Raw genomic sequence first — 143303 nt, forward strand, 5'->3', positions numbered from 1 at the left:
TACTATAAAAACAGGAATAATGCATCCATCATCAACCAACTAACCATGTTTTTATGCATAGATATTAAAACACAACTCTCCACTGTTAAATAAATTAGACATAATATGGACATGTGTTGTGTTACAGTAGGAAAGCTCTTCTGAAATGAGAGAAATCTGCTCAGATATGTTTTCTGTGTAGGTATCTCTCTCTCTCTCTGAGGGACCACAGATGGGATTTCGCAGATGCTGAGACAAATCGGATTGTGACAGACAGGATGAATCGTCCTTTAAGCATACGTTTTAAGAAGAATCATAATTTTTATTCAGTTAAATTTAGAGGTCAGCGTAAAACCAGGGAGATGTTTAAAAAAAAAAAAAGCTAAGATACACTGGCAGGGTGTTTTCTGCATCTTCATCTTTTATGTACTGGTTTCATGTGATTTTATGCTATTTTTCATGAGAAAATACACAGTGTTAGGTACAAACCGAGCTACAACACATACACACAAAGCGTTTTAAAATACAAATAAAACAATTTAAAAATTTTAGATAAATATCTAAAGAGGAGCAGGAGTGAAAAGGAGAGTGGAAAAATTACAAAAAGCAGAGTAGTCTACTATAGATTTAGATGCAGAGTGACATTGTGTCAGATTTATAACTTTAATGACAGCTGTTTGGTGGAGCGTGTCATTAACATGTTAAATTACACAGCTCACCTCTGTAATCCAGAGGGCGGGTCCCTCTCTACTGGGACTCTCCCAAAGAATGCTGGGAGTTGAATAAACTGAAAACAGCCTGTCTCTCATCTGTCTGTCACTAATTTCAGATTATTTTCAGAGAAGTGAATATGTCTGGACAGGATGATGTCTCTGATATCACTCTCAGATTTATGGCCATTTTATTGAAAGGGCAAAACATATATATTCACCCAACTGTTGACCAGATTACCATGAAAATTTCCAAGCAGCACTCCTGCCCCCCAGAGGATGAATCTTAATGTTTTTTTGTGACCACTTGACCTTTCCTCTAACCCCACCACCAGGCCAAACCTTTCGCTTGTACACACAAAATATCATTGGCAGGCTGCCTTTAAGTCTACTAAGCACATTCATGACCTTTCCATTTTGAACACTCCATGGCCTTTCCTCTACTGTCACCCTCCAGACTGAAATATCTCAACAACTATTGCCATTGGATGATTGCCACATTTTGTACAGACATTCATGTTCCCCATAAAATGAAATCCTACCAACTTTGGTGATCCCCTGACTTTTCCTCAGGGGGATCAGCTGGGTTAAATCCTATCTATCAGATCGATCTCAGTTTGTACATGTTAATAATGAATCCTCCTTGCACGCCAAAGTTACGGAGTTCCACAAGGTTCTGTGCTTGGGCCGATTCTATTCACCTTATATAGGCTAGCATTAAGCAATATTATTAGGAAACACTCCATAAACTTTCATTGTCATGCGGATGATACCCAATTATACCTATCGATCAAGCCAGATGAAACTAGCTAAACTTCAAGCATGCCTTAAGGACATAAAAACCTGGATGACCTGCAATTTTCTTATGTTAAACTCTGACAAAACTAAAGTTATTGTACTTGGCCCCAAAAACCTTGTTATCTGAAGATATAGTTACTCTAGATGGCATTGCCCTGGTCTCCAGCAGCACCTTAAGGAACCTCTGAGTTATCAAAATGATGCAGAAAAACTAGTCCATGCATTTGTTACTTCTAGTCTGGATTATTGCAATTCCTTATTATCCGGCTGCCTGAATAAGTCCTTTAAGACTCTCCAGTTGATCCAGAATGCTGCGGCACGTGTACTGACAAGAACTAGGAAAAGAGATCATATTACTCCAATATTAGCTACCCTGCACTGTCTCCCTGTAAAATCCAGAACATAATTTGAAATCCTTCTCCTCACCTACAAAGCTCTTAATGGTCAGGCAGCATCGTCTCTTAAAGAGCTCATAGTACCTTATTGAGCTACTCTCTCCTCCTCTTCCCATCTGTATGCATTCTTATCCCATTAATGCATGTTACTAAATCGACATCTTCTTTCTCCCGTAGTTTTGTGCTTTCTCGTTTCTCTCCTCTCTCCTTCTGTCGCTTTCTGCAGGTAATTTCTGCCTCCGGAGCTGCAGAGACTGGATCTGTGATTGCGGGCCAGCTGCTGCCCCTGTGTTCCTGCTCGACAACTGCTACTTCAATTGTTATTATCAGTCTTATTACTGTTATTATCATTATTATTCCTATCACTATCATTCCTATTGTTGTTATTTTATTACTATTACCACAACCATTACATTATTATTATTTTAAAATTATATGTGGAATTTGCATTGCACTTCCATCTACCCTAAAACCTTCCCTCAATGTTAGCATGCTAATATGCTACACAAAGATAGCCCCTAGCACATGGCTGTTAGTTTTTAGTCTCTCTACACTCGATTAGTGACACTATTGTTTTGCTTCAGTGTGTTTTCTTCACTTGGGCTAGGGGAAGCTAGCAGGGCTTTAGACTTGCAAGTATGTTTTCTTTATTTAGTGTCACAACAATGATCATATCTGTCTTGGCATTAATGTTTTCCCCTCTCTGTACTCCTGCTTTTATTCACCACGTTCACATTTAAAAAGCAACCCAGTGAATTGAAATCTGTCCATTTAGTCCATTTCCTGACAGATTTTAATCTCATGAAGCTCATCTAGCTGTTTCTGGTGGTTTTACAGTGACACAAACCCAGGTTTTATGTTCCAAAAGGGGTTTATATAAACTGTCTAATTTATATATTTAACCTTTGTTTCAGTTGACAGTGAAAATGTCCTTAGCATGACAGATACTCCCTCCTCCAAAATCAGAGGTTGGAAATGGGTCATGCATTTGAGTGCTTTTGGTCGTAAATAATGACAAAATGGACGTCCTAACAAAAACTTTTTTGTGGTGGCTGATGTTTTAGGGTAGAAATAAAGTGATCTGAGTTTACATAACTGGAGTCTCCTTTTCTGTTTCATCAGGCTCTCCATTAGCTCACATTCTGCCAACAGTTGATGAAAAAGACTTTGCAAGACTGATAAAAAAGGCGCTGTAATACTTTTTAACATTACATAGACATAAATATTTTAAAGGACTGTATTTAAATACTTTCCTTTTTTTATAGGTATATCACCAAAGGCATGCCTTTTTCAACAGTGTTTGCCTCAGATCAAATCCACAACTTTCCAATTACTCAACATTTTTCCTCACATCACCTCATGTTCTGAGTTTTTAATTGCAAAGTAAGCAAATAAAAGTGGTCGTTTCCTCACTTGGCCCATGTAAGCTGTACTTATGGAGGGAAATTATCTCTCACCGCCCATCAAATGTGGCCGAAAACTGGCAGTGCTGTTCAGGCCTTTTACTGTACGCACCACTTTGCGGGGTTACAGTTTGATAGTGTTTCCAGTGAAAAATCAAAGCGCCTCTTGTGACACCATGAGGCCAAAATACATCAAGTATTTTAAGTATTTAATTAATTAGACACATAGTTGACTTTCTTTTTTCTTTTTTCTTTCACAGTTTTGTTTGTTGAAATTTTCAGTGCATACATGGATCAATGGTTCAATTTCTAAGTTTCAGTGCCCATTTCTGGATAGGTACATTTGTAAATGCCTCTATACATGGAGAGATAAAGAGATAGTAATAGTGATAATTCAACTTAAGTAAAAAATACTTAATTAATAATAATATTGACTTGACTTGAGATATTTGTCTTGTCAAATAAATCAAAAGAGGGCTTTGCTTTCAACCCTGCAGGCCTGAACCCCAGATTATAATTAATGAAGGACTTTTCAAATCAAAGTCTCCCATGTGTTACATAAACAAGAAAAATAAATGAAGAAAGATACATAAAACAGTGGAAAATAAGTTCTAAGACATTTTAAGAAGTGATTATGTTGTTACTACTTAGAAAAGAGTTTTAGTAATTTCCTCTCTGCAGTCCTTTCCTTTAGCTCCCTCTTGTGGCAGGACTCATCTCCTGCGCTCTGTCTGACTGCTAACAGCACTGTTGCTGTTTAATTAAACTCTTTTCTCCCTCATCCAGCCTTGCTAAGATATGATCTTATAACATATCTTATAGAAGAACATAAATAATTGTTTTTTCTGAAGGTAAAGTTGAATTGATCTGTGGTTATTTGCTTCACTGAATGGAGGTCAAAGGTCACCCACTTTTTAATGTACCACTTCCTATCATTGTAGCTGCATGCATATGGCTTTAAAAGACTGATCTCTATGTTTGATCTCATGTCATGTTCTTACTTATTTGTATGAAAACATGCACTGCTTTTTGTGTTTGTCTTTGTAGTTGTCTGTCCTATATGCCGAGATTAACAACTAAAACTAGCCTCAGATGATAAGAACTGCATATTTCATTTTGTGAAAATAACTGTAAAGTCTAAACTTGACATGTGATGTAAACTAGATTATTATTGCCTGATTAGGTAGTATAAGGATGACTGGACCATAGAGCTTCTAGCTGGTGGGCACATTTAAACACATGGATTTGACATTTTACAGCTGTCCATTTATGACGAATTTAGAGGTTGGAGAGATAGTCCCTAATAAATCAGAACCAAAACAGGTCAGCCAATATCTGGCTGTGTCTCCATTGTCTCCTACCAAGGATCTCAGTACCTGCATATACTGCCTGAGGGAGGGAGGCATCTCTCCTTCCCATGAGGAGGAGATTTGGGGTTATAGGATCAGGAGACTTCTGCAGCAGCTCAGGAACTGGATTCAACTGCCACAATTTATCCACATCACGCTTCAGGTCAGTATAGCTGTTGAGGTAAATAGACACTGTGGTGTGTCCTGTGGTCCAGATAGGAATGAAGGCCCTTGGAGTGCCCAGCCAAGTCTACTGTTTACTGCTGCAGGTGCCCTCTTTGGACCCAACGGGAGATGAGCTTGTTTGACAGGAGGTGGGGGTTTCAGTCCCAATGAGGATCTGAGGCTGTACGTTGGAAAAGGCATCCAAAGGCGCACTGTGTAGATGGCGACAGCATTGCTTAAATGCCCCTTCCATAGTATATGGATTTAATGCTGCAGGAGGTTTTAAGGTGATTGACCTACCCTGCAAACCATGCTACTCAGCGGCTGAAGGCAGTAGGATGGTGCGCTCTGAGCCACCGTCCAGGATTGCAAAGGTCTCAAGGGTACGGTTTTTATTACTCAGTTTAACTATAACTACTTTAGTAGGACTTTGGGGGACTTACTTTGAGGATTCATGTATAACACTTTAGATGCAGTAGCTTGTTTATTCACATCATTGCAAAATTCCCAAATGCTTTCTGTTGCATGCAGGGCAGGGTTTCTTTAGGTCACGATTTGCTTCCACACGTGACCTTCCGCATCTCCAGCATCTTCCTTCCTTGAATCCATTTTACCACTTTCTCCGCGCTTGTTTCTTTCAGTCTTTCACAATTAGTCAGGGAAAGATCAGGAGACTGACAGCTGGAACATGAAAATTTGAATTTTGGCTCTGGCCTTGTCTCGAGCAAATGTGTCACGGACTGCTTTGGAATTGGCACCTTGGAGTATGGCAGCTGATGATGGGGAAAACGTTGATCTTTGCATTCTCTTCCTGGGAACTGAGGGGTGCCCATTTGGAGGTTTGCGACCTGAGATGCCACTACTTGGGACACAAAAGGCTGAACTCAATAAACCTGACAGACTGGTCTGCACCTGCAGGGCAGAGTTCAGGTTAATTATTATAAAAATACAACTTGTTGTATAACAGGCTGCAGAGGAAAGCAGAGCAGCTGCAGACATGTATACATTTTTGTAGAATTATTTCTTGTCGTTCATCTTTGGACGTTAGATTTAACTGTCGCAGGCATTTTAAAAAGACAAAATCAATAAACTCAAATAAAACCAAAATGTTTACAGAGTAAAAGTCATTGATTTATATGACAAGCATGAGACTATCTGAGATACTTCAGTTATGATTTTGCCCACTTAGTAACTGAAACCGTTATGTCCCTTATGTTTGTTTACAGTTACAAGTTACATAGGTCACAAAAGGTTAGATTTCTAGTTCTGCTATTTAGATTGATCAAGTCAGAGAGAGGCAGCAGTGAGGGAGGGAAATCAACTGATTTTGAATCAAAAATAAAAGCATGATATTTTCACTTTTGACAAAAAAAAATAGTCTGTATAAAAAGTCACCGGAAAGCTTAAATTGTGGTATACACAATATTAAATGCATTTAACAAATGTTATTTTTCAGTGGAAAATATCTTAAAATCTTTATATCCTAAAATACTACAACGTGTATATACTCAAAGTAATTGCCACCAAGTATTAAACATAATTGTGCCATTTTTTGAGGGTGCAAATTTACTTTTTATCTCATTTTATTCTATTTTAATGTATGTTATTTTTCTATTTTGTTGAGCTGTTCTGATGCATTTCTATTAAGCATTTGCATCTGCATTTGAAAGGTTCTATACAAATAAACATGCCTTGCCTTAATAGCCTAATAAGTATGGAAAAGGTGATTTTCATAAATATATATATATATGGATAATGTAAGTGTTATATCCTTGTTTCGCAGTATAAGTAAAGTTTCTGCCACGTAAAAATGATGCATCTTTTCAGACCTGACTTTTTTCTTTTTTCTTGTGAAATCCTGGGTAGCTTAATTTCTTTGGACCTCTAAAAATATTCAGATTAACTGAGTGAATGAATGTATTTCTGCATGCTTCTGGAGACTTGTTGGAAATATGTTTTTCGAGCCTCGATTGGGTCTTTTATTTTGAAAGTCTTGACAGGCGGAAGTTCTTTAGATCCAGACTGACTTGACCGTTGTGGTGAAAAAGTCGTCTCTTGCACTTGAAATATGTCTACAGGGAAGAAAGGAGATATTTTGTGTTTCTTTATCAACGGGAAAAAGGTACGTTTAGCATTTAGCTAAGACTTAGCTAAACAGTTTGTCGTATTGTAGCTAGTTTTAGCTGTTAGCTGGTAACGTTAGTTTTTTTTTTTTTACTAACGTCTGTTTTCAAGCTGCAAATGAGTTTTCAATAACGTTACTATGACAGAAGTTCTCTTTTTACTCATAAAATGGTGTCAGGGGATTGGAAAATTTAAAACAGTCCATTAAATTAAACGAAAACAACTAAAAGTAGTGGCAAGTCAATAACTGGTGTTATGGTGAAATCTGTTACCCGTTAGATTCTGTGACGGAAATGGTTTACCAAGCACGAGCTCTACTGTGGACCTTTGAGACCCATTCACTGGCCAGTTTCTGCTATCACACCTACCAAAATGTATGACTCCCCATTTGTGGTGACAACTATAAAAATTCAGTTTGTGACCAACTTTTAAAACTTTATATGTACGACATATTATTATATGTCAGTATTAGATTAGTTTAAAAAAGATTAAGTCAGGTTAATGTTATGTGGTAGTTCAGATATCACTTAAAAATCATACAAATTCCTCTAAACATATCTAAGTGACTTCATTTGAACTTTTTTAAAAAAACTAAATTAGGCTGTAAACTCAGTATAATATTAGTAGTTTTTGTTTGTTTGGAGATTGTGACAAGAAAAGACAAACTTTCCTGTCTCGCTCCATGGCTCTAGCTCAGAAAAATGTGAGAAAAATTCAACATGACTTGGGAAATGAAATGAAATAGCTTTGAAATTAAATTCTATAGATGGAGGGAGTTTGAACTAGAATTTGTGTGGACTCTTGTTTTAGAGCTGCAACGATTAGTTGATTCATTGATTAGTCGATCAAAAGAAAATTAAGTGGCAACTATTTTTGATAATCGATTTTTTTAAAAGCAAAAATGCCAAATATTCGCTGGTCCCAGCTTCTCAAATGTGAGGATTTTCTGCTTTTTCTGGCCATATGTGATAGTAAATGAAATAACTTAGGGTTCAGGGCTGTTCGTCGGTCAGAACAAGACATTTGAAGACATAATTTTAGGCCCTGGGAAACTACGATGAGCATTTTGCACATTTTTGTGACATTTTATACCGACTAAATAATTAGTCGGTTAATCAAGAAAGTAATCTGCAGATTAATCTAATGAAAATAATTAGCAGTAGCAGCCCTATTGTGTTTTCTGTAAATCTTAAGTACACCTTCTGTCAAAACAGGTAACAGAGGACCATGCAGACCCTGAGACCGTGCTGCTGTCCTTCCTCAGAGAGAAGCGTATCCCTCAGATCAGCTTCAAATCCACCTTCACAAATATGGTTTTATGATTGAATGTTATTGTTGACGTGAGCGCCACCTACAGGTTTCAGCAGGTTATTTCCTTGACTGTGACTTCAGTGAGGTTAACTGGAACCAAGTATGGCTGTGGCGGTGGAGGCTGTGGGGCGTGCACAGTCATGGTGTCACGCTACCAACCTGCCACCAAAACCATCATGTATCCTTTACGATAGACTACGTGACCCTACTGCTCGACTCTGATTGGCTCATAAGTCATTTTAATATTACGGCACTGACTGAAAATCACAACCATGTAGCCTATCTGGTATTTAAGAACTGTACACAGCTTTATTATGTGCCAAACTAGTATTAATAGTAAGTATTTTGGAGTAGAGACTAGCACTGATTCCCAATTCAACACTGTTTACTGTTGTTCAGTTCAGGAGGTGGACCCAAAGCCGACAATACACACGGAGATGGGGGAATGAACGAAAAATGACTTTATTACTTAATACGGAGAATCACAGAGACGCTGGAAGAACGCAGGACACATGGTACAACAACGAAAGAAAAGACACAGACTTAATGCACTCAGGTAGGGGAGACAACGAGACACAGGTGAACCCAACTGACACAGGTGAAAACAATGAAAGCAATCAAAGACAGGAAGCAAAACTACCAGACACAAGAGGGAGGGAGAGTATTACAAAATAAAACAGTAAATAACAGGACAAAAACCCAAAACAATGACATTTACTTATATAGTATCCACCACTGGCTCCCAACCTGGGGTCAGGACCCCTCAAAGGTCTGAAGGATACATTTTAGGGGCTGCAAGATGATTAACGCAAACATATTTCTGCCACATAAAATGATGTATTTTTAGACTCTCTTTGTTGAAAGTGTATTTGTCATTTCAACAATACAAATACAGTTGGCATGAAATATTGTTTCTTCTGGTTCATAAAAACCGACACAACATCAGATAAAACATGAAAGCCTCAAGACAAATATGTAAAACATCTGTATGGTAGTATATGTGTGCATAAAAAGTATGATGAATAAATAAATAAATAAATGTCACATATAGCAGAGTGAAAAGATAAAACAACACAAGATACTGTACTGTTTTGTATTTACAGAAAAGGATAAAAGATGTACATGGATGGCTGTCAATCAGGGGTATGCAATATGACAACATATACCATGAGACGAAACTAAATGGAGCTCTCTGCCCAGGAAGCTATACTTAACCCTGTGAATCTATTCACCTGAGATTGTCATCATTTCCCGGAAACTAGCTAAATAGCAGACTAATCATCTCTGTGTGGACGAACAGCTACTTTTAAATATAAATGTCAGTAAATTTCTGGAGCTGGACGAGAGAGTCTGAAGAGGTTATTGACTGAAAACATGAAGTGATTCATGAGGTGATTCTTATTTTTGCTAGCCATTATTTAACATCACTCCTTCTTCAATGTACACTGTTTCCATGTTTTAGAGGATGGCTACTCTTCTGTTTAGGTCTGAATTCGGCATTGGTTATTTTATAAAAAAATGTTAATTGTAGTTTTTTGATTTGGGGAATTTAAGGGAACCTTCCTCTGCAGTGTATATTAAATGTAACCTACTGGCATAAAAATCATGATTTTAAATGGGAAGCTAAAAAACCTGAGACCTTATGACAAAATACATTTCTGTTACTAGTGTTTCTGATTAAAGCTGCAGGCAAACTGTCATATCTATGTCCATAGAGTGCTTGGGAGATATTTATACATTATTAACAAACAGAAAATTCCTCCTTGATAGAGACACAGCTGTCAGGGAGCGGACTGGCGATAAAAACGTCCAAGTTTGCTTAGCTGCCGCCAAGGTCAGTATTTGCTACAACTGGGTGCAACACAGACCGGAAAATCAATTTGTTCAGCCATGAACATGGTTGGTTAAATTCCAAAATACCAAACGCTCTTTTAACTAAATTAACTAAATTAGATTTTTAGAAAACAAGAGGGAGTCTGAATGTGAGCTGGTTATCTGCCAAAGTGGATTGGACATCCACAGCTAAGAGTTAACAGAATCGCTGTGGTGGCTGAAGGTAATTTCCCGTCCTGGCATCAAACCAATACAACATCTGTTTCACTCCTTCACTCTCCTGTAGCAGAGGAGGCGATAATCAATCACAAACACACACATCCAGATGTAAAACATCTGCTGGACAGAGACTACATACTGACTTCTGCCTTTAAAGTGTATGATTACTGTAGCTCTTACACACTGTGTGCTCAAAACATCACACATTATTTGTTGTTATTTAGACATTTGTTGTTATTGGGAGACTGATATATAATAAGGAATTATAATAGTGAGAATAACTTTCAGTTAGGGCATTGTAAGCATTTTTAAAGTCTGCTTTCTGCTATCTCATGTCATCAACTGTTGTTTAATTTATGTAAAACAAGCTATTATAATATTATAATATGAGAATAATATTATTTTCATTGGATGTATCAGCAGTAGGATTAGCGTTAGCAGTGTAGTAGTGACAGTACTAGTAGTAGAAGTAGGATGGCCGGGTCTACACTTAGAGCCAGGTAGTAGTCGCAGCAGTGGTAGTACTACTAGCAGTTGTATTTGCAGTAGTATGTAGTATCAGTTGTGATAATGTTTGTAGTAATAGTAAGCTGTAGTAGTAGCATCACTAGTGACAGTGAAAGAAGCAGTAAATGTGATGTCGAATTGTGACACCTCATCACAGGTTATAGCCTTACTTGTGAGCTATTCAAGAGTGCCTTCACAAATTGTTACATTTTAAGTCGGTGAAAGTATCCAGTATTTCGCATGAAAAAAGCAAAAATGAGTAAAGTGTCAGAAACCACTGCAGTAGCAGTAGCTGTGGTGGAAGTAGCATCAGTAGCAGTAGTATTAAGTTGTAGCAGTGCCACCATTAGCATTGCAAGTGAAAGTAGCAGTAGTAGTGTTGCTAGTATTAATGATAGCATTAGTAGTAGTTTTAGCAGTTGTAGTACCATGCACAGAAGTAGTTTACCTTCAGCTTACCATCAGACATTACTCAGCCAACGCCTGCCTCCTGCCACTCTGCCAGCTTCACGGAGCCGCCGTCACCACGGTGGAGGGCATCGGCAGCACCAAGACCAGGATCCACCCTGTACAGGTCAGTACTGGGAGTAGAGAGAAGCTTTTACCAGCCAATCCCCACAGGCCTTTTCATTAAATGCAGAAATAACTCAGATGATTAAAAAAAAGTCGTTTTCACTTCACAAGTTTAGATGAGAAAACTGATCAAGTTGATTACTGACACTAAATTCACTCCAAACCCACTGCAGTTTCATACATATTGATATTTATTGGTGCAAAAAATCTCATCCATACAATGATGGTTTACTTTGAGTGGATCTACAGCCACAACAGAATAATCCATTTTCAGCTAGCTCACTTTTTCTTTCTTTTTAGCTTGCTTTGTAGATATTTTCAAATGTTATTATTTTACCTCCTTATATTTTTATGTCTCTGTGTGTTAAGTTTGAAAGTATGTTAAACAGTGGCATTAAGCCAATGAGCACAAGCAGCATAAAGTTGCCTTGAAGGTGTCAGGGTGGGGTCCGTTTGCACAGGTGAAGCCTGTATTTCCCAAACTGTTGGTTCAAGAATATACACGTATGTGACAACAACTTTAAATCCCTTCAGATGTAAAAGCACTCAACCAAACTTCCTGATTTAATGCAAAAATGCACAGAGCCAAAGAAGAAGTGTGTGATTTCAAAGCCCTCTCATGGGAGCCTAAACTGTGGATGCTGCGTTTGTAGGAGCGAATAGCGAAGGCTCATGGCTCCCAGTGTGGCTTCTGCACTCCAGGGATGGTGATGTCCATGTACACTCTGCTGAGGAACAAACCTCAGCCCACCATGGAGGACATCACACAGGCTCTGGCTGGTTTGTTTGCTTGTTTTTTCTGAAATCTATTATAATTTACTCTACTTTAATGTTTAATGCAACAACGAGATGTACGGTATATGGCGTCATAGGCATAACACAAGTGTGCACTTTTTGTGTTTTTTGTATATGTATATGCCAACCTTCTGTCACATCTGTACGGTTTTTATTGTGTTTCAATGTGTGTATAACAATATATTTGCAATGCAGCATTGCCTTATTCTGGTTATTATCAAGTTATTCATTTGCATGGGAACACACCAAGTGATTTTTATTAAACATAGTGCAGAAATCAGAAATCTGAGCCCTGGCCTCATTGTGTGTTGTTGCTTTTCAGGTAATCTGTGTCGTTGTACTGGATATCGACCCATTGTTGACGGCTGCAGGACGTTCTGTCAGGTACAACGCTCAGCTCACCAAAACAAGTTGCATAATTCAGGAATAATCAATGATCAGTTCAACGACTATAACTTAATCTGTTTCCTAGGACTGGTTATTGCCGCAGTACAAGAGTTTGAGATCTGATAGCAAAGACAAGTACAGCAGGCAGGGCTGAATCCTTAATATGATGATAAAAACATAGTCACAAAGTCACACATAGTCACAAAGTCACGCGATGGGAAAATGTGATAAGTGTAATTGCTGCATGCCGTGTGACATCCATATAAATTAATCCCGACAGGAAGCCAACTGCTGCCAAACCAACGGAGCGGGAAACTGTTGCCTCAATGGAGAAGAAAATACTGATGAACCAGAGCATGTGAGTTCAAGTGATTTTTCTTTTTTTCTGCTTTTCTTTGCTAATCTCTTTTCTCCCTTTTTTATTTCTTTCTTTTTGTTTAAATTTTCTAATATGTTCCTTACTTTAATCTTTATTGATTTTGTATCGCTGGCAATTGTTATTTTTTTATTCTAATGTCATTGTTTTACTTTCTTCTTCCCTTTTTGATTTCCCTGTTGTGTAGTTTTGTCCTTTTGACACATCTTGTTAGTTTAGTCCTCCTCTTTTCTATCTTCTTTTCTCCTTAATTTCTTCTTCTTTTCCTCTACTCTTATTAACCTTCACTGTCCTCTCTGTGTTTTTCTCTCTGTGCCTTTCTTCCCTTACCTTTTATTGTCATCTAACTTGTAATACATGTCACAGCCTCCTCAGACATTTTGAGGTCAAGCTGGGTGAGATTTCATCTTTTATTTCACATGACACATTTCATTCACTTCAGCACCACATTCCTATAATCATGCCATGGTTAAATCCAATTTCAGCACTTGTTATCCACCTCTTCATCCTCTCATAATGTGCTCCAGGAAAAGCCACAGTTGTTTGACAAGGAAGAGTTTCTGCCACTGGACCCGACACAGGAGCTGATCTTCCCTCCTGAACTGATTGTAAGTCATCTAGTTCACTTTTTACATACTTGGCACACAGTGTTAACTCACATCAGGTCATTTGAGTTCTTGTCCATCAGCTGGCTCACTACCAAAGCTTTCTTTTATCTGCTAGTATTGACATTTTTCATTACTTATTGTTCAAAGTGAATTATTTGAAAGAACTGTGCTGAATTTTTAACCACATTATACTAATGTTGCATGAATATCTCAAGTCTAAAGTTGATGACTTATTGATATTACAAAGTACTTTTAATAGTAATTGTAATATAAAAACAGCACTTTCGTCACAGCTGATGGCAGAAACGGCTAACCCACAAACACTCACCTTTCACGGGGAGAGGATGAGCTGGGTGTCCCCTGCCTCCCTGGAGGAGCTAGTCCAGCTCAAGACCAGTAACCCTAAAGCCCCGCTGGTCATGGGAAACACCAACATAGGTCAGCAGTTAAACCATTCATTCACTGAGCTTCTGCTGTTTATTTGATGTTTATTATAGAGAAACAGGCCAGGTCACTTCATCAACAACTATAATAAATATAGAAATTCTTTTGGTGATTTGCAGTTGTGAAAAGAGGTGTTCTTACTAAGGCCGCGATGACATGGGAAAGTTTTTAGGAGATGCCGGTGTTTTTTTAGTTGTTTTCATTGTATTGGCTATGGCGAAAATCAGGTATAAACCTGAAATATTTAATTCCAAACTAGAAAACGACGACATCTATTTTCACAGAATGGTGACAAAAAAACACAACAACAGAAAGTCTTTTTAAAGATTCACATAGACTGTTTTAGTAAGCAATAAGGTCGTCAGTTGACAAAATGCTTTTATAGACTTGATCTTGTGTGGTATTGAGATATTGATTGATGAACGTTATATAACGTTAAAATAATGTGTTCTGATTGTACACTTTTGATATATTATTGTCATTCAGATTCAGACCACTTGAACTAAACTCTGGTCTCTCTGCTTTGTGTTGAAGGTCCAGATATAAAGTTCAAAGGCGTTCTGCATCCGCTGATAATATCTCCAACCAGAGTTATGGAGCTGTTTGAGGTCACTCAGACACCACAGGGTGGGTAATCTCCCTTTGTAGTCGCCATGATGTCGTTGTGCAGACAATAATTCTACCTGCAAGTATGAAAGAATTCCTTTTTCCTGATTTTAAAACTCCTCTGCAACATTTTAATGTCCCGGAGGTTCATGAAACTCACAAGACAAGTTTCAAAAGAAGGTATGGCACCAAACTTGCAGCTTTGGCTTCTCTGCAGGTGTTTGGGTGGGAGCGGGCTGCAGTCTTACCGAGGTTCGATCTCTTTTGGAGAAGCTGGTTCCTCAGTTTCTGGAGGAGAAGACCGAACTATTCAGAGCCCTGATCCAACAGCTGGGGAACCTGGGAAACCAGCAGATCCGAAACGTTGCTGTAAGTAGACTTCACTCCAACTTTACTAATATATATTCAGTCATGTTTTTTATTCTCTATATATTTATATATGACTCCATCTTTCCTTTCTTTACTCTCTTCCTTTTCCCCTCTTGTAGTTGGAAAAGTGCTCTGGAAAATAAATGACATTTACACATTATTTTGATTTTGACAGATTCACATTTTATTGCAAAGTAGTCCATCGATTTACAAGAATTTAGATGAAATCCTAGAAGTAAAATCATGTGAATTTACATATTTGATACTTGTGTTTATTCTTGCTTTTGCATATTTAGTCTCTTGGGGGCAACGTCATGAGTGCGTACCCAAACTCAGACCTGAACCCAGTTTTGGCTGCCGGGACCTGCAAAGTGAGCGTTGTTTCGAACAGTAAGTTGAGGGTTTATGAACTCTGACGGCTTCTGGAAGAATCTATGCTGTTGAGACTGTAGAAAAATGTAGATTCATGTCACACGTTTACTTTTCTTAACAAGCACTTCTGTCTGAGTCCACCAGGAGGAAGACGAGAGGTTAATCTGAATCAAGATTTCTTTGTGAGCTTTGGAAAAACCATCCTGAAGCCGGAGGAGATTGTTGTTTCTGTCTTCATTCCCTTCTCCAGAAAGGTACAAACATTCTTCCTTAAAGTGCTCCCCCTTACAGTTTATTATTGTCTTTGTCTATGTGCACGCAGGTGGAAAGTTTCAATACATTTCCTTCTTACTACACTTTCACATAACAATCATTCACAAGTATTCTTTGAAAAGGTCAGATAATCATCAATAATACTTAAACTTGTTCTTTTGACAATGTGTTTTATTTCTTATTTACTTTTTTTGAGAGAGTCTCATATTAAACACATTAAAATTTAAGGCTTTAAAATGGCATCTGTACAGTTTTACATTGCCTTTTTTTATCATGTTCTGTTTATCAAATTTATTTTGATGCTGTTAAAATAGGAGAAAATATGTCAGATTTGATATTTGAATGAAAAAAGCAAGAAATTAAGGCGACTAAAATAAGTAACAAGTTTCATCAAAAGACATGAAACTTGCTTTTATACCTTTTGTTACATTACTGACAGTATGAGTTGCGTTTAATTATTAGATAAATACAAAGCAGAGTCCGTCATTTATAATTAAATTTTCTGGTGTTCACTGCTTTCACTGCTCAGGCTAATTCCCCAACTCTTTATTTTTTATTCCAAACAAAGCAAAAAAGTCACATACATAACTTCCTGTTTGGCTTGCCTTTGTTTAGAGCGGCTAATAAGATGGTAAAACATTTATGTAGGTGAAAATACATCATTGTCTGTCCTGCAGTGGGAGTTTGTTCGAGCTTTCCGTCAGGCTCCGAGGAAGGAGAGCTCCTTTGCCACAGTGACGACCGGGATGAGAGTGTTTTTCTCAGAGGGGTGCAGAGTGGTTCAGGATGTCAGTATTTACTACGGAGGAATGGGGCCGACCACCGTTAGCGCCGCCAAAACCTGCGCAGCTATCGTCACAAAGTCAGTCATGTTTATTAAACACTTTGGGGTTATTTAGTCTAATCGATATTTTAGGTGTCCTTTTTTTGGATCAGAAGTGGTTTAGCACTATTTTCTTCTTTTTCCTTCTTTCTTCTGTTTCCTTTTTTTCTCATTTTCTTCCCACTTTCTGTCCTTACTTTATTACATCTTGCTTTAATCCTTCCTTTCTTCCTATTCAGTTCCTCTCTTCTCCCTTTCTTTTCTGGTTTCCTAGTTTCTGCACTTTTTCACTTCCTTCCTTTCTTTCTTATTTGTGTCCTGTGTTTCTTTCCTCTCATCTCTGACCTTTCTGTCTTTATTTATTCCTATTTGCTTTCCTTTTCTCTCCACCTTCCTTCTCTCATTCCATCCTCTTTTTTCTGACCAACCGCTTCTGGTTGTACTCTAACTCTTTTTAAATTGAAACCAGAAAGCATCTTGATTTTCAGTATAGGCGAAAATAAAAGAAAGCGGTCATGACCCGAGAGCCACTGAAAAATCCTTTGTTTCCTTCAGGCCCTGGAACGATGAGACCCTCAGCCGGGCCTATGACATCCTCCTGGATGAGTTGGTTCTCCCTCCTTCGGCTCCTGGGGGAAAGGTGGAGTTTCGTTGCTCTTTGACACTCAGCTTCCTCTTCAAATTTAACGTGGAGGTCCTGCAGAAGCTCAGAAAAATGGTAGGACAGGGCACTGATAAAAAAAAAAACTGCAGTTTCTTTGCTTCAAATGTAATTTTCTACCTGACAAAATGCAATCTAACATGGTAGATCCTGTGAGATATTTATCCCAGAGACTTACAAAGAGTTACTGTTTACAGAATGTGATTACAGATGAGCTTCCTAAGAAGATGCAGATCCAGCCTTTACCCAGAGAGATCCAGTCCAGCCTGCAGGAGTTCCAGGTCAGAAAATATCCCTCATTCAAAGCAATTATTACAGTTTGATAACACTTTAAATACCTACTGTAAAAAACTTAAAAACACTTGATTACTAAGCAGTAAACAAGGTTGTGTTTCCTTTCGTCGACCCACACTAAATAAATGTGACTGCTTTCTCTTCTTCTTCAGCATGTGTCAAAGGGCCAGAGCGACAACGACCCAGTGGGGCGTCCCATCATGCATCGCTCTGCCGTCAGCCAGGCCACAGGCGAGGCCGTGTACTGTGACGACATCCCCAGAACAGACGGGGAGCTCTTCCTGGCTCTGGTCACCAGTTCTCAAGCGCATGCTAAAATCACGTAAGGATAAAGTGAACAATTTCTGGAGTTTTGCAGCCAACGAACTCTGACACACTTTCTAATGTAAATCTATACTTCTTGTTTTGAACGTGTCTTACGTCCAACAGAGGGATGGATGTGAGCGAGGCTCTGCGGCTTCCCGGCGTCGTCGATGTCATCACAGCCAAAGATATTCCTGGGAAGAAAGTCCGTACAATGTTTGGTTATCACGAGGAGCTGCTTGCTGAGAGCGAGGTAGAGTGTGAGTGTGTGCACAACCCTTAATGTTTTTGTTTTTATGGTGGGTGTCATTGTGTACGTGTATGTACATTCTTGATGGATTGTATATAATCACTATCCTTTAAAAGCTTTTTAAAAAGACAACTAGAATTCCAAAAATGCCACAAGAAGTGTGTAATAAAATGTAAATTTTGGGGCTAAAATACTTCAACAGGATTCCCACTGCTGATAATTTGGAAGGTGTGTTGCAAACAGTGAAAGTCAGAAAATTGATTCACTGATTGCAGTTCTCTGCATAAGTCAAAAAATACCTGGGAATTTGACAAATGTATAACTTTCTAGGATTGGAACAGAATTATATAGTGATTTACTGTATATGTTACTATTATGTACAAACATTATATTAAATGTGACTATAAATAAATAATATGTATAAATAATATAATAATGAATTATATAGTAGTAACTCTTACAGTGGAAATCGTATTTCTTACACCACCAACAAAAATGTTTTGCATTACAGAACAACATTTTGAAATATGTTGCAAATATATTCAGGGCTTGACAGCAACGGTTGGCAGGTTGCCATTGGGAACCATTTTGAGAAATTGGTGGCAATCACTTTTTAACATATAAAAAATAAGGACAGCAAACAGCTATTTTGTTGCATAAGTGATATTTAAATATTGGTGTTACAGTCGGAACCGGAACCAGACAACGTGCGTTGGTGCGTTTACTCGCGTGCGCACAGGCATCTGCCTTAGAGACAATGGCTAAGCAAGTTAAGTTGTTTGACTGTGGGGTGAAAAGTTCGCATACCCCACCTTTTAAGCTGACATATAACTGCATAGTATCTTAATTACTTAAAATATAAGGTGACTAAAAATGGTAACCATATTTTCAGTTTCGGCAACCAAAAGCTGTGTGTCGAATCTACAGTATAATTGTCTCCCTCACTGTTTGTCTGCAGGTGTCATGCGTTGGTCAGATGTTATGTGCGGTGGTCGCTGATACGAGGGCGCACGCCAAACGAGGAGCGGCAGCTGTGAAGATCAGCTATGAAGCCCTGCCTGACCCGGTTTTTACCATAGAGGTCTGTGGAGTCCACCTCAGATCTTACTGTCATCAAACAAATCCAACACAAGACGCAATTTTTCTATGGCTGTACCACCACATCAAATCTTGTTTTGTGCATCATTTTGTACACGTTACCTTCTATTTTAGCCTGACCTATTTAGTATCTTTGGATATTTTTTAATTTAAAATGAATTAATAGTTTTCTGCCCCATGTCTTTTCAGTGTGGATTTACCCTTTAAATACACTTTTACTTTACACTACACACTTCTTACATGTAAAAGGTGTGTGAGTTTACATCACAGCTCCTTATTGTTTGTTGTTTCTCACTGTGACAGGAAGCCATTGAGAAGTCGTCTTTCTTTGAGCCTCAGAGGAGGATTGAGAGAGGAAATGTGACGGAAGCCTTTAAAACTGTTGATCAAGTTTATGAAGGTAAAAGTCTGTTTCTGTTAGTAGAAGAACATGCATGAGCTGAAACATGTTGGTTTTATTAAAATCTGTAAATAATTACACAAGAAACTGAACTGTTACATTTAATGCATTTTATTCAGTTTTGCATATATTTGGCAAAGTGGTGACTTTTGCCTCAAGCCTGCCTTTCTAACATTTAGTGCACTGCTGCTCTTCTTGTACTGTAACTCATCCTATATAAAACAGAACCAGGCTTTGGATTTGTCCATTCGTCCAAAGTTTTTTACCTCTGCGTGTTTGTAATGGTTTCCTCAGGAGAGATTCGAATGGGTGGCCAGGAGCATTTCTACATGGAGACCCAGAGCATGCTGGTTGTTCCTGTTGGTGAGGAGATGGAGTTCAACGTTTATGTTTCCACTCAGTGGCCGACATTAACTCAGGTACACAGATATTTTGATTAACTCTATAATTTAAATGTCAGTTTACTCATGATGTAAATGCCCTATATCATTTTCTGTCAGTTAATTGATGAAAAATCAGTTGTGTCAAAAGTGAACAATTGTTTAGTAAAGAGAGACTTACTAGTTCACACTGTGTAATTGTGTAATTGCTTACTGATAGTGATGCTTATGCTTAAAGAGAAATCAGAGGCAACGTGGATTGTTTGTTTGCTTTGTGTCAATTGCAGGATGTAATTGCGGAGACACTGGACATCCCGTCCAACAGAGTCACCTGTCACGTCAAAAGGATTGGTGGAGCTTTCGGCGGGAAGGTCACTAAAACTGCGATACTGGCTAGTATTACATCTGTAGCTGCGTGGAAGTAAGTCACAAAAACAACACTCAAGAACAACTAATAGGATCAGAAATTCCTGTTCAGACTTTTCAGAAATAAATAAAACAGTTTTCAAATCAGTGAAAACAGAAAACATATAAACAGAAAACGATAAAAATTAGACAAAAAACCCCGCCATGTAATTAAATGTTGGTTTTCATTTATTTTAGAAGCCAGTGTGTATTGAAATGAAATGATAAGAATCAACAAAGAGCTGGAAGGGTCTTGATTTTTTTCTTTTCTTTATTATAGTTGTTTTATATAATTTTATAATTGTTCTGTTCAGGACCAATCATGCAGTGCGCTGCGTCCTGGAGCGAGGCGAGGACATGTTGATCACAGGAGCTCGTCACCCTGTCCTGGGAAAATACAAAGTAAAACAACACACTCTGGCTTTCATTTCAGCAAGGTTCTCAAGATAAATCTAACTCCAACCTCCCTAAGGGTAAAGATAAATTCTACAGGTTATAAGATTATTCAGGGGATAAAAAGAAGATTAAAGGAATAAAAGAGAAGAAGAAAAATTTGTTTTTCTGGCTTTTCTCTTTTTATTTTTTGTGAAATAATAATGGAAGCTTTCAGTTACCTCCAGGCATCTAAAAGTCCTTCAAATGTAACAATCTGAGAAGGAAATACTGTATCACTCTTTGGTTGAACTACTAGGGCCATACCTACTATATCATAAGGGGTCATAATGAGACAGTGCTTCATTTTAAGGGGTCACAAGCCAAAAGTAAGAGCCACTGTTAAATTATCCACTTACTTTATACTTTAAGTATATTCAGAAGACGGTGATTTGCAACACAAAAAGTTTAAAATAGGATTTTGATACGACCAAACTGTTGTCAGCAAAGATGTGAAGAAATCCTGATAGTTGATTACTGTTTGCTTCAGGTGGGTTTCATGAATGATGGAAGGATTGTGGCTGCAGATATCCAGTACCACACCAATGCTGGCAACACTGTCGATGAATCTGTTCTGGTTGGTAAAAGCGGCCTTATTTGTTATTCAACTGTGTGTGTTCTTCAGAAAAAAAACCATGTAATCGTCGATTTCCTCCTTCTTGCAGGTAGTAGAAAAAATTCTGCTTCACATGGACAACGCCTACAACATCCCCAACCTGCGGGGCCGTGCTGCCGCCTGCAGGACCAACCTGCCCTCCAACACCGCCTTCAGGGGCTTCGGCGTGCCGCAGAGCATCATGATCGTGGAGAACATGGTCAACGACGTGGCCATGGTGCTGGGTCGCCCAGCAGACCAGGTCATATTCCATGATGTATTGCCATACACTTGATGTCATTCAACTGGAGAACTATTGTGCTGATTGGTCAAAATTTTTAATAAAGAACTTCCCAAATACTAGACGAATTCCTGTTTTCAAATTCTTCATCAGATTCGGGAGAACAACATGTACAAGGGGCCGTCAGTCACCCACTACAAGTTTGAGTTCAGCCCAGAGAACATGCTGCGCTGCTGGGAGGAATGTAAGGTCAAATCTGACTACAGGGCCCGCCGCAGAGCTGTCGACCAGTTTAACCAGCAGAACCGCTGGAAGAAGAGGGGGATGTCCATCATCCCCATTAAATATGGGATTGCATTTGCAGAAAGCTTCTTAAATCAGGTCTGTGGGATTGACTTTGGACTTTCTCAACTTGATGGAATTTTTTAGTCGTGCACTGATAAGGTTTTTGGGTTGTTATACAATATTTCCCCACCTATACTGGCTTATATCAGTATCAATTATATCAAATTTTGCAAGGATTATAGTACAAATGCAGCTGGTAAATATGTTCAACTTTTCAGACATGGCTACCTTAAGATAATGTTAATGTTATTCTGCTTAATTAATTTGACAAGTCTATTGATTGCCACACTGCTAGAAAAAAGTGCACATTTCCACAGAAACCTTAATTTGCTTTATCTTTTATCTGTCAGTCATCTTTATTTTTTTATTGACTGTGATGGTGATTGTGCTTGTTTGTTTGTGGAAAAGGCTGCAGCTCTGGTTCACATCTATAAAGACGGCTCTGTTCTGGTCACTCATGGCGGGACGGAGATGGGTCAGGGAATCCACACTAAAATGCAACAGGTACTGTGACAAAGCAGCAAGTGTCCACTGGCCTCCAAAGGACATCACAGGCTCTTCAACCTAACTTTATCAGCAAATTAAATAATTTATTACCCACTGTTCCACCTGTTGATTAGGAACATTCAAACATTCACAGACTGCTAGTAAATGTCATGAATATGATCACGTAATATATGTATTGATAGATTTCACTCTCGTCACTGTGGTAATTTTCGAAACAAATGCCTGTAGTTAAAATAATCCAGGTCCAATGCATGGCAGAGTGTCCATATGAAACCTTAATTATGGTGTCTCCCTACCTTTGAAGCATTCAAACAATATCATGAATCATTGAAAACTTTATGTCCAAATTTATCGCAATTTAAAAAAAAAAAAAAATAATAATTTGATGTTTAGTGACATTCCTTTACAGGTTGTCAAATTCAAACAGGTCTGCCTCTTAGCCATCAGTTTTAATTCTTTAGTTTGTTCTGTTTATTATTATTAAAATTTCTGACATTTTAAAGGATAAATCGGGTGATATTCTATATTTTTCTTATTGTCAACAAACTCTGAAAAGATCAAAACCAACAATGAATTGATCATACTAACAAGTATTGTGCATGTATCACAGCCTGATGTAGCTTCTTCTTCTGAGCTGCATAGCTCCATTGTTGTCCAAAAACTATTAAAAACACATCATTGAACCATATTGTTGCACTGGGTGACATGTTCCTTCATCACATGAACAAACACACTGTAGTTTATCTGACTCAGTCCCACACAGCTGTTTGCCCCAAACACTCACTACAGCACCACATGTGGAAATTACTGAACCTTGTTTGTTCGCTAAAAACTACAGTGAAAGGAAATTACTGAACCTTTTTTAAAAATGAAACTATATATTTGTGAGGTGTTTTTCATGGGATTTGTTGCCAATAACAAAAATAGAGAATTTTGCTAGTATTACCTTTTCAGCTCAGGGTTTGTTTCCTGTTTGCTGTTAGGTGGTGAGTCGGGAGCTTCATATCCCGCTCTCTAAGATCTACATTAGTGAAACCAGCACCAACACTGTTCCCAACACCTGCCCCTCTGCTGCCTCCTTCGGTACTGACGCCAATGGCATGGCGGTCAAGGTTAAGTCCAGTTCCTGCTTGCTTTCCTTTCTAAGCAATAACCTATTCTGTATTCTTACTGTAGATAAACTGGGCTAAATATTCCATGTTCTTATTTCAGGCCTGATTGAAAGACTTTCAAATGTAGTAATAATAATAATAATAATACTTGCAAGTATCATTTTCATTTTTCTTTAATTCAGAATGCCTGCCAGACTCTGTACCAGCGACTGGAGCCAATCAGGCAGAAGGACCCCAAAGGATCATGGGAGAGTTGGGTATGATTTGATAAGAAAGGAAAACATGAATTCTCAGTGACTGATTGCTATGGGGATATTGGAAACTTTAATGACAGATAAAAATGTTTCTTTCTTTTGTACTCAGATCACGGCAGCATTTTTTGACAAAATCAGTTTATCAGCTACAGGATTCTACAGGTACGGCAGAAATCAATTTAGTCTGATTTTTATTTATTTATTTATCAAGTGACAGTAACAGCTTCCTGTGTGTCCTCAGAGGTCCAGACCTTCACATGGACTGGGACAAGATGGAGGGGCAGCCTTACGCTTACTTTACATTCGGAGCGTGTTGCTGTGAGGTGGAGCTGGACTGCCTCACAGGAGACTACAGGGTCAGAACTGAACCATTTCATCTCAGTCTCTTTCGTCTTAACTCTGGACATTAGTCAGACTCATTGTAACAGACTGACATTTTCAGAATTTGAAAGAACTTGTTTGTCTTTGTTTCTGGTAGACGGTGAGGACAGACATTGTGGTCGACATCGGTAGAAGTGTGAACCCCTCTGTAGACATCGGCCAGGTGAGTCTAGTCTGTTGTTAACTATTAAGGCAGAAAAATAATAAAATATGGTAACACTTTATTTTACATATACCTAATTATTTAAAGGAACAGCTATGCAACTGTAATATGTAAGGAAGGTTTCTAGGAAGGACTGTGTCACTTGATACTAATTATAGGGAAAATGGTGACATTGTTCTACTAGCAAAATTTCAATGAATTTAGATTTTCTTGTAGTCAGTGCACAGCAGGTCAGCCGAACACGTAAAAATGTAAAATTTGTCTTTCTGTTTGGTTGTAAAGGCAAGCATACAATTGATTTAATATGAGATACGTGTTTCTAACAAATAGATGAATATTTACTTGGATCTCTGTCAGTTGTTTTAATCATTAAGATTTTAGTTCTTTCAAGGAAATGATTCCAGAAATTAACAATCGCTGATGTACTTTATTATTTTATGGTCCCCTCTCATTGCTGATTTTAAGTGAGTGTGTACTTGGGTGTACTGTCTCAGAACACTGTTTTTAATTAAAACTGGAACTGGACTGGATTTTTGAGGCCAATATTTCAGAGTTTAAAAAATCTGATACGATATACCGGCAAAAAGCATTATTTAAATGGATTACATTTTTTTTTATTGTGATCAAGATACATACTAAGTGGGACATTTTGCCTGTTCTTCCCTTTTTCTAACTATACTTTCTTCCTCTCTTCCCTCCTTCTCTCAGATTGAAGGAGCGTTCATGCAGGGTTTGGGTCTCTACACTCTGGAGGAGTTGAAGTTTTCCCCCTCTGGGCTCCTGTACACTCGAGGTCCATCTCAGTATAAGATCCCTGCGGTCTGCGATGTGCCGCTTCACTTCAATGTTTATCTGCTGTCAGACTCCCACAACCCCCATGCCATCTACTCCTCTAAGGTCAGAGGTCATGATTTACAGATGTACACCTCTGGTTTACTGAATTTCTGTTTTTGTTTTTCTTTCTTTCTTGCTACAACACAAACAAGGAAGAGAAACTATCAGGTCTCTTAAGATCATGTTTTTTTTTTTTTATATTTAAAATATATATAAGGTTTATTGTACAATTCTGGATAGCCTGACTGTGCAGTTATAGTACGTTCCTGAATCGCTGTGCAGATCCTGAATGCAGATGACATTCAGATGCTGCACTGTATGGTGTTTGCATAAAGACAGTGGGAGCAAACGTGTCCACTCTGTAAGGCAGAAATACAGTCGTTCAAATGCTTTTGAAGGAACAGCTATTAGCCAGTAAGCCATTCATAGTCCAGTTATAGACTTTGGAACTTGGATTAAAACATTCATCATTGGTCGTATTTTAAAATAACTAGAAACATTGTGATGTGCTTTTTCAAAATTCAATATTTGGCATCCTCGTCTCAGACTTCCTTGTTTGCAGTGTTATTCTGTTTTATTATTATTATTTTTTTTTTTTTACCTTTTTTGGATTTCTGCTGTTTACATCATTCTGTGTAACAAGTAATGTTCCCGATGATTCTCCGGCTCTGCAGGGTATTGGAGAACCCATCCTCTTCCTGGGCAGTTCAGTGTTCTTCGCCATCAAAGACGCCGTGGCTGCAGCCCGCTCAGAGTCCGGGTTAGTCGGCCCGTTTTCCCTGGACAGCCCTGCGACACCAGAGAGGGCCTGTCTGGCTTGTGCCTCCCCGTTCACTCAGAAGGTAGAAATACTGAAATATTGGTGTTCTTACTCAGTAAATCCAGTGGTAAACATTTTAGTGTTTCTTTCAAAATGTTCTTTTGTCAAGGTGTAAAATCATCTGAAACAGCCTTTAGACCTTTTATAAAACACTTAGCTTTCTCCAGTAAAACTCAACTGACGAGTTTTTGCAACTGCACTTAATTCAATGTCAGGAGAAATCCTAGGATGCATTCAGCCTTTAAAAAATAATTGTGAATTGACTTTAAGTGAATGATTAAATAAATGAATGTTCAAGGACAATAAAAGAGCCTGTCTGGTTTTCCAGCAAGCTTTTCTTTAGCTGTGGTCAGACAAGAACATGTTACCTGATTTTTAAGTAAAGGTCAATATTAATGATCAGGTTAATTGGAAAACTTATACCTGTTACATACAGAGAAAGCTACTGTACAACACTTACATCTATTTTTCCTTAATTGATTACCTTCTCATATATTTGATCTTTCCTCATTGTTTTGTTTGTGGAAGCAAAATAGTCACTTGTAAAATAATCTTTATTGCGATGAGGTAAGCTATCATAAATTAAACTAAACAAAAGGAACAAGAAAAATGATTTCTTATATATTCCTTATTAATAGAAAAGTTTACGTATTGCAGCATAAACATCATTATTGCCTAAAGTATTACTCATCTGTGTCCATTGCAAAGCATATTAAAATGATCGCCTTAAATTTATTCATTTCTGTTTGTTTTTTTGTTTGTTTGTTGTTTTATTTTGTTTCTAGATTCCAGCCAGCAAACCAGGATCTTTCAAACTGTGGGCCTTAAACATCTAAAACTAAATCTGTTTTTTTTTTTCTCTATTTGATCAAACTAAAGCTAGACTGACAATAATACTAATTATAACTAATAGCTATTTTATATACTATATACACTACCGCTCAAAAGTTTGGCGATCTCGAGTCACGCTTTTCTGGATTGCAAAACAAATTAGAAATCGAAGAGTATTTGGGGGAAAAACATGTCACGCAACACTGTGGGGACATCGACTGAACGGAAATTTAATCATTTAATTATTCTAAAACTATTTCAAATGTAAATAATACATTTGGTGTATAATTATAGTGTTTTTATCTATGTTAAAATAACCATTATTGAAGGAAAGAAGAAAATCATCAATTTAACAGGTGACTCCAAACTTTTGAGCAGTAGTGTATATAAAATATATACTCTATAACTTTTTTTTTTTTACATGTATTTTCATTTGTAACAGTGTGTAATGTGAAATGAATGTGCTCTTATCCTACAGTATCACTATTTCAATAGCAGAAGAATAAACGATTAAACAGTTATTAAATACATTAAATAAACCTAGTGTTTCCTCTATATTCATCCAGTAGCAGCACACAACCACAGAAAGAAAGAACACTACTTATGTACGAGTACATGACAGACTCTCACTGATGATCATATCTTCTGTACAAAGAACTAAGATGTCACAGTACAGCCATACTAAGCAGTCTGTAAACTAACGCAGATTTGTCTCCTTGTGGACTGAGGCTGATCACACGTCGATGCACCACGGGGTCGCTGTCCCATCCGTTGGAGATGAGGCCTGCAAGAGCGAAGTGCTGTTAATCAGCCATTTGACAGGAGGAGGTTAGGAGATGCAAGTAAGGAGAGTGTGCTGGTTGAAAATATTTGGGGAAAGTGATATAACAGGCAAACATTTGGTCTCGCATACAGTTCTTGGAGATTGTGGCTGGTACAACAATTACATGGAGTACTAATGTTTAATGTTTTCTCAGAATTAAAATGGATGGACTATGTAACATACTGTATAGCATGGCTTCTGGCAGCCATATTACCGGTAGTTTAGATAATATTTGTATGTTAGCTCAGTATCTGCGCCGCATCTTCTCACCTAACACATCTAGAGTAATTACCAGTGTATCTGGTAGATGTTAACACCATGTTTGCTCAATGAGTGTTGTGGCCAGTAGCTAGCTAACATTTTTTTCAGTTGAACCGCTGGCTCCAACTCAGACTGTTTTGGAACAGACACTAGAGCTGAAGACAAAATAAGTTAAAACTATAAATCTGGAAACAAATGCACCTTATCAGAATATTTCTACCTAGTAAACCAAGAAAAAAGACATAGAAAACTGGGATTGTTACTGAATCCACAGATAATCCACAAGCTTTTTCAGCTGTGTTTTGTTAAGAATATAGTGAACTCCAGCACAGTGCAGGAATTTGCTACATTCTTGATACCGTGAACTGCTATCCGAGCTTTGCACGATTTAAAGAATGGCGTGTTTAAACGGGCAAAATGGCGAGTTTGCAAACTACACGAAGAATTGCATGATGCTTCTATTTGCGTGAATGACCAGAGCTCAAGTTTCAATTAGTTTTTAGACACAGCATCAGTTCAACAGCCTGTTAAAACTTGCCAAGTCTGACTTTGTCTGGAGTACACTGCCAGCCTTAAACATGGACCGCAGGTCTCGTACCGTTTTAGTGAAGTGGTCCTGACTGGCCATGCGGATCTTCTCAGCTGTTGCAGGCGAGCTCAGAGGGAAAGTGTCCCCCAGTCCTCTCTCTTTGCGTGCTGCTGCGATGGCCGCCTTGATGGCAAAGAAAATGGTGGAGCCGAAGAAGACCGGAGGCTCGCCGATACCCTGGAACAACAAGACAGTCAATACTATGTCTTCAGGTTTCAGACAAATCAAAGACTTTTTAAGACCATTTTAATGCTAGCTGGAATTGAATTTAGGAATTGTTTATCAAATAAAAACATTTTTAGAAAACAATGTGGGTCAAGTCATGAGTCCGTGGGTCTTTAGGTATAAAGCCCATGGTACCTTGGACAGGTAGATGGCGTGGGGGTTTTCTGCATTAGCGAGCAGATGAACGTTGAGCTCAGCTGGGATGTCGCTGGGACCTTGTACTGAGACGGTCCTCTTGTCATCAGGACTCCGTCTGGGGAGAACTGCAACTCCTCGATGGTGTACAGGCCGACGCCCTGGACGAAACCTCCCTCCACCTGTTAAACATAACTCACAGATATTATTCATCCATAAAACATTTATGGAGTTCTTTTCTGAGATAATCATAAATATATATTATAGATATATCGATGGTTTGTGTTACCTCATAAACTCAGCAAAATCTTGAAAATTCCCCCAAAATATTCCACGTGGTAGTCCAACATCAGAACCAGATGTTTTTTAGCAGAATTGAGGCCAGTAGGATTGAGGGTTCAACAAGTAATACGTTAATATACTTACTGTATATATGGTGTGATTGTGATTTTATATCTGACATTGATTTGTACAGAAACTGGACTGAGGAAAATTCAAATACTTCCATTGTTTTTGTAATCCTGTTATTGTTCATAGTTTTATTTTCTGAGTTTAGTTAATTTGGTTCCATAGTTCCTAGACCTATTTGGTCAAAAAGGGTTATAATAGTAATAGTTGACTTTGGGGGATTAACATTTATTAATATCTGTGGATGAGATGGTGTTGTACCTGTCCAATGTCCAAAGCAGGATTGATACTTTTCCCAACATCCATCACGATGTCCGGATGTTCTGCAACAAACAAGTTCACTTTGCTGGTAAAGTACAAGATGAATGGGTCATTTTCATCAAACATTATATCTAAATGTAATTAATGGAATATGCATGTAAATCATGTCTTATCCTAGTTATTATCCCATCCTTATCCTATAAAAGCCTAGTTTTTATTATCTTGAGGTTAAAGAGGCAGCTTTAAAGAATGTGGAGCCAAACTACAGCAGCAATAAACTGATTTTAAACATTCTTTTCTAGGTTTCTAGGACTTTAACGAGTGAATATACCTTGTGATCCCCAGTGAGACAGTCGATCTCTACTTCTGAGCAGCAGGCGCCGAAGGTGAAGTAAGAGTACGCTTGACCTTCACCTTTCTCCCAGTCAACATCGGTGGTTGGTCCCCTGCAACACACAGACACACAGTCAGTCACATTACATTTATTTATTAACAAAAGTGATAAATAATAAATTAGTAAAGAGCTTTAATGCTTCACTTTAAAACAACAAAATATAAAACCACTAGAGATACAGAACAGCCAAGTTGCAGGACAATACAGGCCTAACAATTACATTGATGTGATAAATGTGACAAATCTGATCTTAATAAATAATTTACATACATAAAGAATCCAGTTGCAGATAAACTTATCTTCTGGAAGAAAGCTTCATTAATCTGCAAGGGGGAAACGAGGAAAATCAATGTCGGCTTTCACTTGCAGATTTTATCCTTATGTTCAAATTAAGCAGCATAACAAAAGTCTCACTGCCTTTTTCAAGATATTAAAACTTGATACCAGGAAAGTTCTTACTGTTCCAAACGTGCACAAAATTTCAATAGCAACAGTTTTAAATGTATGAAAAATGAATTAGTGCAAGACAAGTTTCTAAAATGAATATAACATTTTCAACATCAGTTGTGATTTTGAATAATAATTATACCTTGTACTTTCCAAGGAAGGGGGGTCTGCCGCTGGTGATCAGCATGTCATCTCCTCGCTGCAGACAGCAGCTTATGGCCCTGCCAGTTCTTACAAATAAAACCATATTTTACAAATTACTGATATTTCCTGAAAATCACATTATCTTTGTTTACTCTGAGAGCATTTTTTGTTCCATGTAATGAGTTGCTGTCGCAGCAGTGATGGCAGAGAGGCAAGCGATCTTCATGACTTTGCCTCCGAAGCCTCCGCCCAGCCTCTTCACATGGCAGGTGATCTTGTTGCAGTCGATGCCCAGCGCTATGCCGACGAGTTCCTGGTATCGGGAGACAAAACCAGTCAGTGAGGAGATCAATGTTGAGGAGCACAGCTCGTGACCATAATGTTGCTAGTCTGACTCTAACACTTATCTAACAGAAGTTTAACGTAAACCAATTAAACCAAAGTCAAATCGATAAAATAATTTTTTTGAAATTGAAGATCATCCTTTGATACAAGCAACAAATCAGTACTTCAGTATTGAAATGCTGCACAGGTTTGCTTTGGTTTTACGGTCATAGTATCAGATCTTAAACATAAAAGTATAAATACACAATGTAAAATATACTCTTTTAACATGTATGTAGCATTTTAATGTGGTAGTTGGTCGAGGTGGAGCTAATTTTAACTACTTTATATACTGTTGGTGGTTTAATCTATAACAATGCATCATATTTAATGAGAGCATATTTGTTGTATGTAAAATAAAGTAACCAGTAATTATAGCTAACAATTAAATGGAGTGGAGTAAAAGTACAATATTTCCCTCTCAAATGTAGTGGAGTATAAAGATAAAGTGATGTAAATAAAGTACCTTATAATTGTACAGTACTTGAGTATATCTACATAGTTACTTTCCACCACTGAGTAATATATACATTACATACTTGACAAATGTACATAATACACAACAAAACACGGATATCCAAAATAAAGAACACAGATTAATAATAAATAAAATTTAAAAAAGATAGATTAGTCTTAACTGCATAGATTTAAAAGGACTTCACATCTGGTCTTGCATAGTTTAGTCTAGAGCTGAAACGATTAGTCAGTTTATCAGTTTATTGATTGGTTGACTGAAAATGCCAAACATTTGCTGGTTCTATTTGCTGTCTTTTAGTCATATATGACAGTAAACTGAATGTCCTTGGATTTTGGACTGTGTGTCAGACAAAACAAACAATTTGAAGATGTCACCTTAGGCCTAGGGAAGCCTCTGGGAACTTATGATGGGCATTTTTTCACTATTTTCTGACATTTTATAGACAAAACAATTCATTGTTAATGAAATAAATTGTTTGTTGCAGCCTCATTTTCATCCAGTAATTACTGCCTGCCATTTTAAAGCACACCACAATGTTTTGATTGATTTTCCAACCGCTGCAGCAGATTTCAGGTCATTTCAGTATGAATATCAGCTTGTACAGATTGACAATTTGGGTTGCCAAACAGCTTTGCATTTATGAGATAAAATAACAGAAAATAAAACCCAGAGGACAAACAATAAGCAAATATTAGGATCTCAAAAGGTATAATGTTTTATGCATTAAGAACAACAATTCCTACTGCTCCCTGTTTAATAAGTTTAAGGTCTAGAGAAGCCTGGGAAGTAGGAAATCAATCAAAAAACCTATGGTAGGCTTTGGAAAATGGTCAGCAATGTACAATGAAAATTATATGAGTTGTAGTTATAAAGTAAAACCACTAGTTTCTCTGACCTGAGTGAAGGCGGGGTGCTGAGTAGCCACAAACAAATCCATCTCTTCATTTTCTCCTTTGGGAACAGCGATCAGTCCCTGAGTCTCCATGTAGAAATGCTCTTGACCGCCCATATAGATCTCATCTGCAGCCAACATCACATATTAACTTATAAGATGCCAGGAGATATTTTATATATAGTATGTAGGATTTTATACATTATGGTAAAAGTGGTTTACCCTCCAGAATATGTTGAGCATTCTTTAAGGCTTCGTCCACGTCACCCCTCTCCACCTTCCGCTTGGGTTCAAAGTAAGACTTGCTTTATGGCATCCTGGAGGATAAAACAAGACAAACAGAGTTCAAAGGAAGCCTCTTTATTGTCTTCACAAACACTCAGTTTCATATTTCCTGAACTTCCATTTTTGCTATGAGCCCATTAATGTCTGAGCGGTTTAGAGCCAAGGGTTAATTTTTGATACCTCTATAGTGAAGAAGACAGGCTGGAGGTCCTGGTAGGTGACCCGGACTTTCTGAGCTGCTCTCCTGGCCTGTTGCCTGCTCTCTGCCACCACTGCACCGGTGATCTGACTGACGCAAAGCACCTGCAGACACACCAGACAGCATTAACTTAGAAACCGCAAAGAAAAAACAAATGACAATACAACATGCATACATGTATGACTTGGACTGAAATATTGTATACTGGCTAAAGTTGGTTTTATTTGATGGTTGTTGTCATCCACCTTCAATATAAAGGAAATGCCACCCGGGGGGAAGTGCTAAGTATTTTTTCTTATCTTTTCCATAATAATTCTAAATTTAAATGATTATCTTTTGCTATTAACTATCAATAGATTATACCCAAAGCTTTGGATTACATTCATTTTCATCTGTTGATTATTTGTCTGATTAATCAATGAATTAATTATTATAAAAGTGCTTGTTTTGTCAGACCAGCTGTCCAAGACTCAAATACATTTAGTGTACAATGATATAAAACAGGAAAAAACAGCAAATCCTCACATTTGAGAAACTGAAACCAGCAAATGTTTGTCATTTTTTGCTTGATAAATTAATGATTAAATGATTAATTGATTGTCAACATTGTTGATATTAGTTTTCAGTTGAACTAATCAATCAATTAAGTTAGGCCTAGAAAAGGTAACAATTTGAGAAAACAATTTGAACAAAATGTAGCTTAATCTCAACATAAACTAAAATATTGGCATCATCGTTAAAAAAAAAATCTGATAATTATGTTATTTTCTATCTGGACATTGATGTATTATTTGACCAGAAGTTTAAAGTACCTCTTCTTCAGCAAACAGTTGCTCGGGGTTATTGAGCCAGAGTCTGCGGTTGGCCCCAGGAACATCTCCAGCAGAGACAAAAGTGACCACACCGGGCATCTTAAGGGCCTCTGACGGGTCGATTTTACTGGTTTATGAAGAGAGACACAACACTGATGGTTAGACCAGGTGATAAAGGAAAAGAAGGGCTGTTTTGTATGTGTTGACATAACTTAATAAGACAGAGAAAATGACTAAACTGAATTAACAACTATAGCCTAGCGAGTGATGGTTTAAGGCCACTGTTTGGGTTGTAGTCCTTGGATATGGCCAGCAGGGGGGGCACTAAATCTTTGACTCGTAGATATAGAATGCTACTTGAATGATTTTGGCATGGACTCTGGTGCTCGTCACCATGAAGATGAAGAGCTCTCCCTGGACCAGCGGCAGGTCGTCGTAGTACTTTGCTTCACCTGTGGCTTGCTGGAAGGCAGACTGATGCATGCTGGGACGACCCACCGGGTCAGCACAGGGCTGGGCCTCTGATAAGAGCTGTGGACAAATGTGACAAACCAGTCTGACAGCTGATTTGTTTGATCAGATAAATAAATGCTTCAGTGACAGGAGTCTTTGTTAGATTCTGTTGAGCATCGGTTCAGTTGTTGTGAGGACAAACAGGCTCAGTGAAAGTGTAAAAATAGATTTGTACCACACACACTGTAGGTTACAATCCAAACCGTGTTTTCACGCTGCATGTGAGTCAAATCTAAACCCCAAGTTGAGATGATGATAGCCATGCAATTATATGCAGTTTCTGTTTCAAGATAAAATTCATGATTAATACATTATATATATATTACATTATATATATATATATATATATATATATATATATATATAATACAGTATAGCATCTGCATGGTTCAAAGGTCATGGATAGAACACTCCTATTTGATTTTTGCAACCTCAAAGTTTAAACCGAAAACTATCGAAGATATTTATATAAAAATCTGATAATTTTTACTGCTAGAAAACAAATAAAAAGCCTAGTTTACAGCTAGGTTTACTGAAATGTTTAAAATCAAAATAGAAAGCTGATAAAATCATAGTTATATATTAATAAACTGACGTATAACTAGGCTAGTGAAAAGCTTTATTTTTAGGACTCCCCTCACAAATCAAGGAACGTCACAGCATATAAACATGCAAACTGATCTCGTTTCGAAGGCACAAAGTGATAAAGAACTCTCTCCTGGTTGTGGTCGTATCTGGACACCATGACAGTTCAGGCTCCACATCCTTCCACCTCCACAGCCGTACTTAGTACCAGTCAGACCAACTGGTGGACAGGAGAGGACAGACTGGTCATTATATGTAGATAATAGTTCATTCATACAAGTCACCTTGTCGCGATTCACAAATGCAGACTCAGAGAGGTAAGGAGTTTATTGTACAGTTCTCCAGAGACTTGATGGGGTTGAGGGAAGGGAACCAGAGGACAGAGACCGAGGGGTATGAGGACTGACCGAGGTCCAAGTCCGGAGGTGCGTGTGGCTGAGACAAAGCAAGCATGACAGGCAGGAAGGCAGTGATCCTGAGCACAAGGAGAGCAAGGTTAGCACAAGCGAGAAAAGCTACTAGAACAAATGGTCTAGGAGCCGGGGACGTGAACTACCACACGGGTTGAAACAACGAGCTGGCAATGAGTGGAAGGAAAAGGCCGGGGTTGATACGCTGCAGCGCTTGATTAGTGGATGAGTCGCAGGTGTGCGGCTTGGCGCAGGTGTGTTGGGTGATGAGAGAGGGAGTGCCACGCCCACAGCACAGAGAGAACAGAGAAACTCTATTGCAGCTTTAATTAAACCCATATTTTCTTAGATGCTTTATATTATATTTTTAATTAAACTCAATAAACAGTAAGTTTAAATAATACATCTTTAGATTTGTTTTATAGGTTGGGTTTTACTATTACTATTTAAATAAATCAAAATGTATATAAATGATATTCCACCTTTTTATTTATTTGTTAAACATACATGAGAAAATCTAAGCTAATGCCCTACAACAATACCCTAATTTTATTCATAACCTGAAATGACGACAACTTATGAGATAACAGTAGTTTCAGATTTTATTTTGAAAGAATAGATCAGAATAAAACCAACCTCTTCTCAGAAAACTGAGCAGCATTTCCTCTGGATCTGCATTCTTCTCAATAACTTGGAAGGAAAGGCGGAAGGAAGGAAGGAGGGAGGGAGGAAGAAATGGACAAAAGCAGTAAAGGCAGGAAGACAAGGAAGGAAGGAAAAATAAATGGAGAAAGAAAGAAGGACGGAAAAAGAAACAGACAAAAGCAATAAAGGAAGGAAGACAGGACATTGGGAACAAAAAAATTAAAGAAAAAGCAAACAAAGGAAAGAAAAGGGGAAAGGATGAAAATAAAACTAGACAAACAATGCCAGAATTAAGAGGAAAGCAAAGACAAAATAACCAGAAGAGGACAAATTTAAAGTAAAGAAGAAAAACCAAAAAAAAAAAAAAGAATATATTAAACTACACATTAAAGTAATTGCACGGTCCTTCATGGGTTTCATTAAACAGCAGCAACCATTAACGAAGAGCTTTGTGAGCATCAGCCCTCCATCAGATGACTTCATACATATAGATACAACCAGTAAATAAGCTCTCTGTTATGATAATTGATCACTGTGTGTGTGTGTGTGTGTGTGTGTGTGTGTGTGTGTGTGTGTGACAGGTCACAGGGGGAGCTGCAGTCTGCTGACTCTCATGAGCCTCAGAGCCCTTTACTGGTGTCTTCTTAGCCTTTTACTGATATATGACCAGAAATTATGGAGGACATTAAGGAGCCTCAAAAGGATGATGATTGATAGATGATGAGCATTTATTTGGCCAACATTTATAAAACAAATCAAAATTCAGACCAAAAAAGTGAATTAAATAGGTTAATTAACAGCTAACCCAAATAAATAGTGGTATTAGTACATCGTTTTAAGATTTTATCTGTTAACTGAATATCTTCTTTAGAGGCATAGTTCAACATTTTAATCATATATCCCCAGGGGGCTTTGTAAATTGAACAACATATGACACCATCTATCTTTAAAGGGAAAACTCTCACAAAAACAGAAACTATTTCACAGGAAATAAAAGCAGAAACGCACAGTGGAGTTCGAAAGACATTTTTTGAGCATTATGGGAAATATAGAAAACTGCTAACTGCAATAAAAGTAGATGACACAGATTGATACAAGACCAAAGGAGAGACAGTAGAGGAGTTTTCTCTTATTGTCACGCTAGTAATTCTCATAAATGCAATATTTTACAGGCTTATGAGGGAGATTTCATTGGCATAATAGGCAAATACACAAGTTTACCATGTATCTGCTGTTTTGATATGCAAAGTTCATATTTTACATTATATTTAGATGCTTTTTTTTCCAAACGTCCCCCTAATATTTTCACTTAATATTCTTCAAGTTATTTAAGCTTGACGTGTTCACATTATTTTATCTTGATTGTATTTTGTGATATTACCAGAATATGTCTACAGAAACTTTCAGCACAGTGGTCAGTCAACAGTTTTCTAACATATGTTTCTGTTTAGGCTCCAGTAACTACATGGTATTTTAGATTTTGCTGTGATACTGTATTTGCACAGTATCTAAAATGTATTTTAGGATTACTATGTTTCTTACTGGACTGCTCTTTGTTGGTAACCTTTTTACAGCGGATACAGCTTGTTTTACCTTTAATTAAAAAGTAAATTAATTACTCACAATAATAGCTAATTAATGGCAATAAATAGGTTTATGAATGCTCTCACCTTTTTCCCATTGACAAAGAATATCAGCTCACTTGGTGAATGCATATTGAGGAGAGTAAATTGTCACGAGCTGACGAGCAGGTCCTTATGAAACTTCAGCTTTGTACTGGCAGTTCTTTAAGTACTGAGCCACAACACTTCATGTCACAAGTTTTCCTTTATCTGACAAATCAATCAGTTTTGGCTCCTATGGCCTGACAGCACAACCGCAGCTACACACAGCATGTTGTGATTTATTTTTCCTAAACCATTTTATACTGTTCTTCCGGGCTATTCAGTAATAATTTCAGTCCAGACTTCCATTGTTTTACACCTCGTCGTCTTTCCATTTCAGTTTGATTGAATTGTTTCAGCTCTAAACATTTGTGTTGCAAAATGAAATTATTCATATAAACGTGACGTTGACAGAAAGTGGCCAATCCGTTGTTTAAAAGCAGGCAGTTTTTTGGTTTTAGAGACATTTCTCATGTCTCAGGGATTCAATTCAGTTTAATTCAATTCAATACAACTTTATTTATTCCTGTAAGAGCAACTGTATGCAGCAGCTCGCCATCCAGATCAACAGATACATGCACAATAGTTAGGAGAAGAAAAAAACCTGTTAACTACAAAACTAAAGTCAAAATCAAAGGCTATGTAGTTAAAATTAGAATTGGTATTAAATACAGTAATAAATAAATACAAATATCTAAATAAGTCTAAAAGATACACAATCTAAAAGGATACACAAAGTAATGAGGCCGTACAAAAGCATAAAAGTATTTTTAAAAATTACACATAGATAGAAAAGGTCATTTAGGAAATGTCCTTTTTAATTGATTTAGGTGTGACCCAATATTTAAAATGAATAAATCAAATTGCATTTATTACATATGAAATTGTGTTTAAAGTGTCAAATTAACTGAATAAATATATAGTAATATAGTTGTAAAATACTGAACTAAAAATTCTGTATATTTATACTGTAAATACTTTGTAGTTTCCTCCTTTCCGCTGTAAAAAAATATATATAAAAAAAACTAAAAATATTATACATCTTTTTCTTTTTTGTCTTCTTTTGTGGAACGGAAATCCCCTTTAAATCACGCATGCGCAGCGGGCGGAGCCTGCGGAAGTTCTGACGGGTAGGTCTTTTTGTTTGGGCCACTGAGAGACTCGTCACTTGCTTTGATTCCCCTGGTTAACAACCGTTTTTTATCTGCATTAATTTCGGTGAGTATCTCGCTTTCAACCGTCTCAATATTTTCTCACACCTTAACCCTCTAGTAAAGACGCCAAATATGTCTGGTTAGATAGTGTATAATAACGTTTTTCACCCGGTAACGTCGCCATCATGGACGCCGATGTAAGGCGAATTTTGGTTTTGTCCAGTTCTGCTAGCTAACTTAGCTCCAACCTCCATTATAGCTAAAGTACTTCACGATTTATTGATTATAAATTGTTTGATATTGTAAGTTTGTAATGACAGTTCGACAGGACGTTGAGGTTAAGCACAGATCAGCATATCTTATTGATTATTAGTGTCTAAGCAGTGGTTTAGTAATTAAACAAACATGGCAGCTAGCGGGCCCGGCTAACCAGCACTGGCTCGGCGCATGGTGAGGCCCAGAGTTAGCCAATGCTAACTTACAATTAGCCAGCTGTAGCTTTGGAAAATCTCTCATATCCGAGCCGATACTTAACCTTTAGCTCTCAGATATTCATCAAAAATTTCTGCGTCGGGGTTACACTTCTGATGAAGGTAAAAATACTTGATTTTCCTGATTTAATTACAACACTCAACACCTATCAGCTCCATTGTATCACCTTGTATTGTCTTTTGTCTGCCTCTGTTATTGTATTGGTAACTTTAATTATAAAACCGCGTCCCTGTAATTTGGCACTGACGACCCAATCTGATTTTGAAGAAAATGTGAGTATTGTAACAGCAAATTGTAGTTTTAATTTAAATATACATGAAACTGTTGTATCCAAAATTTACCCTTTTTAGAAGATGTTAGTTGACGGTTCACTAAATTAAATGCGTTAGACACATGCCTTACTTAAAAACATATACTTAAGTTTTAAGAAAAGGCTAGAGATATTCTACATTTATCTTATTTCCAACAAATACTATGGAAAAAACTACTTCCCTGCCATGTCTGTGGCACTGAGCCACACACCCATTGGTTTCTGCTGAAGATGCAAATCTTTAAATAAAGGCTCAGTAATTTTAAACTACTGGGCACAGGGTGCATTTACAACTGCGTAGTAATAAACATCCACTGCCCTAGTGAGCATTTAGCAGCGGCATGGTAGGCCCTGTTTACACCTGGCATTAACATGCATCTTGGTTGAGCCAATCACAAGTGTACAGTTCACACCTGGCATTAGAATGCATCTTTACGTGCATCGCTAGTGACCACTTGTGATTGGATCTTACTTCCCTGCTCTATACGCAAATAAACAGGTACATCTTTACTGTTTACAAAGACTAATATATCATAGTTTATGGAGAAAATATTTTCTGGTTTTCCCTCTGTACATGTGTGTTTTGTTTGCACTTCATCCACGAGAATCCAATTTGCCTGATTTAATATGACGCAGTTGGTGCGCAAATGAGTACGTAATTCCACTAACACTGCGGACGTCAGTTGAGTAGGTGGTCCTTCAATGTGGCCCAGGACACATTTGCGCACACACTGCTAAAAGAATGTGGTCATATGCAGCCCAGACCACCTCTGAGTGTGGTCTGAGCTATCGGATCTCAGTGCATCTTGGGTGCATTCACACCTGTACTTACAGCTGTCCACTTGTGATCAGATCACCCAAGATGCATGTTAATGCCAGGTGTAAACAGGGACAATGTGAGTTCAGGTCAAAATAAACTGCAGCTGTCTAGTTCATGGTAGTGAAGGAACGTGTCACTCACTGCACAACAGTGGAGCTCTACACATCACAACACTAGCTAGTAGGATCAATTCGTTGTTTGTTTTGGTCTTTTCATGGGATTTTTTTTTTTTTGTCTATCACCATATTTATCCTTGACAATAACAAAGGTACGTAGTTAGCTACAGGCTTTAAACTTTGTCAAACTTGAGTTATGTAAGAATAATTTATAGTGGTGAACTCATTGACATGGAGCTCACCCAAGTTACACCCAGATGCTGGCAATACAAAACATAATTAAAGGCAACACTGTGTACTGTTCACTCCTGTGTCAGTGTGTAGTCTGCAGAACTTGATTAACTGTCTGTTTTATCCTTTTCAGGGTGTCTTTTATGAATAATCAAAAGCAGCAAAAGCCAACGCTAACAGGCCAGCGTTTCAAAACGAGGAAAAGAGGTTTGTGTTCATCATTGCTGCTTTACATGTGTTCTGCTTTGCATGTTTAACTATGTCCAAATCCATGTTCCGGGAGGCGTTTTTTCCCTGAATCAAACGTGCGCGTCCTTTTCCCACAGATGAAAAGGAGAGATTTGACCCTACTCAGTTTCAAGAAAGTATCGTACAAGGCTTGAATCAAACTGGCTCTGATTTGGAAGCAGTCGCGAAGTTCCTTGATGCCTCTGGCGCCAAGCTTGACTACCGCCGGTATGCAGAGACACTCTTTGACATCCTGGTGGCCGGCGGAATGCTGGGTGAGTCGTGTTGAGAGAAACATTATTCACGTGTACATGTTTTTCATTGAAGTCTGTCTTGAAAGGATTAGAAAATGACTTGAAAAACACATGCTTTTTGAATTACTGTGCATTTTGTACTTGTGCACCACAATATGGCTAAGAAGTTAATGTAAGGAAAACGGTTTCACCTGTAAACTAATAAATAGGAACACTTTTTCGCTTATGTTTTGGTATCAGGTGCAGAAATGTTTTGATCTGGCATGTATAGTAGGTGTTAAGAGGTTGATGGAAGCAAAATAAAATCACATAAATGTGATGTGGACCAGGAAGTAGACAATCCATATTGTTTAAGAAGGCAGCCCCTGTTTTGACTTGTATGGCTGTTTTTATTTTCTCTCCTGCAGCCCCAGGCGGGACTCTATCTGACGACTTGACCCGCACAGAGTTCTGCCTCTTCACGGCACAAGAAGACCTGGAGACGATGCAAGCATATGCTCAGGTAGGAAGCATGCCCAGCTACTGTTTGTACCAGTTTATAAGCACTAATTAAATATCAGCCATCATTGATCCACATCTGATTTGACATTCCTCTTTAAATTCACACATGAGAAACATTTGATTTCATGCATGTGTTTTAAGCACAGTTAACACGTGTCTTTTTTTTCCCACCAAAACATAGGTTTTTAACAAGCTGATCAGGCGTTACAAGTACCTGGAGAAAGGTTTCGAAGAGGAGATCAAGAAGGTGAGTGTTTTTAATTTTTTCTTTTTTTTTTACTTTTTTTGAAAAGCAGAATGTTGCAGAAGTTGAATGTTCTGGTTTTGGATTTAGTAGGAAAACTGAAACGCGTTTTATAAAGCAGATTCTCTGCCAGCTGCAAGACAATAAATTAGAAGCTAAAGCCACACCTGGCAGCGCTGTAAATCGCTTGAATGAAGCTTCCTGCAGTTAAATCAAAGATGTAGGATTAAATAACCTGTGTAACTTGTTCGCACAACAAATCTGTATTTGTATTTTCTCTGTCCTCTGTAGTTGCTGCTGTTTCTAAAGGGATTCACTGAGTCTGAGCGCAACAAACTGGCCATGCTGACCGGCATCCTGCTGGCCAACGGCAACATATCAGCCTCGATCCTTAACAGCCTCTTCAACGAGAACCTCGTCAAAGAGGGTGAGGAGAAACTCTTTAGAAAGATCGGAAATGAGCGAGAAAGCTGCCTTTCCATAGCAGTCTCTTTTGGTCCTCCCAAAATGTCAATTCTGGATTTATGAAGACAGAAATTTTGAGTTTTGTTCAAAAACATTTTATACTTTATTCAGTGAGAGTGCAACAGAAAATCAATTTGTCTTGTCTTTTTTTTCTTCAGGAGTATCTGCAGCCTTCGCTGTCAAGCTGTTCAAGTCATGGATCAATGAGAAGGACATCAACTCAGTTGCTGTCAGTCTCCGCAAAGTTGGCATGGACAACAGGCTGATGGTAAATGAACTTATAATCTGAGATGGCTGGAAAAATCATCTGTTTGTATTTAGTTTCAAATCCTGCTGGTCCTGTACAAGTTGTCGCATTTCCTTACAAATATTCAATACGATTTAACTCTAAATATCTCTTCCCCACAGGAACTCTTTCCTGCCAACAAACGGAGCTGCGAGCATTTTTCTAAGTACTTCACCGACGCCGGGCTGAAGGAGCTGTCTGACTTTGCCCGCAACCAGCAATCCATTGGCGCTCGCAAGGAGCTGCAGAAGGAGCTCCAGGAGCAGATGTCCCGCGGTGACCCTCAGAAAGAGGTGAGGCTGCTGTAGGATAAAGATTAACTACTTCCTCTTTCCTTTAATCATTCAGCAAGGCTACAGCTGCACCGCCATAACACAGCACTACTACAGACTATATGAAGTTAAATGTGAAAATTCCTGTTTGTATTTACATCCGGGTTTAACTGGCATTTTGTCCACATGAGTTGCTGGTGTTTAATGCAAATACACCTAAAGGAGGGTGACAAAAGTAAATAACAATTTGGGGAAGCAGCTAATAGTGTTAACATTTTGTTGAAACTGACAGTCTTTCTCTGGGCTGTAATTATCCCTTTAAATGTCTTTCAGTCAGTGCAGGTGAAGGTCGCCATTGTTCCTTTTTGCTAACAGATTTTTGTGTTTGGCAAACGTCCTCATTATTGACACTCCCCTCTTTGGCATGTTGCATAATTTTTGTGTTTGTGACTGTTGTACAATGAGTTCAGGCAGTAATTACTGAACCGGGCAATAACAAAGGCAGCTTACACAATAAGTCATGAAGTTGAATACAAATAAACTGTTTGTCTGTGTTAATGGAGGCCTAAAGCTAACCATTTTTATAAGTAAGTTTTAAAAGCAACCTACAGGCACACAGAGGCCGGATTGTCGCTGCCTGACTTGATGTTTCTTGAGTGTGAATGTGATGTTTAGTGGCTGATAAGAAACTCTAACCCAGCTGTGTTTTTCGTTTTGTTTTTCCCTCTCGGTTCAGATTATTGCCTTCACCAAAGAGGAGATGAAAAAGTCCAACCTCTCTGAGCAGGCCATGATCAGCATCATCTGGACCAGCGTGATGAGCTGCGTGGAGTGGAACAAGAAGGAAGAGCTGGTGACCGAACAAGCCATCAAACACTTGAAGGTATGCAACACTGTGAAGCTGCTTAAATGCATGTCCCGGGAGTAGTATAAATGTCTTGAACACAGTTAAATAAAGCACTAAGCACAGTTAATATACCAATAAAGAAAATTTGCTCCTGTGTTTATTCTCACAGATTGTGCAATGAATTATGAACCTTGCCTCAGTGACTGCAAGTTCTGGCAAGTCTGAAAACGGTTTGAGTTTAAGGCCTCAAATGTTATTCATTGCTGTCTTCAGCAGTAGAGGATTAAATGTTGTGTTGGGACCAAGTGTAGTCAAGCTTTTTGTTTTATTTTAGTAAACAGTCAGCATGTTTTTATTAAGGTGAAGGCAAAGCAGCTTTATTTATATAGCACATTTCAAACACAGGCAAAATACATTGTGCTATACATTGAAAAGCATTACTGCTGTTAGAGCCTGATCAATGCAGTACTTTGGGTTGTCAATAAACAGTCAGTGAATTTAGGAGGAACCATTGTATCATCAAACTTATTTTATTCAGGCCTGTTTCACCCTGAAGTAGTAGAGTTAAGTGCTAAGGGGTTGTGTGATGTTATCTTGCCGCACAAGTATAATTTGTACTGTTGATGTGACGATCACAGAAGGTGTGAAAGTAGCCAGGAACAAGAACAACACGACTCGAAAATAAAACTGAACATGAACCCATTCAGCTGCCTCTGCTAAAAATCTTGATCTGCTGTAAATCAATACGCTTTAATGTACCAACAAGCTTTTACTACATACATTATAACTCCTAAGAGAGGTAGCAGAGCGCATTTCCACCTCTGCCCCAGAAAGGAGAGCCGTTTTCTCCAACATAGCTTCATGTTGTCTCCCGTTTGTGCAGCAATACAGCCTTCTGCTGAAAGCCTTCACCTCCCAGGGTCTGTCTGAGCTCAGCCTGCTGCTGAAGATCCAGGAGTACTGCTACGACAACATCCACTTCATGAAGGCCTTTCAGAAGATCGTGGTGCTCCTCTACAAAGGTTGGTGTCGCGTCCACATATGAGCATTCAGCTACGTCGATGCCCCGTAATTGAAAATAATCTATCCACAGACAGTTCTTATTTTGTTAGGTTTATGAGAAGTATGAGGCCATTTTTCAACATTTCCTTGACCTTAAAATGTTGTACCTCCTAATGTAATTTTTAACAAAACACTTGCAAGTCTGCCTTGTCATTGACCTTTACACACATCTTCTTATTGGTGTATCGATTTCCCTGAAAATCTATTGATTGGTTAAGAAGCTACACCATTGATAAGAAAACTTATCTAGAGCAACCCCTTAAAGCTGTTTTTAAAGCCTGAGTAACGAGCCATACGCAGTACTTCCCACCAAGCATCAGTTAACCGTTTTTTCTTTAAGTGATCTTTTTTTATTACAGACCTCCTGCATAGCACTGACACTGTACTTTTCCTCGTAACAGCGGATGTTTTGAGCGAAGAGGCCATATTGAAGTGGTATGGTGATGCCCACCTTACCAAGGGGAAGAGCGTTTTCCTTGAGCAGATGAAAAAATTTGTTGAGTGGCTGAAGAACGCTGAAGAAGGTAAAAGGAAAAACACAACACACCCCCTTCACCCTGAGGCCATAAACCTTTCTCACGCAGATACTTTGACTTTTCATGGCAGGAAAAGATGTTACTAATATTGATTGCTCCCTCCCTTGTGTGAACCAGCATAAACGTGATGATACAATTCAACTTTTATTAGTTAGACCTGTGTTTTTAAAAGTCAAAATGGCTGCCTTTAGAAAGTCTGTGCAGTTTTTAAGATAATTACTCAAAATGAGATGTAGCCTGTTACCAAGTGTCAAAACACAGAAATGTTTGAAAACTGTGCCTTGAATTTGAAGGTTAAGCTGGATTTATGTCGGGAATTGATTATAGTTCAGTGTAATCAGCCTTAATCTATCCAAAACATATTCCCAGAGTAATTGTATTTACACTCAGTGGCCACTTGATTAGGTCCACCTGTACACTCTCTAATGCAATCAAACAGTGCCATTACATCTATCTTTACTGAGCTCATAATGTTCAGTTTTTGGTGACTTTGTGAGAAATACGTAAATTCAATTATATTGGGCTGCAGCTTTAAGACAACGGTGATGGCTTTTAATTTGCCTGTATTGTCTTACGAACAGTCCAAAACTTGAGGAAATTCATTTTACCATCATGTACAGCAAAGAAAAAGCAGCAAATCTTCACATTTAAGAAGCTGAAGCATGTTTCTACAGTAGCTCAGAACGGACAAACCAAACTCTGGCCTTTCGCAAGTTTCGTGGCCACCGTAGTAGTAGGAAGGGGAGGGTGAGGCGAGCGGTATTCAAATGGTTGCAAACTGCAATTTCACTGCTAGATGCCACTAAATCCTCCACACTGCTCCTTTAATCTATAAGAATGTTTAATAATTATTAGTTGATTTTTATATTTTGTATTAAGAATCTGAAGTAAAGCTGTCAAATTAATATAGTGGAGTCAAACGTTCAATATTTGCCTCCAAATTGTAGTGGAGTCGAAGTACTAAGTTAAGTACTTGAGTGGTTACTTAGTTACTTTCCACCACTGTAAGCAAAAATGCCAAACATACCCTAGTTCAAGCTTGTCAGTTGGGAAGATTTGCTGCTTTTCTTTATCTTATGTGATCATAAACTGAATTTTGGGGTTTTGGACTGTTGATCAGGCAATTTTTCCATAGTTTCTGACATTTAGACTAAATGATTAATGGGCAAAGTAAAGTCAGATGAATCAAATGAAAATAGTTTGTCCTACATTAAAGAGCTTCATATTGAACCCAGAATAAGATACTTGTGCAATATGTGATTCTTAATGTTAATCATTAAAACATCCAGTGAAGTATTGATAACTTTGACCAAGTCAACATTTTTAAAAACAATGTTTCTTCTCTCTGCAGAGTCAGAATCTGACGAAGAGGAGACGGACTGAAACCTCCACCGCCAGATGAGCTTTGCTTTTTTTTCTTTTCTATTATTATTATTATTATTATTATTATTATTATTTTTATTTTTTATATATATATACATATATATAAAAAGTAGCAGCAGGAGCAGTAAAATGTCTTTCCCCCCACCTCCCTTCTTTCTCTTCTACCTCCTGTTACTTCTTTATCCCCAAACACACTCTCTTCCACCACTCCAACACATTTAAACGTTATTTTAACAAAATTAAAAGGGCTCAGTCCTTTATCGTAACATGTTTAGATATCGCGGCCAACAGTGGAAGCGGTAAACGATGAATATTCCCCTATTTTCTTTCTGTCTTTCTTTTTGGCTGGTATTATTGTTGTAATACCTTCTGTAATTTGGATACAAAACATTCCATGTGATCTCGATGGCCGCGGCTTGTATGAATCTGACCCAGGATTTGTTTAATATTTCGAGTTCGCATTTTTGCCATGTGACTACAAGGCAGAAGAAAATATGAATGCAAAATTTTTATTTTTTAATCTCCCCTTTAACTTTGTATTTTTTTTTTGCCCAGCTCACGTTTTGGCTCCTGTTGGATCTTAAACGTCGCCTACTTTCTTGACTTTTGGGTAAACCTGTATGGCGTGTTGAGGTCGCTCTGGTCAGTCTGTCAGAAGACATGCCCCCCTGTAAGATGCCTCGCCAGCTAACTGATTATTATTGGTTTCTACTTTCTTTAATCTGATATAAACTGATTGACTTTTTTATGAAATAAAGATTATTGAAATGCTTCGTCTGTGTTCTTTGGCTTTTTATTATTATTTTTTCTAATTATAGATATAAAAACTAAAGGAAATTAGCTGCATCAAACTGCACTCTTGTGATAAAGCTATAATAAACAATGACCCTATGTCAGTGCATGAAAACAATTGGTAACAGAAGTCAAACCCTTAGCTTATATGCAACTTAAGTTTTAATTTTATAAGATTATTGCATGAACACTAGCAGTTAAGAATTTGTAACAGATTTTCTAAGTGCAGCACCAGATTTTCAAAACAAATCTTGAGGCACTTTTTAAAATGTGTTGCTTTAAACACCAACTGAAAATAAAATTCATTTTAAGCTTGATATTTTGGCATATAAAGCCCACTTTTGATATTTCCATGAAGCAGGAAACAATTTTCTCCCCCATGATGAAATGGTAGTCAAAAATAGTGTCTCTTTATGTAATTAAGTTGTTAAAAATTTTTTAATGAAATAAAAAGTAATAATCTGTAGGAAGCCCATTTCCAAGAGAAGGAAAAATGTGACTGTAACAAGTCAATTTTTGATTTTGATTCAAGTCAAAATTGTATCATAAGTTTTACTTGTTCAGTGATATTGATAAGTTTTCAGTGCAGTTAGTCCCCCGGGACCCACAGGTGGTCATTTGAATTTGTTTTTTTTAAAAATTGTAGTGTTAAACTATCATTAGGATTTTTATTGATGCTCGTATCAGTTCTTTTTCATTACTGCATAATTACTTATTAAAAAATATGAAAAGTCACTATATAAACTCAATATCTCACTGGAAACAAATCTAAAATGTCAATAAAATAAATCATATTCCTGACATCAAAATACTGTGTGAAATTTAGAAAGAATGGAGAACTCCGACATCAGTCAGTATCAGTCCTTTCCTCCTGTCCTCTGTCCTCCTCCCTCTGCTGCTGCTGTGATTCACCTGCAGCTAACGTTACCGCAGGCAGATGGAGGAGGGGCTGCTTTGTCTCAGCCAGCAGTAAGTTTACAAGAATTTGCCAAATTTTAAGATTCGTGACCAACTAAGATAAACAGACTACACACAGACAGCTTCATTTTAGCTTGTTTGTAAGAATTCATTATTAGCTGAGCTAGCTCGCTGTGCTTGTGTAAAACATAGTGGCAGTGGATGAGAGCAGATTAAAATATCGCTTTCTGCATGTTCACATGTTTATGCTTGTTCAACAGGTGCATTGATAAGTATTGGCTTTTTACTGCACTTACAGTAACGAGCATAGTTGTCGTCAACTCGAGTAATCTCCACCACCTCTCTGCTGTTCTCTGACTTCTGTGTGTGTGTGTGTGTGGGCTTGTTTTATTATATTCGTGGGGTCAAAAAAATTGTTTGTGTGTGTGTGCTCAGCCCCGACGCAGAGAGCACTGATTTGTTGTTCACAATGTGTAGCATTATCAAGGAAAAAGTAGGGTGCGTCCCCTGGATGCGTCAGCAGTGAGTTTACTGCGTCCTTTTGGATTTTAATGCGCCAACATCACTGCTTAGTAAATCAAAATTTAGATAGTATGTTAATTCCTATTGTTTTTGTCGTACAACTTTTAATCTTTTTGGCATTAACTGGATTGCATAGAATGAACTGTGATATCAAAAAGTCGCCCAAATGTACTACTTTACTTACACTACTAGCACCTGCGTTTTAAGAATGACCAAACAGCATATCGGCTTCATTATCTTCTTTAGAGCACTTTTACTGTTACAGGGTTTTTGTGTTTGTTTTTAGTCAAAGTGGATTGCATTAGATTTTGTTGTTGTTGTTTTTGTTGACTTAAATTACAAATTGTTTTTGAGCATTTACGGACAATGAACAAAGAGAAGACAGTTTGATTTTATTTTTATTGTACAAAAATACATTTTTCTTCAAGCAGCTTCTTATGATTGGAGATGTGCAAAAAGGACACAGTTGTCAGGTATTCAAGTACATTTTATACAGTCATGTTACACATTAGATTTAGAGGTAGGCCTTCATATTTAATACATAGATTTGAGGTAGTGTGCAACATTTGCCAGTGATAGTTTTCAATCCATATGTGCTGAATAATAAATATCAAGGGATCCAGTTGTTTGTAAAAGGATTACATTTAGATATTCTCCAAATTAGTACAAAAGGCAAACTAATACACTTTGCATGCCTGGGCATCCCACATTCATGTGCACACAAAACATCAGCTTTGTGTTTTTAAAGTGATAGCAGAGATTGTGCAACAATGCAAAAGTAAACATTTCAACACACTGCAAATATATTTATCTTAACATTTCATCTTGAACTCAGGCAAACAGCTGAAAGATAGACAAAGGGTTAAAGTAGTATCCCATTCAGTATTGTGATTGGATCTTCAAATTAGGAACAATTCACTTATTTCTGACATTGGTGGAGCCTAAAACCTCCTTAGGTGCCCAGTTTTGAAATCCAGATGTCTGATTTCCACCAGTGCATTAAAACAGCAACAATCGGGACTCCAAAAAAATTTAAATTTAAAGGAGGAAATATCAGGCCCAGATTTAAGACATCAAAATTCAATGAAATGATAATGATCCCAAACTCATACAACAAATAGAAACACGACCCTTCTGGTGGAGGAGGGAAATAGATTTTTCTTAAATTAGGAGTTTAAGGCTCAATATGTGACATGAGATTAAATGACATGTCAGACGCACATTTGTCATGTTCCTAGGGAAAAGAAAAATTTGCACATCATTTTTAAGCAGCTTTTAAAAAAAAAAAAAACCTGCCTGTCGGTGTATTTTCAAGTGTTTGCTGCCATAGAAAGTTCCCTGTTTGCAGGCTTAACATAGTAACAGATGATGTGATGTCTCACATACACATGCAAAAACTTCCTGGTGGAGACAAATATCAAGACTTTTGTTTTGTCTTTTGACTTTGTCCTTTGCAGGATGTGATTATTTGCAGAGTGATGTAAGGTCACGTTAGGTGAGATGCCAAAACTAATTCTATTGGAGATGGTAGAAATTCATACTCGTGTGCGCAAAGTGGTCACAGTTATTAACTCGCACGATAGGTACAAGAAATTGAATCTGTAGCGGACTCAACCGGGGCACCATTTTTACATAAAGCTACATAAAATATTCCCAACTTCATCCAAAATAACTTAAAGAAGCATCATCTCCCTGATTTTGTCAAAGCAGGTAAAGCAGCCCAAAAATCCCCAAATATATCCTCCACTTGTGATATATTGACCCTTAATTGTGAACTGTGTTCAGGTTTAAAGAGGATATTTTGGGATTTGAGGGCATAATTTTCGCCCTGCTTCGTTCATATCGCTCCAGTCCAGTCTAATAGACTCAAATGCAAATGTTTTTCTGAAGTTGAAAAATGTTGAACTTTATGTCAATTTGTGCCACCCAGGGCAAATCCGATTCTAATCGTGTCATTGGCTTTGTATGCAATCACACTCTAAAATTCCCCTTGCTTTCTTTTAGATCTCACTGTAACCCTTTAATGCACCAAAAAAAAAAAGTGTGTTAATCTAGTGTAGATTAACCATAGACTGTATAAAACATGGACGTAGTGTCCGGGACGTCACCCATAGGTCGTCGCCGTCTTGGCAGTACCCGGCTCCGGCTAATCCAAAAATGGGTGGTGGAGCTGAGGCGGCTGAACGAAGCTTGGTCGATGGAACCACCTAGCGGCTGGCCACCTGTCACTCAAAGCGCCCACGTCCTTAATTATGCGTAACTTTAAGCTTTAATATAAATTCACCCCCCTCACAGTTGCCATGAACGGGGAAATTAGCTATAGAAACCAAAACCGTTTTTTGTACCAGACTGTAAACATGTTTATTTCTGCTGTGAAGTTGGGCATTTTAACACGGGGCTCTATGGGGACTGACTCGCTTTTGGAGCCAGCCTCAAGTGGCCATTTGAGGAGCTGCAGTTTTTAGCCCTTCTGCATTGGCTTCATTTTTCAGCCCCAGACGTTGCTGCTTGGGATTAATTTAACAAAAAAAAAAAAAGTGCCATGTCATGTTTTAACATGCATAGAGCAAACAATGCCAGATGTAGATCTCAGTTCTGTCAGTGTTGTTGCAGTTCCCACTGTTCACCACTAGAGCAGAGGTGATAGATCAGTTAATGTCCCTTTAAAGTGCCCCTGCATAATTGGATATTTCTGACAGCACGCCACTCAACTGACAGCAACCGCTGCAATAGCTGCTCTTCAGTTTCCTTCATGTGACTGAAGGGGGCAAGGCTTTTTTTTTTTTTAGAGTTGGACATGGGGTGGGGGTTGGGAGTAGTTTGTACTATTCGTGGGATCAAAATAGCCCCCCCGTCAGGTGCAACTTTACACAGCGGCTCAGGTTACAGCTCAACCAAAACACAGAGGTTCAGAAGCACATGAACATGAACAGAAAGTGCTTTTCAGTGTTCATTCTGTCTTTTAGTCTAATCCAAAAATAAATAGATCTATATATGTACAAAGTCCTACAGGTGTATTTTTACGTCTCGTGTCTTCATGTAAACAACATCAAGGTGGACTCATCTGTCCGGCGCCGCTTTGCTTCACACAGCAGCTGAGTGCCTCCCTCCATCTCTGAGCTGTGGAGGAATAGAAACGCTCTTTTTTACCACAAACACAGTTCAGTGAAAGCACCATGACATGTATTTTAATAACACCTATCTTACTGATCCTATTCAGCCCCCTAATTTCAGTTATTTGTTGGTTTATTTCATTATAATATCTTAATTTGAAGTCTGTTTTGTTTTGTAATCATTCATTTATAGTTTTCTGTTATTCGCAACTCACTTTTAGGAATTATCCAGCAACAGACCTACACCTAAATGAAGAAAAGGATTTCTAATTTAAGAAATTTCAGATTGATTTGCGTTAGAAAGACATGAAATTATACCTCATCCAACTACCTAATGTGTATCTTTTATATACTTTAAGAAGTCTTTATGAGACAAATACATTTTTGCAGAGCGCCAGAAAAAATACTAAAGTTTACATTAGTGACATAATATTACTGATCTTGTGCCAGTTTCTAGTCTCTATTTATAGCTGCAAGGGGTCTAGCCAAACACCACCAACTGCTGTAAACACTTGTAATCCACTACTGCACGTGTATTTAGGATCAAAATGATCGTCCACTGGGTAAAAAGCATCAGTATCGTTTAATATTTATAATATCCATTTACATGTTGAATATTTACAGTAGCCTACTTTAACGTTACTACGGTGCTTTTTAGTTTCTTTGAATCCATTTTGGAACCTAATTGTTCATCTACAGCAAATATCTGTATAAATAAAATAAATTAACTGGTTACCTATAATTCATCATTAGATATCAGCTGCCTGCTCTCCTAACAAACCATATAAATCCATTATTTTTGGAAGCAGACTTCTACCTAAAACTTTTAGGAAGCAACACTGAGTTTAGATCCAATCTATAGAAGAGGATCCAGCAACTCAAGTATTTACACTTAGGCCTATTTTAAACCTTTGAATGCACCACAGCTTGTTTTCATTTTGTGTTGTCAATCACTGGAGAAACAGGTGCCACTTTGGTCAACACGAATCATCTCTGCAAACTCAGCACCTGAAATTCTGTTTCCAGTGTGAGGGGGGATGCGGCCTGCACAGGTGGCATCATCAGCTCTACTTTTAAAAGTATCATACAGGATGGAGGCACACATATCTACCTTTCTGGTTCTGCGTAAAAATCCGCACCCGGGCAATTCTGGAATGCAAGAGACGGGAGTGTAGGAATGGGCTCTTTTTTCTTTTTTTTAGCATTTTACCAGGTTCATAAAGCAGGTGTAAATGGCCACTCACCAGTTTCCTCTGGTTGCCGAGGCAGAAGGTGCAGATGGGCCGCAGGGAGGCCGCGCTCAGCGCGGCGGGGCCGTGCAGGATGCTCTGGTAGCGGAGGCAGGGCTGTCCGTCCCGGCAGTCCTCCCCCAGCAGCAGCACGTTGGCCAAGTGTGAGATGTAGCTGGAGGCCAGGCGCAGCGTCTCTATCTTGGAGAGCTTCCTGTCGGCGGGCTCGGTGGGAATGAGCGTGCGGAGCGCCGTGAAGGCCGTGTTCACGCTGTGCGTCCTGTCCCGCTCCCGCGCGTTGGCCGCCTGCCTCTGTTGGCTTACCCCGGAGAGACGCGCGTCTCCACCGCCTCTATCACCTCCGCCGCTGCTGCGTCTCCGCCTTCTCTTCCGTTTAGGCGCACCGCCCCGGGAACCACCTCCGGCCGCCGCCTCCTCCCCTGCCACCTCCCCTGCCACCTCCCCCGGCTCTCTGCGGGGGCTGCAGCCGCCGGTGGACTTGCCGTCGGAGCTGTCGCTGCCGCTGTCCAGGTCGTCCAGGTCGGAGGTGAAGCCGTCGAGCTGCGCGGTGCGCTCGCTGCCTGTGGACTTCATCCTGGCTCTGCTCTGGTCTGACTGCAGCTGCTGGCCCGTGCGGGCGGGCGGCGGCTGCACATCACTTTATCCTGAGGGTGAAAATAGCACCGGGGGGCCGAGCAGCTGCCGCCGATCCGGTGACCGAGGGGGTTTGTGCCGTGCGGCACATCGGCATACCATTTCTAATGAATGACGGCTGCTTTCTGGGTCGCCAGCCCGCCGCGGAGAAGGGAAGACAGGTGGAGCCTAAAGGGAGGGGAGGAGGGGGCACCTGTTGTGGTCTGGAGGATACGGGTTTAAATTAGGCTCGACTGAAATGGGGCTTCCTTCAAGGACGATACCGGCATTTTCCGATAAAAATGCTGATATTTTGGCCGATATTCCGTGTTTAAAAATTAATACCAAACAAATTAGGAAGGAGTAGCCGAATATGTTTACATGTTTAGGTCATTAAGCCTCAGGAGTTCTGGCCTCCTGATATTTACTTCAGATTGATGCTGCCCATAGGCAATATGTATATATAATATAACACAACACAGAAAATAAAGTATATGTCATGCTCATCTTTCATACATCATACAGTGTGTTTCATCAACATTACACTAAGTTTAAATAAAACTTATTTAACTAAACAAGCCAAGAGACATTAAAATACTGCAAGTACAGAAAAAAGGATCATTTCTTTCAAAACATTTCAGCATATTTCATTAGTGCCGAACGTGTCAAAAGAAATTCCCTTACACCTGTGAATGGATGTCCTCGTCACTAAAGTTCTCCACACTGAAATTAGACAGGTGAAGTGATTTTAGCAGGGTAACGCTGCCCTCGGCTAAATAACGAATCTACACAAAGAGGGCACTTGAATTGTGGTTGAAAAAATGGTTGAAGAAAATTAAAACTCCTATTTTGTGTCCTCCTACCGAGTTGACAGAAATTAGAAACGTTAATCTGAATGAACGTTAAAACCGGAGACCATGTTTGTTGTGTTTTAGAGAAAGTTTGGGGGGGAGTTTGCTGAAAAACATTCAACCTTGACCACAACATCTATAAACCTGCCATATACATGCTTTACAATACCATTCAGAAACTGTATATGCTGATGAGCTAGTGTGATAATTGGGCTTCCACTTGGTTTCATTAGCATTTAGCTAAAACGGGAATCATGCTGCAAGTACTGCTGGAAGTTGAGACCTTGATATACCCGGTTCTGCTTATACTACATTAGGTGTCTGGGTAGACACTGGGTCGTGTTGACACGTTTGTCAGCACGTATGACCGTCGCACACAGTCACAATTTAAGTTAGAGTAGTAGTGTGCACATCCACAAAACCTCAGTCGAATAGGTGCTGGATACAAAAAACATCTATAAAATTGCAATACAAACACCCGCACACTAGAATCAGAGCTCCCTAATTTTATCAGCAACTTTTTGACCAACTACAGGCCCTCTATGTGTTTAGTGACAAATTTTGGGCCCCAGAGACATCGGTGTGAACCCTCGTAGACATGAGCAGATAATGACATTTACGTCACGTGGACCCTCGCAGTGAAGCGGACACACAAAGTATAAAGTGTAATTGAGCTTTAGGCTACAAGTCCTGCTTAAAATGCTGCAAACTGGCCTGAAGCAACTCCAGCTGTGATGCGTTTAATGGAGAAACTACAAGAAAAGGCTGAAGTTTTGACAGCACAGAAACTTCACTGATAATCCAGTGAAAGAGGAGCGAAGCACAACATTTGGTCATGAAACCTCTTTGATCTTCTGTTTAGAGGAAACTGGGACGTTCCTCTGCAGTGCTACTTTAACCCAAATGAAATCACCATTTTTCCCTCCCAGACTCTGATGAACTTGACGGCCAGTTTAGTGTTGCAAACCAGTCTAGTCACACACACGCTGTATGTTACTAATAACTAGTGTGTGTATGTTTGTGCGTGTCCTGCCTGTTGGCATACAGGGCGGAGGATAACCTTGCTGCCTTGGCCGGCGGTTTGGAGCTTCCACTGAGTGAACAGTCCAGGTGTACCCGTCCCGTTCTGTCTGTGCCCACCAGGAAGGACACGCACAGGAGGAGGAGGAGGGGTTCCTCCTCCACCTTGCCCAGTGCCATCTTTGGGGTGGATATAAATATCTGTGAACGGACGAAGCCTTGTGTGTGTTCCTGTAAAAACTTGGCACAACCGTCAACCTTGTAAATCCATGGGGAGTTAATAAAAAGTTCTACTCAGCTGTTTTAAAACACCAACCGTCATTGTTGAGCTGTGAATTTCACAAACAGTTCAGTTTTAAATGCATTTCTGTGCTTTTAATATTCTTGACACTATTATTATTGCCACCAGAGGGCAGTAAATGCCCGATGATCATTTCTAGAAGGTTTTAGTTTATTTTTCTCCAGCCTCTAGTCATTTTCAAAAAAGTAAACAACTAAAACAAGGTATGTAATATTTTCTTGAGGTTAAGCTTGCAACAGGAGGTTTGAGAGATTTAGCAGATATATCTTCCTTAAATTTGGAAAGACCTGATTATAAATTATGTTCACGCAAACTTCCAAAGAATCTCACAGGGGATTAGAGTGATGGCAACAAATATCTTGTATATAGTCAACCGGGTCTTTAGTTTTTGGCCGTGCAGAGGCAGGAGTCAGGGAGAGGCTGGCAGAGAGGAATCCTAATTGGTACAGAGCTAATGCGGCCTCATTAATCTTTTAATCCTCATTTCCTCTCTGCCCCCGTGACCCCAACCCGCTGGCCGTGAACTTGTCTGGCCCCTGCAGCAAAGTCAAATGCTTCTCTGCAGCTGCCAACGACTGACTGACTCAGAAAAACCTGAAGGAGCGTCAGCAGACTAAAGGCATCTTGGGGGGGGGGCTACATTATAACTATATAATATATACTTATAACAGCTAATACCATAAAATAGCAATGTTCTAAAACATTTTGAACATTGTGTGATTGCCTCATCATCTTTTATTGAATCTATACTTTCAGGTGATGTAACACATCCTCTGGTGGTCATGTTGGAGGTCTTCAGCTCTATGAACAGCTGTTAACAAGGGATTATGGGTACAAGGAAACGGATGCAGTACTTCAAACAATGTGTAGATATGAAAGGTAAGGTACCACAATATGTCTGATACTGTTAGGAACCCAGCATGGAACACGTGTTAGTGTTATCTTACCTGTAACGTTGATTCATAAGTGCTTTTCCGCATTGACACCTTACTGATCGCATAAATTAATTTAAGCTACCCTCCTCCCTGCCTTAAAAGAAATCAGAAGAAATCAAAACCGTAAAAGGATCTTTATTTGTTTTCTTACAAAACAACCAATAAACAAGCTTTAATAAGAAATAACATCGATTATGCAGTGATTAAGATATATACAACAAGAAATATGCGACAATATAAAACAACCAAATAAATAAATACTCATACAGAGGTTTGGGTTTGTAGTGTAGAACCTGAACATGATGGCATTTACAGTAACAACTCTGTCCAGGAGAAGAAGATTCCCCACTGTAGCTTTTAAATGATCAGCCTGACCACTGAATGAAATAGCTGCTTGTAAAGTCCTGATCATGAACCATAAGTTTATTTTTAAATTCAGGTAATACTTCCTGTCTGCAGATTGCATATGTAGCACACCTGAAGGTTTTATTGGTGCTGATTGACCTCCAACTGTTTGGTGTTTGTTGGTTGTAAGTGGGTCTCAACCTTTGGCAATAGGGAGCTGAAAAAACAAGAATATGAGGTTTTATAATGATTCATTTACAAACCTAACTTTTGTTTTCAGTAACACACCTTTACTTCTTTTTCATTTCTAGACTCCAGCTGAAAAACAAAAACAAAAAGACTGGTCCCGGTGCAACCATCAGGTTGACATTTGTAAATGAGTGAAATGTCTCAACAACTATTGAACGGATGCAAGAAAAAAATAACTTGTTTCCAGTTTTCTTAATGTGCAAGTCTTCTGACTCACACGTGTAAATTTCAGACCAGCTGGGGAAAAAACTGACACATTTGTGCATTCCTTCTTAAAGCTGCTATTGAGGTTTCCTTAAGCAAGGCACTTAATAATGGCAATAAAGCCAAACTTGTTTCAGACCTTTATCTCACTTCTTTTGGCCAAACTGGAGTGAAAACATGACTACAAGACTTAACAAGCTTATCTGTTTTTTTGAGTTAAAGTGATTGAAAGTCATTTAAAAGCCCTGGAGACTTTAAAATAACGCTCCATGTTCAGTCCTTCTTACCCTTCTGGAGCAAAGAGAACCTGAGTATCCGCTCCGGCAGGCGCAGACGTTTGGTCGGACACATCGACTGCCGTAAAGACACTTCTGTTCACAGTGAGCTGAGAAAACACAGACAAAACAATAAGTCGGAAGATACAGTGAATCTGCCAAGAGACCAAATTTAGTTAGTCAAGTTTTCCATGGCCATGGCATATTTTGCCTGGCAACCGAGTGATATTAAGAGTAGATAATTCTCTGTGTGTTTTGTTGGGAGACTCACGGATCTGACACAGCATGCCTTGCCACCCCGGGGCGCAGTGGCAGGTGTTGGCTCCCACACACTCCCCTCCATTCAGACACTTGTGCAGACAGCTGGCTGAGAGGCAACACAGGACTTCACATTAGAGCTGCACTCAAGACACAAAAATGAGGACTTAACACTTGACTTGGACTTGACTGCTCTGAGACTCAGTTTGACTCTTTGACTTGACTTGAGGCCTTGCAAAGCCACACACTATTTGATATTTAACTATAAGGTCTTTACATTCAAAAGACTCTCAGTTAAGGAGAAAAAACACCAGTAACGTACTGTGTGTTTGATGGGAAAATGGCGACGCCGTGTCATTTTAATGGCCAGAATTCAGGACTGAAAGACTTGCTTTCTGGCTTTGGAAGAGTTGTGACTTCAACTTCCCAAGAATTAGAGACTGTCAGACTTGAGTCATGTCTTGTACTTCCTTTTACTAAAAGCAGCTCTGTGTAGCGTACACCAACTACTCAGAATCCTGATAATGCCACAGCCTCATAGATCTATACACATGATCTAGTATTATGTACGCTGGTTTGAGAATACCAATGTAGAAGACAAGGTATGTAATGGGAGAGTGGCAAGAACAGGAAGTAAGACAACCAACAAAAACAACAACAATGGAGGAAATAAAAGTACAGTGAAACCAAATGTTCGAACAAGGTGTGGAGACTTTACAGATGCCTCGTGATAGATAACAGGCCGTCCAGATGAGTGACAGGTGTTAAGGTGTCAACTGATGAAGGAGGAGGGCGGGGCTAACACACTTCCTCCCTTGAAAACAAAAGCTGCAGATTTGAGCTGAAACATATAATGGTTATCTGTGGTTAATCGCCTCTTTTCCCTGAGGTTTGGATGTCTTTTAGGTAATTGTTTCTTCAGCAGCGTCTCGCTGAGAAGTCAGCAGCCCCATAAAACTCTGCAGACATTAGAGCTGATGGTTTCCATATGGGAGGCGCCTTTGTGGAAGCGTCTACCAGCAGAGATTAGAGACACTGGACAGTCTCACCGTACTTGCTTCTGCTTCAGTTTGGTGAGTTTTACAGCAAGATGATGAAAAGACGTACTCTTACGACAGTCTGACTGTAAGGTCAAACCTCCTCTCCTGACTCCAGTTCAGTTTCTGATATTAAATATATTTGTCTTTTTAAGACCACCAATCAGTGCTGAAACAATTAGTCAATTAATAGATTAGTCAGTCGATAGCAATTTTGATTAGAGATTAATTATTTAAGTCATTTACCACATTAGCATTCTCTAATTTCTGTATTTAATGCTGTAAATGTAAAGAATCTGTATCACGGCACTTACGTTTATCACATCTCTTTCCTCGCCAACCTGACGGACAATCGCAAACATCTGGACCGACACACCTGCCGCCGTTCATACACATGGGCTCACACACACCTGCAGAGAAAGTATGGTCCAATTTCATGTAGTGATTTGATTATGTTGATGGCAGAATCATCTCAGATTTCCGATTTGATTTGAAAAATCTTAAGTAGCAAATAAAGCTAATTAAATAAAATTCAAGAGGAGGAGGAGGATAAAGAGATGGCAGAAGAAGAGAGCGAATGGCGATAAAGAAGAAGGACATCATGATGGCAAAGTAAGAAAAGGATGAAGAGAATAATGCTAAAGGAAGAAGTGAGGACGCAGGAAGAGAGGGAGGAAAAACAGAAAGAAGAAAATCATGTGGAGATTGCTGACAACTGGAGGAAGGAGAAGTAAGAAGTCATGAGTGAAGTAGTGCCAGACAAAAAACAGCAAACAAGGACAAACAAGTGACGCTGAGGAGAAAGACTGACTTTTCTCGCATTGCTTCCCGGTGTATCCCTGCAGACAGGAGCAGACGTTGTTCCTTATACAAAGGCCGCTGTTCTTACAGGGAGGACTGCAGACAGCTGGAAGAGGACAATGAATAAAGATAATAATAAAAACCAATGGGAAATTTTAAATTCAGCCTTTGTAATATGTCCCTGACTTAAGAATAACTCAATGAATGCTTGAATTACTGACTGACTTATTGATTGATCGGTGGCTGAAGTTGTAGATTTACCATTCTGACACTGTGCACCGTAGAAACCGTGAGGACACTCGCAAATGTTCGGCCGAACACACGAACCTCCGTTCAGACACACGGGAGAGCAGAGAGCTGGAGAGAGAGGCAAGAGCATCAGCATTGAGAGGTTAGCGCACACACACACACACACACACACACACACACACACACACACCCCAAAACCAAAACATACTCACCAGTCTCACAGGACGGTCCGGTCCAGCCTGGCAGACACATGCACTCGTCTGGAGACACACACTGGCCTCCATTGTGGCAGTGACGGCTACACACCACTACGATCCACAAAAAACAATATTCATCACAATCATGATAATATGAGCAATCTGCTTTTAAAAGCAAATGGGATTCAGAAAATGAAGTAGATATGGAAAAACGGGAAATCTCAGTAACCGTGAACTCACTGGTCTCACATCGAGGTCCAACAAATCCATAAGGGCAGGAACAAGTCTGCAGTCCCACACAGGTGCCTCCATTTTCACACGGTAACCTGCATAGAGCTGCAGAGATGCATTTCACTTAGTTATATCATTTATAACAGTTAATTTATCAGCCATCAGAATTATTGAATACCTCTACCTTTTTGGGAAAGTGACGGTTTATAATCTTTATTTAATACAATACTACTTTTAGAAAAGAACTTCTTCCTTATATTTATTTGTAATACCATGGGAAGATGCATAGATGTTTATCGATGTACTTTACTGATGGTAAAAACCAGTGTGCTAAAGACATCTGTGACTGGAATAACTGGGAAAAGGAGGGAAGCTTTACCTTCCTGACAGGTTTCTCCATGAAAACCTCTGAGACAGTGACACACACCCGGAGCAATGCAAACACCCCCGTGCATACAGTCCGGCTCACAGATTGCTAAGAAAATATGGGTTAACAAACAATAACAAGGGAAAACAAAAAAATATATTATGTAAATACTAACTAAATAAATATAAATAATAATATATAAATAAATACATAGAGAAATAAAAGCTGAAATAGTTTAAATAAGCCATTTATTTGTTTACCTGTCTGACAGTCGAATCCAGTGTAGCCTGGTTTGCAGCGGCATGTGTTGGGTGCAGCACACTCCATGTTCCTACCACACGTATGCCTGCAAACAGCTTGAAAAACAGACAGGGTGGCACGTTAAACCTGTGTACAGCTGTTTAATTTCTGTGTCTGGCTTATGAACATGACACAAACATCCGGGTGATCATTTGCAAACCATTAATCATTTAATTGCTCGTCATTTGCTTATCGTTAATTCAAATAGGAGACAATGGGACATTTAAGGGCTTATTGCTTTTAAGATGCATTTGAGGGATTGAGTTACATTAATTTCTCAGTGACTTAAGGTGCTTGTTCAATTTACAGTTACTTCAGGATAAGACATTTGCCACAGGTGACAATTCTTATTATCATTAATTGAGTATTGAAGATGTGGAGCCTTACCTCGACAGGCTCGTCCATCTCCAGTGTATCCTACAGGACACCTCCCACAGCGGAAACCCCCATCCACGGCTGATTCACACAGGACTCCGGGAAAACACGGCCGGTCGGTGCAGGTCGTCACATGTTTGATGGCTGTCGTACCACTCCTAACCCCTGGCTGGATGGAGGTAGCTCTTTGTAGCGGGGAGCTGTAGACCTCCTTGCCCGGCGTTGTGAAGGTCACTGCCGGGACCATGTGTTGCATCTCTGGGCCTTCAGATCCAGGCTCAGCCTCATCTCCGTCTGCAGAGAACTCTGACTCAGACAGCGAGTAGGACAGAGCAGTTAGGGCCGCTGTAAGTGGGAGAGCGGGTCTTGCAGGGGTCCAGGGTTTGGCCTGGGTGGACGCCAGGTGTTTGAGCTGGGGCTGGGTTGTCTGTTTGGACTGCATCACTTTGCCAGACTCAGTGGATAGGTGTGGAGCGGACAGTGTTACCTTGGAAGGTATGGCACCAGTCAGTGCTCCTTCAGACTGCTGGGAGATAATCATAGAACAAAGAAAGGAAGGTGATTGGACGTTCATGTCACCTACACATTTTCCTTCATCAAGACGACGCCCAGTACAGAAATAGCCAACTCACCTTGGAGACCGTGACATGGGGAACCGTAAAATCCCTGGAGATAGTCATGCTAGATCTGGCATATGTCCTGGCATCAGATCTGAGGTTGGCCCTCTGGCGGGTGATGTGAGTGACATGGAGGGAGCTGATTGATGTTCTGGGAACATCTCTTGCAGCAACAGTGACCGCCTCTCTCCTCCCCGTCCCGCCTCCCCTCCCTGAAGGGGGAACCTGGCGTTGTGCATTATCTCGGTTTGCTCTGGTGACAGACAAGGACAGGTGTTTGATACCGTGCCTGGCGGGCAGGTTGGGCACGTGGAGCTGGGAGACTTTGCTGCTGCTTCCGTGAGGGGAACGGCTGGTCTTTCCTACCGTCTGCTGAGGAAGGTGATTGGATGCTGACGAAAGACAGGAGGTGACATCAGTGCCTTAGACAAATTGACCCATTCCCCCAAACAGTTATGGTCCAGTCATAGTTTAGCAACCGTAACTAGCCAAAGCAGGCCTGTCAAGCTTTGGATTTCTCCAGGTGCTACAGCGGTGTGACTGGGGCTGTAGTAAGAGCAATGCTGGGTTTGAAAAGAGTTTGTCCTTTTTATCATTTCTAAAATCAAACCCACAACAGCAAAAGTGTAAGGATTGGATTAAACAGTTTATTTATCTGCTCTAATGTGAACTGCAAATGTTAGCATATCTGGATAACTTACTACCCACAGTAGTAAACCACTAAGGCTACTACTAAGGCTAAGGAACATTTTGTACTCTAGTGTAGGGAAACGTTATTTGCTCTGTCCTGCTCTTTATTGGATTTGGGAAAGTTTACACTAAAGCAACCCCAGCCAAACTCATTATCTGAGATAGCGCTACGTTTGCCAAACACTCTGTTCCTCCATCCTAAAAGCCTTTTTTCTTGCAACATTAAAAGGGAAACATACTGTTTGAAAATATGAACAGTAAAGCATAAACCTAACCTCCATCTTGCTCGATGAGTATGTAAGATAAGCAGCAAAACAGAGTTATGTGAGAATGATCTTAAATTTTTCCTTATCATACTTCTAATACTCAGACTAACTATCCCTACACTGCAATACAAGAACAATGCTATTTCCTCATTTCCATGTCTGTTGAATCAACTAGTGAGGGTGCTGACTTTTTGCCAGGGACATGTATTTTTAGTCTTAATCTTTTAGCATGAAGTGAATTTTTTAAACCCCAAGATTCTCACTTTTAATACAAGTCCACTGGAAACATTAAAAGGTCAGCCAAAGGCAGTGTTTTCAACCAACTCATGGAGCTAACATTAGCTTAATTAGCTAGCTAGCCACAGCTGATAAAATCTGCTAGCGACACATGTCATTTCAGCTGTCAAATCACCGGTTGCCAGTTAGAAATGAGATACCTGAAATTGTTTAAAAAATGACTAAACATTTTGAGTAGTAAATCTGGCACAGTTATCATTGTGAACTGCATGTGTGCTGTGCAAGAACAGACAGCTTGACAGGTGTAGCAACAGTAACTAAGGAGGCGGGGCTTGGTGAAGGGTCAGTTAGAGTAGAGGTACATTGAACTCTATGGTGAAAAAAATCTCAAACACAGTCAATTGTAATAATAGCAAACGCTTGGAAAATAAATCATGAAAGTCTAAAGCAGAAGAGATGGGAAATCTGTTTAAATAATGGCATGTTGCTGAAAAAGAGTGCAATCAGTCCTTGGACAAATAAAATGGTAAGAGAATTTTTTCACAGGCACTGATTTCAGTAGAACTCTTCAGAACAGCACTGCAAACTGATTTAAGCGATTCATGTCTTGTTTGAGACTGACTCATCTGCATAAACACTTCGTTCCACCTTGTGACTTTCCAGACAAACACGATCCACAGTGAGTTGTTAGGACTTCCTGCTCCCCTCATGAGAAAATAACATCAAACAATCTTCTGTCGAAACTTTGCGGCCGGACGCTGACTGGTGGTTATTACATCCAGGCAGTCTCTAACCACTTAAATTGATTTATCTGCTGCAGTAAATAGCATTCCTTCCAACCAAGAAAAACACACAAAACAGCATCAGGGAAACCAGAACATCACAAGAACAAATGAAAAGATCTTTAAAGTAGCCCACAATGTTTGGAGAGATTTCACATTAGTGACTGATGTTTTCATCAAATTCAGGATATTTTTATCCCTGAACAACACAGAAAAGTGTCTTTAGGTTAAGAAACCAAGAACAAGAGGAAGAAATGGTTTTAAAAAATGCTGCATTTAGTCATGTTTATTGATATTCACACGTGCATTCTTTTATTTTTCTTCATATGTCAATGGAGATGTCCCTTTGCCAGATAAATCTTCAATATATCATCAGTACGTTTCAGCTTTAGAAGAGCTTTAAATCGAAAAGCAACTAGGTATCAGAGCTGCAGGTCCATTGGCTACAAAACTGCAAAATCAAATGCAAAAAAAAAAATCCCTTACCTGCCTTGGCGTTCTTCATGCAGATGCGTCCGTTGCCATAAAGGCCGGGCGGGCAGCGGCCGCAGACATAGCCGACATGTGGCGGCCTGCGGTTGATGCATTGAACCCCGGGGAAGCAGGGCCTGCTGGCACACGTAGCCGACACATTCACAGCCAGAGACTGAGCAGATCCTGAGAGACACAAGCTGTGGTCAGTGCTCTACATGAGCTGAATCGTCTTCTCATCATTCTTGGTGTTTTTATTTTACAAGATGAAAGTCCACAAGTCTGTCTTCGCACAGTAAGATGTTTTAGGTAGTAGAAGTTTAAGTATGCCCATGCACCAAAGCTCTATAAATTATCATATCATGGAGCTTCCAAATACAATTTTCTCTTTGCACTTTACTGATCCTTGTTCTCATATTTTCCTCTAAAAAAGCAATTAAATGGACTCAATAGAGTGCAATACAACCCAGTAAAATGCTCTGTGTAAAGAAATACAGTTGGTAGAGATTGTTGGAAACATTGGGCTTACCTGAAGCTGGTCTGCCACTTCCTGATGGTTTGGCTACAGTGGATGTCTTGGCAATAGTGCTGCTGATTTGGGGCTGATCAGGCTTGACTTGGTCTGGCGTAATTCCTGAGACGTTCTTGAACGTGTCAGTGTTGGTCGTGGATGGGTTAAGGTTAAGTCCTTGAGTTTTTCTCAAAGCATGAGTCTTTGTTTGGGACTCGACTGGTGTGATTGCTGCGATGCTCTCGTTAGTTTCTGCCTGAGTGAGCGCTGGGTTCTGGCTTGTTCCTGGAATCCGTCTCCAAGTGGTGGTCTTAGTTTGTGATCGGTTTGGGGCAACCCTTGGAATTATCTTTCCCGCCTCAGCCCTCGTCTGCGGGGAGCTACTACTTGAGGTCTTCCGGAAAGTGTCTGTCTTTATTTTGGGTGGTTGCAGCAGAACATCTGGTATCTTGTAGACAGTTGTACGAGGAGCAGATGTGGGAGAGATGGGGACTGGCCTGACAACTGATGTATGAAGAAAGAAAGATTATATTTTCAATTGCCACATAACGCCTTTATCTGAAGCTCTTATCTGGAATGACTTCCTATTTAATTTCTAGATCACCCACATTGCAATGAACCAATAGCAAAGAAGTGAAGAATTGAAAAATATACTGTAGATGGAACAAACAGATTACAGTCTGTATGATGGTACTGTACTTGTTAAAAAATGCCCGGAAGGGTCAAAAGGCTGTTTTTAATAAAACAGACGCCCAGCGTGAGACTTTGGAATGAGTTTGTGTAACGATCTCAACGAGGCCTGATTACCTCCCACAGCCTGTCAACACATTTACAAGCCACGAGCGTAGCAGGAAACACTCAGTGATGGACAGACTGCAGACATGGCAGCGAGTCAGACAGACCTGACTCTGATTTATCTTGCATTAGCACGGCCAACATTGTTTGCATAAATCTAATGCAACAGAGGCAGATTACATCATCATGGAACTTATGAGTCCTGTTTCAAACGCTTCTCCCACAACTTGACTCTTGTGACTCGACTTTTCTCATCTATTTAAACTTATTCAAAGCTGAAATTACATCCGCTTGGTCGATTCGTCAAATATCAATTGATTAGTTTTTAGAATAGAGTTTCTTTCTTCTGATCCTTAGGAAACTACTTACCCTAGTATTTGTAGTTTTGGAGAGATGTGCTATGTATTACCATGTAGTTCTAATTGTCTTGATTAGCACATGGTTTGCTCTAATCTGTTCTTACCTTGGTCTTGGATTTATTGAATGTAGTTAGCGTTTTCTTATCTTTCTGTTGCTGTCTTTTTGCTGTATTCAGTTTGAGATATTTGCTTGTGATTTAGGGCTTTACTGGAAATAAATCAAGTTGTCTTCATCCCTCCCTGGTCTTAAATTAGAATTTATTTAGACCTTACTTGTGTGCTTTTGAATGCAGCCCTGATCTCAACAGGGGACGGCAGAAAAAAGAGCAAAAGAGTCAAAGAAAAACCTTCGCCACAGCTCGTTTTGCATCCGAGACATTTAAGATTTAGGAACTTCACGGTGTGACCCCCCTAGTGCAGCTCCTGACACACACAAAGTTGTGTATCTTTTGCACTGAACTGAACAAGGAGGTCAAATAAGTCAAACCAAAGACCCTTTGTTCGAGAAGATCATAGGGCTGAAGAGTAAGCAGTTAAACAAAGGGGATGAAGAAATCCAAGGATCTGTCCTGACAAGTCTACTTATGCAAAGTTCCATAAAAATGACATATAATACATTACTGACAGTAATTTATACTGTGTGCTTTGCTGTGAGCCAACTTTTCCATTAGGGACGATAATGTCTTGAAACCTACACCCTGGTTAGACGCCAGGTTTTGGGGTTCTTCTCAAAGGATAACAATGCAATTGCAAGAAAGCCACAACTCAGTTGACATCTAGATAGTCCCAGTGTAAAAGCAAACACTAAGGATAATTTGCAAATGTTATTCAGCCCATGTTTGCTTTAAAGCCATGTATTAAAAAACTTTAAATACACTTGTGACACCAAGCTGCTCAACACAAAATGATTTTTCTAAAATGAGTCAACATTTTCAGGTTTTTCTTGCTGTAGAAACAAGTTCAGTTCATTTGTTGCCTATGATTTGATAAATGCGAAGATGATCAACATCACCTTTTGGACTTTAGTGCACTGTTGTGACAGCAGCCAATCACAAACTTTATTCTCTCTGTCAACCTGTCACCACAGCTAGCAATGAACCTGGCCACCTCAAATAAGCACGATACTGTGTTCACTGGTAGAATGAATGTAGAATAACTGAATGTAGAAAAGACGAACTGATTAGCGGTTAGCTGTGAAAAGTTTGCAGAAAGTAACAAAACACCCACTTTAGCCTAAACAAAGTGTCTGCAACCGAGAGAAGTTTCTTACTAACCATTGACTGACATGCAGTTTGTCCAAATACAAATAAAGCCCACTTTAAGCTACAAATGAGCCCCGGTTGAGAAAAGTCTATAAGATATGCAGCCTTGCACCTTTCATTCTTGCTTTCCTACAAATTCCTTGCTGCTGGGAGGTGTTCACTGTGAAGCAGCTGCAGGCATGCAACAGCAGGAGCTCCCAGCTCTATGAATCTCAGACATTTTAGTACTGTGTAAATTGACATCCGTACACGTGCATGTACACAAAAACGATTGAGGCGATTAAGCTTAGCTGGAAGCAGGGGGGGAAAAAAAACCTTCTTTAGTTTTTCTCCCACAGTGGCAATGTTTTCAAAGCATTTACTCCAGTTAGCGGTCGCTGCAATGCAAAGTAAGCACATGGAGGGGAGGGCGTCGGTATCAGCTGCCATCAGCCATCTGGTTTCCATTCAACACAAGTACTGCATCCCTGCTGAGTGTTCCTCAGAGACGCATGGCTGTGATGAACAAATTCACCTTCACATTCTGGGCAGTTAGCTGATGCTCCAAAGTGATTTACTTAGTACAACAGCAGAACAATCTTCAAATTTTTGGGGTTGCGTGCAAATAATCACAAAGAATGTTGGAACCAACATCATAGCTTCCAAGAGATGATCGTATACGATAAATAAGTGTTGGGAAATGAATATATAGATTTTTGTGAGACCTTAGAACTCACAATCACTGCACAATTTATGCCTGTTAATGAGATCCAGGTTTGGGGGTACAAGCCATGTCACCATGTATAGGGGGTCTCATATGTGTACAGTGTGTATGCACTGTAAGAAGTTCCATGAGACGTTATTTCATCATTATAAAAAAAGAAGAAAAAAACAACCTGGCTTCTTTTTTTTCTTTTTCTTTTTACACATTAGCCCTCTTAAATTATAATAAAGTAAATAAATAAATTATGAATAGTTTTAAATAATTAACATATTGCAATTTAAGAATAATGTCCTGTGGTCCTGTAAAACTCTTGAAAATTGACTTGCAGTAAAATATCTCACTTATTTTTAATAAAACAATTTTAAGACGGAATATGAAGTGAAATTATTTGTTCAGACGGACATTTTTTACAGCGTAATGTTACCAGCCTGTTCATTTTTTTTTATCATCCCAGAAACCTGGAGAGAGTAAAATGTTCTCATTCTATTCACATGATGTAATGATCAGACTTCATTTTATGGTCTTTGGCCAACAGATCTCAGGACTGGACACCAGATTTGCCAAAAACTTTTTTTTAAAATCCATGCTTTTCAGGTATTTAACTGGTACCTTTCTCCACAGCAACTTATGGTAAATATCATCTTAACAGAATTGTCTTAGCAGTTGTCCTGATAAAAATGTAATAATTACCATGCCACATAAGAATGGCATAGCACCTTAAACATGCACAGTAAGCTCGTGCTTACCTGTACAAGTCGTTCCATTTCCCAGCATGCCTTTGGGGCATGGGCCACAGCCATAGGAGCCAAAGCTGTTGAAGCACTGGACTCCTGGGAAACAAGGCTTCCTTTCACACTCATTGATATCTTCCAAGCATGTTACACCTGCCAAAAACAGACACACACACACACACACACACACACACACACACACAAATTGTTTCTGCAAACCATAACTGTTATTGATCTTCTACACCTGCAAACATGTGATGCCAGAGGGGGCCGACAGAAGTAAACAGAACCTGCTTTTTGTGAGTTTTAAAAATCAAGGGATCTATTTTTGTGAATTAGGGTGCAGATAGACTTAAAGGACTTTCATTGAATTCTTACCTCTCAGCCCTTTAGGACACTCGCATCTGTAGCCACTGGCTGTGTTTATGCACTTGCCGACTGTGCATGGGGCTGACAAACATTCATCTACATCCTCGTTGCAGAGGTCACCCTGCTTATCCTCAGGACATACACACAGATACTTCCCACTGCCAGCAGGGAAATTGACGTCCGTCACACATGTACCTCCATTCTGACACCCACACGGCACCACATCAATCTGTATTACATATAGAAAAGAGAGACACTGTTGAGGCATATCCTGTTTTTGTCTTCTCTCTTCTCCCTTACTCTATTTTCAGTTTATTCTCTGCTCTCTCCTCTCCTTCTCCAACTCTACCTCCACGATGAAGGTGCTCTGGGCGTTGCACTCGTCTGACAGCGTGACGCGTAAGGAGTGGCTCGATTGACGTCCCTCCTCCTCAGGAACCCTCCAGATAAGGAGGCCAGCGGGGGAGAGGACAGCCCCCTTTGGCCCCTCCTCCAGCTGGAAGAGGAGTGCCGAGCCCTCGGGGTCTGATGCCGCGAACTGGAAGACGAAGTTCTCCCCGGCAAATGTCCGCAGGTCGCTTTGAGGTTGGTGGAAGGCCGGCGGCTCGTTGACTGAAAACATAGGACGAAAAACGTCAGAAACAAACTAAAGCGGAGTGTTGAAATATATTTCTGATACAATTTAAATGCAGTTATATTCCAAAGTAGCTATGAGTCGGGTCTCTGTGTACAAATACCACGAGCTTTGCAGGCATTTGCAACTAACCAACAACAACACCATTAGCTCTTTTGTCATAGTTACTCCCACCTTCTTATTTACTATTACATCTACAACTACAAGTCTTTGTGTTTTGATGCTACTTCCTGTCCTGAAATAAACTCTTTACAAGTGAGCTTGGTTTGGCAAAAACATTCCTCCAGGCTGTTCCTGTAAGAATCATTGTAAACACACATGTCCATGGCTGGAGAAGTTTCAAGCTTTTCTTTCCAAGTGGAGCTCTCAACAAGATCATGTAGCAACCACTACTGAGATCACACTTTCCCCACAGATGTTTAATAGAAAGAAAGTGATGATAATCCCAGGAAACACCTACTCAGCATGATGGTCATATGTTTAGAAACCGACAAGAGAACGCTCGCTGATTAATAGGATTAATACTATTACTGAATTCCTAACCTAACTCTCTAGAAATAAGCAAAAAGTTTAGCAATGTAGTGAGATAATTCCACTTGAATCCAACATAAATTGTTCTTGTTAAAGAATTTGATTATTTTCATGATACAATTGCTTTGATCTGCCTTATAATTTATTAGAATTACTCTCCTAAGAAAATTCAGGCCATTTGTTGGTCATTTATTGCAGTGCACAGCTATCACAGCCTCACTATCACAATTGACTTGTGGGTTCAATTGAGTTGAGTGTAAGTAAGGATGATTGTCAGTCTAGGTAGCTGTGACAACCAACCATGTGATTTACCCCCTCTTGTCCCTTCCCCTCTCTCTCTGAGTGGTTAAGCGACAGGTCAGGACTTGCTGGGAGACTTAAACCTCCGCTCCTTTGATCTGCTAATGGGACAAACAGGACCACAGTTGGATGGCTACCACAATGACAGACTACCATGACTGCCGCTGCACTAATACTAAGTAAGATAAATACTGTTTTCCCTGTTATTCATCATTAGTGGGTTAGGGTAAGGGCTCTGTGCAGGACAGTCAAGTTCTTCCACACCACTTTGTGCACGGGGGCGTTGTCATGCTGAAACAAGAAAGGGCCCCAAACAAACGTTTTGCACTATTGTCTAAAATATCACTGTATGCTGGAGCATTAAGATTTCCCTTCATTGAAACTAAGGGGCCTAGCCCAAACCATGAAAAATAGCTCCACACTAAAAGTAAGCAAAAGGGGTACAGGACACCCCTGTCCAAATATAGTGTAAAGCAAGTTTGTACTTATTTATTTTAAAATCTCTTTTTTTAAATGATATTATTATGGAAATATGTATAACTCAAATGTTGACCGAGTGGACTCAACCAGGCAGATTATCTCTGGTAATCTTGATGATGGTTGTGTATTGAAATAAAAGGTTGTTCTCTTTTCATAAGATGAGATAAGCAATAAGTTGTTTGTACCTTGGTTCACGGACCAGGTGAATTTGGAGGCGTCCGGGTCACAGAGGAGGCAAGGGCTGCTGGGATTGGAGTCTCCCGCTGTGAAACACATCCCGTCGATGTTACATGTCCTCTCCTGGCAACCAGCGAGAGAGTACAAATGGAAAAGGTTTGTTTGTGTACTCATATTTACAGTGTTGTTTTAAAATGTTGACATGTTGAGGCAGCTTCCACAAATTACAACATTATAAAACATATCTTTTCAAGCTGTTTGTTTTCCTTTTGTGGTCTTCTCTGGAGATGCCAGGTAAGTAACAGGAAATTGGCTCTAAATACACATCATCTGCTCCATCTCTGCTTAAGTTAATTCAATTTAGTTCAGTTTTGGCAAGCACATGCAAATCTCTTGGTGTCTATCTGCAATCCTGTGAGTGCGCATGTGTTCACTCCAGGTTGTTGTCCTGTATCCATTCCCATAAAAAGCAGTTCCAGTAACAACAGGCCTCCTCTGTACCTTTTTTTTATATTTTTATTAATGTGTGGTTTTTAAATAGCCAGCTGTTGGGAGGATGGGAAATCACACTGTCTCTGGTTTAGTCATTCAACCTGCTACAAGTTGTTCACAGCGTAGATTCAGCAGCCCTAACAGAGCATATAAAACGCTTCACCACACTTTTCCACTAAACACCCACTGAATCACATCTGTCTCCTAAATCTGTTTCCCGTACTCAGATAAACAAACACTAGAGAGTCCAAGTTTTCTTAACAAGTGACCTGTTGCAGTCATTTGATGACTATCCTCCCTAAAAGTTGTGGTGGTGGAAGGTCATACAAAGTCTGACTTACTAACCAACAGTTTGTTGGTTTCATGTAACCATGAGGAGGATCTTTTCCTCGCCTCAACCGAATACCTTTAGTCTCCTAAACTTGTAAAAAGGGACCACACAAAAACGCTCATATGGGTCATTTTGAAATTCACAAACAAATTAACTTCATCAAGGTACAAGGACTTGTTGTTTCATTGATATTTATGTGTATAGTTTTATGTTATTTTTTGGGGTATTTATATCTTATATTTTGTAGTCAGTGTTGGTTGATTAGGATGGGACCACCAAAATTTCTATGATTTTATGGATCAGCTATGTCGGGCACCCTCCGTAAAATATTAGATTCAGCACCTATGACCTTGAACCTTGATAATGACGATAATACGGCCAAAACACATACAGTATAAGGTGCAGTATTATCCATGCAGCTGTCAAGCCTTCAGCAGAAATATGTTTCTTTATTTCATTTTCTTGCAGTCTCAGAATAAGCACAAACCTCATTGGTAACAGATTTTTAGATTTTTAATGCAGTTTTTGACAGTCATGAATAGGTGTGTTTACTCAAAGTGGTGGCATGGTACTTGTACTGGGCTTGAAAAGGGGCTTGAAAAATACATTAAATCAATCAGATGAATCAGTGGTGAAATAGTAATTTTTCAGTTAGTGGAGTAGATGAACAACTTGACATGGAGAAAAACACTTTTTGTATGTGAGTTACCTTTAACTTACAAAGTCCTGAGCGCGATGCCTCGCAGACCTGGCAAACGCCATCGTAGATTGTCAGCACCTTGGCCTGGCTGTACTGGGAGGCATCATTGGTTACCTGGGACAGGAAAGAGAGGAGCTGACACTGAAAAATGCCTCTGACAAAACCAGCCAACAAACTACAAAAGACTTTTTAAAAGCAGGTTAATATCAGAGACATTACTTTAATCTCCCAGCGTGCGTATGGTTTGTCATCCATCATGAAGTCTTCTGTATTGACGGCTGTGTTGCTCAGAGATGGTACAGCACAGTCTAAAGCCTTCGAACTGAGGAAGGTGGCTTTTGTTCTCTGTTTTTCCCCTGGAACCCAAACTCCATTCATGTACTATAGAAGCAGATCAACGCAATTAGAGGAAATATTTGAAAAAAACACTCTCATCTTGAAGGCTCTCAGCCCGACCTTTGACCTCGATTTTCCTCACCTTCAGTCTGGTGGCATGGCAGCTGAGGTCGGGGGAGTCGATGAAGCCTAGGCCAAAGACTCGAATGTTGCGACAGTTGAAAGCTCGGATGTCACACAGTCCACCGTTCTCCAAATCTGTTAACTCTACTGGCTGGCCTATCGGAGGGGAGATTATTGTTTGTTCGTGAGTATATTACAAGCCAATCAAAAGAGAGAACATTAGTTATTTCAGCAGATAATTAGAATAGAGATTCATATAATCTGATAACAGACCATTCTTAGATATCAAGCTTACTAGCCAATTATCTCAACATAGTAATCAATGTAGAGCGCTTTCTAATCTGACTTCAACCTAAGGAAAACATAGATGTAGTATTCTAATGATGACTTTACAGTTGTACTCTGTGGTAAGGTAAAAAATTTAATAATTGACCTGCCAAACCCACTAAGCATTGGAACAACTGTCTCGGGATACTCACTGATGGCAAGGCTGCAGTCGTAAAAGCTGTGGCTTTGATAGCACTGGCAGCCCCACTCTGTACACTCTCCATTTCCGTTGCAAAAGTTGGGGCAGCGCAGTGCTGTCACCACCTCCCTGAACGCTCCTGGTTGACCAGCCACCTCCAAGGCTCTCTGGGTCCGGTTTTCCAACAGCCTCCTCTCACACTCATTCTCCAGGTATGGCAGCAATGCCTCCTCCCAGCCCAGGTCGTCTTTGAGCTGCAGATCCAGAATACAGAGATCCACTGCCTCATCCAGGCGGCGTCCCAGCAGCCCCCGGCACACTGTACCAACAGTGGAGTTGGCCAGAGCTATCTGGCACACCTCCAGAGCTTTGGCCGAGGTCAGGCCGCTTGGCGTGGGCCACTGAGGTTGCAACTCCGGTCGGGCTTCTGCCAAGTGATCCTCAGGGAAGAAGTAGGCAAAGTTCTCTAGATCGGCCTGGCTGAGGCTCTGAGCAGTGAAGACAGGCTGGAATTCAAATGATGCCTGTCTCCGTGGTCTGTCAACGGAAAGCAGAAGATCTTCCCTGAACTCACTGTCCAGTTGAAGATCACCGTCACTGTTTTCATTATTCTCGCTGTGAAACCAAAGGTGCCTCTTCTTCGGATGACTGTTAAAGGCAGACATATCCAAGTTGCTTTCCTCTCTTTCTGGACTCTTGATGTATTCCACTGTTGTGTCCATAGAGGGGAACACAGATGTGTAATCCACATTATCGTATGCTATGCAGTCGGAGTGGGCGGAAGGATTGTACAAGTTCCTCATCTCTCTGCTAGCGTGATGAGAAGTGCTGTATCCTTTTTGGCACTGACAGAAAGGCCTCCTGACCTCCTGCGTCGTCCCAAGTGGTGTCTTGTCAAATAAACTCTCACCGGGAGCTATTCTAGCACACACACAAAAGAAACAAATAGCTCAATGGAGACTTTAAAGAATCTAAAATTTCAGCCAAATGAATTTAAAGTAAAACAAACATACTAATTAAAAAAATGTATTTGTCTAAATTGCTGTTGCGGACTGACCTCCAGTCCTCTATGAAGCGATGCAGCTCATCGGGGCCATAGGAGCCACCATCAGAGCCGTGGAAGTCGTTGTTGCCATTGCGGTCGAAGGTGCCACAGAGGCCTTGTGTGTTGCTGTAGTCCACGCTGGGCACCCGGACGGACAGGCTCATCCCCCAATCCCCAACATCGGCCCTAACAAAGGCCCCGGAGGGAAAGATCAACTACAAGAGGAGAGTCACATCCAGCAACTAGTTAACATAATCTCCTCATGCAGCAAAAGTAAAAATCTTTAACCTGAAAGCATTCTTGATCAAATTTATATGATGGATGTAATGAAAGTCAAGATCCTTCATGCAACTGACAGGGTATGGTTCGATAATAAAATTAGCCAACAATGTTTCCTGGGAAGCAAACAGCATGTCATGATTTTCCAAACAAATCTGCACCAGTGTCAAAATGTTGGGATACCTACGGTGACCTTCTTCCCCTGGTGGGACTCCAGCACTCTGACTCGACTGCCCTCCCTGTCACCTAGGTTCTTCAGGGTAAGCTGTGGCCTGGTTTCCTGTGGCTGGCCATTGCACATGTCAAAGACAGCAATCTCGTCCCCCTCTCGCGCCGCAACGCCGCAGTTGCAGGCGACAGCGTAGTGTCGGCTGCCACAGTCCCACTGGCGAGAGTGGACCTCAAACTCCCTGACGAGGCTCCGGTAAAGGACAAAGGTGCCAGTCTGGTGGTTTTCATAATGTCTGCACATAGTAGATTGACAGAAGCACATACGTATATGTCAGTATCTGAGTTAATCTGGTGTTTTACCATGCCAAACTGAAACTCAAATTACCATTTTGACGTCTTCTGATAACCGATTAGGTGGTAAATTACCTGCCATCCAGGGTAATGACATGTGGGTCAGTCAGAGAGTAGCAGATGGAAGTAGGAACGTCCTGGACTGTGACCTGGGGGCAGAGGTCAGGAGAACAAAGATTAGGGGGTTCCACCCTGTGACCCTCTGACTTTGGGCTTTGATGTTTTCTCTAAACACAGATGGGAAAACGCCTCTGTAGTAGGCTCCTCTGAGACACAATGTCTGGAGGGCTGACATCATGTCTTACAACATAATAGCTTGTGTGGATACAACTAATGGCTACACAGAGCTGCGCTTTTTAGACATCATGTCAAATCCTCAAACAGGCACACTTTTGGCCCTAAACCCCCACCCTCCCCTCCAGTTTTATAAAGCACTGTGTATCTGTAAACAGTGTGACAGAGAAACCTGTAATTAGAGCCGTCTTTCTAATACTCTCTAATTAAAATAATACTTAGATAATTATATCACACTGCTGTTACTTTATTCTTCATTTTCTTTTGGACCCTGGTGCCCTGTAGAAATTCAGGATACCTCTACAGGACGCCTGGAATCCCCAAGGGTCACTGGAACGTCCTCAAAGACCCCTTGAGCATCCTCAAGGAGTCCAGGAGACCCTGTAAGGACCATGTCCTATGCAGTTAGCATACCACAGGACCCTAATATCAAGAATCCATGGAGCCAAATAACTTTTGAAACATCCAAAAGGAGCCCTGGTTCCGCAAAGTCCACTTGTATTTACTCAAGGACACCTAAAGCATCTTTAATTTCTCCCTATCAGAATCCCCTTTCATCTATCAAAAGGTCCATAAGAAGCTCTGCAAGGGACACTGAGCATTTAAGTTCCATGCAACTTGCATGCCTCAAATTCCAATTTTCTCTGAAACCTCCTCAAAGTTTCCAGCATCTTCATCAAAGAATACTGGAAGCCCCTCGAGAATGAGGGGAATCTCCTAGAGTACTCACTGATCCTCCTTATGGCCCACTAAAACCTGTTCAAGGATCCCTCAATGACCAATGAAAATCCCTTAAAGATCCCTAGAACACCTTCAAGAATGACTTCAACTTTTTCATGAACCCCTGGAAAACCTATTGAAACTCCTTAAGGGCCAATCTATCACTTCATGCAGACTTTTGGTATTCACTTTAATGAGAAAACATCAGATTTATGTATGTTTATCCTTGAGCATCCATGGAGTTTCACTTCAACTCACTTTCAGGGATGTTGGGACGTAACTTCTCCAGAGTCGTGGTGCGCTGGGTCCTGGCAAAACACCGATCAGACTTGGCCGGTTCCCATCTCGTGTGAAATCAGTGACAGCAGTGATAACAAAAGTTGCCCGGCCGCAGCTGCCGTCACTGCAGGCGTTAGGCTGGAGCTCCACCTGGCAGGCGGACAGCGCCACATTTGCAGCCTCGTGTCCGAGACTATCTGTGGATGTCAACACAGCAGTAAGTTAGTGTCAATGGATGGCACACAGCTGCCTCCAGAACTGTAATAATGTCTTCCAGAGCTGGCTTTGATGTGATGATGTACAGGGCCAAGTTGGAGCATAACAGAAGAAGAACCCAAAACAAGCTCGAAATAGCCTGTTCATTACCCACTGGAGTGAGATGCTTTTGACGACGTTTGCATCTTTCAGGGACGACAGCAGGGATGACAGCATCTTAACGGCTACTTTTAAAGGATCCTGCATTAATAAGAAGTTAGGGTCTCAATAGTTAATTTCAGTTCCTCTTATTTGTGTTTTGGTCACAAATTTAAAAATAATTGTCCAATTTAAAGGGGATATTGAGGCTTAAATAATGGTATGTTTGGTTAACTGTTGTGGTTGCTGCAGGCTCATCCCACTCAGTTCCATCCCGTTGCCAAACTTAGGATTTTCTGTCTATGAACAACTTAAGAAGATGATTAACTTGCAGTATACTCAAACTGTAAGCTTCATTAAAGTAAAGGTGACGACACAGACACTATCTCCTGTTTTACTGCAGGTCTGACCTGGGTCGTGGACGCTCAGAGCCAGAGGGACTCCACACTGGTGACCGTGGTCGGGGCCGTAGCAGGGGATGGGCACTGTGCTGTGGACGGCCACCTCGTGCTCCTTACTGTTCTCTGCTATGTGGAGCAAGTCTGGAGAAAACTGAAGAGAAAGAGGGGAAAAAGAGCCTTTGGTGAGTTTAGCTGGGGAGGTTTCAGCTCTACAAGCTCTCCATTTGCTACAGTATAACATAATGGGACCATGGCTCTCAAATACTTCTTATCTTGATGTAGATTAGAGTTAAAACATAACACAAGAACGTTTACCTTCAGTCCAGCGTAGAAACCCTCACTTTCTTTTGGAGTAGATCTGCTGTGGCTGGAGTTGGCTCTGAAAGTTGACACACTGCAGGAGAACTGCAAGGAAAACATCACTGACATCACTTGATGCTTGTCTTAATCCATAAATGTACATATGTATGAAAGATAAAAGGTATAAGAGAGTTTTTATCCCTCTATCAGGTATTTAATTCCTTAGAAAACAAACCTGCCCTACATAGATCAACTCTGGTTGTGTTTTTAAACTCTACATTGATTTTCAAGTAAAAGCTAACATTTAAATATCACATCAACTGAAAAGTCTACTTGTAAGTTGTGCAAGTTTGCTTTTCCTATTTTGTGTATTTGTGCAACTCAATCACTTTTAAGCTCTACAGAACCTCACATGACCTGTTTTTGATTACATTTCCAAGTGAAAGAGTGCCTTAAATTTCTACAATGTGTGCTTGTTAGTCTTGAAAAAGACTAACAATGTACGACTGACGCAGTATTTGTGATTTATCAAAACATTTCCCCATGTAGCTCACAGTACAGCGCTCCTCTGATTCATGGTTCTAAGAGTACTAACATTTAAAGATGACCTTTGACCCAACTCAGCTGTTACATCAACATGTGTTAAAGACAGCCCTCTGCAACACGTTCCAGACACAACTAATACAACCCTGGTGACCAAATATGGCAGCACAATGGTCCACAGCTGTATGAGGGTGAATAGTCAGAGTGACATCACCTCAGTTTCTAATAGCATCATGTTAAAAATCTAATAACTTAATGTTTCCTGGCATCAAATAATTTCTCCAGGAAATGAGAGCCATCAGCAGCCTCTGGGTTCTAGGCTATGCGAAAATAAGGCAGCAGACTGTCGACGTGCTGGAAAAAATAAGTTTAATTATAACAATTATTACTCCCAATGCAGAAAGGTAATCAATGTTTCGAGTTTCAGCTGTACTTCAGCTGTAAGAAAGCAACGAAAAGTCTCCAATGAAACTTTGCCAAACGCCTTCAGTTCTTCTGATTACTGGTCAGCAGCACAAGACTGTCGTATATTGATTTTCAACAGTGTGAGCATGTGTTCTGGTCCAATCCAAATAGACAAACGCAGCTGAATGTAAGATGCAGTTCCTCTCCTAGCTCTCAGATCCTGGGTCGAAAAAATGGCTAATGGTCTTGACATACGAAGCCAAACTTGCAAAGACAAAGGCTGACTGATCAAATGCTTTGTATGACCTAATTTCTTCTGGTAAAGGAATACAGCTGATGCCATCTGTCCACCAACATGCACATACACGTGGCGGCTGAGAAGGAATAACTACTCTGAGGTCTGTATTCATTATCCAAAAAACATTATGGAAACACAAATACAACAAACTAGCCTATTTTCATGCCACTATGAATCTGCTCTTCCCTTTCATTGCTTTGCACTGGCAATGTCAGCCTGTGGGTCATTTCCTTGAGGAAGAAGCAGAGGCAGACAAAAAATATAGAGAAACTGCCCTAAATGGGTGAAATCATTAATTCAATAGGCTGAATAGTCACACGGGTTTCTCTCTTTGCCTTCGACACTGCTTCAAATAATCAAATTGCAAAACAGCTGCCAGTAAGGGAAGACAGGGTAAGACACAAGGCAAAAACCACAGGAGGTTAAAGCTCAAATAGCTAATTTGTCCTAAAATTAGGACAAAACAGATGTAAAGTACTTTTGTGAAGATAAACGTAAACATTACGGATCTACGCACACAAGGACGTTATGGGTAACTGTAGGTAGCCCTGCACGTCAAACAAGGAGATTGGTGGATGCAATTTACTGTCAGGAGGCAGGTTTAAAGCAGGACACGTTAACATTATACCCAAAATCTGAGCAATTAAGCTTAAAAGAAAACAGTGTGTAAGTGCTGAGTTGTCAAGAAAACTGTGTAAAGAAACAGCTTTATTGTATATGTGTGAATCTGTCCATGTAAACATAACTTCCCTAGAAATCACTGTGAAGATTTGAATGGAGAGGTTTAAATGGGAAGCATGTGGAGTGCGGCTTTTCCAACCTGCAACTGATTTAACTTCCCCACCCTCCTCTTGCCTTCTCTTAACAGGATATGACACACGTTGTCTCTCTGCCTTTGCTTTGTAAGGCTGAACCCAGGCAAAAAGAGGTCAGCTTGATCCATGGCTTAAGTTGCCCGCCCGAGGGGTCAAACCCTCCACATGTGCTCCTCGAAACTTTCAGCACGGTCTGGCAGGAATTACCGTTTCTCCGAGCCTGAAGTGAACGCCATCCATCTCCACCACAGAGAAGGGTTTCAGTGTGGATTCCTGCCTGATCTCAACCTTCATGCTGTGGCCGATGTGTCTGGCCCAAACCACCTGGAAGCCCAGTGTCTGGCTCCACGGCGGCGGGATGAAGGAGCACCTCAGGTGGACGCTGTGGCCGATGAGCTCCGGGAGATCGCCGGCCGGGACGGCAGGGACGGAAGGGCAGCTGACAGAGAAGTAAAGCAGTGCTACTCAGTGATCTAAAACAACCCTGATTTCATTGTATTTTCTTACATTTTATAGACAAATGATTCATCAAAAAATAACTGACAGATGAATCCATAGTGAAAAGACATTTTAGTTGCAGCCCCTCTCTGCAGTGCATTAAATCATAATAGCTTTTAAAACATTGAAAAATAAAACTATCAAGTTGCTCTGCATGTTAATTCAAATAACCTGCCAGCTAGGGGATTCACCAAAAGATGGATTTACAGTTTTCAGACGTTCATAGTACAGTGAAAAATGTCATGCTCATCATTACATGATGTTATATGTTTTAGACTCAATGTTGCACACTGGATGTTGAAAGTGCAAAAATATCCAAATTCTGAGAATAGCTCACCTTTGCATCGGCCGTTGACCTCTACCTCACCTGGTGGGCAGAGTATGGGTCCCACATCTGAAGAAACTGAAACATGAGAATGATCGGATTTCTTCTCATTATAATGGCACAACTATGAATTTGATTTGATTTTGTTTCTTCCATTAACACCAGAACGTCATCTTGACTATTTTCAACTGTAGCTATTCCGAATCAAATGTAATGTAAAAATATTGTTGATCTGCTAGAATGTTTTGTATCTCCAAACTGGCCCCTTTAAAGGCACCACCTTGTTTTCACTTTAACCACCAGGAAATTGGGGTTCATCCAATTTAATTTAATTTAAGATTTAATATGGGTTGACTAATATTCTCATCCCAAAGAAGAGCATGTATTCTAGAGCCAATATTATCAAAAATATTTGTTGTATGTATGTATGTATCTGAAGTGTTTAAGTGAAAAAATGAATATTGGCCATTATATCGTTCGATTTTTTAAAAATATCAATGTAGATATCGGCCTAAAAAAATCCAGCATTGGTCCGACTCTAAGATAAAACTTTAAAATCACCAAGACTGGAGTTATGAGGTTCTACAGGACAACAATAATGTGCAACCTTTGATCTTAACTAATAGCACAGAGCATTTGAAAACATGTTAACATGTTCAGCCCAGATTCTGTTGGAGCATTGACCCATCCAGCATGTTCACCTTTAGCACAGTATCCCATGCACCCCTGTGTGGGCTGCAGATGGTACAGCAGGAACTCGCCGCAGTTCCGCACCATGATGGGGATGCGGAAGAGGCAGCAGTCCTTGGCGCTACCGTGGAAGAACTGCCAGGTGGCGCAGGCAGAGAGCTGGCGGACCTCGCCGGGCCGCGGCAGGGAGGCGTCCTTCAGGGACAGCCACACTGGAGCCTGTGTACCACAGCGATTCATCTGCGGGGGTGGGGGGTGTCGACAGAAACAGTCATTACGCGCAGGGGGTTATTATACCCTCCACCTGGGCTGAAGGTGCTTATTAAACCAATCCTCTGGATACTAGATGTGTGCACTGGCAGATGATGTTTGGTGCTATTTTGGCAGAGATGTGAGATTTTTTTTTTACTGATTTCACAATCAAATAGTCAGAGTAGAGACACGGGAGGTACAGGAGAGAGAGTGGAACAAACAAGGATGATGTGAACAATGAACTCTGTCTTACCTCAACGCAGGTGGTCGGCATCTCTGCTGGTTTGTTGTTGATCCTGAATCTGTACCAGCCCGGCAACAGGGAGTGGTCACAGATCAGGTCCTGGATGGCCTTGTTCTGGATCTCTGTGGAGTCGAAGTCGACACTGCGATGTGGATTACGCAAAGTCCGGTGGCCTCCTGGGTAACACTCTGGAGCTGAGATGAGGAGAACAAGGACAAATAGGATGGTGTCAAACTCTTATCCAGAAAGTGGAAATTTAGCAGATGTTGTTCTGTGTTGAAGTTCAAAAAACAAAAAAAGATCATAAAAATGGGTTGTTCCAGACAGAAACAGACACTAAGCATTATTGTGTTAATTTTCCAGCTTTGGATAACTTTAAAGTTTTTGGATGCTTGCCTTTGCTGAAATATTAATGTTTTCCAACCTAAAATCTCCTCTTCTCACTTTGTATTTTGAGTTCCAGATGTATCAGTTTAATCAAGAGGAAATGACAAAAAATACGGAATCTCATGCCATGATCAGATGAGTCATGTCTTTATCTTTGACAGAGTCCTGCTGTTTGGTTTTGTCCAGGACGGGTCTGAGAGGACAGACGTGACAAAGATAGACAAAACAAAAGCAACTCATGCTGTCGTGGTAACAGCTCGCAAAAGTCTGACCGTCCTTGGCTTCAATGAGAAGATTTCTCTCAGTACACTGTAGGTAAAAGGCTTCATATAAACTTGAGTGTGAAAGTTTATTTACTTGCTCCTGGGAATAGTAGTTTGACAAAACAATCATAACACAAGGCCCACTTAATAGCATTTTCAGGGGCTATCAGCCATCAAATGGTCTTCATCGGTGGATGTTTGCGGAGTGTTTGCTCAGATTTTCATGGCTTTGACTGAAGTATGTAACTTTGGCCACGTTATAGATGGGGCGAGATCGTAAATTGTACCTTCATCTATTGATGAAGACTGTGAGATGCTGTTGAAAGCTCCAGAGAAAACTAGTAAGTGAGAGTATTTTGTCAAACTTAGGTTAGTCATAGCTCTGTTGAACTTGACTTAAATTGGTTAAAAAATGATTTAAACATAAAACCAGCAAAGTAAATGAAACCCTGGTTTAGTAAAACTCATCTCAGTGATTTAAAGTTTTAAATCAGTTCTAACGACAACAAATAAATGATACTGACAAGAAAAAAAACTTAAATCAAACCACCACTGCTGTATGCAATTATGTCTGTAAAAAAAGCTGTGCCACTTTTAACTTACTGCTAGCTACAGTTGTTGGCCAATAGTGCCCTAAAAACATCAATAATCATAAAACATTTTTAACATGTCCTGTGTGTAAAATAAACCCAATAAGAACTGTGTAGTTAGCATGAGCAGCTATGACAACTGTAGCTGAAATGACAGAAAAGACAAGGAAGGATTGAAAGGTGTTCTCTGACAACTGCACTACATAAACAACACAGAACGAGACCAGAACACCCATGGATCTTACAAACTACCACCTCACTTCAACTTCAAAGCAAATGACAAGAAATGGAAGCACTGAGAAGATGACAAAATTATGGGCAGCCTATGATTTGCTCTTCAGTCTGCATTGAGGAGGTGAGCAGGAAGAATCATTTCACCCCCAGAGGTTACCTAAATTGCTAAGAATAACAGACATTCCTGTGAGCCTCTCACCTCTCTAAACTCGCCCCAGGAAAGGACGTTAAAGCCAGTGGCGCATGACAGACCTCTGAACAACAACTGGGGGAATTATTTGAGCAGAACATGTAGTTTTCCACACTAGCAGACTCATAAAAGCTCTAAATCTGTGAAGTGAAATGGGTCAAACTCGTCAACAGAGGCATTTCTTAACAAGCCTAAACAAAAAGAAGAGGCTGTTCTTTCAACTTGTTTCCTTTCCCCTGTTTGAGTTTGATTGTGGCGGCTGAGTAAAGTCTCCTCAGGGAAAACAAACATTCAGGGGCGAATTCACAACAGGATTGCGCGCCTTTTGTGGCCGCTAAACCTGCATAAATGAGACAAAAAGAAACCGTGTAATTCTCAAAGCACCCGCAACGGGTGAACTGCACTACAGAAACCACTACAGAAAATTGCAGATGGACATTTAACGGACCTTGAGACGGCCCAGATAGCGGTTGCAAATGATGCGCAATTCACGGAGCTAGCAACGGCCGCAATTGATTCTTGGTGAATTCGCCCCTCCCTCAGAGTATTTAGGACGTCTTGAGGCTCTGAAAGCCTTGAATGGACAGGGCAAAGTTACTGCCAGTGATCCCAGGCCTAAACAAGGTCTTACAGGCTTCATGTTGACAGCCCCTTGAAAGCAAATGCTCTTATTTACATCGCCGCCTGTCTGCGCGTATGCCTCGTCTGGAAGCTCCACTGACAAGATTGGAGGTCACAGGTTGTCCAAACAACTAGGATTTCAGGCAGGAGGACAATCGGCGAAACTTTGGCTGCTGGCTAAACTGCTCCAATTGGCTGTTTAATGAGTTTACAGAGCCGGAGGGGAAAGGGGGGTGAGCTAATGAAGCGTCCTCTCGGGGGGAGGAGGAGATCCCACAGGGAGAGAGGCCCTCAGCAGTCCAGATGTGCAGGAGGGACTCTGCAGGGAATTCTCCAGTTTCTCAGGAAAGAAGATTAATTTGGGAGAGCGTGGTGTTAACACAACTGAGGTTACAGGTCTTTTTCCCAGAGGGCCTGTCACTCACCACATCAGCAGAAAGGGTTATGGGTCTGGATGAGATCTGAAAATGCTTAAATGATATGACACATTATCACTAATTATTAATGCAGTTTTGCGGCAGATAACATGCTTAATTGCCTGCATTCACAAAATACATGTTTTGTCCCAACTTTCTTTCTTGACAAAGTGGAAAAGAAGCCTTTATACCGTTGAGAAACACAAAGTGGAAAAAAGAAGTCCATTTTTGGAAGAGTAAGACAAAAATGAAAGGACAGGGATGAATCAGTTTAGTTAAAGGGCTTCACATACAGTAGATGATCACAGGCGTGAAGCAGACAACGATTACTGGCCAACATCTGATTTTATGCCACGCTAGCAGCTGTTGACCACTTTGGTCCAGACTAAAATATCTCAACAAGCATTGGTTGGATTACCATGAAAGTTTGTATTGACATTTATGATCCCCAAAGGATGACCACTTGAACTTCCCTCTAACGCCACCATCAGGCCAAAATGTTCACAAGTTTACTAACCACATTCATGCTCCCCAGAGGATAAAACCTTTCCATTTTGGACACTCCCTCTACTGTCAGCCTCCAGCTTGAAATATCTGAACAAGTATCGGATGTATTGCCATGAAGTTTTGTACCGTTGTTGTCAGTGGTCGGTGTCGTGTTCATGGCTTTCAGACCATGAATGCTACTTACTTTGGTGATTCCCTGACTTTTCCTCTAGCGCCACCATGAGGTTGACAGTTTTGTTCTTTACTGAAACTAAACAAACGGCTATTGAATAGATACCCATGAAAGTTTGTACACACATCCGTGTCCCACTGAGGATGAATTATAATCACTCCTCTGACTTTTTTAAGTCATTACATTTTAATGACCAAATACCTGCAAAACTAATGACATTCCCATCAGCCTCAGCTGTACTTTGTGTTTATTCCTAATTAGCGTATGTTAGCATGCTAACATGCCAAACTTAAGTCCATCCTTTCAACAATATGAAGACTGTTACCACTGCATTAATCTCCTCAAGGCTTGACTGCAACTCACTGTGCCTGGGTGTTGGCCAGTCCTCTTTGTCTCGCCTGCAGCTGGTGCAGAACGCTGCAGTGAGACTTCTAACTAGTCCCAGAAAAGGAGACGGCATTTGATTTGATTTGGTAAACTAAGATTCTGTATATGGTAAACATTATACCTGCACCCGCATGTTAGCATTTTACATTGTGTTCACGTTAGCATGCTAAAGTTAGTTCATAGCACCGCACTCCCTCAGTGCAGCTGCACAGGGCCGCTAGCATGGCTGGAGACTCATAGCCCAGACAATCGCACCTCTTTTAAAACCTCAACTTAGAAAAAGGGCACTTATTTTTAACTCTAGCTCAACTAGCTTCAGAGTCAGATAAATCACTTTCTTCAGTTTGACAATGATATGTAGCTGTTTGTCCAAGCATATTTTTGCAGCTGAGAATGAGTGAGATGCCATTTTGTTACAACTGCAACCTCAAATCAAATATAAAATTGAAACTGCCCTGTGAATTGTTTTAACTTTCAGCCTGAGATGTTTGGCATCTGGTAAACTTTGGGCTCTTTGTTAGTTTGAACAACATGACTTTTTATTGATGAACCACTGAGGGGTCAGCAGGGTTAGTACCTGGGGGACAATTTAGAAGACTTAGTGCTGTTTAAACACTCCCCTTTCAGCAAGACAAACCAATACTGTTTGATTTGTCAACGAGACAAAATGTGAGTTACAGGAGTTGCGGTAGACTTTGTTTTGGTACAAGTTGCAAAGATCTGTGAGGACCCACAGCGTTTCATTTTATGATGGCCCGCCTTGAAGTTTATGACTGCGTGCTTTGATCTGTAGTTGGACGCCCTGGAGACAAAGATATGAGCAAGATGGAAGACAGGGTGCATGTTGAACTGACCAAGACAGTCTATGTTACAGTCAGATAAGACTTCAGGATTTCAGGCTCCAGTATTCTGCTCATGTCAGATATTTGAATTATTGTTGAACCTTAATCGGAAGGACAGTAATAAAAACATCCCGTCAGCCTTTGTCTTCTAGTCTGAATTTAAGTAAGACATCGGTTCATTTGTTTGCTTTTCAATCTGCCATCCTGCATTCAATTTTGACAACCCTCCGAGCTGTTTTGTGCATATTTTACAATCTTCTAAAACCTTTGGCCACACGTCACGGCAGCACTGGCAGAAAGAGAATAGCACGATGGGAGAAGTCTGACTAAACAACACTGAAAAAGAGGAGTAAGCAGTATGAATTATATTACTGGATTATATTGAGCACCAAGTGTATTATGTTGTGTAATGACTCATCACAGTAATGTTTCAATTACAGCAGCCTTTCTCTGCATGAGGACTGCTCTCTCATTCTGTTCACACGTCTGCTGTTACTTTTATTTCTGTTCATGTTGTTTTTACAGCATTTTTAACTTTGTCTTATGTGAAGTGATAATTAGCTGATCATATCCAAAGCTTGGAACTTTGCCTTTAGATCAAAAGTAGACACATTGTTGAATGTTTCTCTGAGGAAGAATGTAAGCTGACAGATATCCACCACTGAGTTTCATTTAGCTCAAATATCTTTGCTTTTCTTTGAGTTAAATGTCTCTGTGTTGTGTTGTCCTCTGTGTGTGACTATAGGTTTGCTCTTGTCGGTGATATCTTCTCTGTCTCTGAAGGTCCATCTAACCTCTGGACCTGCAGAGTGATAGGAATGCAGCCTCACAGGCCAAGTCACGCAGGTCTGCAGACTCTGCTGCTTTTAACAGGCAAGATCTTCTTTTTTCCCTGCTTTTTATTTAAATAAATAATGAGAAAAAAAACGGTATACGTGAGGCTCCGGATTGCATAAGACATTTCCTTCTATTTTAAAAGCCCCTGATCATAAAGATAAAAAGCAGTTTTGTTTTTCATAGGTAAAACCATCTGCTCCATGGCAGCTGGCGGCCAGTTGCAAATCATAACTCAAGGGATACAAAAGGATTTAGGAATGTCTTTTGTGTTCACAGAAGCCATAACTTTGAGTTTTCCATCCACCTACCATTTTGCGCGAACGCTCCTAATTGCACGACGCACAGCACTGCGATGCGTAAATATCCAGGGAACAACAGGCGCACCGAACCAAATGCGCAACAGTCCATGGTTGCGGCTCCGGGTTAAACAGATGCAGCAGGCTGGCCTCGGTCGTCGGGTCCCATTAAAAGTTTGGAGAAACGGCGCAAAGTGGCGCAAACTGTACTTATTCCCGCGCTCCCGTTTGATTATTTGTGAAAAGAGGCTCAAACGTGCGCTCCACTCGCTGGAGACTGCTGCGCAGTTTGACAAACGGGGAGGAGGGAGGAGGCAATAAACCACCGAAGAGTCTGTTCCTATAGGTGGGTCTGCTGTGATCCCGACACAAACGTCTCTCTTTAGAAACATCACGTGGATACAAATGAATGAATGATCTATCCTAACCGTCCTAATCGAAGCTGAAATCCTCTCAGCCGCGTCTCCGAAGCTTCATCTCGCTTTATTACGCGCTTCTGAACTTCAAGACCAGTTCAGACTCACTGCTGGAAACCATAAGACACAGATCCGAAAATCCTTCGTGGAAGTATAAGGTCAGATGAAAATCATCAGATCCACTCGCAGAACATGTGCTGCTTTCCACAACGATCCAAACTGAAATTACGGACTCACTTTGACATATTTTATGCATTTTCCTGCAATTCTGCAAATTACTGAATGACTTTAATCACCAAATGAAAAATAAACATGAATTTGATGTATAAAAATGTAACTTTCATTTTCGACTTATGCAGACATTTGTGCCGCAGACTTTACATACAGCAACACTGTATATACAGGCTGTCTTCAGCAGCTGTATGGACTCAGTATGTTACTATATACTCACAGCAGCTGTAGAGAAAGTGAGCATGCAGTCTTTATTTTAGAGAAACATGAGGGTAAAATGATTCTCAAAATTAGTTATTAACAGTGCAGAATGAAAAAGTTGCCATACTTTTTTGGGGTTCAGTTTTAAAGCTGATATTCTCTAAACCTCTGTTTTTACTTTATTTATGTAGTATTTATCATCCTACTTGTGTACATATCTTATACCGCCATTTAATATAGTTTTACAATAGTAATTATTCAATCACCTTTAATTAGTATGAGAAATACATACACAACACAAACAATATACACACATGAAATAGCATAAGGCAGCAAAACAGTACATAGAATTCCCCCCTGACCCATTCTTCAACCAAATAACAAAACAAAAACATATAATTTCATATTTACTGGACTAAAAAACAGACTCTAAATTTCCAAAAATATATTTTCTTTTTACAGCAAATGACACGTTTTCCATTTCCAAAACGTTCATTATCTCTTCATGTGACATAGATGATTTCACTGCAGGGGGAAGTTAGAACCTGCAGAGCTGAAACAGATAAGGCCGGCCTCCCGAGTGTAGTCTAAATATCAGGTGCTGGAGGCTGCAGAGACAAAAAGACATACCTTTCCACTAAATAAGAGCCTTGAGAGGAGCAGCAGGTGTTCTGCGCTCGCCTTTTAATTCAGACGTCTCTGTGAGAAAGTCTCAGACCATCAGTTTTCAGACTTGGACCTGAAACATTAGATGTTTAAACCAAAGCATCATATTGTATTTCAGTGCAATGCAGAAAATGTGAGGAATTGTAAGGTGTTTTTTGAGTAACATTTTGCTTCAAATTCAAGCATTTCACTAGGTAGATGTTTACTGCCTTGCTCAAAGATATTGCTACAGTTTGCTCTAAGAGTAAAGGGTTCGCGGTATCCTGGTGGGATTCATTCCCTGCGTCCAACCATGGTTTTGTAAATTTACGCAACCAATAGTCACCCTGCATTTGAGTGTTGCCATTTGGAACAGCTCTACTTCCATAAAACTGAAGCAAAAACAAAGCAATGATCACCCAAAAGTTGACAGCACTTTTGTCCAGTTGACAGTAAATCCCAATACTGACTGGGGAATAATAAGATTTATGTGTTTTGCACTTTTCCTCCAATGCTTCATTACAAGCCATTAAACAACAAAATAAAAACTTGATGAAAGATTTTCAGTCTAGATTTATCTTGTGATCTCATTTAGTCTATTTGGCTTTAACACAACCTTAGGTTAATTTATTGTTTCCAATAATCCTTCGATTAACTCCTCATTGGATGTAACTGAAAAGTCCAACCAATTCACACATTTTTACTGATCCCGCCTTTTTTAGCTGATCTATCCAATCCAACTGCCTGTCTCTCATTACTCAAAGCTGATTGGTTTACTCTTCAGGTTGACCCCTCAGTGACCTGTTTCAACAGGAAATACATCAAGTAATGATACCATTTCAATTTCATTTCAATAAATTGGAATTGTGGAAGTGGAAGCTTTCACTTTTAAACCAAATGAGACATATATCAACATTAAGCTGGATTGGACACATTTGGGTAAGTTTTGGGCTGTTTTTGTGTGATACGTTTACTGAAGTTTACAAAATTTTAACATCTACAATTCCATGACAACTAGGCCAGCTCCAGCTGCTGAAGCAGACTGTGTGATACAATCAAAAGCTCGAGAACAGCTACTTAATAGATTGTGTGGTGATATTGTTTTTGTCAGCCCCTGAGCTGAAAGGTGGAAAAAATGCTATAAAACTGTCCTGGCTGGCATAGCTCTAAAACTTTCAACCTTTTAAAAGGAGGGAGGAAATTCAAAGTTGGTAAATGGGTAAAATCTTCACTTTTTTGTGGTGCCGTTTGCACCAAACTTTTCCTGTCATCTCCTCCAGCATTACAAAAAATATATACACTTATGAAACAAAACATTTAAAAAAGCAGATCCATTAAATCACACACTAAATAACTTTATTTATTAAATATGGCTTTCGTTAAGGCTGTCTTCCACTACCTAAATTCACCAGGAGATGACATGCGTTATGATGTGGATTGATAACCACCTCTGCTGAACAGCTTCCAGGGGAAAATCCTGCTTTAGCTTAGATGTTGCCAGCACATAACTATTCTCGATTCTCGATACCTGCTCATAAAAATCGCACCATTCCCTCCCACATTTGCCATTTTATATTACAACAACGATAAAAATCTTGACAATTTTTAAGGGAATTCAGTTACAGATAAAATATCCAGATGGGTTAATCCAGTGATTTAAATACCTTAACAATCAAGGTACTTTATTGCATGAACACTGGCAACATTGCCCTCAGTGGAGACATTAAAAGTTTTAACAATATAGTGAAATCTTGGTTTCTTTGGTTTCTTCTTATCATCTCCTATGTATTGCCATATTGACCAACCCTACTTAGAGGTAAGATACAAAGGACAGAAAGTAAATCAGGCCTTGCAACCTTTTCTCCCTGTGTACAGTTCCCTCTCATTCTCCCTGCTGCTCCTGCACTAAAACCCCAAATCACCTGTCCACCTGTCCTACACGTGTTCAGAGGTGCCATATCATCCAAATTAGACTCTCGAGAACCTCCTGAAAACCTCCCTAGGTTGGGACTGCTGCGGTGGTGGCTCCTCGCTGAAGCGTCTTTATGGGGCACAAAACATTATCTGCCGCCTCTTTGATGTTTGTGCCCTGAGAAACGCCAAGGGGGAAGTCCTGCGTCCTGAGCGCTTCCAGATGTCACACATCCTCATTTACTGTGAGAAAAACAAGGGAAGAGCATACAAGAGGCATGTCAGCGGCTACAATGTCCCCAAACATCTTGTAACCATATTGTTTCTACACTCTTAAAAACCGTGAGTCATTTTTAACACATCTGCGTGCTTCACTGTTGTGTTTCTTCCAAACATGGCATGTTGTTAACCACACATGCAATTTAGATAAGTTTTCTTTACACATGCTCAAATATGTGCTGTCCTGATGTCTTTAAAATGACACATTGTGTTTAGGAGTGCAGTTGGAGTAAAATCATATTTACTTGTTGCTTTGATTATGTCAGCTTGTCTTAGAGAATTTACAACAAGTTCATTTGACCTTTTTTGACTTTTTATTAAGGTTTCCTGAAGCCATGTCTGAGGTGAGCTGTTGTGTTTTTCACAACACAGGCTTTAGGAGTCAGTTTATCCGCAACATTTAAAGTTTAAAGGCACATATGGACACACTGTTCAGGAGCAGCTACATAAAGCATTAAGGGACAATGCAGCACACATCATTAAAGATCAGGTTGAGGTTTAGTATAGTCAGATTTCATGATTTTTTTAAGGATGTTCCTTCAGGAATCTTCTTAGTTGACCCTGTTTTTGAAATTAAGTCTGTCTTAAACAATAGTCTGCTGCCCATGTGTGCATTGAAGCAGGTTTTTCTTGCTGTCATCATTCCTCCTGGCCGTTAAAAGATCCCTTTGTAATGTACTTCCAATGTAAGTGATGGAGGGACAATCCACAGTGCAAAAATATATTCCAAAGTTTATCTGAAAGTAGTTGGACAAAGCAGGAGGGTGAGGGAAATTTGTGTTATTTATTTGTAAAAAATGGAACATCTGTTATTGTTTGGTTATGCATGAGAAATTGTATAATAAAACTGGATTTCAAATTACTGTTTTAATTGGTTTTCCCCAAAATTCTTTGGTGAAACTCCAGATTTTCTCAACGAATCTTTAGAAACTTTGGGATCTTCACTAAAATGTAGATAAAGTTACATAGGTTTCAGCAATGTTTGACCAAACAACTTGAGTTTGTGAAGACTGAACCAGCAGTAAAATTTTAACAGGTTAACCAGGATGTTTTTTTAAATTAAATAAATGTGGCAGTGACTAACTAAAATGTGAATTTACCTCAACCAAAACAACCTACCCCCCAAAAACTGAACCAAAACTTAACCAATTACATTGGATGCTGAATTTGAATTGGTCATTTGATGTGCAGACAAAAGTGACGTTGTATGATATGGGAATATGTTGTTTACTTGCATTTACCTACTGTATTAGCATGTACATGGTCATATATGTACAAAAACATCCACTGAGTGTAAACTTGGCAACAAGAGATATGGATGCTGACAGATTTTGTAAAGACACTGCACATGAATGTCATCATTTTGAAGCACATTATGTAATACAAGAGCCACAGCAGCTCACATACATACATAAAGTGACTGCGACAACTGATAATTAGAATATAATAATGTTTGTAGGGGATTCCTCAGATCCAGTAAGCAGCCTATATGTAATTAGTGTTCGAGTTTGTGGATTTATATTAGAAGGAGTTCCTCAAGGCACCTTCTTGGGTCCTCTTAAAAACTCCCCAAAAATGCAGTAAAAACATTTCACTCATGGTGTGAATGCAGCAGGTTTGACTCAAAACACAGGCTGCTGGGCCTCGCTGAGGGGCGGTTACACCTCCATACTGTAGGCCAGAGGACAGTATGACCTCTAAACCTTCAGCGTTGGCTTTTCTCACTCTGTCAAGTTTAATTATGAGACATTTCCCAAACAGTGAGGTGTCACTGATGCAATGTCAGGTTGCTGTTAGGGGGAAAAAAACAAAACAGTTTTACTCCAATATGGTTAATTAAAATCACCACTCATCACCACTGTACTTGACTTTAAATTAAGTCCTTCTAGTCATTTTTAATGAATGTATATATAATCCTAATCTATTTTCAAAACATCATGAACAACAATATTGTGTATTTAATGTAGATTATGTGTGTATTATTTTAGGTTCCAACACAGTTTGGCGCAGCGTGGAAGGAAAATATCACCTTCAGCAGGAGTCGGAGCTACAGCTAACGTGATGAAATGAAATCAGACGACTTAGTGAGCTGTGAGGAGATGAATAATGAGGCAGAAGAAGAAGAAAAGAAGGTGAGGAAGAAGATGAACAACACTGGCCACTGTTTGTGGAAATCTACATTTTAGCCAAAAATTGAATCTTACATCTGAGGTTCATCAGAAAGTTCTTTGTAAAAACAACAATCCTACAAAGTTTAGGGAGATGGTGCATTAATATTGCTACAAACACATGCCGTATATTTAATTACCTATACAGGAATATGATTAGAATGGGGCAGGAGCAATATAAACTCATACTTGATACCCTTACATGTTAATTATAGTGATAACACAGGTGATGGATTACAATAAAACCCCTGAAATATTATAAGAATATTATAAGTGATTTTCTGATGACATTTCTTTACACTCAGACTGTACATTTCCGACACAAAAAAGCATCCTCATCTAAAAAACTATACACATTCAATAATTGAAAAGCAGCAGAAAGAAAACAAAAATCACATTATCTGCCTGTTTCTCCAAATGAATAGACAACATTGATACAGATGGTTTGCACACTTAGAACAAACTTTTGCTACAAAATATGAAAACACAGCAAAACACCAACAACCAGTAACAGTCCACTTGACATAAGTATTGCTCAATGTGTACATATCGTTTTGTTTTGTTTGAAATGGTTTGATCTCTGATTCCACATAATAAAATACATATTTGCTTTAACATGATGATGAAATTTTGGCTCTATACATAACAAAGTGTTTTTTTCCACTAAATATTTTACTTTTATTACATGTGACATGATGTATCTGTTTAATGTTCCCATGAATGTACCTTGTTATTGCTCTTGCCTGCAGTGTATATAGGGGATTTACTGTATATTAGCTGTACATGTTTTGGCCCTCACTTCCACGATCGTCAATACTTTGCTGCCATCTAGTGGAGATGGGATGAAAAATGGAGTACAGGAGAAAAAAAGGAGAGCCTTAACATGACATGACAGACTGATTCTCTGCAGGTCCTCACCAGAATCCGCATGTCACCATCATGCAACTTTAACTTTCCACTGTGCACCATAAAACAATAGTTTAGCCATTTAGCATTATACTATAATTGTAAAATTTACATTCTCACTTTAACTGCATGTACAAGAACAGTCACATTAGTTTCACATATTTTACTGGAAGTAAACGGAAGTTGTGCAGAGGCTGTTAGAGCAGCGTGTTAACGCCCATGGATTTGTTATCACATGTTTAACAGTGTGTTTTTTTTTTTTGCAGAACTTCACACTGTATTTCTGCCTGCCTGACGACACTTAATAACAGGAATTAGTCTGATCCATAAAGAGTTAAAGGACATGTTCAGCTCTGGTTTTGTCGTAGGCTTGAAGTTGATTTATTAGACCAATGATTAACTTTAGGCTGCACACACAGAGGTTAAAGAGCATTTCCAGTGCAGAGGACTCACTCAGAAACTGGTGTCTGCGGAGAGGAGGCTCATCTGCAAACCGTGAGTTACATCAGTTCCATCGTAAACCAAGAGATTTGAACTGATTGTTGGATTGTAGAAGCAGCTAATTAAGCCATAAAAGTCAAACAGATCGACCTTTCAAGTAAACTTGCAGCAGTCAGGAAGTTGAGTGTCGAAATACAGCTGATGTTTAGAGTGAACCAAGTTTGTTCAAAAAGATACTTTATGTCAAAATTTGAAATTGATGTTTTAAAGTAAAAAAAAACAACCGTAAAGTAAAAGACGGTCATTTGAACGGAGGTTTTAATTAAAGTGTGACCTTTCTTCCCGTATACAAATGCGTGTTTCATACAGGATATGCTGTATAATATGTTTATTGAGGTATATTTCCAAATGTACACATAAATATGTAACTACAAACACAGACTACATTCTTGAAAATGTGTTTTGGACCCTGCAACATTAACCTTTATATGTATGCTCTGTTAACAGCATGTTTAATGCTTATGCTGTATGGATTGCGTTGAACAGTTGAAACAGTTTCAACGCAACTGCTTAAACTCAGAAATGCACGATGGTTATGCTGAGAAATGCCTGTTTTTCGTAGTTTCTGAAAGGTTTATACATGTTTTTCACTGGAGAGAGACAACATCCAAAACACTTTTTGGGCATTTTTGCCTTAAATTAATGATCAATGATTGTGTGTTGTTGAGAAGCAGACAGGAAACCTGGAATAGAGAGAGGGGAATGACATGCAAGTCCTGACTAAAACCAAGGGCGTTGCCGTTAATGTGGTAAACATTGTAGCCTGTAAAACATACTGTATATCCTGAGGTCTTCTGATAAGCAGACATGGTCGCAGCAGGTTTCAAAGACCTACAACGAGATTTTGAGTGACTGACTACAGAACCATAGCTTTGAGGGAAAAATGTCTTTGTAATATACAAGTTTTAAAAAGTGGTGTATTTCCTCCCAGTCTCACAGTCATGGACCCGTTCATCGGCTCAACTCCGAGAGAAACTTTGATGCGAGTTTCAGCCTCGCTGGGCTGCAGCCCGACCTCTGCAGAAGTGGCCTCATACCTCGACGAACAGGACGCGCTGAGACATCTCAGAGAGAAATTCCTGGTGCCCAAAATTGCAGATTTGCCTCCTTGTGAGTGAAATGAAATAGTGCATTAAAGTGCTATTTGGATATCAATGTTCAATATCTGAGAAAAGTAGCTCCATCATTTAATCATATGAAAATGATTTGCATCAGTTTCATCTTGGATGTTTCTGTAGCTGACCTCTCGCTGGTCGACGGTACCAAAGAATGCATCTACCTTGTGGGAAACTCGACGGGGCTTCAGCCCAAAATGGCCAGGAAGTACCTGGAAGAGGAGCTGGACAAGTGGGCCAAAATGTAGGTTTGCTCTTATATTTAACTTTCACCAAAAGGATCGTTTGACTGTTTAGTCACAGTGCATAAAATAAAGTCTTTTACAGGGGAGTCCATGGTCACACAGAGGGCTCTCGACCGTGGGCGTGGGCTGAAAACAACATAGAGGACCTCATGGCTAATGTTGTTGGTAAGAGACTCTGTATTCAATACAATTTTTATCTAACATTTCACACCCTGTAGCTGTTATGTATAATATGTTGTTGTCAGGAAATAAAATGAAAGTCACTGAAAGGTTGATGTATTAAATGAGAAGATGACTCGTGTTGTTTTGCTCTGTCTCTCACAGGAGCTAAAACTGAGGAGGTGGCACTGATGAATGGCCTGACAGTTAATTTACACCTTCTAATGGTAAGTCAACACTTTCTGTTGGAGTACATTTGGTACATGCCAAACACAAGTTCTCTATATGTAAAGGATTGTGAAAAGTTGATAATCAAAGTCAAGAAATGGGTTAGTTAGTTTCGGTAACACACTTTGCCCAAAAACGTGTTGATATCAATAGATTTCATGTCGTCATTCCGCAGCTTTCCTTCTACAAACCCACAGCAGCTCGGCACAAAGTCCTTCTAGAGAACAAGGCCTTTCCCTCAGACCATGTGAGTACATTTACAAACACCAGTGTTCTATAAAATCCTTCATTTGCCGCTGGAAATGTTTTGTGTTTATGTACTTAACCTGGATGTGCTGCTGCTGCACTTTGACTCCAGCTCAAAGCTCTACACCCTAGCTCAACACCACCAGTAAGAACTAGATGGATAAAGTAACCACTTAAATCAAGTGGAATTTCTTTAAACCAAAAAAAAGTTTGATTACAAATGTCATAAATGAGGTTTAATGGACTGGATGCAAAATACAATCGAGTATCCCCTGTCTCCCCTCGTCTCCCCTGTCCTCAGTACGCTGTAGAGTCTCAGATCCGACTGCGAGGATTCGACCCTCAGAAGAGCATGCTGCTGCTGTCACCCAGACCGGTACTGGAGCCACACAGTTTGTCTTTACTGGCTTCTTAATGTTTCATGCCTGCTCCTGAGCCGCTGAAAGTACTTTTGCATTGTGCAATAACTAAGGAGGAAGGGTGAAATCTGAACAGTGACTCTGCTGGCTGTTCAGGGAGAAGAGACTCTGAGAACAGAGGACATCCTGGAGGTGATCGAGAAGGAGGGCGACTCCATCGCTGTGGTGATGTTCAGCGGAGTCCAGTATTACACGGGCCAGCTGTTCGACATGGCCGCCATCACTGAGGCCGGCCAGAGGAAGGTAACATAAACACATCACTATTAAAGTGATGCACACATTAATGCATCAATAATTATCCAGCAATATATTATATATTATTCTTTAATGAGGCGTACTTTTTGGTACTAGTATAATATAATATATACGTTTGTACTTTTGCCATGTTTCAGCCAAAGCAGTGCGATAACACTTAATGCTGCATAAATCTGATGCATAGTCATTTGAACTGCTTAACAGTAGTAATAGTGACAGTAGGCAAGCAGATGAAAACAGACTAACTAATAATCCTGTCCGTTTTGTCTGACAGGGCTGTTACGTGGGTTTCGATTGTGCCCACGCTGCGGGAAACGTCGAGCTGAAGCTGCACGACTGGGGCGTCGACTTCGCCTGCTGGTGCTCCTACAAGGTCAGCCTGTAGGACCTGCTTTCTGTAGCTTTGTCTCTACTGATAGTATTATCAAGGGTGAATGTCCCGCGTAAGACTGTGCACGTACAAGTGATGACTGTCTTCTCACAGTATATAAATTCAGGTGCCGGTGGTCTGGCTGGGGCTTTTATCCACGAGAAACATAAAGACACCATCAAACCTGCGTGAGTGCTCACACACAAGTCTGTAGTTTCAGCCACTAATCTAATATCTTTCCAACATGTTATGATAGATGTTTAAATCTGTTCACTCCTCTACCAAACTCCTTAATCACATCTTCTTCTTCTACTGACACCGTCTCTTCCAGGCTGCTGGGATGGTGGGGACACGACCTGAAAACTCGGTTCCAGATGAATAACGGTAAAAGGATATCATTGTTTTCATAATCCCCACTCATCCTCTCATGTTTGTATATGACACACAGCTGCACCCTGCTGCGCAACGTGAAGCTACTTTGTCTTTCAGTAGTTCATAAAAAGGTCTGAAGCCAGTGGTGTGATGATTATTACATCTGCATATTACATCTGTACAGCACATTTTGTCTATTCCTACCTTTAAATCACAGACATTTAGTACAGGGTTTTTGTGTTCTCAGTGTTGGAGCTGCAGCCCGGAGTGAGCGGCTTCAGACTGTCAAACCAGCCCATCCTGCTGGTCTGCCCCCTGCAGGCCAGTTTAGAGGTACTGCAGTGCACTGGTTTAAAGCTCAGATCGAATAGGTTTTCATTCCTCATTGAGTAGATAAAATATTGTCCTGTGAAAAACATGTACAGGTATATATTTGTATATATTTTACAATTGGCACGGTTTTCATTTTGCCAGGTGTTTAACATGACCAGTATGCAGGCGTTGCGCAGGAAGTCCCTCCTGTTGACAGGCTACCTGGAGTACCTGATCCAGCATTATTACAGCCAGGACCCCACCCAGCCCGACAAAGCCCACGTTCGCATCATCACGCCCTCTGACCCTCAGCAGAGAGGCTGTCAGCTCTCACTCTCCTTCTCTGTCCACATCCGAAAGGTCTTCCAGGAGCTGGAGAAGAGGGGCGTCGCTGTGAGTACATGTTTAAGTATCGAATAACTTTTAGAGGGTGCATGAAAAAATTCATCTAAAAATTACGAGTCCTATACATATGAACTTTAACTTTCATTTCAGTGTGACATGAGGGAGCCCAGCGTGCTGCGAATCGCTCCGGTGCCGCTCTACAACTCCTTCAGCGATGTTCATCGCTTCGTAGAAGCACTTGGATCAGCTCTAAACGAATGCTAAATGTAAAAATAATCAGGTGATTTTTCTTTTCCTTGGCTAGGCTCTTTCTTTCAAAGAGACAAAATATATATATATATATTTTATTCACTATACTCTTTCCACTTAGCCACAGACTGCATTTGTTCTGCTTTTGAAAACATTGCAAATTCAAAATAATAGCTACCCCAGTCCCTTGCCCTTGTGACCCTCCTCTCGCAGCATGGGGTTTGCAAATGACATGATTTTGGGGGAAAAATCTGATGAAGCCCCTTTTTCCTTCCCCATTACACACATGAGTTAGCCGACAGTCTTCCCCTCACCAATTAACACCTACTTTATTATAACGTTGACTTCTCCCTAATGTTCTTGCATGTGTTTATGCACTATTACCTTGACGGATGCCTATTCCACGATTAGACATAATTGGCATATCAATATGCAAAACCTAAATGGATTAACCTTCTTTAAAACTAATGAGCACTTGGGTGCCCAGCTGGGGAATGGACCAGAATTAGCATTTGTCATCTTTTTGGGGTGATGTGAGAATAAATAATTGAAGAGAGGCTGCTGGGTATTGTCTTTCCTTGGGCCACTTAAGCTTGACTGTACTGTTTAAAAAGAATAAGGGAATATGCACATTTACTGTCTTAATGATGACGTACAGTGTCTGAGGACAAAAATACAAAGAAGCTGTTTTGATCAAAATGGAACACGTAAAAAGATAACTTTGCATGAAAAAAGTAGCATGGTGTGATTTGTTTGTGAAACCGGCTTATTGAACTTGTGATACATTTGATATATAGGTAGGCCTTATTGTGTGCTGGCTGGGTATTGCTTTTTTTGCTGGATGTTTTAGTAATTGAGTTGTGTAGTAGTTTCTTTTCCAACATTTTAAAAATAGTTGTAAAAGAGTGTTTCTTCATGTTTCTTAACATATTAAAAACTGTTTTGTGCAAAAAGCCAGTAAACAGCCTTTTCCTTCATGTCACAATGTAAAAAAAAAATTTTTTTTAAGCACTTTTAAATCATTTTGTTGTTATACCCCTTTTAAATCAACAAAACCAGACTCAAGTAAAATTTCAGCTGCTCACTGTCCTCCATCCTATAACCCCCTGCTTCTACCTCACCAAGGGCCCAGGGGGGACACGGCCCCCCCTATTCCCTCCCACCCTTCACAAGTGTCACTGATGCTCCGGGTACTGGCGACGGCAGGATTCGAACCAGGCACCGCTGGCGCCTTAACCCTTATGGTCACGGCCGAACCCTCCACACCACCGAGTCCCTTCACATTAGAGCCTTTTCTCCGGGCGCTTTTATCTCTTTGCGTTGGGTTTTGGACTTCAAAACTGACTGAGCCTCGATAAGGATCGAACCCACAACTTCAAGGCTACGGAGCAGTCGTCTATCACCCCGAGCTACCGGACCGGACAGGTGGACTTGTTTTCTTGGCGCTTTTCACTCTTTCCTTTCAACATTAGCTTTCAAAATTTACTGCGTCAAATGAGGATCGAACCCAGATCCTCGAGACAGCCTTCGACGACTTTGAACTTAGGCCCGTGGACGAACCAACCACGCCACCGAGTCCCTTCACATTGGAGCCTTTTCTCCGGGCGCTTTTATCTCTTCGCTTTGGGTTTTGGACTTCAAAATTGACTGAGCTTCGATAAGGAACGAACCCACAACCTCAAGACTCCCACATAGTCTTCTATCACGCCGAGCTACCAGATCGGACAGGTGGACTTGTTTTCTTGGCGCTTTTCACTCTTTATTTTCAACATCAGCTTTCAAAATACACATTATCAAAGGGGGACTGAACCCAGATTCTCAAGACCTCCAAGCAGACCTCTATAAATGTGCAGCAGACAGCAGGTCATGAGGTTTGAACCCACATTCTTAGAACTCCTGATCAGTCGCCTAACATGCTGGGCTATTTGTTCGAAGCCACTTCTTGTGTCTTTCTTGGAGCCTTTCACTTTTTCCTTTGGACATCCGACTTCAAAATTAACAGAGTTGAGCGAGCGTCGAACCCACATCCTCAAATATGAAGTACCGAATGCCCTGAGCCACTGAACCAGAAACATTGAGCTCACCAGTTTATACGCTTTTCAGTCTTTCTTCTTGGTGTTTAAAATTCACATTATCCAAGGATCAACCTTTGGAAGAGTCCTCTAACGCCCCGATTCAATGGGCAATGGACAACAACTGAATGCTTTTTAAAAGGTTCACAGTCTTTCTACCTCAAACTACTGCAGAGCTTTCTAACACACTGAACCACCATGTCTGCCCTCTTTTGAGCTTCTCTCTGAGCACTTTTGAGACTACACTTTGGGTGTTTAATTATTCGGGTTCCCCGGGGATCGAACCCATGTCATCAAAACACCGGAAAAGGTCTCTAACGCCTTATGCCGCTGGGCCCGAGATGATAAAAAAAAAAATCATCATTTTTAAAGCACAACACTTTATTTGTCCTGCAAAAGGCCGTCACCCAAAACATGTAATGCTTTAAAAAAAAGTAATTAAATCAACATGTTTATCACCGAAATGACATCTCTCTTCATCATTGCTTAAGTCAAGACAGTAAAATATCTAGGGAACTGTGTCAGTATGACAGAAGACACAAAACTGTGCTTCTTCATGGCATTTTTCACAGACTTACAGTGACCCAGGAATCACGTCAAAAAATATTCTATAGCCAACTAAAAATGTTATACAGTCTATTCACAGGTTTCTTACTGTCAATGTTCACCTTGTGTCTTGTGTCTTCATTCATTTCCATATGTGTAATTACAACGTGACACAGATTCAGTGAGGAAAAAATCTGAATATTAGTTGTGGAAATTTAAATTCATAAAAACAACTCACATCGTAACATTGGTGTAGCGTTAGCCAACACTGAAGCGCTAATGTTAGCTCAGGTACTCCGCAGTAGTGACAGTTGGGTGTTGTACTCTAAGCAGGACGCCCACTTTATTGACAGTTTCACACTTAAAGCTAAACACATTGTGGTTGGTCTAAACTTATTTTGACACGGTTTCTGACTTCCTTCCTCAGTAAACATCGACTCAGTGGATGTAAAACATCACCGGTCTTGTGCCGTCACATGTTAAGCCCAACTCCCCAACTGAACGGCGCCCTGGGCAGTCGGTGGTGGCAGCAGTCGACAGGTAATAGGGGCTGAGAGCTGCATGCATCAAAACTAATTACTTTAAATAGCCCCAGCCTCTGGCTTATTTTTCCAGTCCACATCTCTCCAATTTGACAGCTGGCAAAGGTAGCTGCCGCGGCGAGGTGCTGCGTGGGACTCTTCATCCCGTTAATTAATTGTAGGGGAACTAAACCGTGAAAAGCTACAGACAGGGGAACTTTAGTGGCCACTCGCTTGGCAGGTCTGCAAAGACAGCCACCGAAGGGAAGTACACATTAAAGCCAGGTGCAAAAAGAAAACTGTATTAAAAAAAAAAAAAAAATGGTACTGGATTAGTTTTGGGTGGTTTAACTTCATTTGAGGCTGAGCTAAACTTGAAGCTATCAAAGAATTCCATCAAATATAGTTTCCCCCTTTAATCAAATGGACAAAGCAGCTTGTTTTTAAGTCAGAAAAATGGTTTTGTTTGAAGAACAGGCTTCATGAATAACAGAAGAAATCACAATAGAGGGACAGAAAAGACCAAAAAAAAAAATCAAAATATTAGCCTTAAAGAAAAAAATGATGATTTGGAATCAGATACTACAACCTTGTTAGCATCACAAGCTTATTTCCATATTAACGACCCCTTCAGAACCTTCAAAGTAATGAATAATTGACAACAAATGAAATGTTTTGATTGTCGCCAGCGCCCCGCGTGTTTAATGTTTCATATGTTGCTTCTGAGCTAATTATGGAGATGGCACATTTGTCAGAAATATGTCCCCCTCGCAACCCCTGCTCCTGCCCGTGTGTTTCCAGACAGGAGACGGGGGGGGAGGCAGGGGTGCAGACAACTACAGGCCATGCTGTAATTAGCTAGCAGGGAATGCTCAATGACCTGGGAGGGAGTCTAATGGTTGCCAGTGCTTACAGGCATTGTTTGGCCACAGAAACACCAGATATTACAACCTCTGAGGGAGAAGAGTAGATACGTTTATTGATGAAGACGCCCGGCCGGCGCAGCAGTCAAAATACTCTGTTAGAATACTGTAATACTGTGTTCCCCTTTACAGACTGCAGAGGTTTGACTCTTTGTAAGAAAATTCAAATTCAAAGAACTTTACTGAAACTTTTGGTTTGGTGACTGACTTGGAACAATCGTACGAGCGAACCTCACAGAAAAAAAGTATGAGAGGTTTGGGAGAAGAATATGAAAATGTTGTTGCAGGAGGCCCGTTGCATTAGGACAGTTGAAAATTCAAACCTGCATTTTTGAGAAATGTGTGTCTTTTGTGGAGCAGCAGGCCACAGCTAATATGACAACTTCTGCTTCGGCCCTCCTGGATCTTCGTTGCCTCAAATGTCAGCATGGTTTGCTATTGGTCAACGGCACAAATTCATGTGTCAAAGTTCACCAAAGCTGATCTCTTTGTGAACAAGTATACGTCACGTCCACAAACAAATGTCCCGGTAATTTGTTGCTTCTGACTGATCCTTAAAAAAGGGACAGTTCACCCCAAAATCAAAAACACATATTTTCCCTCTTACCTGTAGTGCTAGTTATCCATTTACATTGTTTTGGTGTGAGTTGCCAGCTAGCGATACTGCTAGCACCACTGAGCTAGCTAATGTTACAGCTCAGCTGAGGAGGACGCCATTAATGTGCACGAGCCTCTCGTCCGTGAGCAGACGCACGCTTCCTCCTGAACTTCTCAGAAGCAGTTTGTCATTGATGAACTTTTTGGCCGACACCTTGTCTCTCTGATGCACCTTGACAAGACGACGGACGAACCGGAGCTGACAGAGGTCCTCTGTGTCAGACACAGAGACAGCTGGAGTGTGTGTGTGTGTGTGTGCTATATTTGGTTGCAACTTGTGTTTGTGTGTACTAGAAGTGTTTGTTTGTGTACATCTGTGTTAATGTTAGTGTGAGTTCAAGTGTTTATCTATGTATGTGTATACACTTTCCTGTGTGTGTGTGTGTGTGCAGTTGTCATGGTCCAGTCAGGTCGGAGTATCCTGAAGACACTGTCAGGCGGGATTGATTTTCTCTTTCTCGATCCGTGGAAGCATTCCTGTAACACAGCTGACCCCCCCAGTTGCGTTACCTTGTCATTTTGCGACACGGATCAAAGCGAAGACGAGCTGGAAATAGCCGCGCGACGACCTTGAACTCTGAGAGGAGGAGGAGGAGGAGGAGGAGGAGGAGGAGGAGACGGGAGTGACAGGAGCTTTCAAACACACTCGCAGAGGTTCAAACAGAGGCAGAAGCTGATTTTAAGCAGCACATTGTCCTGGTTGCAAAAGGACAAACAAACCAAAAATGAACCTTTGCTACATCAAATATCACAAACAAGCAAGAGAATACTGTATGATATAAAACAAGATCAATAAACATGTCGCACACTTGTAGCATTTATGTATATATTTGGACATTTGAACATTGATATTTACAGATTTGGTTTCCTGGGTCATTAAGAGGTTAACTGACCAGCTGGTCAATAAGGTCAGTAACTTTTCACCTTGAAAGTATGGACAAAATATTAGGAACACCTCCCTAACACACACAAATTGATTGATGAGTCTTTTAATTCGCTGACAGAATCTACAACAACTAAATCAAAGTTATTGAAGTTTTCTGATACTGTTAAAGGTCTGTTTCTAATTGCAACAGGCTACATGATCAACTGAGAAAGTCACAAAATACAGACCTTTCATCTTTACACCAAACTCCCATTATTTATGTGATTATATATATATATATAGTTTTCTGACTAAGCCTTTAAAGGCAGAATGAAAATAACAAAAATAACCCGCGAGACGAAACGCCAAGCGGAGAAAAGCTTGTTCCAAAATGAGTGAATAGCTTAGTTACTCATTCTGCCTTTAAGTTTAAAAACCCCTTCTCTTCCTGTTTTGATATGTGTTTTAGGATCTTATCCCAACAGTACTACTTGCTGGTCTTCCTGCTTCAATGTGGCAATGTTAGAAACCAACGGAAAACGGAAATGAAACTAGCTTTGCATGACATGAATTTGGAGAAACTTTTGCTCAAATTCATCCTCATCACGAACAGCTGGATGTTATCAAAGTCATCACCTTCCAGCGGTGGAAAGTAACCATACATAAGTTCAAGTACCTAAACTTGTACTTGAGTATTTCCATTTCATGCTACTTTCTACTTCTACTCCACTACAATTCAGAGGCAAATGTTGTACTTGTTACTCTACTACATTTATTTTACAGCTATACTGTCTTATATTTTACTTTTACTGAAGTAAATGATTTGAATGCCATCACTGTTACCTTCCAAACAAACGACTACTAGTTAAAAATATAAAGTTAAAGTCCTCTGGATAAAATCATTTTTACTTGTCTAGCACCTTTCTTACCAAACTTAAAAGTGCTTCACAATATGTTAACAAGTACAATTTACAACATCGACCCATGTAAAGTCAAACAAAAACACTTCATTTCTAAAACATTTGTGTCAGCAGGATTCAAACACCCCTAAGACTGACTTAAAGACAGACATGCAAAAATACACAAAACGAGCTTTGAAAAACATGCAGCTTTAAAATTATTACTATTTACTCCAAAACTCCTGATGTAACTCAGTCACCCTGTGACACTTCGACCCAGCAGCCAGTAGAGGGCAGAACACCACCAGGAATCTATCTCAACCAGCAGCATCATCTACCAAAGAGTTTTTAAAATCCTGAGTCACAAAGACACTCATCGTGACCTTTAACCCCGACCAGGTGGAGTCGACAGGAACTGCGTCAGGTCAAATGTCAGTTACAGAAAGTCGGGGTCACTCCCTTTTACATACTTAACAAACTGAATCAAACAAACTAAAAGAATCATCGTGTGTGGTTAAACTCCTCCCATCTGGCACATCAGGCTGAAGAAATCAAACACCTTTTGTTTTGTTTTTTTGCACATTTTAAACTATTTGACCCCGGCTCCGAGCTGCAGATTGTTGAACTTCCTCAGGAAACCATGCAGAAGGAGCCTTCGCTGTGGGACCATGAAGCAGTTTGGACTGGTTTGTAGTGTTTCCTACAGACAAAAATACATACTGGCTGTGGAGGTCAGTCCACTGTCGTGTCCTGATTTGATAAAAATGATGAAACATGTTGCTCTGCATTCAATTAAATCAGTCTGCTGGCAGATTGTTTCATTTAACAACAAACAAAAATCAAGTCTAAGTAAAGGTAAGGGTTTTCATGGGTTTTTAAAAAATGTATTTATTTATTTTATTTTTGTATTGATTCACGTACACTATTTCCATAACACATTATTCCAGAGTCATATTAGGGGAAAATAAATAAATATTTTATCTGTTTTCTTTGTTCAAAATTAAAGACCATTGATTTTCTTATCTTAAATATCAAAAATGAGCTCCTGTCAATGCTACGTTTTAAGTACAACGTCCTTCATCAGGCATTTCATTTAGCAAAGATGCAAAAAGGTCACATGCGATATGTGACACCCTTGATATGATACAGCATACAATAATATTTTAGACGACAGTGGTTTTCCAACTTTGTAGCAACAGTTTGTGTTTGTCTCTTTCCTGTTTCAACATGACACAAAGCCAGCTCCATAAAGAAATGGTTTCCCCAGTTTGCTGTGGGAGAACTTGACCTCAGCCCCATCCAGCACCTTTGGGATGAACTGGACTGTGAGCCAGACCTGATCACCCATCATCAGTGTTGGACCTCACTAATGCTCTTGTGTCTGAATGGGAGCAAATCCCGGCAGCCAGGTTCAACATCTGCTGGATTTTGGGTGTCCACATACTTTTGGCCATATAGTTTCATCTACACAGTCTCATTTTTATGATCAAACGCCTGAATTTTCTCTCTCCAGATCAGGTGAACAACCTAATTTCACCCACAGTATGCTGGGAGTCGCCTGGGTCATCTGGTCCACCATCCTCCTCCCTCCCTCCCTCCCACCACACACACACACACACACACACACACACACACAGTGAGAGAGTGCCGAGGCCCAGCTGGGCGAGCTCGCTGCTCTCTCTCTCTCTCTCTCTCTCTGAGCTATTTGGTTGGTTATGGATCCCTGAGGGACGCCGCTGCCTCCTGTGAGCAGAGGATCCATGCCAGGCCCTCGGTCGAACAGTGTGTGTGTGTGTGTGTGTGTGTGTGTGTGTGTGTGTGTGTGTGTGTGTGTGTGTGTGTGTGTGTGTGTGTGAGAGAGTGAGAGAGATACTTTGGCTGGCACTTACTCAAACATGCGCCAAAAGACAGAACAGTGAGGATGTGTGTGTTTGTTTGTGTGTGTGTTCTCTCATGCAAACAACAGTGTGTTTGCACGAGTTGAGATTTTTAATGTTGCACTAAACAAGGTATTCAAAGAACAAATCCTGAAATTAATTATCTTGCAATTTGAACATTTCATAGCCAAAAAAAAAAGACAAATATTCAGTGTTTGCTCCAGATATTTCTTCTTATCAGGGTGAGAAACCCTGTTTCAGAAAACATAATTCATCTTCCAGCTTTTCCAGTCGGATTTTGTGAAGCTGTGATTGATCAGAAACCTGCTCTCTGTTGAAAAACACCAACATGAAGGTTTTCTTGCACACACACTAGTTCTGTTCGATTCTCAGGAAGCTGATGTTTTACAGTTGGACTGATAATAAACTAAATAAACTAAAAAATACTAAAAGATGAACATTTTCAAAGCCCAGGACCAATACTGACAGGCAGTTTTCATATCCACCTTAAAACAAAAAAACTGGTGTAACGTCATATAAGGGAGAGTGGCCAAGCTAGGTCAACTTACTCAATAACAAATCTGAATCCTAATGCACATATGACGCATGAATATATGCTGAACCACAGCCTCATAATTATGGCGTCCAATGGGCTGGAACGCCTACCGGGCAAGAATAAACACACTCAAATTTGTGCAACCTGCACAAACACAGTAATAGCTAACTAGCGAAAAAAGCTCACTACCTCACAGTGCGCTGCGGAAAACCAACTCCGTTAGGAGACGTCACCTGACGCGATGTGCTACTGCACTCGTGTTACTGTACTTACTGTAAAGTACAAGTACCTCAAAGCTGTACTGTGGACGTTTTTCATTTTATGCTACTTTACACTTCTACTCCTCTACAACTGAGAGGGAAATATTGTGTTTTATACTACATTTATTCAATGGTTGTATTTTTCAAATTCATTTTTATTTGATTTACTATGTATGTATAGATAAGTGAAATGTATATAAAGTACAACATAAAATGCTGCTTTCATGTTAGTGCAGTATGTAATAATAAACATCACATAGTGCTACTTCTTCCATCACTGTCAACAAGTCTAACTGATATCTGATATGTACAAAAGCCATTATCGGCTCTTGTTGATGAGCCTCCACAGTGCAACAGTTTACAACTCTCCGTTGTCAAATCATACCAGGAAATCATAGTTTATTTATCTTTTTATTTATTTATCTATCCATCTATTATTCATTGTTACTTGCTGATTTGGATTTATTGCCTTCACTCGACAGTCTGCTGCTCTTTTTCTCTCATAGAGCCAAAAATATCTATCCGTCTTTATTATTAAAAAAAGAGACAAAATTATCTGTGGAGTAAAACTGTATTAACTGTCACTGAAGACATTTACTTACAGTGATTCAGATTTTGGATTTTTGGGCATCAGGTAGCGTGTTGCTGCTCTCAAGAGAAATCCTATAAGCAGTTTCTGGTTTACATTTTCTTGTACAACGCTTTAGTTTATGAAATGGTTTCAAACTCCTGCTGGAGTTACAGGGTTTTCATTCCAAAACAGATCCTGTATATTTTGGCATTTCGACTTCTTCTCTCCCTCCCTTTACATATTTCTTCACTTTCACGAGGAACAAACCTGACAGAGACGGATGCAAATGCTGTTGTTCATCCCCGTTATAATTGTGTGTCCATCCTCTAGCTTTGGCGTTTTGCATATGTAATAAAACTACTTTTCTTTTCACCCTCTGAGCTCTAAATTTCCAGCTCTTAGTTTCAGTTTCTGCCTCGCCTTTTCTGGCTCCAACAACTTTGTTCCATTTCTCATTCTCAGACATAATTACAGCTTTATAGCATTCTACACTGTGCGGGCATGCTGTAGATATTTCTCTCCCCCCCTTCTCTTTCTTTGGTTTGCTCTCATTAATAATTCACAGAGTGAGAATGGGAAATTTTAGTGCAATTTGCAGCTGCTGAATCCCAGTTATTGTTTTGCAGGGTCTTGCACAGAGAGAGAAAACCTCGGACGAAGGCTTTGTAGTCCTGAATGTAATTTGGCTGCGTCTCTCTGACAGGCCACACATCATTAGGGGGGTGAACGAGATGTGGGGGGGTAAGGGCTCCATCCAGCCAGTCAAACACACTGTCCTGATCTGTCGCTCCAAACCCCCGACGCTCTGTGTTTCCTTAATGCTTTTAGATGCTGTTTGTTCATATTTATGCCTCATAACTATCTATGTTTTATTCTGTTTGTTTGCATTCGACCAAGCAGCCGCTGAATTATTCAGAGCGCAAAGATGACAAAGACGACGGGAAACTTTTGGCCACTTTTCTTTCAGAATGCAAGACCAGACGCTTCTTGAAAGAGAAACGATGGCTGTGACTACCAAGTTTCTTTTAAAGGCCTAGAGGTTAAGAAACATACAGTATAACCGCAACAGTTCGATTCCTGCTGGGGACTTTAGGCCCATGTTTCCTGGCTGTCTCTAAACTATCAACTATCTAATAAAGGCAAAAATGTAAAAATGTAAAAAGCAGGAAGCAGCTGGAAGATTTACCTGGACCTCAACCCTCCATTAATCCATTAAGGAAGTGTTGCTTGTAAAACACAGACACAAAAGTGAAAAATGAAACTGACATTTTTCAGCCAAGCTGCACCACATTTGTGTAAAAAGTAGGACCCGGTCCATAAATATAAAATGCAATGAGTCGAAATGGGTGAGGCCATAAAACAGCAGCTATCTCCTCATCTGCACACAATCTGTAGCAGGTGCATTTCAGATTTGTAAAGATTTCATTAACCTCAGCTATAGAGCTGTTTTCACAAATAGGATCAGCAAAGGCTGCAAAGATGGGCGATAATCAATTAATCATTTTTTCAGGCAAAACTGCCAAACGTTTGATGGAATCTCTAAAATATGATTTTTTTTCCCCAGTGAACATGTTTTACGCTACTGTACAACACAGAAGTTCTTCAAAGTTTTTAGCTGAAGAGCACACTGCGGTTAATAACGTCACCGTTTAAGACCTTAAATTAAAGGTTAAACTGATGTCAATGAGCCACAATATTCCTCTTAAGTTTTGTTCTCTTCACAGGTGTCAGAAGTTATTAGTTTTACACACTCTAAAGTATTCTAGCTGTTAAATATGCGTACTGTGTAATTTACGAAAATGATTCAATCCCTCTCCTTTCCACTTTTGAATTCCTCATAAAACAGTTCATGTATAGTTTGCATGTATGTGCACAACTGTGTTAAGCTTGTGAAAGAAACAGCAAAGATAGAAATCAAAACCTCTCTTTTTCCTTTTTTCTCTCGCGTTTTGCCCAGCCTGACCTATTTTGCGCAGAGTATCTCATAACCGGAGAGTTTAGGGCTGTTTAATGCTAGGTGACACAGCAGTGTCCTGCAGTCTTTTCTTTCTTAATCCCTGGCATCTCCAGTAAAAGATCTCTCAGAAGAAACAGCGCTCGTTTCTGGCATCCAGCCGCCGGAGGGAAGGGGAGATTGTCAGGGTGCATTTCTTCTCTGCTCGCCAGCCATTCCTCAGGAGGGTTGTGTGTGTGTGTGTGTGTGTGTGTATATGTTTGTGGCTGAATCTCCCCCTTTTTGGTGAGTTAGGTAAACTGAGGGGAAGGAGGGGAAGAAGAAAGAGAGGTGGCAGCTTTCCCCCTTGGAGAACAATTCCACCTTAAGCTCTTTTTTGGAAATTACAGGAATGTTTCTCTTGTATTGCTCTTGTCACCTTGCCTCCAACATGGCTGCAAACAAGCTGAAGTGAAAGTCACTGATGCGTTCGCTCCGGAGCCGTGAAGAAAGGAGGAAGAAAAGGAGGAGGAGGAGGAAGAGGAGGAGGAAGATGCCCGGCGGGCTGGTGTTTCGTGTCATCCTCTGATAGCGGGTTTTGTTTGGCCAGAGGAGGTTTGTGCAGAGGGATGTTGAACGCGAGGCTGACTGTGTGTCCAGTAAGCTCACTGACCTCCCTGGCCAGCCGAGGAGGAGGGAACACAGTGTTAGGCGCAGTCTCTGCTGGTCGTTTAGTGGAGCCGAGATGGACTGTAATCCATGATTCACCTTCCAGACTCTGTGTTTAGTGACAAATAGTCACACAGGAGCTTAAAATACACTAAAATCATCCAGGACAGAGCTGTACTTGTCATTTACAGTAGCTGATTAAGATGAAGACTATGAGCAGTTCAAGATATTTGGTTCAAAGTGACTTTTAATAGATTGTATCCATGTGTGCAATGCAGCATTAAAAACATGTAATCTAAAAGCATAAATGTTGTGTCTTTTAGGTCCTGTTTTACTGTGCTACATGTAAATGCTATAAGCTGACTTTGTGTGTTCACGTGTGAGTGTGTGTTAACTGTCAGTTTGCCCAAGATTTCGCTTGTAAAAGACACAATGTATCTCAAGTTAAATAAACAAAGAGTGAGTTTGCTGTAGTTGGAGATGCTGTTGTTACTTCGTCTGCTCACACGTCTGTTGACTTACCCACTGTATTTTGTATTTGTGTTCTACATTTTTACTTCAAACCAACAGGAATGAGGTGAAACAACTTCACAAATGCCACAATAGATGCTAGCTTATCTGTAGTGTAATTTTAACCTGAGCTGATTATTATGTGAAGCATGCATGAGGTGGTCACACAGAAAAAGATTCACTCCAAGAACAACTTAGTGGTGACAAAAAGGCGAAAAGGTTGCTAAAACCAACTCGGCTCAGTTCTGTCGGCTGCTGTTGCATCACAAGAATGCATCTTGTTGCATCTAAAAACACAAATGACTGATACTGTTCCTGGTAAGTTCAGGCTACCCGAACTATTCTTTCAGAATAATGTGGGCAGAATGGAAGACACAAGTGTTGAGTTGTGTTTGACTGCTGTCGAGGCATAAGCTGTCATAAGTTGTTGTTTTTTTTTGTCCAACTGGACTAAACTGGACTATAATCTTTCAACAAAACCAGGTATGCTAGTGGAATCAATAAAGCTAATTAAAGCCTCAATATGCCTGTTTACATATAACATGTTCTGTTTTACAGGATTAAGAAGTTGTATTTTGAACTAAATCATTAATATGCAAACTTCTGCAGCAAAGTGCTTCTGAAAGGAATCAGATCATCAATATCATGTTAAGTGATAATATAATAATAATAATAATAATAATAACACCACCACATTGTCACATCATATTAACTGCTGACTAATAATGATTATTCTTCAAAAATAACACTCAGTATTATTAAATGATGACATCATCTGTTAAAAATGCAGTACATTGTGTGTGAGGTCATAACTGCTGTTTAATGCAATTATTTAGCGCACTAGATCACCTTTAAATCTACAACAGTAGTATGTTTATTACATTTTTGACCCATTCAGAGATTCTTTTTGTCAAATGTATTGGATTAACTACAATTTATTACAACATTAGTTTTTACAGTGCACTTCCAGTTTGCTTTCATTATGCCAACACCAAAGTAAAATGTAAAAGGAAGCCAATAAAAAGCATGGCGGATGGGTACACTTAGGTGGAGTGGAAAACACACACACACACACACAAGAGCTGCAGAGTAACTGGGCTTTCTGCAACAGCAGATAAGGACGGGGTCGACCCCCCCATACGTCCCATCTACAAGGAAACAGGGTGTCCAGGAAACCCGAGTTTTCCCCAATCAAAAGTTCCATTAACCTGGAGCACTGGGAGCTAATTGAGAGCGGGAGAGGGTGAGATATATCACCGTGTCATTTCAGCCGCACGGCTCGCCAACGCGCCGGCGTCAGCAGACGTCATACGGTGTCACTTCTGACATATTTGTAATTATCTGGGATAATAAGAAACGAAATACGGCAACAAAACAGCCGGGCTGATAGTTTTGGCTGCAAGTGGACTCCTCAAGGAAAAGACAATGAGCAGGAAGATTTTTCCAACCTTTGATGACCCAGATCATGTTTTAAGCATTAGGAGACGCATAAGTAGTGGAAAAAAAAATCCACAAATCTGCATTACTGTTTTGAAGATTTATGAATCTCAACTTCACACATGCTCTTTGGTGGCGAGAGATCACGAGTTCATTATGTTTTGCACCGTTTTCTGATGGTTGCGTCTCTCTTATCTCCTTGAGAGGGTGAAAGATATTCTAATCTGTCGCCCCAATAGCCTTAAGCCCTGGTACGGCGAGTGGGCCAACTTTTGTTCCATATAATCCCTCCACCCCAGCGAGGGGAGGTCATGTTTGTCAAAATGTGGCAAAGCGAACATGGAATTTTTTCCCCCTCCTTCTTCCCTGGCTTAATTTGGAATTAAAAATGCATGCGATTTTGAACTTTAGATCTCTGGAGAGAGCCGTAAACAAGTATGAAATTAAGTGTCTTTTGAAATGCTGCGGCAGGGACGTGAATCGAATTGAGACGCTCACATTATTCAGCCTTGGCGGGCTTCAGAAGGGTGGGCGGGTGACCAGAGTGGCCTCTCGAGTCAAATCACTCAGTCGGTCCATATTGACTGTGATTAGATCTGAAAGTGAAGAGTATTGGTGCTGCTAAGCAGGTAGTGTACAGTGGGATTATCTGAGCTTTTGCCCTGAAAACGACGCTATGAGAGCGGTGAGAGTGAACCAAAACAGTAAAGTTGGGGGCCGGGCAGATAAACAACGAGCTGAAAGTCACTATAAAGCTCCTCTCCTCTGTAGGTTCATCGCTACGAGTGCCATCTTTCACATTGTTTTCACATTGTCATACATGTGATACATGATTATAATAAAAAATATTGATTGAAATATTGATTATAGCTGCTTTAAACTTTAAAGGTGGTCAGATGTTCAATTCCCATCCTGTTTTACTTGTGACCCCATGTCATGTTATGATTTGTAAGAAGTCCAATCGGAGTGATTTTCCCTTTTTTAGACCTTTTTTTTTTTTTTTAGAAGCCCGAAGCTGTAAAACTCTAATGTACTGAAATATAGAGCAACGTAACAGATTAGAGAGAAGTCTGAAAAAAAATCTTTTTTCCTTCCCCAATGTGGGGGCACGACAATGAACATCTATGTGGACGCATTATATTTTACTGAAATGTAAGTATGATTTACGCTTTACTCTGATGACCCAGGTTCACTACCTTTTGTCATCTCGTATGTAAAATGTTGAACAAAATCTCCATATTATTCCTGTCCACAAAATATACCTGCCTTTCAGATTTAGTATGCATTTCACAAAAGTTAGTTAGCTGAACACTTCCAACCGTTCTCTGCTTCCCGCCACTCCTTAATTCCATACAGTGAAGCTACGATTTGCTAACACTACACTTCCTTCTCTCCGTCTGTGATAGTGTCCCAATATTTATACCTTTTTATGAGCTCCGCTGCTCTTTGCTCATTAACAGCAGCAACATTTGTCCCTCTGTAATAGCGGGTCATGCCGAGGTCACGCGGCACCTTAAGTAAAAGACGATCCATCCTGTTCTCCCTCAGGCCACCAAGAGCGAGTTGTTAAGCAAATCTGCATCGTAATAGGCGATTAGTATTCATTTCTGCGTCCTATTTCTGGACAATGAATCCGTGTGTGACGTCATAGTGATGGGTTTCTCAGGCTTTTATAAAAGCAAAAGGAATTCAACATTTACAGGTTCTTAAGTAAGACAACATCCAACATCCAGAGGTTCCTTGAGGAAACCTTCAGCGAGGATTTAAGCAACTTTGAGGTGCTAAGTGGCTCTTCTTAACCCTGATTAAACTCTACTTTTAAGAGTGTACTGCCCCTCTGTGCTCACCGTTACTGTGTTTGTGCTCACACAGCTCTCCTGCCAACAACACATGCATGCAGCCGTGAGGAGTTAGAGGTCAGACTGCAGGACGCACAGCATATTCGATTACATTACATCTCAGGTATTCAGCGGAAGCTCTCGTCCATGGCCACTTAAAACTGCTGCAACAGTGAAACATGCTCACATTTCTGGAACTGTAAAAAACGCAGTAATAAGATCTACAAGGGTCCGAGCGCACGGTATTACACAGTACAGTTCATTCAAGCGAAATCATCAAAATGGTCTCCGCAAAAAGTAATAAAACGTAATGTCAGGGATGACTGGAAGTCTACAAGTGCATTTCCATTTCAAGAAATCAGTTCAGTTGTGGATCGGGCCCCCTAAAAAGGGTCGCATGATGATCACTTATAAACAAGATGAGACAAAATCACGCACATTTTTCATACTTTTTAAATCTATGCTTTTTTTTCTTGTGAAATATTGTATAGTTTTGCCTCTTTATGAACCTAAACGTTATTCGAATGGAACCGCCCGAAAAGGGAAATATCTTTTCAATTTAACTGCTCACAGCTCATAGACATGACAGACAGGGGGGTCAGAGGTCACCCAGAGCACCCAGACAAAAGATGTAAATTAATATTCCTGTGTTCCTACAATGATCAAATTAAAAGGAAAAACCAACATGAAGTGTCTTAGTATGGATGCATTTCCTGTTGAATGTTTTTAATGCATTATTTAAAGCACTTTGAATTGGTTTTGAAAGGTGATGTATAAAATATAAAGTTTCCTCAATTACTTACAGTTTAGTAGCTGTAAATGGCCATTTAAGCAAAATTGACTCAAAAAAAGTGAAAAATGAACAAAATCAGATTCAGAAAAGCAGAATCAGAGGATTAGATGCTTGACACTCTGATCCAGAGCGACATTAAGTGACTACAGTAGAATAAGCTGCTATTCCTGCGATATCAGATCAGTAGCTGGAGTAAGTGAGGACAAAGCACAGAGTGGGCTTTTACAAACAACTAAACTTTGTAACCTCGGCAGTGGAGGCGGCGGCGCGAGCAGCTGAACTGCTGCAGTCATCTGTTGGAGCAGCAGACAGCTTGACCAGGGGAGCAACCCCCGGATGACGGATGGCGCGCGGCCGGAAACGAGCGCCTTTATCAGGCCGCATTATCCTCCAGCAGCCGATCCAGACAGGCCAGATTTTTATCGAACTGTATTGGATTTAGTAATTTCCTTTGCCAAGACGAATGGATTGAGATACTGAGGGGGGAGGGGGGCTTATTGTCTGCAACCCTGGGGTGATTATTACTTATGATCCATTTAGTATTTCGGGCTTGTCCCAGCACGTGCTGGTTATTACTCTCAGTCTACTGTGGCTTGTTCACCCGTCTGTGAAACACAGAAATTTAATACTGGCTGATACTTAACCGAGGCCAACAAGATCTGAGAAATTTTAATAAAATGAGCTTTAACTCAATGCAGTTTACGTGTTGTTGACATGAATAATGTGAACAATTTGCTCCATCACAAAGTGTCCACCATATTAAGTGCACCTGTACAATCTAATGCAATCCAACTGTTCTGCCATAAAGTCTATTTTTATGTCACTTAGTGGTGGTGTTGTACTGGACTGCGTTATATTCAGATGTGTTTCTAATATTCTGCCCCCTTCTAAATGGAAATACACTGCTGGTGTTAAGTTACTCTTTAACTATAACTTTGATAATTTATAGTTGGATTTATCCAAAACTGAACATTATGAGCTCTGTAAAGGTAGAATTTATGGCAGAGCTGTTGTACTGAATTGCAATAGATTGTACAGGTGTACCTAATAAAGCGGCCACCGAGTGTATGTGTACAGAGCACAAAGAGCATTTTCTATCGTTACAATATGAACTAACACTTGACATATGTGACAGCATACTGCCTGCTATCTGTTACTAACTTTCATGCTTATTTCATCATATTTGTAGGAAATCAGGCTGAGATCAGACACTAATGCTGTGAAAGCTGCTGCACAGTCCATTTTGGGTTGGGTGATGTTGCTTCTTCTTGGTTATTTTAGCCGCAATCGGAGAAAGAAGGAACCAGAAATTCTGCAAAACGTTGGTCACTTGTACTCTATTTAGTTGCGATGTTGTGATTGGTGAACCTTCATGAAATTAAATTGATTTGTCTGGCCCGCCATCATAAAGTTTAATGAAAAATGAACCTGGAAAAGTCCACAAATGAGGGGACGCCAGAAGCACCAAGAATTACGTTCAATAAGCTCTTCCACTTATAAACAAACATGCATAATGGGACACGGGACGATGGGAGGTATGGAGTCTATTCTTGTCAAATTGGACCAGATGTCAAGACCGATTAACTCTTGACACCCCATGTGTAGATACTGAACTTGGGAAGACTACCTTCCGGTACTTTGGACTCAGTAAATAGGAATGGATTACAAGGACTTATCCTACAGGGTGATTTTAAACTTTGAACTTTTTAGAGATGTAAATGATTGTTTCTGATGCTGGAAGTGTCCTCTAAGCGCTTTAACTGTACAATATGTGTGACTGAAAAATGCTGTTTGTATGTCTTCTCTGTGTACCGTAGCTTCCCCAGCTGTACTCAGGTCTACTGTGCATCCTAATTCTGATGAGAATACCTGATTAAATACATATCCTCAACCCGATCTTACGGCTATCTTTTAATGCAGAAACAACAATTAAGTATTTGCATTTAATTAAATTAAAAGTTTGAAAGAGGGGAGCTTTGTACCGTGATAAAATCATAGTGTGACTTGTTTAGCAGCATTTCACTGTTGATGTCATACTGCTAACGGAGCCTCATACACTAACGGCGCCATTAGGCGGTTTGGATTAAAGCGTTCACCAAATGGCATATGTTGTGTTTCTCCCACCTCCTTCCCTTCCCTTCCCTCTCTCTCTCTCTCTGTGAACATGTGTGTACAAATCCCACGGCTGCGAACACACAGACGGGGGGAGCACCTTGCGCCGATGAAAGCTGTGTCAGGTAATTTCACACTCTCACACGCGTGCAGTCATGTCGGCCTCCCCCGAGCTAACTCATTACCTGTCTCAGCCGCCGAGCGCGCACAGGATGCACCGTCTGCAGACGCTGGCGTTAAACAAGCTGCGCAGGTGGGGGGTTGGTTGGTTGGTTGTTACAGGGAAGGCAGGAAGGGGAGGGGAGGATTTGTCGTACTAAACGTGGCGGTGAAAACAGTAATGCAGAGCACAGGCTGAAACGGTTCATCCTTATCCCGAGGGGCTTTTTGGGGTGAAAAACCGGACAAAATGCATTGTGACAGACCTGGGTATCCTCAAACAGAGGCTAACCCGTGCAGGCAGCTCCACTCACCTTGTAGCGATGACGACGACGACGCAAACAAGAGCGATGTTGAGGGGGTCGAGGGGTCGGGGTTGACCTACTGCAGGCTCAGGGAAAGCAGAGAGGGGAGAAATCAAGGGCCAGGGCCCCGCCAGTTGTTTTTCTCCCTCTGTTTTGCTCTCTGACAAACGCCTCCCCCCTCCATCTTCCCCTCACCAACACCATCGCCACTCCTACAACCTCCCTGCCGTGCGGGAGCTGTCAAGGGGGGGGGGGGAGGACCGGACCTGCCAGCATGCATCTGGCTGACAGGCGACTGGGAAGGTGCACTGCGAGCGCACGTCACAATCAATAACCCCTGCTGAGAGCGATGGACCAGGGGGGTGTAGACGCCCCCCCACCTCTCTGAATGTTTTTATTTTTGTACAGAGGGGGAGGGCGTGGTGGCGGGGAGCGGGTGGTGGCGTTGCCTTGTCACCTAACAACACACGCTCGCTCCGGGTGTTTGGGAGTTTGTTTTGAGAAAATACATATGCGGCGTGTGCAGGCGTGCATGCATGCATGAAGAGCGGGTTTGGGAGGTGTGATACGTGATCTGATAAACTGTAGGTCAGCGTTTAGGGGGAAAGAGGTGGGGAGGGAACAAAAGAAAGGAGGATGCAACAGAGTGGCAGGTTTGAGTGCCGCGGGGAGGGAGTATAGAAAAAAATGTATTGCTGCTGGTTGAAATGCTTGCAGCTCATAGATGTATGAAACTTTTAACAAGGGGTTGCAAGTACTCACTACTTTGCTTTTAAGAGTCACCTGGCAAAAAGGTTGGAACCACTGCTTCATTTAAACAAAATGGTGGCGTTGTCTAATGAAAGATGCTATGGTGTTGCATTATGGGAAATGTAGGATCCAATTTTGGAGCTTGACTCATAAGGATCAAAGTCAAGATATCTCTACCTATGCTGCATCTATTTTGACCAAAATGAGAGGACACAAAATCAAAATATTCCAATAGAAAGTCAAATTTCTGACATAATAAGTTCAAAGTCTAAGAAAATGACTCAAGTGACATCACCTGGGTGTAACGGCTTGGGAACTAGACATTTTTTAAAAGAAATTGTTTGTTAGAAACTGGGCCATGGAGTTTGAAAGACATGGGCATTAACCAAGCAGGGAGAATCTACTATCACATCATGGAAAAGCTTGACTGATACTATGAACTAAAACTCTTCTGCATTGATACTGACCAAAATGTCAAAAGTCAAAATGTTGACTTATCTATGAGATAGAAAGTCAATCATGTGAGATATTTAAAGTTATTACCTCAACTTTTGATCATCCATCAAACTTTTTGTTTGTACCATTTTTAACTTTTCATCCATTGGGCTAACCTTTCACACTGCTATGAATAACAATCTTGGGGAAAACAAGTGAATACATGTCATTTTTTGGCATTAGATTGTTTAAAATTTAAAGATGTTGCGGGATATGGTGACTTAAGTCTAAAATATCAGCTCTGGCCTTCAAAAACCTGAACAGAAACTCAAGAGTTTTCAGGTTTATCAGCTCTTTAAAGGCTGCTGTTCCGTAAGGGGAAACTGTGCTGTGTACGTTTGCATGTGTGATTATGTGTCGGTGTGTGTCTGTGTCGTGGGGTGGGGTGGGGTGGGGTGGGGGTGATCAATTGCCTTTTCACTTACAGTCAACAGCCAGAGCCGCGGCTAACACGCTGGAAGATCTGTTACGATTCCTTCCCAGAAAAAGGGGAGAAGAGGAAGAGTGAGCTGCCGCTGAGACGAGGAATTCCTGGCACATCCACGCAGCCGTAAACAGATATAACAAGTTCCCTCCATCGTAAGATGAGAGAATGTCAATGGGGCCTGACACTGAGACAATCGACCGCCGATCAATCGATAGCTGACATTACACCTCGGCACGTCAAGCCTCTTCAGTTGCGAGTATTAAAGTTTTGCATTACCAATGAGGTCCTGCTGCTGCTGGGTTTTTCCTCCTCCTCCCCTGATAATTCATGTTTACCAGTGCTGCTTATATCTTGAAGGGTGATTATCCAGTCACATCAAAACCTTAATGAGCCTCATTTCACTAGCAGCAAGTAGTATTAGGAGGTTTTTCCTTTTTTCTTTGTTCAGCAAATGAAATAAAATTTTTTAGAGAATTCAAGAGAAACCGGAGCTGATTAAAGTGATTCTGCTGGTGTGTTTGAGCCTCAAAAAGACAAATTCTACAGTGTGCGCGCTGTTGTATGAGATGGAGATGGTCTGTCATGCCTTTTGGATGCCTCACGTCATATTTAAGCTGACAGTGTCCTCCTCCTTAAGGTTTGCTAAGCGCTGACAGATTCTCCTAACTGGGCAAATTAACTGGCTTTGATACCTCGCTCATCTCCTCCTAAAGCCAATCAGAACATGTTTACCATCACGGCCAGAGAAGAAGAGAAGTTTTAAGTGTGTGTATGTGTGTGTTTCTATTTTTTTTTTAATCTGGCCTCTGATGTGACGCGGCCCTGTTTTGAGGGGGCATCCTCGACGAGCTCGCCGTGCTTTTAATGAAGCGCTGAGCAATTATGAAAGCCGCCTCCAACTGATCTCCGCTCTCGAGCGAGGTTGGCCAGCCAGACTCTGGATTTTTAAGTCACTTTTTCAGCTCTGGTTCATTATGGGGACCAGGCACCATGAAAACGCATGTCAGGATGTCGGCCCTCGCCTGCACTCATTTGCCTCAGTTTTGCCCCCGATTCTGTGCTGCACAGGCAGGAGAGATCGGATTGTGTTTGTATGTTTAAAGGTTCAAAGGTTTTCAGAAGATTTTGACTTCTTTAAGGGGATTTTTAAGGGTTAGGATTTAAAGATTTGAGGCTCAGATTTAGGTTCAGGGAAATAGCCACCCTTGAATACTTTCTGATATTATCAATTTAACATGTTAAATGCAAACTGAGAACATACAGAAAGACAACACTTACAATGACCAGTGTGTACGATTTCCACACAAGACTGTCCTCTCTCACAAGCAAAGGTGGAAGTAGCGTGACATTAACATAATGCCACAAAACCTCTCTAGAAGGATTTCAGGTTGGATGGTTGGGCATATAAAGCGTCTGGCTTTGACAGGGTAGACCAGACAACCAGGGACTTGTTGAATTAAAGTGTTTGTAGTATTTATGTATTTATAGTTTGTTTTGGTGGCTTTTTTGGTAAACCATGAAGGTTTAGTCAGCTGGCGATTTCCTACATTTCACAGCATATTCCACAACACACAGCGGAAACAGTACAGTGGGGTATCCAGTGCTGGCCCCACAGGTTTGCAGGCTTACATAGAATAAAATGGATGTGGGTGTTTTGACATGTGTCAGATGCCACTGGTTAGTGTTGGACCTTCACTCTAAACAGCTGTGTCCATTTTCAGGGGCTGAACCTGCACCTTCTTCCCAAAATGAGACCAAGACCTACGATGCTTTCAAGTTCTTCTTCAGTCAAAGTAAAAAAATCTACATAAGTTTATCACCAGGCAGTTTCCCTCAAATGGTCCACACAGGTTAAATCTACCTGGTAAAGTGGGACTAGTTTACAGGACGAGTGCACCACACGACAGATAGCTGCTGTCACTGCCTGTTGACTAGTTACCCAGGTCAAGAAGGCGGGTCTTATCAAATATGAGCTTGTAAGGGGAAAGAGAGAGGAGGATGAAGGAAGACCAACACATCGAAACAATTCGCAGCTGCACAATGGATAATGGGACACTGAAAGCAGCAAATTTTGGCAAAAGGATGCTGCATTTCTTTACATTTGGAGGAGCTTTTAATGTCCTCACAGGTCGACAAGGCCTGTCCCAATTCAAGGCTAGAAATGTGGATCCAGCACCTGAACTGGGACAAAGCTGACAAAACTTGTCATAGCAGCCATTTCTGCTCCTTTATGTGTACAAACTGGCCTCTGTGCCTCTTTATACATTGCATTCTGTCTTTTATGACTGTTGAACATCTGGGAAATAGCTGTAGATTTTTAATTTTGGAGGATCAACACTACAACGTTGATTTAAGCTTGCTGAGATTGCTGCATTTTCTTACTATCAGCTGCCATTAGAGCTTTGCTGGAAACGAGATGAATGCAAAAAAAGCAACATATGTGAGATTGTTAGTGTTTTAGGTTTGGTTAAGTTAAAGCTATGTATTGTTAGGACATGGGTTTGGGTTCAGACATGAGTAGGGAATGATATGAGAGTATGAGAGGGAATTGATGTAGTTTGTAAAGTTCCCCATAAATCCAGTAATGGAAATGTATCTGTGTGTTCGTGTCAGCGAGGGTGAGAAGTGTGTGCGCTCTTCTGGTCTGTACAGTGAACGCTACACATCAAGGGAAGTGGAGAGTGATCGAGTTGCAGAGTTTGTGACTGTGTGTGTGTGTGTGTGTGTGCAGTTGCAGGATCACACACGCATTTATCCCTTTGGAAATGTTTAAATCTGTGGACGTGGAGGGGGAAAAAAAGTTGAAATAGTGAAATCCATCCAGGATACAAGAGCCGTTCCCTCGGTGTGTGGACCTCTCCTTCACAGCCTGACCGAGGCAATAAAACTCTGACTCAGTCTCGTGAAATATGCTGCTGCGTCGCTGCGGTCCGCTGCTCCACTTCCAAACACATCAGTCCGTATTGTTACAGCGCTCTGTTTACCTTCGGGCCCCGACGCTCTTCATTTTTGCATCGCCACCTGTCACTGAGCTCTCATTTATTACACGAGCGGGTTCCTTGCCCTTCCAAACAATGCCAGAACTGTGAAACTTTCTGTTATATTTATACCAAAAAGAAATATAAATATTTGAACTAGTGTTTAATGGGGTTTTTTTGTGCATTCCATCATATCGTACACAACCTCAATTGTTACCTTGGATGAATCGCCGGGTTGTATTTACTTTGGGGTCTGTGTGAGTGATATCCGCATCGATGCTGTTTGCCATATTAGTGAGCTAAGACCTGAGGCTCTCCAGCTGAACTATTGCGGCTGTGTACACAATTTAGATGAAAATCCTGTTTAGATTGCAAAAGAGGTGTATTTTGTAAGCCCTTTCCTTCCATCCTGCTGTATATTTAATTGTGAAATATTTCCTGCTGCCCCGTTGTGGCCCGGCCGGTATGTCCTGACGGCCTAATATATCCCAGAATGCACCTTCAGCTGTGGATTCATATTGGTACCACTTTCTAGTAAGGCGTACTTTATAAAGGGTTTATAAGTCATACATTATGATTTATTAATGTTAATAAATTATTATTATGCTTTTTAGATCAACATTGAGCAACATTTTTTACGCAATTTTTAAAAGAAAAAAATAGTCAGTTTTGCATTTTGGTTTTCGGTCGGTTTTCCACAGGTCCGTTTCAGATCGGGTACAGCATTTAGGACGCGTGAAGGTTTTCACGTTAACCTTTCTGAAGGTTCCGGTTTTTTCCTTAGAGACTATCCTATGCTGTACAGATTTTAAACCCTTTGAAATTAGTTATTTTGGGCTAAAATTGATTTGACCTCTACACTTCAAAAGTGTTTCCTGCACCACCTGAGCTAATGTCTGTGGTCCTCTGATTGGAGAATCAATTTAGCTTTTATGCGTCGATATAGAACTTTTAAGATACTTGTTCATATACCCAATGAAGGCCATTCAGACTGAAATGTGGCATGAAACATGAGTGAAATAAGCCAAAACTGAGCAAGACTCGCACTGAAGTTCTGCTGCACCTGTCACACATTCAGGTGTGCAAAAATAGAATTTTTCAGGGTTGCCAGTTTGTGAAAAGTGCTTTTTACAGTATATGCTTTTTGAGCATATCTTCCTTTTGATTTAGCTCTTTAATTCATCAGATAGAGACCTCCAATGGACTTTAGAGCTGCGGTGATACGTTATCAATGTCATTAATAAAGGTTTCTTCCACTCCAATAACACATTGTAAACGTTTTTCTTACAAATGGATCATTACTGGTCTTTAAAACCTTTTAACATTCATTTTAACTTGTAAACCCATTATACAAAAAGGTTATTACCGATCAATAAAGCATCAATAAATTATATTTTAACACCAATTACAACTCACTAAAAAGTACGTATTCTTAAAGAGTGGTATTTTTTCAAACTGATTTTTACTTTTTATTTTGATGGCCTTTACTTGGTTCGGTGGGAATTGGTTTTGATACTGATTGGCGGAATAATTTAGAGAGCTTCCATGTAACTTTGACCAGATGACGCTGCTGCTGTGACTTTCTACTGTAACCCAGCCTGGGCTTAGAGATCTTTGAAAAGAGGCAATTTCAGATTATCATGTCCTGATCTGTGTGGATGTGTCAGCCCTCGTCGCTGTCAGCTGTGTGTGGATACGACCAGGACACACATGGTTTAGGAATGCACAGATGCCTCGTGTTGTCGTTAATCTCCCAGAGTGGCTCGCATCTCAATGGCATCCATATGCAACTTTAATTTCAGCACTTCAAACTGCAGAGGGATAAAGATAGCTTTTGAAGATTGCTTTTCATGTTCGCTGCGTTTGTCTGAGCGTCTAAGTGTAGCGGAGGAGATCTGGACGGTTTTCTCTTTTGTGGCACAGTTCGGCTCCATAAATGAAGACGAAAAAAAAGAAGTCACTCGGCTCTGAGACAACTTGAAGTGTCTGAAAACGCCGGCTTTAGAGGCAATTTCCTGCTATTGTTTCACACTAACGAGATAAACACTTTCTGTCAATCAGAGCTTCTTCCAAAGGTGTCAAATTTCAACATCGTGCAAAATTACACGCGGTAACAGTCAGTGCTTGATGGAAATAGTAATTTTGTGGAGAGAACTTCATTGAGCTGCCAGCTGTTTTGGACATTTTTACATTCATGCATTTTCTTAACCCAGCAATAAAGTGTCCAGCTTCTTTCATAACTGCAGTTTCCCCCTTTCACATAAATATGCTTCTAACAAACAACCATAACATCCATGTTATACGATCCCTATTGTTAACAGTTCTCTTTTAACTTCAATCCAAATCAACTGGCGCTGCTCAGAGGGCCAGTGCTAAAAGGATATGGTGCTTTCAGATGGCACCTAAGTGCTGTATCGCATAACCAGCGTGCCTTTTTATGGATTAACAGTTTATTCCTTTTGCTGGAGCCACACCAAAGCACCCCGGTCCTCTGTAAAATATACTGCTTTTGCTGAATTATGAGTGTGGCCTTCATCCAAGTGCCTGTGGCCTTCCTGTTTATTTGTACGGCGGCGCAGGTCGGCAGTGAGGTGGGGTCCGACGGATCCAGCTGAGCATGTGTAAACACACATCCTGGGAGCTGCGGTGAGAGTGGCTATTTTCCTCCAGCGAGGGGATTTTTTTACTGCCCATTGTTTTTAACACAGAATCGACCTCTTAAAAACATTGGACACTCTCTCATGGCTCTCCTGTGGCCCAAAGAGTGCTTTGTATATGCCTATTGACAAAATATTTCTGTGTTATGGCATGTGTATACTGGGACTCATATAAACTGGAAAAGAAACACGAGTGTGCTGCCGGGAACATCTCGCCCATTTCATGCAAGTGCTCCCTGGAAAGCTCTCCGGATACCAGCTTAAAAAACACTGACCACCTGTGTTTTCCTTCGCTGCAAACCTCAGACATGCAGACAGAGCTCAAGTCTTATCTTTAATCCAAAGTTACTGCACTACTGCTGCACTCTTCCTCCTTTCCCCAATAGATAATGCTTCAAAAGAATCCGATTTCACCCTTTTGTAAAGCATTGAAAGCTATCAAGAAACGACTTGGCTGAACTGGATGAGAAACAAGAATTAGTAAGTAATTTGGGTCAGGTTCTAAGTCAGAAGAATAAGTCAGAATTTATTAAAAGTTGCACGTACTGCTGCTAAAATCTCTCTTATCAAGTAATCTATGTTCTTAAAGTGTGTTTCTGTGTTGCAGTGTTTCAAGACTTTGAGAAATTTATGTTTGTACCTTGAAACAAGAATAAAGCAGGTCACTGCACCAGAAAAATATAGAAGGAAAATATAACTTGATTTTAGAAAATACTTTAAAAAAGATGATTTACCTTGGACTTAAGTTGACCTTTTTAAGGAGAAATACATGAAACCAGACTTTAAAGTTATTCGCCGGGTGATGGACGCAGCCCTGTTGGCGACCAGCAGCAGATTAAGTGAGATTCATTGACCCTAAAAAACCTTATTTTCTTAAAACTTAGTGTCCGTGAAATTCTTTTGGAAAATGTTGAAATAATCTTACTGCACTGGCAGATTTTTCACTCGTCTTAAGAAAATAAACTGTCCTGAATACATGAGGCAGCACTGGCACAATGCATTACAAAATGGAAGTTAAATGAAAGCTACCACTGTATACAGTTGGACACATGGGGGACAAACACTCTATAACCGTCTTCATGTCAGTTTAACCCTTGAGCGTAATTGTGGGGACATTTTCAGAGTGACTTATGTGTCTCTGAGGTGTAACCGCCGCGGTTGTTTTTGTCAACACGATACGGGTCATCCACAGGCAACATCAGGGGCATCGGAGGCTTCACTGCAGCTCTGACTCAACGAAACTCAAGCCTTTTCAGCCTCAACCGGCGGAGAGCAGCCGCTCATCTGCTGCGACAAAACAGATGTGGCACCGATGATGATGATGGTCGTTACGAGGACGGAGATTGGGGACAAGCCGGAGAAAAACACATCTGTAGGGTGGCGGTTGGAAGAAGAGGCGGAATGGACGGGCGGCTGTTTGAGTGTTGCCACTATGTGAAAGCTTCTCCGGGCTGCCCGTGCACTTTGACACCGGTAGCCAAGTCCTGGAGGCCTCGACCGTCAGGGAGAAGTGTGCGTTTGTTGCTGCTGAAGGGGTCTGGGAGCAGGATCCAAGCCAGGGTCAGGGGGTTAGCTACATGTCCTAAAAGCAAACTGTAACCTACTTTCACCCCCCACACACACTACACACACACACACACACACACACTACAGTGAGCCAGTCAGACATCCTGTCGAATCCTGACGTTCTGTTTTGCAAAGTCAAAAGGCCACAAGAGAGAAGAGGTAGTTCACCAAACTTGGGGGCATCTACCAAAGTGCCTCAGAGTTCCCAGAGTGCCGTTAGTTTCAGTGTGGGTGGCACGAATCCCTCAGCCCTGCAGTGTTAGTGTCATCTGCATAACTGAAGCTAAAGTATACATTTTTCATACCAAGAGGACGAGATGGTGTTACAGTAGAGATTTGAGTTTAAGTTTGAGCCGTATTTACATTTAAGGAGAAATCCTAAGATCTTAGGAGAAAAAAAAAAGTGACACCTACTGTCCCAAAACAAGTCCGAAAAATAATATGGATACTACACTATCACAGAGCTGAGGCATATGAAGGAGAAAAGAATGGTCAAAATCAAATCAGCACATGCAGAGAGAATTTTAGCCCCTATTATAAGGGTGCAAACGCCAAAAACACTGGATCCTACACTTCCCACAATGCACCTCGACTGCATCTTTCATTAGACCCTCTCTGCCCGATTTCCTAAGCAGAAAAAGCTCCTCCAGAGTAACCTCTGCAACAGCAAATACATTTTGTAAGAAACATAATGCTGCACAGATGTTTATTTATCAATGACTATATTGAAGAAACATTTATATTTATCATCTTTGAACTGTCCACATTCACTGGACACATATTTCATTTGTTTTCCTACAATGTTCACTCTTGGCAATGAATGCATAATTTCCGTTTTTATGTTTGAGGTTTAGGCATCTGAGTTGTGCCGTGATCCGACTACATATTTTTTTTTGCCTTTTGAGTTGGTCTCTCTGTCAGATAAAGTGATCATTAAGTCAAAAATTCTTGCCGTGACTTGGCCTGAGGGACATCGCAGACTACATACTGGACCCTGACCAATCATCACATAGCTTGCCATCTTTTGTGGCGATCGGAAAGGAGGTGCTCTTCCACAGTTGTATGTGGAAGAGTGCCCTGTGCTCCTATTGGTATTATCCTTCATAGCCCACACCTAACAAAATGTGGGATGCAGGACGTAAACCCTGGTCTCACATGTCAAAGTCCTTAAATTTATATGTCCAACCATCCACCTTGACCACCTCCGAACACAGCAACTTCTGTGCGGTACAAGAACGTCACACTTCCTGTATTGGGAAAATGTGATTCTTTCAAATCACATTTGGCAGAGCAAATTAGTAGTATATAAAAGCCTTTTGTAGGAGACAAGGTTGTTCTGTTCTGCGTGCCACCTTCCTGCTGCCCCGCAGGCTGCCGGCCCTCCCGCTAACCTCAGTGCAGCATGTAGTCGGTACAAGCTCACCAACATGAACACACAGACACGGCTGGCCTGTAGCACCAAGATCAAGATCTACTCCACTCAGGATCATCCCGCTTGTCTTCTCTCAATGACTCGCTGCTAGTTTGAAGTTTGACTCTGAGGCGCGTTAGAGATCTTATAGGGTTTGAAGTTGAGAGCCGCGGCCCCGACAACTACCCGCTTCTCCCTTCCCCTCGAAGCGTTTCTACCCCCAGAAACAAAGCAACAAAATCGTCAAGTATCTTCCAGATCAAGCAAAAGGAAGGAAAAACACAGAACATTTCCAGGAGGCAAAAATGGTTTCCTTTTGTGGTTGTTAAGGATCAGTGGAGCGTCAGTGATCACATTAAGGATGATGCTGTTAAAAATCTCCCTCAGACCTGATCATACTCTGTTTCTTGGCCTTGAAGCTCTTCTATACCGGTAATAACATGTCAGGGCAGATAAAAAAAAAAAACTAAACAAAAAACATACTGCTCATATCTTTTTGAAGTTTCTGTACATGCATCAGAAACTGATGAGCTGTTAGCAAGAAGAGAGCTGTGACCTTACATTGTGCACTGTATCTTGTAATCTTCAGATTTTCAATTAAAATCTTGTTTGAATTTCTTTTAGTGTTCAAGTTAAAGCTCATGTCCTTTAACAGTCTTAGAGAATAAAAAATAACTGTCTTTTCTAAAACGTAACTGAGTAGCTTTTACTTCATTGTCTTGCCTTTGAAATAAGCTACTTTTAACTTTTCACAAACAGCGTTTTCTCACACCGCTGCTTTGAGTTCTTCTGGAGTAAAATGTCAGTAAAGTAAGAGTCTTTGTGTATGGCATTTTCTATCCTTAGTCCACTAATTGGCACCAATTAACCACTTATATTTCCTTCAACACTGGTATTTGCTAAATGTATTGCTTTAATGCTCATCTTTCTTTTACATTTCCTGTTAAAATCTCAAAGTTAGATTTAGAATTGACTAGATTTCCCATTTTCCCAAACTTTTAGGGTTATCTGCTTGTTCCAACACTTCACTAAAAATATAGAACACCTACTTCAAGATAAATCTGTAATCTTTTTTTTTATAGTTCTCTCTCTCTCTCTCTGGTGGTGTCAAAGCTAATCTGTTAAACACAGCAGAAAACAGAGAACTCAAAGTGCAACTGGTTACAATGTGCTTTAGAGTAATTTACTTCAAAACAAATTTGGAAAAGGGACAGTAATTAAAATGTCCTCTGGAGTACCAGGAGGTGACAGAGGGGGGTCACCCCAAACCTCAGCCATCTGATCAGGCCTTGTAACAAGTAATTTGTTGAATATTGCATCAGGAACCACATGCTTTTATTGTGATTTGTAAATAAAGTAGCATCAGCTCATTTCAAAACCGTATTTGCAAGACTTGAAGACTCACGCAGCTGCATGATGCCGATTTGCTTTTTATAGATACATAAAGACACATGCCAAACAAGCCACAGTTTCAAAGTTGGAGGTTGTTTTATTCATGTAGCTTCAAGACGCAGACAGAGGAGTCTGCTAGAAGCTCTCTGGCATGGCGGCAAGTCAAGCGAGGAGAGATAAGGGCTGTATAGAGCAGCAGGAGAACATCAGATGGGGGAGAAATAGTTCAACAGTAACCACAGGACGCACAGCCGGAGACAAATATTTCATCAGAAAAGTTCCCAGATACAGGCTGGAGGAAACTCGGATGCTCGGTGTGCTTGTGAACGCACCCCGCCCTCAGTTTGTCTTTGCCTCGCTTTGACACTGCAAGCTGGTAAATATGTGTTTTCCTCCGCAGTGATTGGAGATGGGTTTCAACGCCTGGAATAAATCATTGTCGCTTCTGAAAAGCAAATACGTATCTGTTGCTCAGCTTATTGACAATGTAGAGAGACTGAATAAATAAAGAGAAAAAGGGAGGAAATGAAGGCGGCTGCCCAATCATGACGCCTGCTTAAGACCTCATTGCTTCTGAGTGCTACTTTACTGTTGCCGTATTTTGACTGAAATCTTAATGCAATGAGGATTAAAGGGATTACAACATAATCTTGAATAATCCAAAGTGCCACGGACGGAGGAGCGCTTGTAATAACAGCGTAAAACCGGTCCGGAGGTCTGACAACATTGTCAGTCACGGCAAGGATTAAATATTTGCGGGAAAAACTTTCGACTAATGCCCGCAAACCATTGGTGGGGCGGGGGGGGGGCCGTTACATGGGGGCCAGAAGGCAAATTAGTAATTTAAGAGACATATAGCACCTCTGTAAGTGCTGGCCAGCCTTCTGCCAGGACAAAGCCCAGGCAGACGAGGGGGAGACAGGCTTTTTAAGCAGATTTACTTCTCCAATTTTTGTTTTTGATCAATGCTCAGGCAGGTTCATTACACATGTTAAGCACGGGGGAGGTTTGAGGAATGAAAATGTTCTCACAACCAAGAATCAATTCTTATTAGGTTTACCGAAATGCCATCAACATGTCCATTAGCTTTTCCATTAATTTATATTTTTTTCCTCAAGAGCATGGCTTCCTTGTGTATTTTAAGGATTATGTAAAGCATCACCAGAAATTATCTTTTGAGCTAAATAACCCATATTCATCGATGTGAACCTGCCTTTAATTACAACCCTTCACTCAATAACAGCAACGCTAGAATCTGCTTGGGAGGCACATTAGTGGGATTTGATGCAGACCTTGCCTGGATGCTCCCTGAAATTCACGCGGGCCGATTGAAGTCTTATTGATGCTTAACTCCTCTCTAACAAACCAAACCCTTAATTTAACTGAATGAATATAAATTGAGTGTAAGAAAAGCTTTTAGAAACAGAATCTACATTTAGTGTACAGGAATTTGTGTCAGTGAAGAAGAAGCAGAGACACTGACGACTAAAATATTGACAGTACAAAGAGGCCGGACAGCAAAAAGACAGACTGTACATGACTCATATAGCATATATATATATATATATATAATAAATCTGCTTTATATTGAATATTCAATCACTGTGTGCATTCAGGCAGCAACAAATTGTGGCTGCTGCTGTTGAAGGAGGAGAGAGGGTTTGTAGATTTCAGACTTTTATGCTTTGTATCGGATCAGTCATTTTGTATTAGTGCTGTCGGGTGGAAACATGGATGAAAATAAAGTCAGCGCTTCAAAAAATGTTAAGTTTCAGATTTAAGGAGCATGTATCTGGATAAATTCTACTTTTTGATATTGTTTTATGGACTATTAGGCCACATTTTGCTTAAATTGAGAGCGAAAATATTCCCATTCAGAACTCCATTCACAAATGATGAAAAATAACGATAGCTTCAATTTAGAAGTATATAAATGTCGTCATTATCGCTTATTGACTGTTTAATTGCCTCGGGTGTTTGTTATTTGAATCATTTGATCTGATCGGCTGTTGCAGCCTGAGGCTCTAGTATAAAAATGCTGTTTCATAATTGGAATTTGGTGCCTGATGGTCTACTTTCTATGACGTTCTCCAAAGAGCCACAGTGTTGTATCTTCAACTCTAACTCCACCTGTGAAGCATCAGTAACTGGTGTATAAGCAGTAAATGAATCACTGACAATATAATATAACATATTGTCAGTATATAATATGATATAGTATATTTATTTATTAATAAATGTATTAATTAAACATTAATATATATACTTATATCTGCATATAACTACATTCTGTTGGTTAAAGTGTGTTATAAAAGCATTTATTAAGTGTTTTTGTTATGCTTATAAATGCTAAGGGGGGGTAAAGTAAAGATCTTCCCTTTAAAATGTGCCTATTTTACATGCTGGCTCACAGATTTCCCAACTGAAGTCAGTCCTGAGCGCGTCTCCTCTGTAATCTCACCCACAGTGCTGCCACCCAGTGCAGACTGCCGTCAACAGCAGCCGTCTCTCAGCAGCCAGTCACTTTCTGTCATGGAAACAGATAACACCCTGGACATGTGTTTTAGTTAGCAACAAGAAGACTGTTTTATAAGCAGGCACTTTACACCAACTCCTCATTTCTCTGAAAAGGAGGGGAAAAAGCTGCCAGGCGGTACAGACAGTTTATTTTTTCTGCCTATAAGCCATAATGAGGTTGTGCCCCTGGGAATCAGTCGAGTGGAATGTTATTAATGCCTCAAAAAGGGAGGAAAAAATCCTCTGCACCTTCCACGGCCGTGGCATAAAGGCAGGAAAAGACTGTCAAACAATTAAAGTGAAGTGAATTCCCTGAGATGGAGGGGGAAAGGAGAGAGAGAGAAAGAAAAGGAAAAACAAGTGGACAGGCCTGGAAACGTGTGTGAGGACGAGGAGAGAAAACAGCTTCCTTCCGGATGTGGAGGAGAAATGATGATGAGCTCAGCTTCAGTTTAATCAGCGGTGTGAAAGCTATCTAAAGACCTGGATGTTTTTCCACTGTGAGCGCAGATCAAACAGGGTCAGGAGTCATTACTATACATTTAACTCTGCATTCAACTGGCTCTAATCAACTCGCTGTAATAACAGACGCATGACAACACATTTTCTACTGGGAGGATGTTTCCTTGATGTCAACCAAAACCTGAAGCAATCCTGAACTAACCTGTTTTAAGCTGGTTAAGAATCCCTTTCGCTAAGAGTCTGATTTGTCCTTCTTGTCCTCTTCCTTTCAGCGGTTTACATGGACATGGACAAGGCGTGGAGTGGTTGGCAAAAGTTGCTGCATTGATAATGAGAGCATGCGATAATAGCTGATGGAAACATTATGAATAAACAATGACGCTGCCGTACAGTACCTACTACTACTAGAATAGATCCTGGTCGTGTCTAGATGGTAGCCTAATTCTTGCTCAGAAAAATGATTCCTACTGAAACAACAGGTAGTAGATTCTGACGCAGAAACTGGTAAAAATCACATGCTGGCCCTGCGCTGTGTGGATAATAGTAACTCAGCAGAGCTACAGAGAAGGTGATAGACCCATAAATGTGTCAGCTCATCTCTTCTCGCAGTTTTCCACCTTTGCTCTGTTTAACTGGCAGCACTTCTTTATGGTCAGAATTTCATTTCACCATTTTCCCTGTAACACATCTGTTTAGCTGTTTAATACAGTTTAACGAGATTAGTTTCCCCTGAGAAATTCTTCACCAGGAAACTCCACATCTTGACATTTCACCAGAAGCTGAAGCAGGGTCTCACTGTAGGGCACGTCGGCAGGGATGGACTCCAAGGACACGTTTAAATTGTCCTGCAGTTTAACATCTGCAACTGAAATCCAATTTTCTCTCTTTAGTCCCTTTTGACCGTGTTAGTGCCACAGAGCTGAAATACAGAGGTGTGCGACACATTTTCATCTTCATTCAAAAGGAACCCCAATGACCCAGTGATCCCCAATTTAATTTGCTTAGTTACATCCTCCCGGCCCGGCCTCCATTGTTTCTCCTCATTCGTCAGGGCGACATCCTCGGCGGAAGACGCTGTCAGCGTCAAAGCTCGGCGCCCTGACAGGTCGAGACCCCGCGAGCGCCGCACCTCATTGTCTCTCCTCACCTTTGTGCCTTTGTGTCTTTATGGACTGTCGCATTGGCGGGTTGTTCAGACGTGACCCGCTCCATATCGCCAGGGGAAACAGCGCTCAACAAAACGCCGTTCCCACAGGAAGTCGAGAGGTGGGAAAAAAAGACGCAGGGGAAGCATATCAAACACGGGGAGGTGAGCGCCTGTGACACTTCCAGCCGCTAAACTGCAGCTGGTGGGTTTAAAAAAAAAAAAAAAAATAATGAGCTCCTCAGTCTCCAACACACTTGTTTCATGTCGAATGTGATTTTATTTGCCTGGGTGTGCTTTATCCTGCTGCTTCTCAGGGGTCAGGAAGATGTTGCTCATCTGGAAGCTGCCTGGTATATTCTCCCAGACCAGAGCTTCTCAACACATTTTGCTCCTGACTGCCTATTTCTGACTCCCCGCGACTTCCCTTTTCAGCTTGCTTCATTGTCAGAGGAGACAGAGCATGCATGGCAAACAGACTGCAGTTTGACTGGTGTTCTGGTTCGCTTTGTGATCGGACTTCAGTCATGCGTAAATGCAATCTGTACAGTTTGGCCACTTTCTTAAGAGACCTCAACTCAAGCAATAATATGTGGTCATCTATCTCCGCCCCTTCCTGCTCTCTCCAGCTGCCACTCAAAAAGCATTTATTCTAAAAAATATGTGTATGATTATCTACAGTCAGCTTCATATCACAAGCCTGTTTCTGTCGTCTAAGTCTGGTGGAAGCCCGTTACGGCAGCTTCTATTGGGATTATTTCTACAGTTTGATTGATTTTATTTTTCCCTAAAAAATACGAACACTAAAAAGGCAAACTGATGGCTGGTTTTCGATTCAGCTTTTTAAAGGTTTCTCTGTGACTTTCTGTACAAAGCAGGGTTTATGAGATGTTCAAAATCCTGCTAGAAAATTTTTTTTGATCCTCCTTCACTTAACTGTTTGCTGGCTTTCTCGCGGCCTTAGAAATGATAGAAAACTTCTGCGTCAAAAACTGTAAACTTAAGTTTGCAACTGCAGCACAAACTAGGCCAAAGACAACAGTCACATCAGTTTTTCACTGAAGTAAATTTCGTCCTGAGCGTTCTTTTTTTCAGGATCCGTACTGGGGCCTTGCTCGTCACACCCATCAACTCTGATATGCTGACAATCCCCTCATTAATTTGAACGGTGCAACCGGGTTTGAAACACAAGAACCCTTCAGCCATTTCCCTAATGGTCTGCGAGCCGGCCGGCCCGGGCGCAGCCGAGCGCTCGCCTCCGTGGTGGAGCGGCGATGGTGTTAGAGGTCCTTTCACTGAGAGCTGAGCAGCCATGATGGCTAACCACCACACCAGAGGCCCCTTTGTTTCTCTTTTTTCTCATCCCAACACTTTACAAACAGCTAAGCCTGTCACAGTCCGACATCAAGGTTCAGTGGTCTGTCAACATTTACCAGCAGATAAAGACAGAGAGGGGAAAATTCTCAGCCCTGGAGAGCACATTGCTCCGTCTGCAGAGTGTGTGTTTGAGAGAGAAAGTGTGTGTGAAAGGATACAGAGCGAGTACTTATGTGTCTTTTCTCAGTGACAGCAGCCAAACAGAAAACACTCATGCGGGGAGGAAGATGGCGCGAGTACATTAGAGCCCCCCCGCCGCCTCCCTGCCTGCCCGTCGATGAAAAGTGACGATGGAAAGCTCTGACAAATAGGACTGGATCCCGCCTCCCCTGGGCTCAAACAGAGCTGAATCTCGTTCTTCGGCCTGTGGGTCTTTTGCTCGGTTTAGAGGAGAGAAGGGCTATCACAAGCTTTGCCGGCTTAGATGTGTTTGAGACGAGAAGCTGGGGCAAAGATTTGAGATTCGGTTCCGCGGCGCCCATCGAGGACGGCCCGACTAATAAACAACGAGGGGATTTCACAGCACAAAACAAGCCGCTGTTCTTTGAAACTGTTTGGGTGTGAGGACGCAGCATTGAGGGGATTTTCATTTATTTCCAACTAATGATCTACCTACAAGAAAATATATTTTTTTCCCTTTCACTGTTTCACTGCTGGGGAAGTAGTTTGGGCCACAGATGACAAAGAGCTCTATAAAATTTGTCAAGCAAAATACAAATATCTGCTTCAAACAGCGCACTTCACACCACCGGCCTGCTGTCAAGGTTCAAAGCATAATTTAAGGGGAAAAAACAAGTTCAGCTGTCATATATGGGTGTCATTTTTGGATGTCCACATACTTTTGACCACTGTCTGCATTGTATGCAGTAACATGTCTTCTGCTGACTATAGATACTGCAGCATGTCTGTAATCTGCTGTTGTGTATATAGTAGTACGCACAGCCCACTGTACGTCCTGTCTAATATGTAGTCCAGTGCCTTAATATTTGGTAATACAGTAGTATCTATTGTCTGTGACTACAAACATTGATTACATTACTTAAGTACTTGTACAATGTTCTATAATCCATTATTAGTTGCATTTAAAACTACACTGCTGTATTTTTAAACAAAAGATAAAGTTGAAAGATCTGACAGCATCTCAAGCGGACAAAATGCCACCAGCTAAACAGCAGTAAGTCTGCTTCATATAAAGACTTGATATAAATAAGACTGGAGGACAGTTTGAATAATAAAATGACAGTTTTGCGTTATACAACAGTGACGATTCTTTGTAGCTGCAGCCATTTCTTATGGTTTACTTTTAAAGCAGGAAATACAAAACTACACTTCGTAACGCTGTCAGTTTGTTTTTAAAGACAAATTAAAAGTCCACTATTTACTTTGAAAACATCTTGCTGCAACATTTGTACCACAATTTGCACTGTATATTCTGCTGTGTACTCCACGTATTCAAGCTGTTTGTTCAGTTCGTTTGTCCGCATGTACTGTATCACTGTATGAGATGTCAGCATATTACTCAGAATACATTTATTTTGTTTGGCTGTAACAGCGTACGTCTGACTGGTTAGTTGATTCATGCACTCAAAAAGGAAAACCTAAAATGTGTGTTGTTTTCCCATCACTAAGCAGAGAATGGATGGATGGATGAACCATTATCACAATAACTATGATACATTAGTCAAATTACAATAAACAGATCCTCTAATGGCCTTTATCCTGGATTTTACATTGTAATCCACTGGTTTAGATTTGAAAGTAAATCTGCTGGATTGATTTATGGCGCAAAACAATACAAAGTTGCTTTTTTTTCCAGAGCAAAACCAACTAAAAGTAACAAAATTTCCATTGATGGTGGAAGGAGACAAAGGATGACAGGAACAAATGTTAATGTAGGGGAAGAGAGGACAGGAAGCAGCAGGGCTGATGGGTAATGTGGTCATAAATCAGAGAAAAACTAACACTACTGTTGGCACTCAGTCACTTGTTACTGATGATTCAGCTCAGGTATCATTGATTAATTTCACAATTATGTGTTGAATTATTATCCCGTTTAATAGTTTTTAATACTTTGCTTATCATTCAACATGTCTCCAATATGCAGCATTCTAGTATAAATTACGGTAGTTTATCAATTTAAGGACACCATTTTATTTAGTATGTCATCGAATGTCACAGTGAAGCTCTTCAGACACTTACAGTACTTGGAGGAGGCATGTGATGTGCAGGTCACATGATCTAAGTAGTCTCCCCATCATCTTCTGGTTTCCACAGATGCGTCACCTGTCGGTGCAATTACAGTCGTCGGCGGGTCAGACGATCCGGCCTGACTGCAGGAGACAAAAAGGCATCCGTCATTGCCGGTTTGCTGCGGTGTCACGGTCACTTCGATGTCACGGAGCTGACGTGACCGAGGCCTGGTTCTTCTCCCTGCGGCGAGAAAAAGACAGAAGAAGACAGAGAATATCAGGGGCGGTTAATTATTTACTCAAATATCCAGGTTGATCCCACTGAATCTAAAACTACATGCCAGCTTTTTGGGAGAGCGACACCAAACCCATCCACTTGTCTCATCCTACTTGGCTATGTTTCGGAGGCTGAATCCACATTCAAGTCTGAGAGGGATTTCAAAATTAAACAAGTCACATAACTCCTTTCCAATATACTGTATTATGCTTTGTTCATTTTCCCACAATTCAGTTTCAGGCAACGTTGGCCTGTTTTCTTTATACATCTACTAATCAGCAACCCTCTTCCATAATATCAACTTTGTTACTTAAAAAACTACTTATTTTCTAGTTTTTAGCAGCATAATCCTTCAATTTCTCTACTGTATGAAATGTACCTACTTAGTTAATCCTGTGACATTTTACAATTAGAAAAGCTCATTTAACTTTGTCGCATCCTCTGATTTGTGGGTTCTTTATTTACAAAAATGGTGCAGGTGCCGTTTGACTAAATGCATTTTAGCTGATGAGGTGCCGAGGACCCAACGCTGTTAAGACAGTGAGTGATACAGGTGATACTGTGGCATTATCTTTATAAAAGTCATCGGCATAAAAAGGTATCCTTAGACCATAAAGACTTAGAATTTTAGATTTTAGCTTAGAATGATCGTGCTGTTTTCTGAATTACAGCAGGTTTCAGTATTAGTGTCTAATGAACGCCTAAATGCCACTTCAAAAAAGGTATTTAGGCAAAACTGCATAAAAGCATCACTATTATAAAAAGAGTTTTGTCTGTCTTCAAAAGTATACGGATATATCTGCCTTAGAAACGCTATTTCACTCATACGGTCACACTGTCTGCAGTATAATTTAGTGCAGGAGATTGAGTGGATCCTCCCCAGCCGCTGTCTGAGCAGCTCAGTCAGCTGAACTCTGCTGGAATGTGATGGAGGAACCAGGTTGGGTTTCACGAGCAGGTGTCTGTTGTTTTTCTCCCTCGTGTTTCTCACACTGTTTCACCACCTGTTCTCATCTCCACTCCGTCCCAGGTCTTTTTTTTTCTCTCTCTGTGAAGGGCTTTTCAGACCTCAGAAAACAGGGTGTGCATACATTTAGCTTTGACTATTGCTGTAGCAGGTAAAATTATATCAGAAGTGTAAAAAAAATTATCAAACTACATGTGAGGGAGATAGAGGAAGAGATAATTTTTTTACATTGTAAGATACATTATGGGATTATTAGCACAAAGTAGTGAACATGCCATGGACATTACTTTTTTCATTTCATTGCTGGAATTTATGGAGGGCAATATATAGTGGATAAAATTCACACTTTCGACACTCAAATAAAATGGCGGACAGTAAAAATAGTGCACTATATAATAAATAGCAAGTGATTTCAGACACAACCAGGTCCTCAACATTAAGTAAAAATGTCAGAGTCTTCATGATTTCAGTTTAGATAGTACTTTAATGGTGCATATTACTAAACAAATTTAGACTTCTTTGCCCTGATGTAGATGAATTAAGTTGAATAAAAAGTACTCGGCTAAAGTTGTCAACATGTGTCAAAAAAGGTAAAGAAATCACACTGAATGTCCCAAACTTACATAATAATATTCTAATCTATGCCTTTTTCCCCCTCAGCTCAATTTGTATGAATCAAAGCACATGGTGGAGTCTGATTTAGTTACTAGCCAATGTTTCCCAGCTCTAGACTCAAGGAGATATTTCTTCTTGAAGAGACAGTGTTTCAGGTTATGACAGAAGATGGAGGAGTGAGAGCGGGTGCAAGTGGGAGGTGGGAAGAAAAAAAAAAAAAAAGCATTTGTGATTGTCGGCGTGTCCGCCAGTGTTCCCCCTCTTTGCTCCAACACACTTTTCCATGTTGCGGGTGCGACGTTACACTTGTCAATGTATTTGTTCAAACAACTCAGCCGTCGGTCCCTGCGAGGGCTGTGCACCGCTGCCTCTTCTCTCCCCCACGTCTCTCTTAAAAAAAGCTGTGGCTCTTGCTTGAATGCTCTCTGTGTCCATGCCCAGTGCCCTAATCCAGGGCCTGCTCGTCCTCTAAGCAGGGAGTTAACTTAATCCCTCTCATTTAGGCAGCTGCACTGCCGGGGAACTATGGGGGGGGAAAAAGTTATAACTCTGTGACAGACACTTTCAGCTGTTGTGACGGCACCTCCCCGATTCAGCTGCCTTAACATGCAACTCTCACTCTCGGCCCGGTATTTTAATTTGGCTGTGAATAATGCATGGAGGGCTGCGAGCATGGAAAGCATAGAGGGAGGTATGCATGGCTGGGATGATAGCTGTGTGGCTGAAGACAGAGTCAGTGTAAAGCTGAGCAAGCTGTAAAACACTGACTGGCATCTATGTGCAGAATGAGCTGACTGCCAGCAGTAAATATGTTGTGAATGTAAATGGTCATTCCCAAAGACACCAACAGACATCAATGTCACAGAGAGTTTAAGTGGAAGAGTTTAAACATTCCCTGTGATGCGACTGATCGCCACAATAAAAAGGAAGTGATTGTTTTTAATTGCAGAAGGTCACCAGTTTTGTCTGTGAGGATAAATCTGAAAGTTTAAATTCCACCTGTCTGAGACGTAAACTATGTCAAACCCACAATGTAGCCTATGTATGGACACTACAATAGAGCCATGTTGCAGTATTTTGTTTTCTTAGGAGGAAAGTGGGAGAAGGGTGCTTGTTTTTCTCTTGAGTCCAGCGCTCATGGGAGGTCAAGCTCTCTCTAGGGATTTCATATAACGTACTCCCACTTGCTGGTGTGATTTGGAGCCAAGACAAATTGAGACATGGGGCTATACATTCAAAATATTACTTATGATTGTTTGGCACAGCAACTACTAGTAAAGGCTAGATACACTGGAATAGAATAATGTCAGTATGGATGGCCTCTATTGACAAAGAGTTTTTTTAAAAAACAACTTCACATCTCTGCACTTCACTTTGCAAAAATTCTCATTAAAATGGCCAGCGGAGGTCAGAAAACACAAATAACAATTTCTGCAAACATGTGAGCTACTCTGTGAAATTTCGAACCTCACAAAACATTTCAGAGGGCGTTAACACCGGTCAGCATGACTAGCTGCCTCCTTTATCCTTCGCCCACATCTGGCACTTCCAGCCAGCTGAACATTTGTAATGGGCCTCGATTAGAGCGCAGGACAGATACGGTAATAAGCCCTGGAACCTTGTCAAGAGAGAGGTCAAATCAGAAGACAAATAAATAGGAAATTGCTCCCTGCGAGCCTTCTCACTGTCACCCTTTGCTTGTTACCTTGAGCGCTAAAAAGGTATTTATCTGACTCCCATCTGCTGTTTAAACAGGCGTCAGCGCTGCTCTGCAGGGCTTAATTGCGCTTCAGTCTCAGGAGTTCACTTGGTGAAGTGCAGGTGTGGCGTCCAAGAAAAATAATTGAACAAACAATTATAATGGGTCTTCCCACACTGCTGGTTAGAGACAGAGCAGCTACAGGCTTCTGTGCTGTTTAGCTTCCTTCCAGTCCAAAAAAATATCACTGTAGGAGTGTTGAAATGCTGCAAAGATCTATGGTCAGCTTGTGTGTATTCTGGCAGCGAGTATCTTGACAGTACCGTCCCTCCGCCCTGGGAAAGAATCTGCACTGTCCCTGCAAACATGCAAGACATTCACAGCCTCTCCTGGTGTCTTTCCGTCCAGAAAAACAAAGGCAGAGTTCCTATCTGCTGCACCTTGTTCACCGTCGCTGGCAGGAAACAAATGCCACCTCAGGACATCAACACGTCTCGGGCCTCAGCGCCTCGTCGGTGGAAAATATCCCGAACCCAAACATGCAGCAGAGACCCGACCGACCCTTCGAGGTGCTCGTCACTCCTCGGAGCTCTTTGTTTTTGGCTTGTCCCATTGTTTCTCAGATGGGGAAATGTTTTTGTTAGATGACAAACGGTGCGTCTTTGCTGTCAGTGGATTATTTTGACAGGACAGCTTCAGCGGGAAAGAGCCGGTGGAAATGACAAATGACAAATGTTGAGCTTTAAAAAAACATCACTAAGTCACAGCAGGAGTAGATCATTCTTGTCAAAATTATGAAGGTTTTTATTTATTTATTTATTTTTTTTATTCCTTTTATTACTCGGTATCCTCATTTCCGTAGTATTTCTTGGCCTTTACCATTTGCCAGGTTTTAGAGGTCTTTTTGCTAAGCTAACTGTAAGGTAAATATTAAGCTACAGCCAGCAGCCATACGTGAGAATGGTATCAATCTTGTCATCTAACGCTCGGCAAGAAAGCGAAACCACTCTGTGATAGTGAAAACGCATTTGGGAGTAGCCTATTAATGATGAATCCACCTCATAAATCATGCCACATGGCTCTTCTCTACCACTTTTATTAGTATCTGTTACTTGGTATTGGATCAAACTCACTTTCTTCCATTCCTCACACGACTACATCACTTTTAGTTTGTACAATCTAGCGCAACATCACAAGCCTTCGAGCCTGCTTTCAACTGTGGCCATTTGGAACAGGTATAAACACCTTTGGCT

At 40.5% G+C, this 143303-nt stretch overlaps 5 protein-coding genes and 2 long non-coding RNA genes across 24 annotated transcripts; 4 read left to right on the plus strand and 3 right to left on the minus strand.

Annotated features, from left to right (window-relative positions):
• Positions 1 to 6794: 6794 nt before the first annotated feature.
• aox6 (aldehyde oxidase 6) lies at positions 6795 to 27264 on the plus strand. 7 transcript variants are annotated; one of them, XM_044188603.1, is made up of 36 exons: positions 8180 to 8195; positions 8316 to 8412; positions 8723 to 8790; positions 9338 to 10068; positions 11299 to 11367; positions 12020 to 12146; positions 12484 to 12545; positions 12829 to 12906; positions 13452 to 13532; positions 13826 to 13970; positions 14511 to 14603; positions 14800 to 14951; positions 15248 to 15341; positions 15468 to 15577; positions 16274 to 16458; positions 16975 to 17137; positions 17278 to 17361; positions 17527 to 17696; positions 17804 to 17930; positions 18886 to 19008; positions 19329 to 19425; positions 19720 to 19844; positions 20093 to 20226; positions 20525 to 20612; positions 21133 to 21219; positions 21308 to 21499; positions 21632 to 21859; positions 22232 to 22327; positions 23314 to 23442; positions 23625 to 23699; positions 23806 to 23858; positions 23938 to 24052; positions 24175 to 24240; positions 24949 to 25137; positions 25749 to 25916; positions 26680 to 27264. In XM_044188603.1, exons 4-36 carry the CDS (start codon positions 9940 to 9942, stop codon positions 26728 to 26730), a joined length of 3885 nt encoding a protein of 1294 aa, XP_044044538.1. In that variant the 5' UTR covers positions 8180 to 8195; positions 8316 to 8412; positions 8723 to 8790; positions 9338 to 9939; the 3' UTR covers positions 26731 to 27264. The 7 variants fall into 7 exon arrangements, with proteins under 7 accessions (XP_044044536.1, XP_044044540.1, XP_044044537.1 ...); XM_044188601.1 differs by lacking the exons at positions 8723 to 8790; positions 9338 to 10068 and adding an exon at positions 6795 to 6921 and having other exon boundaries at positions 8138 to 8195; positions 11259 to 11367; XM_044188605.1 differs by lacking the exons at positions 8723 to 8790; positions 9338 to 10068 and adding an exon at positions 6838 to 6921 and having other exon boundaries at positions 8138 to 8195; positions 11270 to 11367.
• Positions 27106 to 37869, minus strand: LOC122872411. Of its 10 annotated transcripts, none has more exons than XR_006377110.1 (13): positions 37286 to 37869; positions 35607 to 35660; positions 33463 to 35035; positions 32632 to 32754; positions 32389 to 32483; positions 32170 to 32294; positions 30411 to 30725; positions 30092 to 30144; positions 29759 to 29873; positions 29428 to 29489; positions 28759 to 28940; positions 28408 to 28575; positions 27106 to 27509 (listed from the first exon to the last, which is right to left on the minus strand). It is a non-coding gene; the product is annotated as an uncharacterized LOC122872411 (long non-coding RNA). The 10 variants fall into 10 exon arrangements; XR_006377108.1 differs by having other exon boundaries at positions 33463 to 34780; positions 37286 to 37867; XR_006377111.1 differs by lacking the exon at positions 37286 to 37869 and having other exon boundaries at positions 33463 to 34780; positions 34968 to 35035; positions 35607 to 37273.
• Positions 37870 to 38346: 477 nt separating this feature from the next.
• On the plus strand, positions 38347 to 47253 carry bzw1a (basic leucine zipper and W2 domains 1a). Of its 2 annotated transcripts, XM_044188610.1 has the most exons (12): positions 38347 to 38497; positions 40536 to 40609; positions 40729 to 40905; positions 41292 to 41386; positions 41567 to 41632; positions 41921 to 42056; positions 42253 to 42362; positions 42503 to 42673; positions 43389 to 43535; positions 44383 to 44521; positions 44963 to 45085; positions 46449 to 47253. In XM_044188610.1, the coding sequence occupies exons 2-12, from the start codon at positions 40546 to 40548 to the stop codon at positions 46478 to 46480; spliced, it is 1260 nt and encodes a 419-aa protein (XP_044044545.1). In that variant the 5' UTR covers positions 38347 to 38497; positions 40536 to 40545; the 3' UTR covers positions 46481 to 47253. The 2 variants fall into 2 exon arrangements, with proteins under 2 accessions (XP_044044545.1, XP_044044546.1); XM_044188611.1 differs by lacking the exons at positions 38347 to 38497; positions 40536 to 40609 and having other exon boundaries at positions 40828 to 40905; positions 41292 to 41297.
• Positions 46819 to 53835, minus strand: si:ch211-246m6.4 (transcription factor 15). 2 transcript variants are annotated; one of them, XM_044188612.1, is made up of 3 exons: positions 53070 to 53835; positions 52937 to 52974; positions 46819 to 51832 (listed from the first exon to the last, which is right to left on the minus strand). In XM_044188612.1, exons 1-3 carry the CDS (start codon positions 53646 to 53648, stop codon positions 51748 to 51750), a joined length of 702 nt encoding a protein of 233 aa, XP_044044547.1. In that variant the 5' UTR covers positions 53649 to 53835; the 3' UTR covers positions 46819 to 51747. The 2 variants fall into 2 exon arrangements, with proteins under 2 accessions (XP_044044547.1, XP_044044549.1); XM_044188614.1 differs by lacking the exon at positions 52937 to 52974 and having other exon boundaries at positions 53070 to 53824.
• A 3074-nt stretch (positions 53836 to 56909) lies between these two features.
• si:ch211-246m6.5 (von Willebrand factor D and EGF domain-containing protein) lies at positions 56910 to 88754 on the minus strand. The gene is given in 34 exon segments (XM_044188600.1): positions 56910 to 57356; positions 57880 to 57977; positions 58139 to 58234; positions 59477 to 59572; positions 59974 to 60069; positions 60225 to 60320; positions 60425 to 60520; positions 60650 to 60745; positions 61020 to 61115; positions 61268 to 61363; positions 61695 to 62208; positions 62315 to 62691; positions 64761 to 64931; positions 65275 to 65760; positions 69122 to 69259; positions 69485 to 69704; positions 69825 to 70087; positions 71606 to 71720; positions 73130 to 73234; positions 73340 to 73501; positions 73599 to 73735; positions 74059 to 74966; positions 75103 to 75305; positions 75557 to 75833; positions 75967 to 76040; positions 77164 to 77381; positions 77949 to 78090; positions 78255 to 78344; positions 80508 to 80704; positions 80707 to 80739; positions 81136 to 81201; positions 81825 to 82053; positions 82319 to 82503; positions 88064 to 88754. Coding segments are annotated over 34 exon segments (6297 nt in total). The 5' UTR covers positions 88164 to 88754; the 3' UTR covers positions 56910 to 57335.
• LOC122872412 lies at positions 58272 to 82739 on the plus strand. Its single transcript, XR_006377113.1, has 7 exons — positions 58272 to 59198; positions 60248 to 60354; positions 69838 to 71119; positions 71623 to 71753; positions 77942 to 78121; positions 80354 to 80750; positions 82329 to 82739. It is a non-coding gene; the product is annotated as an uncharacterized LOC122872412 (long non-coding RNA).
• Positions 88755 to 95061: 6307 nt separating the features above from the next.
• On the plus strand, positions 95062 to 100581 carry kynu (kynureninase). Its single transcript, XM_044188609.1, has 14 exons — positions 95062 to 95303; positions 96241 to 96419; positions 96548 to 96668; positions 96752 to 96834; positions 96994 to 97055; positions 97232 to 97303; positions 97604 to 97678; positions 97818 to 97964; positions 98251 to 98349; positions 98461 to 98534; positions 98678 to 98730; positions 98966 to 99051; positions 99193 to 99423; positions 99526 to 100581. The coding sequence occupies exons 2-14, from the start codon at positions 96251 to 96253 to the stop codon at positions 99637 to 99639; spliced, it is 1386 nt and encodes a 461-aa protein (XP_044044544.1). The 5' UTR covers positions 95062 to 95303; positions 96241 to 96250; the 3' UTR covers positions 99640 to 100581.
• Positions 100582 to 143303: the final 42722 nt, after the last annotated feature.

The sequence above is a fragment of the Siniperca chuatsi genome, linkage group LG24 (genome assembly GCF_020085105.1).
Source record: "Siniperca chuatsi isolate FFG_IHB_CAS linkage group LG24, ASM2008510v1, whole genome shotgun sequence".
Taxonomy (NCBI): Eukaryota; Metazoa; Chordata; class Actinopteri; order Centrarchiformes; family Sinipercidae; genus Siniperca; species Siniperca chuatsi.

What these genes read in the sequence shown, in the direction of transcription:
- aox6 (XM_044188601.1), top strand. Translation starts at nt 6,868, where the DNA reads ATGTCTACAGGGAAGAAAGGAGATATTTTGTGTTTCTTTATCAACGGG. An exon ending in CATGGGAAACACCAACATAG is followed by an intron (nt 13,971 to 14,510) that starts GTCAGCAGTTAA and finishes TTTGTGTTGAAG; the next exon opens with GTCCAGATATAAAGTTCAAA. An exon ending in TGCGCAGCTATCGTCACAAA is followed by an intron (nt 16,459 to 16,974) that starts GTCAGTCATGTT and finishes TGTTTCCTTCAG; the next exon opens with GCCCTGGAACGATGAGACCC.
- bzw1a (XM_044188610.1), top strand. Translation starts at nt 40,546, where the DNA reads ATGAATAATCAAAAGCAGCAAAAGCCAACGCTAACAGGCCAGCGTTTC. An exon ending in AAGCCATCAAACACTTGAAG is followed by an intron (nt 43,536 to 44,382) that starts GTATGCAACACT and finishes CCGTTTGTGCAG; the next exon opens with CAATACAGCCTTCTGCTGAA. An exon ending in GCTGAAGAACGCTGAAGAAG is followed by an intron (nt 45,086 to 46,448) that starts GTAAAAGGAAAA and finishes TTCTCTCTGCAG; the next exon opens with AGTCAGAATCTGACGAAGAG.
- kynu (XM_044188609.1), top strand. Translation starts at nt 96,251, where the DNA reads ATGGACCCGTTCATCGGCTCAACTCCGAGAGAAACTTTGATGCGAGTT. An exon ending in TTAATTTACACCTTCTAATG is followed by an intron (nt 97,056 to 97,231) that starts GTAAGTCAACAC and finishes GTCATTCCGCAG; the next exon opens with CTTTCCTTCTACAAACCCAC. An exon ending in AAAGACACCATCAAACCTGC is followed by an intron (nt 98,535 to 98,677) that starts GTGAGTGCTCAC and finishes CGTCTCTTCCAG; the next exon opens with GCTGCTGGGATGGTGGGGAC.
- si:ch211-246m6.4 (XM_044188612.1), bottom strand. Translation starts at nt 53,648, where the DNA reads ATGAAGTCCACAGGCAGCGAGCGCACCGCGCAGCTCGACGGCTTCACC. An exon ending in TCGGCAACCAGAGGAAACTG is followed by an intron (nt 52,975 to 53,069) that starts GTGAGTGGCCAT and finishes CTTGCATTCCAG; the next exon opens with AATTGCCCGGGTGCGGATTT. An exon ending in TTTTACGCAGAACCAGAAAG is followed by an intron (nt 51,833 to 52,936) that starts GTAGATATGTGT and finishes ATTCCTCCACAG; the next exon opens with CTCAGAGATGGAGGGAGGCA.